Raw genomic sequence first — 144,179 nt, 5'->3', positions numbered from 1 at the left:
CTTCTTCCTATTATCAACCATATGGAAGAGTCATCTGAAGCACTTTGGGCATGCAGCAGACCCCCATTATAGCACTCAAGTGTAAAAATGGAGATTTTAACCCCAGACTTTAATCCCCAGAAGTCCTTGCTCTAGTTCCCGAGATGCCCTCTAATCTCACTGAGATTTCCACCTGGGTGAGATCAAAATTTCTATTTAACTGGCTGTAAAAGCCTACTGGGCTCTCTTCCTACTTCCGCTTCCAAGCAGACATGTCTCTCATGATCTAAGTGAAATTGAATGGGCCTTTCGGCCCTCCTAGGCATGTGCTTTCTTATTTTTGTATTTTCTTTAATTCTTAATCTTAAATAAACCTCTAAAATATATAATACTTCTAGCAGAGAAACTAATTTTAACTGCCACACAAGACTACCCTGCCCTACATGGCAGAGATGACTCTTACAACAACCTTCTTTCTTCTCCATTTTCATACTTTATTGTTTTTAAATTCCAGCCCTTACCCTAGTCCTTGCATCTAGAATTCCTTTCCACTCTGATCTCTCTCCCTCCTTTGGGACTCTGTAACTCCACCACTTTAAACAGTAGGCCCAGCATTTCTCTCTCTTCTTTCAGTTTTGTGTTACCCATGCTCTGATTCCCATCTAAGTTTAAAGCCCCTCTTTCTTTGATAGACTTACTCCTTCACTGCCTCTGTAGACAATATTCACCCACTGATATTCTAGGAACTTCTATAGCAAAATGTTACTGTTCTTTTAGAATGAGACCACCTAGACCCAGCCAAACAAATATCTGGCTCTTTTGTTTGCAGGCCCACAGTCTCACCTACTTAGCACACAAATGAATCACTTAGGCAACTGTGAAGACCTCCTGACTGCTTTTCAGTAGATCCCCAGCCTTCAATTATATCTGATTTAATATAACTGAATTCCATTCCCATCTTGTTCTCTCAGTTTTCAGACAGTATGATATACATTCACATAGTTACTATCACTGAGGCTTTTTAAATCTGAGGGAGAAATACTCTTATCCCCAACCATTCACCATTTCCATATTTTGACTACCATTATTTTCCCCATACACCCAACCTCTCTCCTTAATAATTTGATGAGGATGCAGATTATTTGGGAAAGCCCCAAGAAAGGACCAGAAACACCACAGAGGTAGTCAACCCCATCAAACACGCAAAAATGTAGGTCTCTATGACATATACAAGTATGTAAATTAAGAAGGAAGAGAGTATTAATGATTGGAAGCACCAAAAGAGGGAACTAAGAGATTACAGAGAGATGAAATAATTGTTCATGTTTATACAGCTCCACATAGACTACACAGACCTTAATTAGAGTAGCAACAGGGGGAAAAGCCTCCCTCTTTGTAAGGGTTAAATTGGGGTTTTGACTAAATAAGAGAGTTATAAATTCAATGTTGTGGTCGCCAAATTAAAAATATTATCCCTAAGTTAAAAAAAAAATGGTTAGCAGCTTTTATTTATAATGAGGAAGAGAAAGAGTTGAAGTATGAAATGTAGGTGGGAAAGAGATAGAGTTTCCTAGCCTACTCTCGGTACTGATCTGATGAAATTCAGCTCTCTCCCTGACAAAGTTCCAAACTCCACGTGGAAGTCCCAGTCACTCACCAGCAAGCTGATTCAGGATCCAAGGAAAAGAGTCTCTCTACAGAACTCATGCTGAAGGGAGTGTCCCACCGAAGTGCCAACTAGAAGAGAGGGTTTCCTTGCAGAGCCACCAAGGCAGGAATCTCTCCAATCCAGAAGTACTGAGAAGTCCAAAGGAGAAGAGCCCAAGGAGCTGTTCTCCAAAGAAGTCCAAAGGAGAAATGAGGACAGCCAGTTCCAGATCCCACATCACTTCCTGTCCCTTCCCTTCTTCACAGGGGCCAATCACAGCTTACAAATTGCCTAGAACTGCCCAGTAGGGCAGTGTCTGTGGGATCCATCTCTCATCCTCTGAGGGTGTAAACTCTTGTCAAAGAATTCACAAGTTTCTGACTGAGTTAAAAGGGTGATGCTCTCTAAGTGAGTGACTTGTGAATTCTCTTACTTTGATGGCTAACAAAGTGTTAAGTGGGGGTTTCTTGATTGATTAACTCAAAATAGACAAAGAGAATAAAGAATTCCCTTTCACATCTTGAAGAAAATTTACCCAAGACTATAAATGGGGCTGACCATAAGGCAGAACTTGAATTTTCGTATGCCCATGGTTCTCTGAATAAGCATAACCCCTTCTTGTCTAGCATCAAGTCCTTGAAATCTAAAACATAGACCTGTAATTCCTTCCAGCTGGCTAACTTGTCAAATGTTTGTTCCGAAGCCTGGCTCTTTTTTCACAATTTTTCCAACTTTAGCTTGGTAGGACCCCCTTAGCTACCCCTCTTCTCCATTCTCCAAACCAGGAAGAATTCTTTTAGCACCCTGGACCCTGTTCTTCAGACAACAGGACAGATTGGGGCAGGGAAGAGTATAACAGCTAGTTAGTTACTAGCAGAGCTCACAGACCTTTGTTCATTCCAAAGATCTCCTGATTGCCATTTATTTGTCACCTACTACATTGCCACACTACTAGCATGAAATTTCCCCAGCTAAACCCTAGTTTTTAAGTCTTTGAAGCTAGAGCTTTTGTTTAAAATTTGCATTGAATGGTTCCTTTGTTATCAACTTTGTGATCAACTATCACACATGTATAACATGCCAAGAAACTTTTTTAAAGAGAAAAATGGTATGCTTTGATCTGCGTTCAGACTCCATCATTCTTTCTCTGGAAGATAATAATTTTTTTGTCATAAATCTTTCAGAATTGTCTTAGATCATGGTTTTGCTCAGAATAGCTAAGTCTTTCACAATTGATAAACCTACAATATTTCTGCTACTATGTATAATGTTCTCCTCACTTCACTCTGCATCATTTCTTATAGATCTTTCTAGGTTTTTCTGAAACCATCTTGCTCATAATTTCTTATAGTGCAATAGTATTCCATCATAATCATATACCATAATTTGTTCAGTCATTCCCCAAATGATGGGCATCTTCTCAATTTCTAATTCTTTGCCACCACAAAAAGAGCTATTTTTAACCTTCTTGTACAAATAGATCCTTTTCCCCCACCACCCACTTTTAAAAAATCTCCTAGTAGTGGTATTACTTCATCAAAGAGTATGTAATTTTAAAACTTTTGGGGCATAGTTCTAAAATGCCCTCCAAAATGATTGGATCAATTCACAACTCCATCAACAATGCTTTAGTGTCCCAATTTTGCCACATTCCTTTCCAATATTTATCATTTTCTTTTACTGTCATATTCTCATGTGATAGGGATGAGGTTGTACCTCAGAATTGTTTTAATTTGCATTTTTCTCTAATAAATGGTGATTTGAAACATTTTTATAGGACTATAGATAGTTTTGATTTATTCATCTGAAAACTGCCTTTGACCATTTGTCAAATGAGGAATGACTTATATTCTTATAAATTTGATTCAGTTTTCTATATATTTCAGAAATGAGGCCTTTATCAGAGAAATTTGTGATATAAACATTTTTTCCATTTTTTTGTTTCTCTTCTAATCTTGGTCACATTGGTTTTGTTTGTATAAAACCTTTTTTAATTTAATATAATAGAATTCATTTTATATCTCCTACTATCTCTGTGTTCCTCTCCATTCTGTTTTCCCCTTTTGTTCCTATTCTTTTTCTTTCCTTTCACTCCTCATAAGTATTTACTTCTAACCACTGAAACCACCAGATTAACCTCCCTTCCATCAGTCTCCCCTTTTCTTATTCCTTTCCTACCCCTCCATATGGTAAGCTAAATTTCTATACCCAACTGAGAATGGGTATTATTCTTTCTTTCAGACAATTCCTATCAAAGTAAGATTTAAGCATTGAGCACCATCACCCTCATTCTCCCCTTTACTTTAATAGCCTTTTTTTGTGCCTCTTGAGGTGAGATAATTTATCCCACTCTTCCTCTCCCTTTCCTCTTCTCTCAGTGAAATCTTTTTTTTCACCCTCTTGATGGGGGGGACACTATCATGTTATTATAGTCAACGTAGTCCTGTATATTCTGTCTATTTTTCTTTTCATCTGGAATGCTTAGAAATCCTCTATTTCATTAAATGACTAGTTTTCCTCTGATAAGTATACTCAGTTTGCTTATGATTCTTGATTGTAACTTTTGCTCCTTTGCCTTCTGGATTATCATATTGCAGATCTCCTGCTCCTTTAATGTAGAAGTTGCTAAGTCCTTTGTAATCTTGACTGAGGCTCAACGACAGTTGAATTTCTTCTTTCTGGCTGCTTGCAGGAATTTCTCCTTGTCCTAGAAGCTCTGGAACTTGGCAATAATATTCCTGGGAGTTTTCCTTTGAAGATCTCTTTCAGTAGATCAGTGAATTCTTTCATTTTCTACTTTACTCTCTGGTTCAAGGATATCAGGGTGGTTTTATTTGATAATTTCTTGTAATATGATGTCCAGGCTTTTTTTTTTAATTAAAGCTTTCAGGAAGTCCAGTAATTCTTAAATTATCTCTTATGGATCTATTTTCTTTGTCAATTTTTTTTTCAGTAAGCTATTTCATATTTTTTCTATTTTTCATCCCTTTGAATTTGTTTTCTTTATTGAGGTCTCATGAAATCATTAGCTTCCACTTGCCTAATTCTAATTAAAAAAATATTTTCTTCAGCAAGCTTTTGTGCCTCTTTTTCTATTTGCCTAAGACTACTTTTTAAAAAGTTATTTTCTTCATTGTGTTTTTGTTTCTCCTTTACTATTTGGTCAATTCTGCTTTTCTAGGTGTTATTTTCTTCTTATATTGCTTTCATTTCTTTTCTCCATTTTCCCTCCTTGATTTTTGAAGTCCTTTTTGAGCTTCTCTTGCACCTGAGACCAACTCCTATTTTTCGTTGAAGTTTTGCTTGTAGCTGCTTTGATCGCATTGTCCCCTTCTGATTTTGTACCTTGCTCTCCTCTGTCTCCATAATAATTTTCTATGATTATGGGGAGGAGGGTTATATTTGCTCATTTTCTCAGCCTTTTTCTTGACTTTTACTTTTATCTTAAAAGTAGGCTCCATTCCCAATGCAGAAGGAACACTCTCTTGAGCTATGGTATTTTCTTTCTGCAAATTCCAATTCTTCCAAGGTGGTTTGATGATCTATGAGCTGGGAGCTCCAGAAGCCTCCTCCCACTAATGATTTAGTTTCTCTCAAGGCCTGCTATTGGTTTTCAAGGCCAGGAACACTATTGGGGCTCAAGGCCTTATCATAGGCTTGTGCTGGTGCTGAGGGCCCCATCAAAGGGTAATGGCAAGCTTCCACTGGCCAGGGCACTGGGGGTGGTGCTGGGGCTCAAAAAATTCAAGGGGGGAAGCTGAAAAGGTACTCTGCTATTGGTTAGGCAGGGTCTCAGAGTCTCACTGCTGGCTTGGATCTGGGTTCAGAAACTCAAGCAGTAGGGGTAGGGTGGGGATGGGCTTTCCTGCTGGCCTGTGCTGTTGGTGTGGCCTTGCTGTGGACTGGGTTCCCCTCTCACCCCCATGAAAGCAACCTACTCTCCCTACCTTCCAGGCCATCTTCCGTGGGAAAATTATCACATGTTGTCCCTTTGCTGGTTCTGTAAATCTAGTATTTGTTTTGAAACTTTTATTTTAAGGTTCATTGGAGAGAGTTTTTAGAGAGATTCAAGTGCTTCTTCCTCTACTCCATCATCTTGGCTTCACCTCACCAAGTGGCTTCTGAGAGAGTTGGAAGTTACAAATTAATCAAACTACTTTTCTAAACATAATTTAAAAGAACAATAATTTTAAAACAGATGTATTTTAAACAGATTCATGTCTTTCATCATAGGAAAAGATCTAAATGAAAGCATATTGAAGAAAAACATATAGAAATTTTCAATTTGTGAACAATGTTTGAAATTATATCACAAAGGCCAGTGATCCCCATTGGGTAATTGGAGAAAGGATCAGATATCAGAAAACAGACTCCTGGTCCCCATTCATATGTACAGAGTGTTCCCAACTCAGGTGTCCTTAATTTAGGGACTAGTTGTGCTAGTTGCCCAGGACTCTATTTATGCAGCACTTAGGGGGGAAAATGATTGATGATAGTTTATCAACAGGAAGAGCAAACTGTAAGCAGATCATTAAGGCAGAAGAAGGGTTTTAAGACCTTTCAAATGATCACTACACTCTGGCTCCAATCTCAATGCTATTCCTTTATAGAGTGCCTCTCCCATGGTTTTCTTATCTTTACTTTTTACAATAAACTGTTTTTCTACACTTTGGGAATTTATTAATTGAAAATCTTTAGTCATGCATATCTATTGGGAAATGATTACTAAACAAATTATGCAAATGAGATATCAAAAAGATTAATATGATGAATACAGAGAAACATGTGAAGTTATATGTGATCTGATACAAAGTATAGTAAACTGAGCCAAGAAAACAATACTAACAATGACTATAATAACATAAAAGGAAAGAACAATCAACCACATTTGAAAAATCAATATTGCAAAATGTCAAAGAATAAACTTGGACTCCAAAGAAATATGAGGAAATATCTCCCGTCACTCCTTTGAAGAGGTGTTCTATTAATAGATATGGGACATTACATATATTTTCTGATTCTTTTTCAATTTGTTGATTATTTACATGATTTCCCCCTCTTCTTTCTCTTCTTTAAAAAAGAATTATTTAGGCAGAACCAAGATGGCAGAACAGAGACTGCAACCCAATTGAATTCTCAACTTTTCCCTCCAAACAATTTTAAATTCAATTCAAATTTTGAGTCAGCAGTACCAACAAAAGGTTAGGGTGAGACATTTTTCCGGCCTGAGACAACTTAGGATTCAGCAGGAGAGGTCAGTGACAGCAGAGTGGGAGCTGGTCAGGAGTTGGTGAGAGCTCCAGCAATGGCTCTTGGAGACAACAGAAGCTTCTGGAATTCTCAGTCCAGAGGGGGCAAAAGTGTGATAGAAAGAGATCACAGGGGACCCTTATCTGCCACTGGATGCTGCTGGTCCTGACTGATAACATAAGTGCCTGTACATAGTGCTGAGTCACAAGTTCTAGAATAGAGAGAATGCTTGTGGTTGGTCACAAGGAAGCAGGGCTGGAGTTCCAAGGCAAAGAGGAGTGCTAGCTCTTCCAGGTGCAGGAGAGCCAAGAAACATATACAATTAGTGAAAGCATAACTGTGAATGTGAATGAGATGAGCTCACCCACAAAACAGAAGTAGATAACAGAAGGGATTAGAAGCTAGAATCCAACAATATGTTGTTTATAAGAGACATACTTGAAACAGAAAGACACATACACAAAGTTAAAATAAAGAGCTAAAGCAAATTTATTATGCTTCAGCTGACATAAAAAAGGCAGGGTATCAGTCATGACCTCAAAGTAAAAGCAAAAATAGACCCCTAATTAAAAGTGATAATGGGAGAAACTACATTTTGCTAAAAGCTACCATAAACAAGTTTAAAGTAATATCAAAAATTTTATAGCATGTCTCTCTGATAAAAGCTTCATTTCTCAAATGTGTATGAACTGAGTCAAATTTATACAAGCAAGAGCCACGCCCCCATTTGTAAATGATCAAAGGATGTGAACAAGCAGTTTTCAGAAAAATAAATTAAAGCTATCCTTAGTGTATTTTTTAAAATTCCCTAAATTACTATTAATTAGAGAAATGCACATTAAACAATTCTGAGGTAACACCTCATACTTATCAGAAATGACAAATGCTGGAGGGGATGAGGGGAAATAGGTACATTAATGAAGTGACTTGCCCAGAGTTACACAGCTAGAAAGTGTTTGAGATCAAATTTGAATCTAGGACCTAGTCTCTCTATTCATTGAGCCCCCTCCTTATTCCTAGCCATGGCCAATTTCTAAATTAATCAATGCCTTTCAACAGAGGAAAAACTGGTCAGGAGCCACAAATAGCACTCCTGATTGATCAGAAGCCTTACAAACCTGTGCTTTTACTTACATGTAGATCTCATCATGTTGCTCTCTTTTAAATCCTTTGATGGCTCTCTATTGACTTCTAAATAAAGTTTGAAGTCCTTAGCCTGGCACTCAAGGCCCTGCTCAATCTAGCATGCCCCTATATTTCCATACATCCTCACCTTTGCATATGTTACTTCTATTCCTGGAATGCTCACTTCTTCTTCTCTCAACCTGTTGAACTCCTATCCTTCCTTTTTAAAGTTCAGCTAAATATACAAACATTTTCCATAATTCCTTTTCTTGTGGTCAGTCATATTACTTCCACTTTAGACTTTACCCTGCAGCACTTCATTGACCCTCTCTCATGCATTTGTTTCTTTTGTGTTGAAGTTATCTGGATAAATGTCATATCCTATAGCTACACTGTGAATTCCATGAGGCTCTATTTTGTATCTTGGGTCTTAGTCCCTAGCACAGTTTTCTTTAAACACCTGGTACTTAAAGAGAGCTACACTGACTTATTTGGTTGGGGATGTGGTATAACTAGATCAAAGAACACACATCCAACAAAATATAAGCTACAGAGGACAAGGACTATCTTTTGTCTTTGTCTCTCCACTAGCATAGTTCTTGGTACACAGTTGGAATTTAATAAATGTTTAATGAATAAATTAATAAATGTTTTCATTGAGATGGTGGATGACAGTACAAACCAATTCCACTATTGTATGAACATATCAAAGAACAAAGACCACATCCTCCTAAAGGTGGGTCAATATGAAGAACAAACAGATGATTGACTTAAGAGGAATGGGTTTTCCCTTAGTCCCATTGTTAGGAATAACCTCTCCTTTTGTGTTCCTATAACATTTGTTTGCAAGTCTCCTCTATTCTTGATCACATGTGCCTTGGGAACAACCACCAGGAAAGCCCAAGCTCTAGTATCACTGTCAAAACGCATTTAGAATTCCCAAGCCTGTGTCCCCTGATCACTTCCCCTTCCCTGCTGCCTTGAAATCCTGGTGAGACACCCAAAAACAAGACTGGGAGTGTCGTTGACGAAATAGAAAAGCTGTTCCTGGACACTTCTAGACAAATTTAATAGGTGAAGAGATAACAAAAGTGAGTTGTTTTTGCATAATGCCTCAGAGATTCATGGAACAAGGCTGCATTCCTATGGAAAATGAAATTTATAGAACTAAATTTCTAATTTTTCTCTGGGAAGATCATCCATTTAATGAAGACTGTGAAGGCACAACTAACCATATAGACAGTCACACACAAGGAGTACACTAAATATGACTTGTTTTAAATACCGTATTCATTTAATTATTCTAATGGAAAGTGAACATTTTTTTCCATTATGCAGAGAGAACCCGAACAGAAGGAATTTTTAGAGATTCATAAATTTTCCTGGAAAATGACTCATAAAGCCACTTTTACCATAATCAAAATTTCTTTTATCATCTTTTGTTTTTATACCAAAGATATTAATACTGCTCCCTCTATCTGTGCTCCCCTCTCTAACGCTTTAAATCCTTTTCATAACAATGAAAACATTTCAGTGAAACTGACCACACAGGATGGGCTGCTTCTGACAGTATAGATTGCATTCTGCATCCATCTACTCTCTCTCTCTCTCTCTCTCACTCACACACACACACACACACACACACTTTCTCCAATGAGAGAAATCCTCAGTTCTCAGTTTCTCTCAGTTATCAGATTGCTCATTCCATTTCTTCCAAATTCTAATGCTCTCTTGCAATGTCGAGTTTCACATCATTATAATCATTATGGATTATTCTCCAGGTTCTACTTTCTTTATTTACTCCTCATCACTTCCCATTTTCCCCTGAATTCCTTCTACTTAATCCATTCTTACAGTGCAATAATATTAACTATACATACCATTGTTCATTCAGTCACTTCCTGACTTATGTCCCCTTCCTGTCATCATATTTTAAAAATAAAACTACATTTCTAAGTATAATGAAAGCATAAGAGAGACTTGGGTACTTTGGGCCTGATTTTTTTATTTTGATAAAAATAACCAAATTTCCCTTCTTGATATGTAATTTATACCATTCTCTTCAGATAGCATTTTCCTTAGCCTTTTACAAAAGGTATTTTTTTCCAAATTTTTTTGCTGTGCATGTGACTCATAATTTCTGACTTCAATCTATTTCTGTGGCACCTGGGGGAGGGGTGATAGTCACATTTTCCAGAAAGTCTCAATATGTGACTTCTGTATAGTACCACTGAGTCATCTGTACAGCTGTGAGCTTTCAAAAGTGATACACAATTTCACCACTTGATGGTGCCAAGAAAATGAAAAGCCAGGTTGCAGAAGGGCTTTGAGGAAAGCTTTGGCACCAGTCTCAGAATAAAACTGCGATTACTAATGGAATGAAATTAAGGTAGGGGAAAAAAAGAAGAGCAAAGTCAGGAAGAATGACAGATGAATCTCTCTTTTTTTTTTTAATGATGTATAACATGAAGGAGAAAAAGATTTTTTAAAGAATATAGACTTTTATTTTTTAACTTTAAAAAATTCTTACCTTCTATCTTAAAGCCAATACTACATATTGGTTCTTAGGCAGAAGTATGGTAAGAGCTAGGCAATGGACAAAGTGACCTGCCCAGGGTCACACAGTTAGGAAGTATCTGAGGCCAGATTTGAGCCCAGGACTTCTTTCTAGGACTGGCTCTCAATACACTGAGTCACTTAGCTAACTTCAGAGGATAATTGGCCCTTAAATATAAAGAAATAAAATGAAATAAGCAGAAGATAAAATGAAGTTTGATTATATAAATTATATAGTATAATTTATAAATGCATAATTATACATTTATAAATTATACTATATAATACTACATAATTATACTATATATTATATATACTATATATAAATTATACTATATAAATAATCTATACTAAACAAATAATCATGTATAATAAATAAATTGTATAAATAAATAAAATGTATTAATATTTAAATAAATTGTATAAAATTTAGAGGTTTTACACAAGCAAAATTAGAAGAGAAGTAACAGTGAAAATAATCTTTCCAGTAAGTTTCTCTGATAAAGATCTTATATCCATGATTCATAAGGAACTAATTCAAATGTACTAAATTAAAAGCCATCTCCCAATAAATAGTCAAGGGATGAATAGTAATTTTTTCAAAAGAATAAATCCAAGATGTCAAAAGTCATTTGAAAAAAATGTTCCCCATTACTAATAGAGATATGTAAATGAAAATAGCTTCATATTCACTAGATTGACAAAGATGACAAATAAGAAATATGATAAATATTATATATTATATTATATATTATTATATAATATTATTATATTATATATTATATTATAGATAAATATTATACCATGTGCTGCTACAGTGTATTCTTTTTTGCCCCTATTTATTTTTCTCCACATATCTACTAACTCTAATTTTTCTAAGATTTCATTCACTTATCTTAACTTCTTTCTTATTTATTTTTTGGTTCAATTTATCTAGTTCTGATAGAGGAAGGTTCAGGTCTCCCACGAGTATAGTTTTTCTATCTATTTTGTCCTTGAGCTCCACTAGTTTCTCCTTTAAAAAGTTGGATGCTATGCCATTTGGTGCATACATGTTGACTACTAATATTTCCTCATTGTCTATACTGCCTTTTATCAGGATGTAATTACCTTCCCTATCCTTTTAACTAGATCTATTTTTACTTTGGCTTTGTCAGATATCATGATTGTGATTCCTGCCTTCTTTTTCTCAGGTGATACCCAATAGATTTTGCACCATCTGCTTACTTTTACCCTATGCGTATCTACCTTCCCCAAGTGTGTTTCTTGTAGACAATATGTGGTAGGATTTTGGTTTCTAATCCACTCTGATATTTGCTTCTGCTTTATGGGTGAGTTCATCCCATTCACATTCAGTTATGATTACTATCTGAGTATTCCCCATCATTTTGATTTTCTCTCCTTGTCCTGCCCTTTCCTCTTTCATTATTTCCTTCTATTTAGTTAAATGCCCATACTTTCCACTGGAAGTATATAGTCAGTTTTGATGGGTAGGTGATCCTTGGTTGTAGACTCAATTCTCTTGCCTTTCTGAATATCGTAATCCAAGCCTTATGGTCCTTTAGTGTGGAGGCTGCCAGATCCTGTGTAATCCAGTTTGGTGCTCCTTGATATCTGAATTGTTTCTTTCTGGCTTCTTATATTATTTTATCCTTAGCTTGGAAGCTCTTGAATTTTGTAATTACATTCCTGGGGGTTGTCTTTTGAGGATTTAGTGTAGCAAATGATCTATGGACTCTTTCAATGTCTATTTTGCCCTCTTGTTGCATAACCTCAGGGCAGTTTTCTTGGATAAATTCCTCTAGTGTGGTGTCAATGTTTCTGTTTGTTTCCAGGTTTTCGGGTAGGCCTATGATTCTCAAATTGTCTCTCCAACTTCTTTTTTCACGGTCAATCACCCTCTCAATAAGATATTTTGTGTTGCCTTCTATTCTGTCAATTTTTTTTTGGCTTTGCTTTATTAATTCTTGCTGTCTTGTGAGATACTTGGCTTCTACTTACCCAATTCTAGTTTTTAATAACTAGTTTTCAGCTAAGAGCTTTTGATTTTCCATTTCGGTTTGATCTAGCCAGCTTTTCATGGCTTCCAGCAGGTCATTTCTGGTCTTCAAATTGCTTATTATTTCATTTGATTCCTGGGCTTCAATTTCCAAGTGGGAGATCTTGACTTTTAAACTATTTTCTTTTTGGACTATTTCTCACTTTTCTTGCCACATCTCTTCCATTATTCTGACAATCTCGGATTTAAAGTCTTCAAGAACGTGTGACCAATTTCCATTTTTTTTCGAAGGCTTGGGTGGGTTTAGTTGTTGGTCATCTTCTGCTGTCTCTTCTTTAGTCTGGGTTTTTTCTGCATAAAAATTATCAAGGGTCAAAGTTTTCTTCTTGTTTTTTTTTTTTATTTGTGGATTTTAGTTCTGGGAGTGGGTGGCCATTGCCTTGTTCCTTCCTGGTCAGATTGGGTTCTTACAAGGTTTTTGCCCTGCGGATATTTTTTCCCAGTCCTCACCAGCATCCAGCTGCTCTTAGTGGCAGGTCCAGCCCCCCAAGAACTCAAAGATTGCCTTGCAGAGGTCTGGGTGTGGATTGTAGGCAAGTCTCTGTATTGAGCACTAGAGAAGATTTTTGCCCATAGGCTATTTTTTAGGTCTCTGTGGCATTTTGTTTTGAGCCTCCCCTCTCTGCCCAAGCTCTGTGCCCTATTTCCACATTTCCTCAGTCTCCTGTGGTCCCTAGTCTTGCTGTTTTTATGGGCAGGTCTAGCCCCTGAGAATTTAAAGATTACCTGGAAGAGTTCTGGGTGTGGAGTGTAGTAGAGAGGTCTCTGTATTGAGCACTGGAGAGGTTTTAGCCAGAGGATTTTTTTACAGTTCTTTGTGACATTTTGCTGTGAGCTACCCCTCTCCCCAAGCTCTGCAACACCCTGTCTCCACCTTTCCTCAGTCTCCCAGTGTTCTGAGTCTAGTTTCTCTTAGAGGTAAGTTTATGTTGATCTCAGCCAGCCTCCCTCCTAGAACTTAGAAGTTTGTCCCATTTTTGCTCGGACTTTGTAAAGTTAGGTGGTGGAGGAATAATGAGTTCGCCCCTTAGTGGGGGAAATTGCACCCCCTTTTAGCATGGAAATGCCCTAACTTTGCCTACCTTCTGTGCTGTGTCCTACCATGGAACGATTGGTGGAGAGGAGAGGTAGAGCCCTGCTTTTACTCTGGAGCCATCTTGACCTGAAAATCCCACAGCAGCAGTTTAAATAATGGTGATTGTTGTGTTAGTTATGAAGATTCTTCAAGGTCCTCCATATCATTCTTAGTGACAGTTTTGCTCTCAGCCACAATCATGGCTGACTAGCAGTTGATTTATTTTTTAAAATTTTCTTTCTTTGTATGAGCTCAACAATAATTGGCCAACCCAAAGAATAAGAAACTGTATTTCTGTTATGTACAATTTGTTTTTTAAGTAAATGCTTAAAAGGAAGAGGGAGGGAAGCACATTCTTAAATATATATATACACAAATAGGATTCAAACCCATCAGTAAGTTAGAGAAATGTCTACCACGAGCCTGTGAAGACTTCCCTGGGTGCAATGGATGGCTGAGAACAATTTGGTCCAAGTACTACAAAGGCAATGAAAGCAAGCATTGTGGAGCACTTGGAGCTTGGTCTGACATGAAAGATACCTGGACCATCACCAGTCATTCTGACTTTAGTCTTGCCATTGGACTTGGATGACTCTGAAAGAGAGATGCTCAGGCTAGACATCCCCCTAATTCCCTGACAGATGTGAAGCTTACAGGTTACCTTCAGCCCAAATTAGCCCATGTGTGGAAAGGGCTCTACCAGGGTATGGATGCTGAGCAGACTACAGCTTCTTGGAGCCTCATATGAGAGTTAAGTGAAAGGTGTACACCAAAGGTGGATAAGCAGCTTTGAAAAGGGCTTGGCAAGCCCTCCCACCAGAGCTGCCAGTCCTCCTGGAGTGTCCCATAGACCCTAGGCTGCCTAAATATGGACCCCATTTCATTGGGTGGCTCTCCTCACCATTCTAAGCTGGTAGCCTTATCGGTTTCACTTCCAACATTCATTTACCAAAGAATCAGAAAGAACACCACTTCAGTGATGGAAAAACTGTCTGTGGCTTCATGAGTGGGGAGAATAGGTCACTGACTCTAAATCTCTAAAGCTCAAAAAGATGGGTTAACATGTTTTGTATGCATACTCGGTTCTGACCCAGCAGTCCATCTAAAGGCTTTTATTCTCCTCTCAGTAAGAGGACAAGAAGCATCCACCAAAAACCTACACATGCCATGAAGCAGAAAGCAGTATCTTCCATTCTCCATCATCACACACTTCCAGAAACAGGCTCACCAAACCCCTAAGTGGGGTACCAGTAGACAAAAGTTTTTGTGTATGCTCCTAGGACTGAACCCTCATTGGCCAGTTCCCCATCACACACATCACATCACATTTATATATAATGTGTGTATATATATATATATGTATATATGCATGTATCTACACATAATTGAACAGTTGGAACAAAATTTAAATTTGTGTCTATTTCATTTCATTAGTATATTGTTAAAATATTTTATTGAGGCTTTTGTATGTATCTGTTAGCAATCTCCAACATTCCACCCCATCTCCAGTTAAAGATTATAGAAAATTATATTATTATTATTATATTAAAATTAGCATATTAAAAATTATAACAAATATGTATAATCCAGAAAAACAAATCAATACATTGTGCTTTTCTAAGAATGCAAATCTCATTCCATATCTTGAGTCCATTCCCTTTCTATCAAGACATGGGACAAATGTTTCATCCTCTGTTTTTTGAAGTCTTTATTATTGATTGCTTGGATAAAAGTTCTGTAGTGTTCCAAACCTGTTTTTCTTCATATTATTGTTGTCATTACACAAATTGTTGTCCTGGTCCTGATCATTTCATTCTATATCAGTTTACACAAGTCTTTCCATATGTTTCTGGATCTTTTTTTATTTCTAGAAATTTAATTTAGACCAACATCTTATATGATGTAACACAATAAAATCTAAATAAATATGACATCATTTGAAAAAAAAAGAGAAGGAAAGGAAATTGCTTCTCACAACAATAGGTAGGGTAAAAATTCTTATTTATACAAGATGTAGAAATTATTGTTAATGATAAAGTGAACAATTGTAATTTAATGAAATTGAAAAGTTTTTGAACATGCAACTAGAATTAGGAGAAAAAATTAAGTGTCTCAATTGTCCTCAACTATAAAATGATCTGAAGAAGTAAATCTCAAAGGACTCTAGTATCTCTATTAAGAAAACCTCAACTTGGGCCATGAAGGACTGAAATTATGAAATGAGATTGGGTGGAATTTAAATTTGGGTCTTCTTCACTCCAAGCCCATGCATATGATGGATGTTTAATAAAGGTTAATTGCACTGGTTATTAAATGGCAAAAAAATAGTTCAATAGAAATTCTGAAGAGCCAGAGGAACTGATATTTTATAGATTCTCTAAAATATTCAACTGGACTTGGAATAAGGAAGACCTGAGTTTGAATTGTCTCGGATGCTTATGATAGATCCACGGACAAGTAACTTTACTTTATCTGCCTCAGTTACCTCATGTGTTGAATGGAAAGAATAAAAGAATTTACCTCAAACAGAGTTGTGTTGAACATCAAATGAGATAGCATATGAAAGGTACTTTGCAAACCAGAAACTGACATATGTGTGCATATAGCTATGTACACACACACACACACACACACACACACACACACACACACACACACAAATAAGTTGTTTTCATTCATTCCTGACTCTTTGTGTCCCCATTTGGAGATCTTCTTGACAAAGATTAACAATTGGAGTGGGTTTCCCATTTCCTTCTCTAACTCATTTTACAAATGAAGAAACTGAGGCAAACAGGATTAAGTGACTTGACCAGGGTCACATAGCTGATAAGCGTCTGAAAACTCAGAAAGATAAGTCTTCCTGACTCCAGGCCCAGCACTATGCCTCCCATGTGCCCATATAGGCTATTATTGATAGTAGCATATGCATTGCCTTTAGCTGAAAAAATATGCAGCACACAGATAAAAGGGTGCTAAGGCTCCACATTCTGTATTTAGACAATTCAGTGATATGTGAATATTTATGTGTAGATTTTTTTTTTCACTTTTGGTCTCATCTTCTGTCTTCATCAGCAGAGGGGACTCTCAGTATGGAAACTCTCCATCTCTTATACAGACCAGCAACTAGTCTGTAAGTTCTGATCTTAGGGAAGCTGCATGTGGCACCAGGGATTAATGACTTGTCCAGAGCACATGTGTGTGATGAGTCGGTAAAATGAAATTAAAGGCATAAAGATAGAAGGAGAAAAAAACTCTCCCTGATTGCTGGGGACATGGCGGTTTATTTGGGACCATTTTAGTCTTGGGTCACAAAATTTTAAAAAGGAAGAAAAAAACCAAATTCTTTTCAAATCACTGGGCTGGACAGGACCTCGAGAGGTCATCTACTCCATGACCTCGCCCCCCTCCTCATCTGATGCACCAAAAAACTCCTTTGCCCCCACTTAGAAGTCCATCCAATGGGAGCCATGCAAGTCTCTCCCTCCCACTCCTTCCCCACCTTCCTCCTAAATAAGCTTTGCTAGTGTCGTATCTTGAACTCATTTAAGTACCTCCGGTATCTTTGAGGACAGTCTGAGGATAGCACCAAAAGGGAAGAATAGCAGCATTTGGATGATAATTACAGACCAGCCACATGTCCTGGTTTGCACGGCTGGTCCCACAGAGTTGCCTTTTGTTTCTTTTATCTGCCATCACCAGCATGCCAAGCCAGGCTTGGGCTCAGGTTGGAGGTCGACCTTTGCACCTCTTCACTGTAACCTTGGCCAACTGTATCTTCATCTTTCTCTGACACTTATCAGCACATGAACCTGGATAGGAAGGGAGCTCCCTTACACCTCTCGGGGGCTTTGTGAGAATTACCTAGATAAGGCTGGTCCTTTCAGGAGTGTGGATAAAGGGGGAAGCATCATTATTCCAAAGAAGTTCTGCTCCCTTTCATCCGAACAGAAAGCCTGCAAACGCTCAGAAGATAGAGAACATTTAAACATCTCTAACATCATAAATAGACCGAATTCAACTGTGGTCGCAACAGCAATCATCATGATGGCTTAAAATCGTTCCATCATAGAATCATGGAATTTCAGAGCTGCCAAGAGATGCCCGAGACATCGACATTAACAATAATTAGTTGATATTCATAGGGCCCAGATGCTTAATATTATTTCACTGAAGTCCTTGTAAGAATGCTACAGGTATTATTGTCCCTGTTTTAGAAAATGAGGAAACTGAGGCTTAGAGATATTAAGTAGCTGTATATGATCACGCAGTAAATGGAAGAGATTTGAAATCAAGACTTGAAAGATTGCAAGTCCTGTGCTTTTCCCACCAAATTGACATGAAATAAATCAATCCCCTAATTCAAAGATTAATGAATGAGATTACATATTTCCTACTTTTTTTGTTTTTTATTTTATTTTTAAGTTAATTTATTTTTCTTCTCCATTCTTACCTTAAAAGTAAAAAAAGAAAAAAGAAAAAGAAAATCCCCTCATCAAATATGTATAGTCAAGCATAACATAATCCTCATACTGGCCATGTCCAAAAATGTATGTGTCATTCTTGATGTTGAATCTGTCACTTCTCTACTAAGGGATAGGAAGTATAGATCATAAGACAGTCCTCTGTAATCATGGTTAGTACAAGTATGTAGCATAGGACCTCCTCCATAATTGGGGAGGTATTAATAAATGTTTATTAACTGATTGATGGTTGGTCAATCTTTCTTAAATCTTTCAAAGTGGTTTGTCTATGTACACCCTATATCAGATTACCTGCTATCTTAGGGAGAAGGGATGGGTAGAAGGGAAGGAGAAAACATGGATTGCAAAACATTAGAAAATAATTATTACAAATTATATCTAGATGTAATCTGGAAAATAAAATATTGAAAAAAAATAAAGTGGTTTGTCTGAATATTTTTCTTTCATGATTTCTGTTTTCTGTTCTTTTAAATCCTTACCTTCTATCTTAGAATCAATACTGTCTATTAGTTCCAAGGCAGAAGAGAAGTAAGGGCTAGGTAATGGGAGTTAAGTGACTTGCCCAGGGTCACACAGCTAGGAAGTATCTGAGTCTATATTTGAACCCAGCATCTCCTGTCTCTAGACCTGGCCCTCAAGCCACTGAGCCACTTTGCTGCTGCTTCATGATCTCTTGAAATAAAATATTCTCTTTTTTCAGTCATGGCCTTTGGGTAATATGATCCTTTTAAAGTTATTTCTCTTTGATCCATTTTCTTTATCTTTTTTATTCTGAGCTTAAATATTCAAAAAAGAGAATCTTTATATACAAAGCAAAACATAAAAAGAGATTTGATAAGAAACCATGATTTCATTTCATAACATTTGTTTTTTTTAACTATATAATAAATTTCATGTGTTACTTATAACATTGTCCTTTGTTTTAGTTTCTTCTGAACTTCCTTTTCTTCTCATCTACTTTTTTATCTAAAATTTTATTATATTAATTATTATGTTAATTAATATATTATTATATTTTACATAGCATTTAAAAATATTGCAGTTACACCTACACATAATCTGGAAATTTTTTAAAATTCAAATTAATTATATACTCATGAAAAAAAATAGACTTGAACCAGGAAAAATTAAAATATTACAAGTGTCTATTTTTTTTTAGTTTCAGTTTTTCTAACTCCATTATACCTCTTTCCATTGAAAACTGAAAGGGAGAAAAAAAACAAGCTTATAACTGTTATAGGTGTCTGGTGCAGGGGCAGACCCATCAGCTTGCTCAAATGGTATCTCCAAATGGAGAACACTGGGGAGCAGATGGCATCACCAGGTGGAGGATTCTGGGAAGCAGATGGTGTCTGCATGTAGAGGAAGTTTGGGAGCTGCTTCTAGGACAATCATGCTGATACATGAGGGAAGTACCTTGGAGAGACTGGTACATGTGTGGACATTCTAGAACTGTTTCTGGTTGGGGGAGGGAGGCTTTTGAAAGATAACTGGTGTCTTCAGAAGAACCTGACTCAGTTCCCACCATCTCATGGCTGCATCCACATCTGGGGAAGCTTTACTCATAGCATCTGGTAAGAAAATCACGCTTTAAGAGAAGGGACCCTCGGCTCCACAGAAGGACTCATCTGGTAGCGATATGAACTTGATGGGACCAATGCTGTTGTGTGAACAGAACTACAATGATCCTAATCTCTCCACTGCAGCCTGAGCTAATATAAGGGAGAATATGTCCCCAAGGTGATAAGGAAAACGTTTTGTGTTTGTTCTTGCTGTATCTTTGAAGCAAATATGCCTTTGTAAAAGTCATCAACATTTTTTGTTGTTGTTGTTTTGTTTTGTTTTTAAAATTTTCATTGAAAAATTTTATTTAATTAGTTAATTTAGAATATTTTCCCATGGTTACATGATTCGTGTTCTTACCCTTCCCTCTTCCCCCCATAGCCAACATGCAATTCCACTGAATTTTACTTGTGTCATTGATCAAGACCTATTTCCATATTGTTGATAATTGCACTAGGGTGATCTGATCATTTAGAGTCTACATCCCCAGTCATATCCCCATGAACCCATGAAGTCACCAAGTTTTAAAAGGTTAAATGGAACTGAGGTGATAGACATCGGTCCCCAGTAAATGGGAGGTACATAGCTAGTTGGGGCTCCTGCCATGATGTAGGAAAAATAATTAAGGGTACCCTGAAACTGAGCATGAGAGAGCAGATCAGAGCATTCACATTACATAACAAATAAACAAAGGGAAGCAAAATGGACCCACACAAGGGCCACGTCCTAAACATGTCTTTATACCTGTTGTCTTATCAGTTCTCTGTCAAGAGGTTGGTAACATGCTTCACCAGAGGTCCTCTGGAGACACAGTCGGCCATGGCACTGATCAGAGTTCTTAAGTCTTTCAAAATTTCTCTTTATAATACTGTTGTCCTTGTAGCAATTGTTTTGTTGGTTCTGTTCATTTCATTCTGCATCCTATCATTTGGATCTTCCCAGGATTCTCTGAAACAACATGTTATCATTTCTTATAACATAAAAATGTTCCATCACACTTCTGCACCACAATTTATTCAGCCATTCCTCATTTTATGGGTAACTTCCTCAGTTTTTAGTTCTTTGCCACTAATAAAAAATGTGTTATAATATTTTTATCTATACAATTCCTTTGATCTCTTTAGGATACAGGTCCAGTAGAGTTACCACTGGGTCAAAGGGTAGGTATATTCTAGTCACTTTGGGGGCATAGTTACAAAATGATTTTCAGAATGGCTGGACCATTGTCCTAAATATTATAGTGCTAGGACCAGCAAATGTGTCTTGAATACAGAAAGAAACACTCATCATTCTGCAGGTAAGTCAGTTCTTATACCATTAGTGTCAAATTATGTCTTGTTATATGTGTGTCCAGGATAGGCTCCCTCTTGCTGAGGGTCATGATTTTCACATAAGTGGAAATATCATTCCTTTCTTTCCTATGTAGTAAGGAAATACAGTGCAATGTATTTTAAAGTTCCTTTTTGGTGATGATATTTTCAAACCAAAATTAAGGAAAATAGATCTTTAAAAATATATGATACTCATCATATATGTATAGCTCAGATCAAATTGCCTATCCTTTCAGGAAGGAGGGAGAGAAGAAAGGAGGGAGACAATGTAGACCTTATAATTTCAGAAAATGTATGTTAAAGATTGAAATACATGTAATTGGGGAAATAAAATATTTTCAAAAATAAACTACACTTTACAAATGAGTTGTTGCCATGAAACATAATTCAACATTTAACACAGGCAGTCTGTTTTATGGATGAGATTGGAAAGAGGAAAACTGTAAAATTTGCCTCAAATGACTTACATTCAACTGGATATGATAAATATCTATGTTTGCTGCTAAACTAGATTCAATGCCCTGATTTTGCTGCCTTTCTATTTAAGGAGGGAAGGAGACAGACTGGATAGCTGGATAGTTTCTTTTTTTAAAAAGTTAAATATATTACTTGGGTTTGTCAACATTAATGAGAAATGTCTGTTTATTCAATTAAAAAAATAACTTATTGGCTATGTTAGCTCAATTTTCTATTGATACTGCTCATTGGCCCTTGCATTCAGAAGAAGGCCCAATAACTTTTACCCTTTTTTAGCGTTGTTATGGCTGCTCCTGTAGTTAGACACTGGCCAATTCTCAGAGAATTTTATTACAGTCTTGCTAAGAGTTACTTCCAACTTTCCCAAGGTGAGTTAGTTAAAGGGAAGAAGAGAACAAGGAAAGGGAAAGAGAAGACATGAAGGAAGGGAAGAATAGAGAAATGAAGGGCAAGAGAGAAAAAAGGAAGAGAAGAAAGGTACAATAGGAATAATATCCTAACCCCTGCCTCCATGCTGGTAAGGCTAGTTTTTCCCTAAAAGGCATTAAAGGGGGCAGCTGGGTAGCTCAGTGGATTGAAAGTCAGACCTAGAGATGGGAGTTCAAGGGTTCAAATCTAGTCTCAGACACTTCCTAACTGTGTGACCCTGGGCAAGTCACTTAATCCCCATTTCCTAGTCCTTACTACTCTTCTACCTTGGAACCAATACGTAATACAAGTTCTAAGATGGAAGACAAGGTGGGTTTTTAAAGCATTAAAAACTATCTTTGAGATTTATTGACTCAAGGGATTAAAGGTTCCAACTATAGGCATCAATTTCTGGACAATTACACACAAAATAGCCACTAGGAGCTCCAGGCATTTTCTGGTGCTTGGATGGTGGGAAAATATGGGCTACTCAGGCAAGTTAGCTTCATTCAACTAAATCAACATGAGATATCATCAGCACTTATCTGGTTTAATCTGCTATGCCCAGGTAAATCTGTAACTGTTGAATGACCTGGGGGGGGGGACGAAGGGGGGAATCTCATTTTGTTCCTAACCTACCAAAGAACTGGCCTGAGGGAGGCCCAGCACAAAATAGAAGAAAGTAAATGCTAAATTTGTCCCAAAAACCTTGATAGGATATTTCCAAATGAACCCAAAAGGGTCTCGTGATTCATTTATTGGTCAGGCACTACGTATCCCAGTGCCCATGGTATACAGAAAATATTCATTCTTACTTCTACTATTCTACTATATAATGAATACTACTATTCAACTTACTGTTGGGGACGTTTATAAGAGAATCCACAGAAATAGTCCTCATTGTGAAGAAGCCTACAGTCTAAAGGAGAACCCATGTGTGAAAGGCCCTTCCACGACACCAAGGGCCCAAGCACATTTCAAGGAATTTCTCACTTTTACAGCTGCCACCCAATAATTCTGGAAACTAACACCAGGACACATCCACTATGTTGTCAGCAGTTCTCCTTACAAGCACACAGTCCTTGAAACTCAGAAGAGAAAAGTTTTATTTTTAGGTTGAAGAAAATAAAATGAACACAAAACAGACCTTATAAGAAGAAATTGACACCTCCCCAGAAAGAACCTTTTCTCAGAAAATTCTTGAAGGAAGTCGCTACAAAGGTGCGGCTCAAGCAGGAACCTTGAGGGAAAGTGACCTCCTCCATCTTAGCATCTGTGATAGAGAAAGATAAGGAGGCCAAGCAGAATCTGATATGCACCTTAGATTTTAAGGAAACAGATTTCAAAGGGTTCAGAAAAAGGATAAGTGGCCCCCACGGCCTAAAATTCCATAGGAGAAATCAGCCCAGAAGCAGGAAAGCTCTAAAGAATGACATTTTTGAGGCACAAAGAGGAAAAGAGTTACACGAGGAGGAAAAAAATAGAATAAAGTTGAAATGTAAAGGAACTCATCAATCACTTGGACTTTTAAAAAGGCAGATATTCCATGTAATTGAAATTATATAATAGGTATGTACAAATATATTTGAGAGAAAAATAGTAGTACTGTAATTGGTGTTTTAGCATAAGTCTGCCAGAAATAATTTTTATTTAATTTGACATTAGGCCTTCCCACTCACCTGAAGTGACTGGCTCTATGACCTCCCTAAGGGCAGTGTCCTCTGGCAATAAAGGTTCATTTTAGTTATTATCCTAATCCATGTCCAAAAAAAAGGCTTTAACTTTTGTTCTACTGACTTTTCCAAAGTTCCCTGGTCTGGAAAGAATTTAGGGGTGTAGAAAATATTATTTCTTAATATTTTCAGTTTGACTGAAAAGGGAGTTTTTAATGTTTTCACACATATAAGATGAAAGGAAGTGCACGTAATGAAGGATGAGCACAAAAGCAGAGCATTGTTCTCCAAGGATGTTGTTTGGGTACCACAGGTCAGAGTGATAGAAGACTGGCATAGAACACTAAAGAGAACAAAGACCTGTTCTTTGCTACATCTGGGGAAAAGAAGAGGATCTAAAAAGTGAAAGGATCACCATGAGTAGATGGAACAATTAGAATGAGTTCCTGAGAGAAGGGAGAGATGCTCAACCCTTCTTTACCTTTGTCTCATCATTGGATTGGAATGGACAAAATCAAAATGACCACTAAGGAACTGATGGAAAAGATAAGTAGGTTCATAGGATCATGGAGCTGGAAGGAATCTCAGAGGACATCTTTACCAATTCATTTTACAGATGAGAAAACTGAGGCCGGCCTCGAGGAGTTAAGTAATTTGCCCCAAGTCATACAGGTAGTTAAGTGAACCACCTCAGATTTGAACCCAGATTCTCTGCCTCCAGATTCATTACATGTTGTACTATATCTCAGTTCGTTCCCAAGTAAAGAGACATTCAAAGAGTGCCAAGGCATAAGCCATGTAATCCTGGGCAAAAAAGTTAACCCGATTTGTGTGGCTTTGCCCTTCTGTCTTAGAGTTGTTACTAAGATACAAAGTAAAGGTTTAAAAAAAGAAAATGTAAAATCTTACAAGTGGGTTAAAAAAGTTGACTTTACAAGTTCAAGATAGTCTAGATCAGGGGCCTGTAGTAGGATGGTTTTTACATTTAAGAAAAGGTTTTTTTAAAGTATTTTAAAACATAATATTATAATCATGAATCATGGAACCATGGAAAAATATGCTAAATAAAAAAAGCAAAAGTGAAAAATATATAATACTATAATAAAATAGCTATAAATATAAAATCATATCATACATATAAAATAATTTAAAATAAGAGTATTTGTAATGTATTTTAAAATGTAAAATCCTTTTTTAGGTCAGAGCCGGTGACAAACAGATCACTCCTTTTGGAATTTGTTGTTCCCTGGTCTAGAATGCAATTCATCTAAAATGGCAGTGGATTGCAAACTCCATTTCATTCAAAAGTGTGATACAGTGAGTAGCCAAATACTGAATGTGAAGTTTTTCTACCATAAGAGACACAACTTTCAGAACTAGGTAGGTGATTATCTCCCCGACTGGGTCACACTACATTCGGAACACTATATATATTCCACATTTTTGAAAGGATGTAAATAAAATGGAGAATGACCAGAAAAGTTTCACCAGAATGGTGAAGCACCTCAAAATCATACCATCTAACTGAAGACGAATTTTATCTACCTTCTGGCAAAGAAGTGATACATTTGAGATGCTGGATGGATTTAAATGGACATGGCCAATGTGGAAGTTTGTTTTGCTTGACTACAGAGACTGATTATAAGGATTTTCTCCCCCACCTCACCCCTGCACCCCACCACTCCCATGATAGGAAAGTGGAGAGAAAATCAAAGGCTCTTAGTAGGAAAAAATGTAAGATCATATTCTATAAGGATCAATCGAGAGAACTGTGGTAGTTTAATCTAGAGAAGGGAAGAAGGGAGCAAAGGTTAACAATTGTCTTCAAATGTTTGAGGGATTGTTGCTTGGAAGCAGGATAAATTTATTCTACGTGGCTCCAGAAGAAAAAACCAGAAAAACAGGTGAAAATTGCAGAGGGAATAATGCAATAAGGCTTGGTATAAAGAAGAATTTGTCCATAATTAGAGCTATCCCAGAGTGGAGTGAACTGTCTCAGGAGAAACTGACTTTCCCTCACTGCAAGTATTTAAGCTGAGAGACTCAGTGGCCAAATATCAGGTTTGCTTTGGATGGGGTTCCCACTTAAGTTTAAGGTAGAGTAAATAGCCTTTGCAAATCCTTTCTATTATGGGATTTTGGGGTACTTTGTGAATACAAATGGATAGAAGCAAGCAGGATGAGAATGGGAAATGTCAGTTTTCTTCAGCTGGAAACAAGAGTATATGAAAGGCAATATGGTGAGACTAGAAACAAACTAGATTATAGGAGTCTTCAGTGATGAAGAAATGTCAACAAAGACATGAGTAAAGGGCAAACAGGATGGAGGCTCAGAGGTCAGAAAGAGAAAGAGGGTCCTTCACATGGCGTCTCCCAATGGAGCCTTAACAAGAGGAAGATCCAAGATACAGAGTCTCAAAATAAGAAAGAGATGAAAGAAATAGCAGTTCAACAAGGAACAATGCAGCAGGGTAGAGAAAGAGAAAACGGCACTGCATGGAACCGTGTGAACCATTCGACAATGATCATCATGTAGATTGTACAAATCTGTGTCAAAGGAAGGGACAGTGGATTCTCATGTCCTTGTGTTCTTTGTCCATGGGAAAAATGTAAGAGTTTTCTTGTCTTACTCTAGGTGTGGCTAGAATCTTCTTTGGTATTTCTGTTGTGTAAATAAAACCTTTCTTAGGTTATTATGAGACAAATCAGCCTAGCAGAAGCAATAGGGCATTGTGAGCTAGATACACAAAGTGCAACATTGGGCAGGAGGAGGATCACATTGTTACCAGCACCCTGACACCACTTCCCCAGGTGGGGACAGACCAGAACCTGGAACCCAGGAATTGTAGTGCCCCCTAAAGCACCGTGTCTACTTCCAAACCAAGGAATTAAACCTTGTGGAAAGGATTAGTAGCCACCTCTGTAGGTGCTGTAAATCCTACCTCCTTAGCAGTTCCAACTGCTGAAGTCTGGGAAAATCAAGTCCTTGTCACTAAAGTCTTTGCTATTGTCAAATGGTTCCAAAACGGATAGGATTTTATCAGTGGAAAGACATTAAAGATGCATTATTACCACTGGCTTTGTCTTTTTGCCCTAAGAACCACTAAGCTTCTGCCTCTCACTTGCAGCTGAAACCTATATTGGTTAATTCATATAAATATTTCATATAAAATAAACATTTCTGCTTTGCATGACTGCACATGAGGAGCCTATATCAAATTGCTTGCCTCCCCAATGAATGCAGAGAGGAGGGAAGGAAGGAGGGAGGGAGAGTATTTGGAAAAAAAGTTTTTTTTAAATATAAAAAAAACATTTTTTTGGAAAAAAGATTTGAAAAAATATAAAATTATATGTCTACATATATATATTTCATGTTTACTACTGTGTAAAATAAAACTTCTCTGGTTAGAAGTTGAAGTTCATCACATGGAGCTAAACCTTACCTTTCCTGATGGATTTTGCTTTGTTTTCCTCCATGTGCTCTCCATTCCCGTCAAACTGACCTGCTTATGTCCTGGACCTCGTCTTCTAGCTTCTGCCTTCATATCTTTGCACATGCCTGGAATATATTCCCTCCTTGCTCGGGTGTCACCTCCTGCTAAGTAAATCACCTTTTGTTAACTGTATGTAGACCACGAGTGTCTCATTTTCACTCCAGTCTTGCAGTGTGACCTACTACAAAAGGTGACCTAACAATAAAAGCTATCAATACAAGGTTTTCTGAAAAAGAGAAAAGTCATAGAACTCAACTAGAGCAAGTATAGTAGGAGCAAAACCTTTCTTAGACCTGTCAATTGTTAATGCTATTTTTGTATTGATTTGGGGTAGGTTTTGTATTTTTCTCTCTGTGTATATGCTGGTTCCTTCTGGGAGTATGCAAGCTCATTATGGACAAAGACGGTTTTCTTTTGGCCTCAATATCACAATACTTAATAGTACTTGGCATATAACAAGAACGTAACAAATGCTTATTGAATTAATACTGATTATGGAAATATTTATTACATTGAATATTGACTATAGGGGAAGCTAAGTGGCATGGTGGATAGAATGCTGGGCCTGGAATCAGAAAGACTCATTTTCTTCTTGAGTTCAAATCTGGCCTCAGACACTTAGTAGCAGTATGACTCTAGGCAAGTCACTTAACCCTGTTTGCCTCAGCTTCCTCATCTGTCAAAAGAGCTGGAGAAGGAAATGGTAAACTATTCCAGGACCTTTGCTAAGAAAACCTCAAAAGGGGTCACAAAGAATTGGAAATGACTGACTCAACAATAACAAATGGAAAAAAGAATTATAATGGAATGCATTGAATTTAGAATCTGAAATTCTGAGTTAAAATCCTGCTTGTTATGATAATCTGTAAATCTTAAGAGAAGTCACTCAACTTCTTGGCACTTGTTCCCTAATCTGTAATATAACCAGATGACTTCTCAGCTCTTTCCAGTTCTAAATTTATGATCTATCATCCCATGATAACTTAAATATGAAGGGAATTAAAATATTGGCTAAATTTCTCCTTGCAGGAACAGATGTTGCAAATTTTCCATGGTACCTTAAGGCACTTGCATGGATGTATCAATGGAAGGAAGGTCATGGTTTTCATCAGGGAATATCCCTTGAATGTCTACTACGTGCCTCACTTGGTGCTAAATGCCATAGTGAATAAATACAAAGGAATTGTTGTTTTAAATATTTAGTTCTTGCTCTTGTGTGCCTCTGAAATGACTTTCAAGTTCTGAACAACCAATCAGAAGTAACATGATTGCTCAATGAGATGGAAGATTTCATGAGCTTCTCAGATCAGTTTTTGGCAGGGATCCTGCCATGGGAAAGACACAGAGTCTACTTTCTAAGTCTTTTGGAAAGGGCCTTCAAAAATTCCAACATCTGAATCACTTAGGCTAGTCTGGGAGATTTGGCAGATCTTGAAAGGGTGAAGTTTTGTGGAATCCACAAACAGTTTCGAGAGATAGCTTTACGTCTCTTAAAGTCTGGCTTTCACACCCTGTTTATTCAATTGAGCTGATTCTTCTTATTCTTAACTGGAATTTATTAAAAAGAGCTTTGGATTTTTGTCATCCTCTTGCTAAGTGATGTAGACATAAATTTTACTCAGGGGTGATTACAATCAATGAAATGTAGGAATGGCCATATTTCTTTGGATGCTGCTCCAAAATTAATCTGGCTTCTTTTGTCAAGGCTTGTTTCCTCATCTGGGAGTTTTCTATGATCACTGAAATCACAGGTTTAGTCTCTATCCTTCTCGACATGCCGTTTCAACAAATGTCTTTATTTCAAATGAATCACATCCTCTGGCTCACTATCAAAAAGTAAACACATCAGTGGGGACACAGAAGCTATCATTTTAGGAGGATGGAACCACAGAGTACCTTGAACATGGAGTAATAACTTCATTGAAGAATAGTAAGCTTGAGTAGAAGGGAGTAGATTGACTTATTGCACGTTAGATTTAGAAATGGAATGGACTTTACAGGTCATCTAATTCACCACCTCCATTTTACCATTAAGGAAACTGAGGCCCCAGAGGGGTTAAATGACTTGCTCAAGGCTACCTGACAGAGCCAAGATTTGAACCTCATGTCTTCTTTTTCTTTTTTTTTTAAACCCTTACCTTCCATCTTAGAATGAGTACTGTGTATTGGTTCTAAGACAGAAGAGTGGTAAGGGCTAGGCAATGGGCATTAAGTGACTTGCCCAGGGTCACACAGCTAGGAAGAGTCTGAGGTCAGAACCTCAGGTTTTCTGACTCCTCTTCATTTTATCATGTTGCCTATCAAAAGTGAAACAGAAGAGAAACAGAAGAAAAACAATTGCTTGATCACATGGTTCAACAGGGACATGATTGGGGATGTAGACTCTAAATAATCACCCTACTGCAAATATCAATATTATGGAAATAGGTCTTGATCAATGACACATGTAAAACCCAGTGGAATTGAGCATTGGCTATGAGGGTGGAAGGAGGGAAGGGAAAGACCGTGAATCATGTAACCATGAAAAAATCTTCTAAATTAAATAAATAAACTTTCAAAAAAGGTGAAACAGAGGGACAGCTAGATGGCTCAGTGGATAGAGAGTGAGTTCTAGAGATAACAAATCCTAGGTTCAAATCTAGCCTTAGACACTTCCTAGCTGGGTGACCCTGGGTAAGTCACTTAACCTCCATTGCCTAGCCCTGACTGCTCTTTTGTCTTAGAATCAATACTTAGTTAAGACAGAAGGTAAGGTTGTTGTTGTTTTGAAGTAAAAAAGAAAACATGAAGGATATAGTTGGTCCCCCAAATCTTTAAACATCTATGTCATGATATGCTAGCTACCCAGAACCCAGTTTGGGGTGCTCACCTCACCCCTGAGCACCTCTGCCCAACTTGTCTATCTAAGGGTAGTTGGGAAGGCTGGGACTGGAGCACAGTGGACTAGAATGAGCTCCTTGGAGCCTGCCCATCAGTGAGTCTCTGATATCTATTTCCACAGGGGAAATAGATTCTGACTTCACTTCTATTAGAGTGGGGCTGGTAGAAGGCACCAGATCTCCAGTGGGTAGTCTATAAACACGATCCTCTCTCTTCTGGCACAGGATTTGCCCAGCAACTAGAGAAGTCAAAAGAATGTTGGTGACCCATGATCCATCGTCGGCTCTATGCATTCAGCACCCCATCCTGCCATATTCTCCTTGTGCCACCCTGACCAGTTGAAGGGAAATTCATTGTGTTGGTCTTGCCTTTGGTTCCTTTGAGCTGAACTGTTTTCTTCTGAATAAAGGATGTATTTTGTAGCAGTTGTATCCCCCCAATACATAGTCAATTTGGTCATTGCCTCATGCCCCCATGGGAGAACTTTGTATGCTAACCTGTCCCTCATATTCACCCAGGTGTGGGCCACAGTTCAGAAAACTGGTCTAACCCCCTCAGCTTTACAGATGAAGAACCTACATTGCAATATATCCTGATGATGAGATAATGTATATAAGGCAAACCTAGTGGCAGAAGGTATCAAAAGCTGTTGTTAGCTCCTTGGGGTTGGGAGCCTTAATACAAACAACACATCGCCAAATTTGGATTGATTTGAAGGAAGCAGGAACAACTCTAGTGAAGATCATGCTAAATGCTTGGAGAATTGAATTCCACTGGTGAGGTTCATTTCCCCTACGTTCACCTCCTGTATTTTTCCTGGATGGTGGGACAGTGAATCTGGGCCAATCTTTACCAGCAGTGCCCCTAATCCTCTCAAATTTAAACCAAAAGAAAAAAACAAAGAGGAGAAAACTCAGGGCAAACACATAGCACTGAAGGTGAGTCTTTCCTACAGCATGAGTGAATCATGTTTAAAATAAAAAGGATAAGCACTAGATTTCTAAAAATGAGGAGTTTCTAAAGCATCAATAATCTGTCCAAATCGATTTGAAAACTGCATGCAAATAGCTCTTACACTCTGTTCTATGAAAAAGAATTGTTTTTCTTAGATGCCCAATACTAAAAATAACCATAAAGTATGATCTATTTTTTGGGGGTGGGGTAAACTATGGGTTTGGGAGGAAGGTTTCATTAATCTTTAAAATTTTTGCTTTCTATATGCAGAAAGTACAAAAAGATGATTTTATATGAAACTTCCATTTCATTTGTCCCCCTTGGTTCAAGACTACAAGGATCTGAGGAGATCCTGGTAGGCATCTCTATTTTCATAAATTTCACAAATTCCCTTACAAAGGAAGAAGATTCTAGTAATTAGGATGTGAATTATTTCCCTTGCTACATGGGATTTAGTCTTGAGTTCCATTTATATATTTGTGAGTCTGCCTCTAGTTTGGGGGGAACATTTGTACTAAAAATTCTTTTGTTGTTGTTTAGTCAGTTAATTATATCTAACTTGTATGACCCAGTTTGGGGTTTTCTTGGCCAAAATACTGGAATGGCTTGCCATTTCCTTCTCCAGCTCTTTTTACAGATGAGGAAACTGAGGCAAACAGGGTTAAGTGACTTGCCCATGATCATACAGCTAGTCACTGAAGAGGGATTGGAATTCAGGTCTTCCCAACTCCAGGCCCTGTACCCTATCCACTGAGCTAGTGGCCCTTCTAAATATTCTTATTTAAGTATTTAAGTAAATACTTCTTTTCAAAACCTAAAAAAAAAAATCCAACTATACTTCTTGTCTGTGCTTCTGTTTTCCTATAAAATAATGCTCCAATGACTTCCATTTTTTGCATCATTATTGCTAGCTTCCTTTTCTTCCTCCTCCCTTCCATTAAAAAGTCTTTTAAAGTCAGATAGTAAGATTGTTGTAGAGGGCTGAAATTGAAATCAGGAATCCCCAAGTTTGAATTCTGCCCAAGACACTGGCCAGCTCTATGACTCTGGGCACTCCACTTAACCCTCTGAGTTTCCCTTTGTTGTTTTTGTTCAGTCCCAATTGCCTCTGTGACTCCATGGACCATAGCATAGAGCTCCTTCTTTCCTCCCCTATCTCTGTTTCCATGACTCTTTCTCCATCTCATTCTCTGCCATCTCCTTTTCCTTTTGCCTTCCATCTTTCCCAACAGCAGGGCTTTTCCAATGAATCTTCTCATGGTGTGGCCAAACGATTTCTCTTCAGTATTTGACCTTCCAGTAAATAGTCTAAATTAATTTCTTTAAGTACCTGTAAAACAGCGCTAATAGGATCCACCTCATGGTCGCTGTAGAGATCTAATCATTGTAAACCTTAGAGTTATAGAAATGTGGGCTATTTCGATCCTAAGTGTTGGCCAGGCTGCTTAGGGGAGGGCCCAGGATTTGGGTCCTTGCAAAAGGACTGAATCCTTGTAAGAGGCTATCAACTAATATTGTGGAGTGACCACAATCCCCAATGGTCTGTGCTGGACTGTGTTCAGCCAGGGTGGTATAACAGCATAGTTCAGTTTGAGAGGTATGATCATAATGACCAAGATTGGATGGATGAACTTTTGAATGAATTAAGTTTTTTTTTTTTAATTCTTATCTTCTCTTAGAATGGACATTGTGTATTGGTTACAGGGCAGAAGAGTGCTAAAGGTTAGGCAATGGGGGTTGAATGACTTGCCCAGGGCCACACAGCTAGATGAATTAAGCTTTGATAATAAAAGGCAAATGTTCATATGCCTATATTTTAATGAGTAATTATTTAAAAATTTTAATTTTCACATTTTTAAAATTTTTTAAACTTTTGAAATTTTTTTAATTTTTAAAACTTTTGAAATTTTTTTAATTTTTAAAAATAATTTGAAATTTTTTTAATTTAAAAAATAACTCCATTCACTTGGTCAAATTTAATCTCTTTGAAATATAGATGTCCATAAGTCTGCAATAGGATCATCCTCATTTTTTTCCCCATTTTTAATGGAAAAGATCAGTGTCAGAACTCATTGGTGTTAGTGTCTCTGAGGGCTTCCTTAAAATCAGAAAGTTAGCTCCAATATGGAAGAATGCTCAGGGCTCATGAATAAAGTAGAGATTATCTTTCCAGAAATTTCTTTTTTTCTTTTTAATTATCGTGCAAAACCCACATAACCCAAACCCCAGAATAAAACCATAAAGACACTGATGTAAAAGACCACTTTGGAGAAATTTCTGGAGCCTGATGAAAATCTCATGCATTTGGCGAGCTTTATTTAAGTTGAAATGAAATTATGTCCCCTCTAGACGTTGTTTGCTTGTGTCCCTTCCTTTTGAAAGAACCTGAATAATTTCTTAAGCGTGACAGAGTGAGGGAGGGTTGGTGGGGATGTTAGCGAATGGCTTTACTAGAGATACAAGGGAGATATTAATATAGCATGGCTGGTAACGGTAGACTCTTCTGTGTACTTAGGCAGAGGCCCAGGGTAAAGTGGCTGCCAGTTTACACAGATATGAATCATGAATCTCCAGAAGCAACCTAAGAGGCTTCAGTGTCCTGAACAGAAGGAGTCAAAAAGCAACTAATAAATCAGACTTTCAAAGTGATCCTTGCTGACTGAAGCCGAGCTGGAGCGAGGGATGTGGTAATACACAAGAGAAATAAAAAGCAGGAGCGAGTGTTAAGGAGTGTGCTGGAGGCGAGTCCAACTTGGGGCCAAAGGAAAAGCCGATCCTGCCTTCTTTTCAGCCTTCTGAACTGGGGCTGAGGGCCAGAACCCGGAGAGATCGTTTCTGTAGCGAAAGCAGGCATGACACAAGGAAAGGACAAAGAAAAATGCCTTCCTCAAAGCAAAAAAATGGTTCTGATTCCAACAGTTTAACCTTAAAGCAGCCCCAAACATAGGGCAAATTATATGAAAAACCAATGTGCAGGGGCAAAAAATAGCCAGTGACTCCCCCAATCCCAGGACCATAGGAAGAATGCAGCTCTTCTGTTTAGATTTCTTAAAAGCAGCAAGCTCACTCAGATCCAGAAGACTGCTCAGGGCTCATCTATAAAGTGGAGGTTATCTCCGGAGAAATTTCTGTAGCCTGGACAAAGTCTCACGCACAGGCCAAATATGGGAATTACGAGACACGGAGTGGAGGAATCCAAAGACCAGAGAGCCATGATCCAGAACTTAACTGAAAGCCCTAACATTGAAACATCCTAAATGCAGGAAGGATCTGAAATCTGATGTAGACTGACTGTGTAGGAGGAAAGATAACCCCAAACTATATTGGAATCCCTAGAAACGGCTCCAGTTGGAAGCCTGGAATTAACAAGAGATTATTCTTTGAACACGGAGCTTAACACTACACATTTTTGTCTTTCCAGGAAGAAACAAGCCTCAAAGCAGTGACTATTTTTGACATTACTGCACGCAACAATAGTGTGAGGCCCTGAATTTCTTCAAGATCCTAGGATTATAGTTTGAGCACCAGCAATGAATCAAAAGGTCATCTCATCAAATTTCCTCATTTTGCAGATGAGGAAACCAGAGCTCTTATTCAACTTGTCCAGGGTTAACTGGTGTTCAGACTAACCTGACTGTAGCTCGAGGGAAGGCTAGCTAGTTTACTCACATTTTATCTTTTTTGTTTTTTATTAAAGTCACCTGGCAAAGGACTATGTCAAGGTACGGCACTTAACATTTGGCATCTCTGGTCCCTCTTTTCCTGATCTACAAAGGTGTGGGAATATTTATATTTTATTTTTTTTAAACCCTTACCTTCTGCCTTAGAATCAATACACTGTATTGGTTCCAAGGTAGAAGAGTGGTAAAGGCTAGGCAATGATGGTTAAGTGAGTTAGGAAGTGTCTGAGGCTAGATTTGAACCTAGAACCTCCAGTCTCTAGGTTTGATTCTCCGCCCACTGAGTCACCTAGCTGCCCCTAGATTTAGAATTTAGCAAAGCACTTGAAAAAGTTTCTTATGATATTCTTGAGGCCCTAAATCATAAGATGTGGGTTCAACAATAATGCAAATGGGAGCATTTGGAACTAGTTGAATAGCTAGACCCAAAGAATAGTAAGTAATGGCTTCATGTCGATTTGAGTATCTCCCAGAGTTCTCCAGGCATCAGTTTTTGGCCCTATGCTAATATTTTTATCAGTGACTTAACGGCACAGGCATCATGCTTATCAAATGTGCAGATGAGATAAAGCTGGAATGTATAACTAATACATAGGTCCAATTAAGAACCAAAAAGATTTCAACAAGCAAAAATGTTGGGGCAAATCAAGAGGTAATTAATAGTGATAAAAATACCCCTGGGATTCAGGAAATCCAGTCACTGGTACCAGATGGAGGAATGGTAAAAAATGGTAAAAGAGCAGATTATCTGAAAAAAAAAAGGGGGGGGTGTTAATGGGATGTGAGATCTCAGATTCCAAAAATATACACTAAATATATATATATACACACTCAGAAGAGAACCATACCCAGAAGTCATCTATTCTTTTCTAGTTTCACTCCTACACTCAAATATATTTCCATTTACTTTTCCCCCAAACCCACCTATCTCCAAAGGGAACAACCTTGGAAAAAAATGGACCTTAGCTGGCTCTTCTCCAACCAGCCTTCGCCCCTAGGTTCTTGAGTTTTGACCTTTCTATTGTGGCACTTACCTCTTCAGATCACCTTGTGCCCACATCAATCACCACTCCTGGGATCCATCTCCTGGTTGTGACTGCTTCCTTCAGTGAATTAAGATAACCATTGCTTTCTATGACCTCGTGGTGCCTCTTGGTTAAAAACTCTTCTTGGACTCTGGATTGTTTCCCCAATGGATTCATCTCTCAGTCATTTTCTTGTCTCCAATCTTCCTCAAATCCATACTGAAGTCCATTAAAAAGCAGCCACTAATCAACACTCAACTACATATATCTGAGATTTCTAATCAGGAGATCTAGACCTGCCAGTGTAACTGGAAACTACTACTGGTTGGTCTTACAGAAAAGTCAAAATTAGCTCAATCTGAGAAAAAAACTCTGAAGGACTTGACTGACAATTCAAAACTCTCAGGCAATTTAAAACTTCATATGCTTTCATTGTTAGTGACTTCCCTATTATGGCGTTCAATAAATAGTGGTTGGCTAAATTTTAGATTGGAGACAGATGGGATCTTGGGAGTCATCTCCTCCAATCCCTTTTATACAAAAAAAAAAGAAAAGAAAATGAGGGAGAGAAATCAAGCTATTTAAATACCCAAAGCCATATAGACTTGAAGTGCAACAAACTAAGCCTATATACATTGAATTTTTTAAAAGTTTTTTTCTTTCTTCTCTGCCTCAAGCATTATCACTTATCTGGATTCCAGAGAAAGAGAAGAGGGCACTGGGCTAGATTCAAGAAGATCTGAGTTCAAATTCAGCCTAAAAAAATTTACTGGCTATATGTGATGGTGAGTAAATCACAACTTCTATTTGCCTCATTTTCCTCAACTTTAAAATTGCACCTATCTCCCAGGGTTGTTGAGAAGATCAAATGAGATATCTGTAAAGTGCCTAGCACAATGTTGGCAGATAGCAAGCACTTAATAAATGCTTGTCCTCCCTCCTTTCTTTCTTGTCTGGTAATAAGCAAATACCAAACAGAACCAAAGTAAGGGTGCTAGAGAGAAGAGGGGGTTACTAGAAATGTCTACTTGGTTGTAAGAAAGGAATGCTACAGGGCAGTGAGGTGGCCCAGAAATTGAGAATCAGGCCTGAAGATGGGAAGTCCTGGATTCAAATGTGATCCTAGACATGTCCTAGCTGTGTGACCCTGGGAAAGTCACTTGACAGCAATTGTCAAGCCCTTTAGTGCTCTTCTGTCTTGGAAGTGATACTTAGTATTGATTCTAAGATGGAAGGTAAGGTTTTTTGCTGGGGGGGGGGTTAAGTCGTGCCACCATTTTTCTATGGAAATAGGAACAAAATAGCTGATTTCTATATTTTTTTAAAAAAGCAAAAATTGAAGGGAGATAAAAAACAAAAACCCCTAGTACATTATTTGATTTCCCCTAACAAAAAAGATGCACCAGGACAATGGTATGGGCAAAGGAAAGGAGAAACTAAAGTGATGGTGATTTATCCAGAGAACCACTCATCCCTTTATCTTGTTCTCATGGATATAAACATGGTTTGGGGTATCCAACTGACTCAATCTACAGCTACTGTAGGGAGGTAATTTTTCTTCTTACAATCTATCTTCCTTGGCTAATATCCTTAGCATTCATCTGCAAATCCTTATTCTAAGAATTCAAACTACTAGATTGGTTCTTTCAAGCTGACTACAGAGAATTCCTCACCGTTTTGTGCCACTGAAATCTCACATAAAATGAAGCTTCCTAAGATTATAAAACCTAAATAATAATTATGGTGGAAGGTTATTGCTATCTCAGTTACCGAAAAACAAAGTACCCATCAAAATCCAAAGCTACCTTCAAAATACCCTGCACCTTTATCTATGGTCTAATGCTTCTCTCTCAGAAGTGGAAAGAATTCTGGATTTGGAATTGGAAGACCAAGGTTCAAACCCCAATTCTACAATTTCCTATCTTTGTGACCCAAGGCAAATGTCCACCTTTCTGGGCCTAAATTTCCTCATCTTTAAAATGGCAGTGGGAAGGGGGAGATTAGGTGGGGAGGGAGAGAAGATTTCCACAGTTCCTTCTCCTGTCTCTAGATCTATGAATTTAAAGCATCAATTTAGTTCACACATGAGGATGTAGATCATTACTTACTTGACTTGGACTAGTTCACAAATCTTTCTCTCTTTTTTTAAACCCTTACCTTCTGTCTTAGTAATGACTCTAAGATAGAAGGGCAATGGTTAGGCCAATGGGGTTAAGGGACTTGGCCAGGGTCACACAGCTAGAAAGTGCATGAGGTCAGATGTGAACCCAAGACCTCTGGACTCCAGGTCTGGCTCTATCCACTGATCTTACCTAATTGTTCCCATGAATCTCTTGGAAGAGTAGAAAACCTCAACAATCATGAAAGTAGACTTGGAAAAATTGACAGTACAAAAATTTTAATCAAAGTAAGCAATGACAGGTTTATTGAAAATTTCCAGTAGAGAAGACCCACTAGTTTTGGAATACAAGTACTCGATGTACTACAGCTTAAGTGAATATAAAAGATTAGCAGAAAAAAAATAAAACCAAACATAGTACAAAAAAAACCCCCTGAAAACAAAAATAATTTTAAAGTTTGAAAAGGATTCAAAACAGGGGTGGTTCTTTTAAATCCTCCAAACATTTAAACAGTGACTAGGTTTGGCAAAATAATGCACTTACAGATTAAAGCCAACTTGTTAACGTAAACTATGTAAAAATGCTCTGTCAATCCAAGTTTATTGTACAATATTTTGAAGGAGAGTCCTTCTCCCGATTGTGGTAAATGATTATTTTTTTCAAAGATACAAGAATTATTCAATTGTGTAACTGTTTAGGGGATGATGGAGGGAGGATGCAAAAAAAAAGGATTTAAAAGTAGGCTAAAGTTACTATAAAAATGAAATGAAATGCACAATAAAAGTTCAGATGTCATTTTGTTTCTTTAGACTAAGAAACTGGGTTTACAGTATATTCTACATTTTCAGTTGCCATGTTGCCCTCCCCTCCCCCCCACTTCCCCAACCCCAAATACTCCTAAAATCCTCTAATCTAATCAATTCTAAACTTCCAAATACACTGTACATACACATTTAGCAGAGAGCAGATGCTAACATTATTGTGACAGCAGTGTGGTCAGCCCACAAATTTTAGAAAGACTATTACACATTATCATCAAGATTAACCTTTACTTTAAAAAAAACAAACAAACAAACAAAACAAACAAACAAAAAAAAAACCCAGGAACTCTTACTAAACAAATAAGGTTTAAAAAATATTGTGAAAAGCCCACAAAAAAAGAAGACTCTCATCATGGGCTCCCAACCAGATAAAAAACACACTTCAGAGAGAATAACGGCTTAATGCTAACCCCCTGCCAAACGATGCCCTTAAAAGTGCCAAATACAAAAGGATCTCTCAGGAACACTTGTCCCGTGGACGAATTGCCCCTCGTTTGGCCATTTCTTCTTGAGCGATACACAAAACCCCGCTGAAAGATTTGCATCCAGTCGACTTTACAAGATTAGGTTATAATGTAAACTAAACGAGTTCTTGATACCGACAGTATGTTAAAACGGTTTTAGTTTTTGAATCCAACAGTTGGTCACAGAGGTCAAGTATTACCAAGGCTCCTTCTCAGCCCCTTGTCAGTTCATCAATGTGTCTGACTCCTACATCCTTCAAGTACATGCAAGGCTCAAGAGTTTCCAAAAGAGGCAGAATCCTGGGGATGGGAGGTGAAGGTGAGGGGGGGACATTTATGACACAGATGAAATGGGATTATGAGGCGAGCCCATCTGAGTAAGAACTTTATCCAGCCACTGTAGAGGGCCATGCAGATGGATCTCAATCCAGCAAGGAGTGCTGGTTACATCCTGCCGGTGGTATTCTGCTCCCCAGCCCTAGAAACAAAACACAGGAGAAGTCAGTAACCGGCACGGTCATGGCACATCTGCTAAAAACAGAACAAACAGGTGTCTCAAACATGAGCAGGAAGTGTGTATTTCATTACTTTTTATTACAAAAAACAGAGAAAGGAGACACTAATTTGATCAAAATGGTTATGGTATAAGAGAAAGACAGATTAAAAATTATAAGAGTATTTGAGGTTAACCTACTCATTTTCAAGAGGAGAAAAATTGGAAGCTCATAGAACTCTAAAGTGTCTTGCCCAGGATCATGCAGACACAAAAGCAGAGAAGGGATGTGAACCCAGGTCCTCAAGAGTCCAGATGTATTGCTCTTCTCATCACACTGAGATAGATGCCTTCTACTTAAAGAGCTGACTGCAAATTCTGGTTCTCTCACTTGTTTTCCCACTGCCTTAGTTTCCTTAAGCGTAAAATGGGAATAATACTTGCCCAGTCTTTTTGAAAGTAGTGAGAAAAGTGTTTTCTGTGCCTTGAAGAGTTATAGAAGACCGAGTCTCATATTAGATTTCAAGCTCTTTGGATTTTAAGAGGTACCATCTCTGGGAAGCTAGCTACAACACACCTCCTGGACAGAAACCCAATGGTCTTGGGTCTCTTGCAGAATGAGACATAGTTTCTATACATGGTTAACATGGGAATTTGCTTTTGCTTCACTATGCATATTTGTTATAAGGAATTTTTTTTGAAGGGATATTTACTTGGAGGGGGGAGAATACTTATTAATTAGAATAACAAGAAAATTAGATTTAAAAAACAGACTATAAATTCTCCTAATGAAATGTAAATTCCTGAAGGACAGGAACTTTTGAAATTCTATCTTTGAATCCCTAGCACCTAGCAAAAAATATGGCAATAAATTGCTGATTTGACTTAAGATAGCAAAAAGAAAGCAAAATATCACCTTATAAAGATCCTCATCTTCTGTCTTAAAAATGATATTAAGTACTGGTTCCAAGGCAGAAGAGTGGTAAGAGCTAAGCAATGGGGGATAAATGACTTGCCTAGGGTCACACAGCTAGAAGTATCTGAGGCCAGATTTGAACCCAGTAGGCTTGGCTCTCCATTCACTAATCCACATAGCTGCCCCACAAAATATCATCTTTAAAGCTATTTACATTATGCACTAATAACTCCTCCACAAAAGTTCTACTTGGTCCAAAACCTGGAAGAAGACAGGCCTCTTAGAATCCCAAAGACTTATTCCAGTATGTAGCACCTAAGAACAATCATAGCATTGGACACCTCACTCATCACTGGAAGACCAGTCTATCTAAATGCAAAAGGCTTGCTTCCAAAATATTAGTCCCCAAGTAATTAATTTCTTTGGGTACAGAAACTTATGAAAACTTGCAAGTTGCATTAGTAGAGACCTTCAACCAATGGTTCATGGATGTTCTGAACTATTAAGTGAGTTAGGAAAAAAAAACTGCAAATAGAAATTTTGGAAAAGCCCAATCTATCAACCAGGAAAACCGAACCATTCACAAAGTGCCTTTAGTAAATATACTGATTATGTCGGTGCTCCAGAGGTATGCTTTTATAAAAGCACCACCACCATCAGCATCATGGCCTTCTCCAATGCTGACTCGTGTTTCTAGAGAAGGGAGCTGGTTCTTGAGGCCAAGTTAAAGTGTAACACACACCGGCTTAGGTCCTCCCCAATTTGGAAAGCCCTAGATATTCTGCACATGCTTTTTTATCATTAGCTCCCTCACAGGCAGGTAAAATTTTTACTCCCAGCAACTCTCACCACGGAAGAAAAAATTGCGTGGGAGACTACTTGAACCTAAGATACCTCAACTATTCCTTTTATGCCTGCACTCCTTGTTTTTAATGACAATAATGGATAGATACTGGGAAGATACTTTATCTTTCCTAATCTATGAAGATTCCTAAATAGCAACTTTGGGGTTAAAAAGTATTCCCAGTACACGCTTACTAGTTACCTCTAATCGCACCATTAAATAGTACAAAGATTATCCTCATTTTACACAAGGAAATGAAGGTGCCGCCTGTGCTCTCAGAGTATAGTATTCATGATCTGATTATAGTAAATACTTCTGCTGCTGATGAGGTGATTGGTCAGGATACATCAATTCACCTATTCCACAACCACCATAAGCTCCACTGATACAATCACAGAAGTGGCTCAGGGAGAGATGACAAGGAGTTAATTCATTAATGCAAAACTGTATCTATGCCCATTTTCCCTTTAAAGAACGAGGAAGCTTTCCCTAATGGAAATGAAAGGCAGAATGAAACATTGGGTAAAGACTGGCTATGACCAGATATCTAATGATTTTAAAAAGCTGGCTTTTAACAGTTAAGGTAAGAAGTAAGCTAGTTTTTTTGTTTTTTTTTTTACCTTCCCTTTGTACCTCTATCCGGTCAGAGGGAAAAGATTACTCTTCCTCTTCCTCCTCCTTTCATCTCCCACAGTGTTTTGCACTGTAGCTACTCACTTAATGGGAACCACTGGACCCAGAAGGGAGTAGTCAGAGAAAGGGGCTCCAAAGAATATGCCCCTGGTAGCAGAGAAGGGAGAAAATTATGAATTTAAAAGAGAATCAGCCACCACAGTTTAAAGTTGAGCTATGGAGCTGTAAAAGTCCAAAACAGCCAAACTAAGTTAGGCAGCAGTGAAGCTGGAATTTTGGACCCAAGCTCCTCTTGATTCCTAATCCAGCCCTTGTTTTGCTGCACATGTTCCCTCCCAGTTTCCCTTCAAAAATTCCTCTCTGGTGGTTTTTAGACTATCAACCTGGGTGTCCTTGTCTGGATATATTCTGAGTCATCAAGATCTCTCTTAAAAGTAGAGACACATAAGTGAACACGATACTCCATGTGAGTTTTAAGAACAGAACTATTTCATCCACGGGTTCTGGATACTAGATTTCTATTTGGACAGCTTCAAATAGAATTAGCTATTCTATCAGCTCCATCACGCTTCTGACTGAATTTGGAGCCAACTTAGAGTTCAAATCTCTTTTTCTTCATCTCTCTCCCATTCCATACTCAATAATTTTTTTTTAAGTCTATACATAAGACTTTAGTCACATGCAGCAACACTATGAAGTTAATCAGTTGTAAATATTTGCAATTTCATGTCTTTAATTAAAATGGCTATTCTCAATACTTATGTATCATATAACCACATACAGAGTAGTAAGGAGTAGAAATGGGGAGGGCAACTTTGTCTTAAGACTACTAGATTTAGTGGTCCCCGAGTTTAGGTTTGGGGTAAAAGCCACCCCACTGGCAGGCATTGGGGAAGCAGAACCAGATCTACCCATAGAAGATGGACAATGCCAAGGCACAGAAACTCTAGGAGTAGCTACCACAGTGTCACCCCTTCAACAGGACTGGGGTAACTGAGAAAAGCAGGCATTTCCTTCTTTCCTTTAGGGCTGCCAGATCCCATACCCTTTGGGTAACAGGCTGAAGCCAGGAGGCAGACTTAGAGCGGGAAGGATGGAAAGAATGGCCAGGTATCCTGAACCGTCAAGAGCTTCTTATAGGCTCATGCACAGGGATGCCCAGGAACCATCAAGAATCATTCATTAAAATAGTAAATTGATCAAAAGCTATTTATGAAGTACTATTTATGAAGTACTATAGTACTGGCATATGGCACATAGGGGATATCATACCCTCAAGAATCAAGTCAACATGTAAATAATTAGGGACATAGAAGAGATATACAGAATAAATGAAAGGGAATCTCAGAGGGGAAGGGTATGAAGGAGAGCTAGAGGACAGGTCTCCCGGAAAAGGCAGGATGAAGTTCAAAGGATGGCAGGCAAACTGAGGAGATAAAGGCAGAGTATCTCAGGCATTGGAGACAGCCAGCATGAAGGCACAGAGTAGAGAGTTGTGTCTGAGAAACTCCAGTGAAGCTAGTGTGGCTCAAGAGAGCAGAGATGCAGATGGGTGGCTGGGAAAGTGTGCCAGTCCCTTGAGCCATCCCTGGGGTCTCTTAGCCCCACTGTTAAAGACCTAACTAATACCTACTTAACAAGAATTAGCTAAAGTGGGAAGTTACCAGGTAGTCTGCCTGTTGCCCCCTCCTCTGCTTGCTGCAACTCAGGATGGCATGGTCTCACGCCAGCCTCCCTCCCTCCCTCCTTCCCTCTCCCTCTCCACCCCCCCCTTCTCCTCACAGACTAAAGGCACCATTCCCATCCCTTACTAGCTACAGTTCTCTCCCGAGGTATTATGTCGTCAAAAGGTATTTAATAATAAGCACCTATTATGTGCCAGGCACTGTGAGCTCTGATTTAGTTTTTAAAAGGAAAAAAGTTCTTTGTGAAAATATTCATCAGTAGTCCTCTGAAAGTAGGCAGAGGGAACATTTTCAGGTGATAAAATGTATGAAAAAGTGCTTCTGCTGAGTTTGGGGCCAGAAGGCAGAAAACTATTCATGGAATCTGGGGATCACAGGACTTGGAGAGAATAGTCATTTTAAACTACTGGTATAGGCCAGTCAGTTATAGCCATCCTGACTTATAGTCTAAATGGTGGATAATACTACCAAAAATGGTTTCTTTTTTTTGTATACTATACTTGTAATTAACACTGGAAACTGATTTTTGTATAATTGTTGTGTTTTTACTATATTGTTCTACACATTAATTAATTCCAAAAAGTTCATCTATCTGCAAAAGTCTATGTCCAAAAGGAAAGTTAAAATAAAGAATATATCTCAAGAGCAGCAAAGTGGTTAGAAAGCCAAGTCTGGAATCAGGAAGACCTACGTTCAAATATGATTCTGCTGCATCATGACCATGCCTTGAAACCACAGCTTTCTAGGATTCTCCTAGTGCTAGGAGGAAAAGTAGCCCAGCCTCCACACATAAGAGATAACCACCACTCTCCTGTTACTCATTTGGCAAAACTAATGTTAGAGAAACAGTCTTTAAAGGGGTCCTTCAGGTGGATTTCAGTAGACTCAAAAAGGAAATCATGTAAGTTCATATGGTTTGGACTTTTTAAAGCTCACATTCTCTAGGAAATTGGCAGAACTGGGAGAACATTGAACACAGTAACAGCAATATTGGATAATTATTATCTGAAAACTTGGCTATTCTCAGCAGTGCACTGATCTAGTACAATACTGAAAGACTCTGATGGGGAATGCTCTCCACTTCCAGAGAAAAACTGCTGGAGTCGTCTTTCACATCAGTGTATCTATGTTTTTTTTTAGGGGTTTTGGTTATGTATGAGTGTGCTCTTACAACAATGACCAATATGGAAGTGTGTTTTCCATGGCAATAGAAAATGAAAAAAATATGAGAAAGAGAAGGGAGAATTAAAAAAAAAAGTTCCATGGTAGATCCAGCCAGATTAAGTCAGATGAGTTTGACTGAAGTATTTCTCTTTTATTTCCTTTTCTTTTCTAGTTTTTGCTACAAGTGATGGCTCCCAGTGAGGTGGGAGAACGGAAGGGCAAGCAAAATTTTGGAAATTTAAAAAAAGGTCTCAATAAAATAGAAAAAAAATTTAAACAAACCTTCACCTTCCATCTTACAATTAATACTATATATTGCTTCTCAGGCAGGAGAGCAGTAAGGGCTAAGCAATTGGAATTTAAAGTGTCTGAGGTCAAACTTAAACCCAAGACATCTGGTATTCAAGCCTGGCTCTCCGTCTGCTCTACCACATTGATCTCTCCTGCACCAAAAAATTTTAAAATACAAAATAATTTTTTATGCTGTGACCATCTTGAATCTATATTAAAAAAACAAAATGAACGTTTTTGAGAAGTGTCACCTATGAGAAGGCTAATTCAGGAAATCTCCCCCCGCTGGATGAAGAGAATGACATCAGAGTGGTCATATGGAAATTAAACAATTAACTTGAAGTCTGAAGAGCTAGAGTTCAAGTCCTATCTGCATGACTCTTTCGGCAAGTCATTTAAACTCTATGAGTCTCAGTTACTTCATCTGTAAAATGGATAATATTGTCCTATAGGATTATGTTAGCTTTAAAGAGATGGAAATGTAAGGGGCAGCTAGTAGCACACTGGATAGTGCCAGGCCTGGCATTGGAAGAACCTAGGGTTTAAATCCGCTCACAGATGCTTGCTGTGTGACTTTTGGCTAGTCACTTAACCTCAACTTCCTAGCCCTTGCTACTCCTCTGTCTTAGAACTGATCCTATAACAGAAGGTATGGGTTTAAAAACAAAACAAAACAAAACAAAGAGATGAATATGTGTATAATTGTTATCAGGTCCAAAATATATTTCCAAAAGGGAAGAAAACTGTCCTGGTTCCTTTTGCTAGCCTCCAGTAATAGCTATTCGTTCTAACATCAATAGGGCCCCTTAATTGGTCAATCCATTAGGTAATGTTGAGCACACAAGAAAGTGGTCACCAAAGTCCTTGGCCCTCTCTTGGCTCAATATCAGAACTAGTACTTATATTATTTTGTATTATATATTTAATATAGAATATATTTTTATTTTATATTTTACATTATTTATATATTATACTTATTACTTTTATTAATATTAGAAATATTACATGATGTAATTTTTATCAGTGGCAATGACACTAAAGAAGAGGCATCTGTAGTCAAAACCTTTTACATGTGTTGGCTCCCCCAGCAGAGTGGGTTCCTTGAAAGCAGAGATTGTCTTACTTTCCTAGCTATATCCTCAGCATTTAGAACAATGCTTTGCACATAAAAACCATTTTAAAAATGCTTCCCCCATTCATTTCATTCATTTACAAAGTTTTGCTTGCTTAAATGTTTAAATACCAATCAAAATCAACATTGTATCCAGTTTGCAATATTATTATTATTTTTTGTGCATAACCAGAAGCACCAATTCAGAGTAACAAAGTTATATCTTTCCAAATAGATTCTTCAGAATAATAGCTTTGGAGAAATCACTGGATTTTAGAGCTGAAAGGGGGCAGAGGGGAGAGCTTGCTATAAAACATTCACTTATGGCAAGATGGCTGGATTTTGAAGTTCTGCTACTTATTCCTTGTATTAGCCTTCCCCCAAATCTCCAAGCATCACATCTCCATAATGAAAGGGTAGCGTTAGATAGAGGATTTGTACAGTCCCTTTCAGATCTAAATTTTCCCAGCGCCTATGAGAAAAAGTGCCTCCTTTTCAAGGCCAGAAGGGTGAAGAGATCTGTGTAAGATAACAGGAGCAGCTGATTTGCAGGAGGGATTTTCTACTTGGGGATCTGCCCACACTGACAAAAGTAACAGGTTGGGATGAAAATTTCTCACAAATCAATGAATTCTTGGATGAAATTTGACTTGAAATGCAGAGCCCAAACACTGCTCAATCATCCTCAAGAATTAATTAATAGGGTCTGGAAAGGGAAATGCTACATTACCAGGCTAACCTCTTCTGAAAATAAGGGAACCCTCCGAAAATGAGATCCCTTGGAAAGGAAAATTCTACCTAAGTGTTGGCACAAACCAAAAAATAACACAGTGAAGTCTGACATAAATTAATCTGAGAAAGACTTTTGTAGAAAGTCCAGCCTACGTGCAGAGACCTACTTTAAACAGTGTGAGGTTATCAGCACTTTTAAATTCTTCTAGAGAACACACATTTGGGAAGGCGGATTTAAAGAAGGGAACCACTAGTGTCCAACATGCCAACAAGCTGCTTGAATGGCCAGAGAAAAGAAAGAAAAAAAAATGCCCCGTGTCTCATTTGAGAAGAGGCTTCCCTACTGGCAGACTAATTAACAAATAGTTCTTCCCATCATCCCCAGAAATAAATACCATTCAGAACAGGTTTAACAACAAGTGGGGTAACGCTTCTAAAGACAGGACATAAAAGGTTATGGGCTGGCCCCACCTAGGTGTATAATTAGGCAGGGAGGTTTCCCAAAGTAACAGAGGGCAAGTCTTCTTCAATTTTCTTGATGCATCTGCCTCCTGGGAATTAATTTGGGGATAGTAAGTCATTTTGTCGACAATCTGCCACCAAATCATGAAGAAACCTCAACTAGTATTTAAATATCCATTTAAAAAACTGCTCTTAGAATCAAGAAAATGTAGGTTCCAGGCCTGTCTCTGACATATGTATACTCACCTGTGGCCAGGGCAAGTTACAACCTTTTGATGCCCCCAGGCAACTCTTCCAAGAGTCCATCTCACAGCCTGAACTGCTACAGGAGGAGTTTTCCCCACCCCAATAAAATCACAGGTTCACACACACACAAATCAGTGTTTTTTAAAAAATAATTTCTATTTCCTGATGTCACAAATAGAAACAACTGAAATAAATGACTGCATGAAACCCTTTTCTGCCTTCAGTTTCATGACTAAAGGCATGAGACAAATAATAATATTTAAAAGAAAGGGACCCTCCCTCTGTTCTGTTTGTAGTGATGGAAAATCACGATGGGTTTTAGGGGATCCCAAAAAGAAATAAACAAAAAACAAATGAGTCATTTATTTATCCTTGAAACACAAGATGCAAGTATTATCTTTAAAGACTAGAAAGGTAATCAGGCCTGAAGATGGGAAGTCTTAGGTTCAAATATGGCCCTAGACACTTCCTAGCTGTGTGATCCTAGATAAGTAAAATCACTTAACTGCCATTGCCCAGCCCTTACTGCTCTTCTGCCTTTGAACTACTCCTTAGTATCAATTCTAAGATTCTAAGGTATTGGTATTATTTAAAGGGGGGGGGAGGGGGCAGTATTAGAGAGAATGAATAGAGTATGGAGAAATTGAGAGAAGAACAATATGTGAAAAAAGTGAAAATAAGGAGGTACATCCAGAGAAGCAATTCCATGACTCTATGTACTGGTCCAAACATATGTTCTGTACTGCCCAGCATTAGCCTAGCACAGGGCATTCCATCCCACCAGAGTACAGAGTTTATTAAAGCTCTGTGTTCTCATCATTTTTAACAGGATAAGAATGCTTCACATTGGATGAGATTTCCATCATGTCCAGCTCTACAAAGTCAAAAAATATCTGGAAGAAACTTAAAAGACTGACCTCAAAAATAAACATGACACACAAACAGGGAAATAGGTCTCATCTGATAGTATATGTACAATCTATGTATATAAGCCTGCCTTCTTGGGGAGGACTGGGACAAGATAAATTTTTTTTTTAAGTTTATTAGTTTCTTATTGAATAGGACAGTTTTGAAAAGAAGTAGGGTTAGTGATAGCCATATCAAAAAAGAAAGCACATTGATAAATTATTTCAAAATACAAGTAAGAGAGTGAAAGAAAATGAGAAAGGCAAGGCAAGCATGGTTGGAACTACCATGGTAAATCTGAAATATTTCTGTTTTTAAAGCAGTATGTAGTGGAGGGTAAAAATTTCATGTGGTCCCACTTTTTTCCCCTGTTCTATGAATGTGGAAATGTTTGTGTTTGTTAATACTTATCAAGTTCATAGTAATAACAGAGAAAATTATAAAAACAAATAAACCTTTTAAATCATGAACAGGTACGATTCGTAGAAAAGTCAAAAGATTTTCAAGTATCTGGCCATAGGGAGAATTTGTTTTCTACCAAATAGCTAATGGAATTTGCTAGGGGGCTAAAGATATCCAGATATGGAGAGCTATACAGATAGGGTATACATGCATATATTTGAATATTCTGTGTAAATTTATACACATTTATATATAAATTCATATTATTAGTATGCAATATTTATATATAAAAATATATTTATATTCATACATAGAGATAGACTTTTGCTCCCAGAAATTTGGTTGTCTGTTTTATGTGTGCATGCAAACACACACACACACACACACACACACACACACACACACGTATATGGGGGGGGGGGGGGAGAATAACCTGTGATTTTTCACTGGGCTAAAAGGACTTCTAAGTCAGGACACTTTCTCTACATATCTGAACCATCTCTAACTTTTCCAATAAAATATTGTCCTCCTGACTTCTTCATTGCTCTCCAAAGCCCTCCCTTCCTCCCCAATCCAACCCATTCCCCAAGGGGGTTTGGAGACCCCCAAAATGTGTCAGGGAGCTCTTGGGAGGGGGCTACCCACCTTTACAAAGCTCATTCGAATGGTACACATCTTGGTGAGCTCATAGACGGTCTCAAAGCCGTGGTTGACTGACTGGGCCAACAGCTGGGCAAACTCTTGGTTGTTGAAAATCTTGAGGCTGCAGCCACTGGGGATCTTGCACACGGTGGTGGGGTGGAAACCATGGTGGTAGTTGCAGTTTCGGCTCTGAACAAAGATGCTGCTGTCACTCAGACACTCAGCATACACCTCCCCTCCAACATAATACAGGTGAACACCTGAAAGAGAAGCAAGGATCAGCAGAATGAGAACTGGGAGAAAGGAGCGTGGATACTCCATGGAAAGGAGGGGAGAAATGCTGGGAGGGAAGTCATGGAAAAGGGAAGCAAAATTCTGAGTGAGTGCCAAAGAATGGATAACAGAATGTACTTCCTCCTCCTCACATCAGGAGGAGCCCACAGAAACAAAATGGCACATGCATTATCATATCATTGAGTATCTTTTATTCCCATATTTATTATATTTATTTGGGGGAAGGGGAGAGAATAAACATTTATTTACTTCATTTATTTATTTATTTATTTGTTTGTTTGTTTATTTACAATGTGCTGGGCACTGTGCTAAGCACTCCTTGCAAATATTATTTCATGGGATCCTTACAACCAACCTGGGAGGGAAGTACTACATTTTATGGTTGAGGAAAATTGAAGCAAACAAAGGTTGTGACTTGCCCAGGGCCATATTAACTATTAGGTGTCCAAGGCCAGATTTGAACTTGGGTCTCCCTGACTCCAGGGCCAGTACTCCAATCACTGTACCATCAGCTGCCTCTTTACTACAAGGAAGGATTTGGTTCTTTCAAAGAAGTCAAGTATGGAGAAATGGGGGAGATAAGCTGAGAGAAGAGCAATTTCCAGAAAGGGACTGGGGTCTTTTTAAAACTTTTTAAAAAAGAAGCACTCAGGGACAGTTGGGTGGCTCAGTGGATTGAGAGCCAGACCCAGAGACGGGAGGTCCTGGGTTCAAATATGGCCTCAGACAACTCCCTTTCTGTGTGACCTTGGGCAAGTCACTTAACCCCCATTGCCTAGCCCTTACCACTCTTCTGCCTTGGAACCAATACCCAGTATTAATTCCAAGACGGAAGGTAAGGGTTTATTAAAAAAAAGAAAAAAAAGAAGAAGCACTCAGAGACTTTTGATTTTCTTTTGGTTGCAAGACAGCAGCTCACAGTTTTGTTCCAAATTTGATGTAATATGATAAAATAATAACAGGAAAGCTGTTTGCATAGCAATTTAAGGTTTGCAACATGTTTTTATCTCATTTGGTCCCCACAAGATATGCTGTTATTAGCTCCTTTTTAAAGATGTGGAAACTGAGGCAATCTGAGGTTAAATGGCTTGCCCAGGGTCTCATAGCTAGAAAGTGTTTGAGGTGTTCTAGATTCCAATGCTCTATCTACTGTGCCATCTATTTGCTTTTGTTATGGCTGACTCTGTGACCCCATTTGAGTTTTCTTGGCAAAAGATACTCAAGTGGTGTGCAATTTATGTTCTTCTCTAGCTTATTTGATAGATGAAGAAACTGAGGCAAATGGAGTTAAGTGACTTGCTCATGGTGACAAACCTAGTGTCTGAGGCTGAATTTGAATGCAGGAAGATGAGTCTTCTTCTGACTCTAGACCTAGCACTCTATCCACTGAGCCACCTTTACTCATAGGTTGCCTTAAAAAAAAAAAGGACAGATTTTCAAAAATAGCCACAATTGATGTCAAACTAAAAGTCTTTGGGGATAGCACTGAGGTAACAAATACACATAAATGCCTGCACCCACAAGACCCAGTGTTAGAAAAATTGGTGCGAAGCTTATTAACTATATCAACCAAATTTCTCTCCTGACACTGCTGTATCACCCCTGCTAGGAAATGCTACATTAACCACGTCCTTGATTTTTATTTAACGTCAAACACAAGCGCATTCCCCCTCAACAAGTGCTCACTTTGAAGTGCCACTGCCATTTTCCATCCCTCTCAAGCACAGGGACCCAGGTGACATTCAGTAGCTCGGGGCTGGCAGCTCTGCCTTGTGAGGGTTGGAAATCGAGGGATTATTTGGAAGAGATAGAAACCAGAGAAGCCCAGGTGAAGGAAGTGCTGATGAATGAAAGCCACACAGATGCTGGGGCAGGAAAAGCTTTTCTGACCTGGGAGGGGGAGAATGATTCACACTGGATGAAAGCGGATCTCCCTGAGCCCACCACCTGCTCCACACACCTTCCTGTGAGAGCTCTGGGACCAGAAGCATTAAGAAACTGATCTAATGCCGCTGTGAAAGGAAGCACGTTACATTTTTTTTTTTGAAGGAGAAAAGAAAAAGAAAGTGGGGGAACCTTTAGAGAGACCTGACCCCACACCTGGGTCATGAAGAATGAAAGGAGATTAATTTGATTCGGCTATCCTGTAAAGAGTCCCTCCATCCAGTGTGTCTGGAAATGGGTCACACCTTGCACATGGTTAACCAGAATCTGGCTCAGTTCAAGCAAAGGTCTTTTATGCCACGTAAGAATCACAGGGTGGATAAGGTCAGATGGGCCCATATAAATATTCATATGCCCATTTTCTGTAAAACTGCTGGAGCCTGGGAGGAGCAAAGAACCACTTCTGGGTCTGAGAAGAGAGTAGAAAATGGACCCTGTTTTTAAAGGCTATTAAGGTTGGCCATCAGTCTTCTCAAGGGGTCTTAAATGAAGGCCTTTCACTAATACTCCAACCCCATCAGGTGTACAAATGAGATTATCCCCTTGAGCTGTATGACCTGGGAGCAAATGGTAGCCCCATCACTAAGTGCTACACAGGGGTTTCTTTGGGCCCCACCATTGGGGGTGTGTCCAGCCAAATGGCTTAAGTTAAGAGCACATCTCTGGTCGGAGAGCCAAAGTTCTTTACAAGGTGGATGAAACCAAAGCCTAAACTGGAATGTGGGAAAATATTTGCAGCTCACACCTCAGGTGTCAAGAGTCAACTCTTAGATATGCTGTAATCAATGGATGTGATTGGCTGCCATATCTACTCCGGCACACTCCAAACTCTAGAATATGATGGAGCAGAAGCATCTGTTTCACTCAAGGTGAGGGAACAGGGAGGGAACAGGTTGCTGCCATAAATCAAAATAGGTTTCATTCACCAATCTGAAAAAATGATTAAAGTGAAAAGGACAAAAAAGGAGATGCACTTTGAAAGAGGACTGAGGCTTCTAGCAAGCATTTGTTTAAGTAATAGCATTAAAAAAAGATCTGGTGGACTGTCAATTCCGGGAGGGAGAAAGGAACAAGGGAGAGAAACAACACGAATCATATAATTTGGAAAACATATGTGTAAATTTGTTATTAAAATAAAGATAAAACAAAAAACAAACAAACCAACCACAATCTGGTGAAGTCTCAACCTTTTAGCCCTCTCAGATCACTGATACAAGGAATATGGGATGATGGGAATATGATGGGAATGATGGGAATATGAGCTTGTCAAGGAGGCCATGTCTATACTTGGTTCCAATTTTGGGGTGGAAATTGATAAATATGGCTATTCCAATATGAACTTAAATGACATTTTAGAAAAACTACTTAGTAGCTGTGAAGTAATGAAAATGTGGAGTCCTCAGCTCAGCAAATTCTGTTTAACAGATAAGGAACTGAAGCCAGTGGAGGTGAAGTAATTTGCCCCAGATATAGGTATTAAATAGCAGATCTAGTCTTTGAACCAATTTTTGCTAGACTCTCAAAGTCAGCAGTTTCCCAATGCTTCATGCAATACTGCTTGGTTATATTCTAGAGTTCTCTAAGAGGTTAGTGTGTGTTCAAGGAAGCACTTAAAGTCTAGTTCTTTATCCACTAGGCCACACTGTATTTCAAATTGAAATCAGACCTGAGTTCAAATCTTATCCATTTCACTTCTCATGATGAATTGTTTTATCAACTATAAAATAAGGAGATATCAAATCTGGCCTCAGACATTTCCTAGTTGTGTGACCTTGAGCAAATCATTTAGCTCTCACTGTCTAGCCTTTATCATTGCTCTTCTACCTTGGAACCAATATACAGTATTAATTCTAAGATGGAAGAGAAGGGTTTTAAAAAAAGTGAGGAGATAGGCACTTAGAAGGCTTCTAACACTGCTGGTCTTAGGTGTGAGTAATCTCCAACTGGAGAGGTAGGTAGCATGGTAGATAAGAGTGCCAGGCTGGAGTCAGGCAGACTCAGCTTCTGTTCAAATCCAGTCAGACACAAACAAGCTTTGTGACCTTGGACAAGTCACATAACCCTGTTTGGCTCAGTTTCCTCATCTGTGAAATGGGCTAGAGTAGGAAATGGCAAACCATTCTAGTATCTCTGCCAAGAAAACCCAAATGAGATCATCAAGACTTGGTCATGGCTGAAATGACTTAACCAACGACAAAATCTCCATTTGGAGATGAGAGAAAATCCAGGGATGAGATCTAAAATTCTTTAAAAGGTGTCTGAAACAAGGGATTCTATATCTCTGATTTCCAAACTATGAGAAAGGCTCACCTGCGAGTCTTGTGGGCACTGCTACAGAAAAACAAATCCTATTTAACTCCATTAAAGTGAATAGAGAGTAGCTTTGGAATCAGGGAGACTCAGTCAGGTTCAAGTGTCTGACACGTACTGACTATGTCACTATGAGCAAGTCACAAATTCTTGGTGAATGAAACAAGCTCTCTATTTTTTGAGTTACTTTTCCCTAAATATGAGCCATAGAAATTGGTCCAAGGAAGCTGGGATGGCAATTTGTATGTGAATTGTAAGCATATCTAGCTAGAATGAGCTCCTGTGATTAAGGGAAAAAAAGTAGGAACAGCCCAGACAGTGTAGAAGCTGTGTTCCTGGTGGGGAACATGAGAAGTGGCTGGTAAGGAAAAGCAAGAGCCACGTAAAAGGGTGTCTCTTGAGACTGGATTATTTTGTCCCAATTTATAAAAGAGTCAAACTTCTGGAAACAGTCAACATAGGGAAGCTATTATTGAAGTTAATTAAAATTAATGTTGTTATGAGAGTTAGCAGACCATAAAAATAAATGATTTAGAAAGTGAAGGACTTCCTGGTAACACACACTTTCATAAAAAAAAAAGGCAAACCACAAGAAACCAATGGAACCCGTGTTGCTATATCTGTTGGAACCTCTTGCCACAAGAACGGCAGGAGTGACCAAGTCAGGTCTGGAATCGAGAGAGGCGAGGGAGAAAAACATTCGAGAGAGAACAAGGCACACACGCACCTTTGCCAATGTGCCGTCTGGTGTTTTCAATAGTAGAATTCCGGTTAACATTGGAGAGGAGCCCAAGGCAGAACCGGTTCTTGTTGTTGGAAGGATCAGTGAAACCATCCACCAACACACTTGTGGAGGAGGCATGGAATGCTTCACCCACACGGTTGTTGAGCTCATAGTAGACAATAGAACACCAGTGTTTTGGTTCTTCATAAGCAACTGCCTGCACATCTGCAAAGAAGAAAAGGTTACCGTCAGCTCCAGCTGGGATGAGTGGCTGTCTGCTGCTTTCAAAAGGACTTCGATTTGTGATCCTGGAGTGAAGTTCTAGATAAGCAACTGGTAATGAAACAGTTCAACAGTTTTAAGACGTCCACAGTAGGTCATTCTCATTCAGAGGAACTCAGGGAAATAAGAGGAGCCTACAGGGGAAACTGGAAGGGACCTGGAAGGTCATATGTAGTTCAAATATTCTGTTTACAGATAAAAAACTGAGGCTGAAAAGGTGAAGTGACTTTCCCAAAGTCACATAGCAGATGGTTAAGCAGATAAGCTAGGATGCAAACCCAGGTCCTAAGTCCAAATCTAGAGGTTCCCATCCCCCCAATTTCTAATCACTAGCCAACAGTTGTGGATTAAAACTCCCTATACAATTTAAGAAAAAATGTTGGCAAATCAAAATGGTTGCTAGGCATCCAAATCACCATATTTACAGTACACTAGCTGGGTGCAATATAACATATAGAATCCAAGACTACCCTATTCAGAACCTGCCTTTACTATTTACACGAACTCAACAAGTGGCAAAAGAAGAAAAAAAGCAAAACAAAACAATCAAGTGAGCAGGAAAAGAACCCTGATGGACACTCAGGCCAGGAAACACGCCAGGAAATGCCAGTGTAAAAAGGATTAAGTTCCATAGAGCCTTAGTATTCCTATGCTTCCCCAAAGCCATTTAAAACAACTTTTTAATTATTGGTAAGAAGTTACTCTACTTCTAAAGTTGCCAACGAACTCTCAAGGCCACGGCTTTGCCCCAATTCTCAAACTCAGGAAGAAATCTTGCCAGCTGGCCATTCTTCCAGAATGAATCATATCTGTCTCCCACAGATGTCACGCGGACTTCCTTACATTTGCTTTAAGTCATGCAGAGCAGGTGCGTTTTGTCTCTCCATTCCCAGAATGGGCCAACAATGGAAATTACCCAACTTCACTGACAGGATGCAGCTTGTTAAGTCAAGTCTCTTAAGACCAACAAATCTCCAAACCGAACAGGCTCCTGAACATTTGCAACTAAAAGGTTTTTAAAGAAAAGCTCTATGTAGTAAAACTCCTTTTACCCACAACTATAGAGATTCCAGGAATTCAAAATCCTATATCCAAAATGTCAATACACAATGATCTAAGGTTTAAAAAGCCTTATCTATAAAAGCATTTTTAAAAAATAAGGAAAAAAAGAAAAATACACAGAGGGTAGATACAATCCTTATTGCCTTCACTTTAACAGAAAAAACCCCCCACAAATTATAAAATGCTTTAAATGAAAGTATTTGGGAAAAACAGAAAAGAAAATGAAAATACAAAAAAAATAACACAAGGGTATTTGGTGGCACTAGAAGACAAGGAAAATATTTTAGCTCTCCTAAATGTCAGCTTTATCATGGAAGACAGATCCAAGAGGACACATGCAAGGAAAAGTAGACTTGGAATCAGAACACTCAAGTTTAAGTCCTGGTTTTGTTACACCCTACCCATAGGAGCTTGAGCAGGGCTCACTACCACTTTGGGGCTCAGTTTTCTCATCTGTAAAATGTGGCAAGGTGACTAGGTAAGTTCTAAGGTCCCTTCCAGCTTGAAATCCACAGTGTAAATAGACTGATAAAAAGAAACTGAACTCTGAGTAAATGAAAGAAATAATGGCTCCATAATAGACAAAACACTTCCCTGCTCTCAGCACAGAGGTGTAGAACTCCTGGACCAGAAAGCTATAACATTAACAGACATCTAAGTGTTTTTGTTTTTTTACAATGGAGACTTCTGTCTGGGTTGGAGTTGGAGTAAAGGTGAGAATTTCCAGAAATAACTGACATTTTTTTAGGGCTATCCATAGAACTTAAAAAACAAATTCAACAATTCAAGTTTAGTCTTAAAGAAGAGAGAAGAAAACATATCTCTTTTCCTTCTTTGCAGAGGTGAGAGGCTATGGGTGTGTAATACTGCCTAAAGCATCAGAATATTGATGCATTTGGTAATTTGGCTGAACTGATTTATCCCTCCCCCCAATCCTTTTTTAATTCATCACACAACTCTTTGAGGAAGGGTAGAGGAGAAATTATATATAATATATATATTAAATATATAATTAATAATAATATAATACTATATATACACACAAAGAAATGAAGTTAATTTAAAAACAAAATGCTGTATATATAAATTTTTTTCAATTCTAGGTTAAACTATATTTAATACTAGTTAGCATTTTTATATAGCATGTCAAGGTTTGCAAAATATTTCAAATATATTATCTCTTCTCACAACTCTGAAGTAAGCATTATTATTATGCCCATTTTACAGATATTTATAATTTTTAAAGCTAAGAGGGCTGAAATAAGATATAGATACTATATAGTAAGGGTGGGAATGAGCACTTCTCAAGTCACAAGGATCAAACCCATAACCGATAAATGCTATTTAAAGGGCAAATCCCAGTTTCTTAAGTTTCTCCATGATACAAGCATGACATTAAACAAGACTTAAAGGGCTCTTCAGGCTTATCAGTCTCCACGATTCCTTGGCCACTCGTGCTTCCTTTCTTTCCTATCTGTCCCCTCTCCACTTGTTGCAGTTCAACAAATATCTCAATATACACCCAAGGATGTATGTTAGGAAGATGTTCCTTTTTACACTTCTTTATTCTGTGGTTTGTGATCTTTTCATGTTAGAGAAGTCTACTCTGGAGACGATACACACACAAGCCATGGGATGAGTGCCCAGAAGAAGACACATGAAATATGTCTCTGTCTGCAAAGCCCTTTGTGGTAAATGCTTGTGTCAGAAAAGAGATCCACTTTGGTGAGGAACAGAAGAAAAGAAAAGAAAAGAAAAATAAAGAAGAGAAAAGAAAAGAAAAGAGATGAGAAGAGAAAAGAAAACTAGAGAAAAAGGAAAGGAAAGGAAAAAGGAAAGGAAAGGAAAGGAAAGGAAAGGAAAGGAAAGGAAAGGAAAGGAAAGGAAAGGAAAGGAAAGGAAAGGAAAGGAAAGGAAAGGAAAGGAAAGGAAAGGAAAGGAAAGGAAAGGAAAGGAAAGGAAAGGAAAGGAAAGGAAAAGAGAAAAAAGAAAGAGAAAAAGAAAAAGAAAAAGAAAAAGAAAAAAGATCAAGTTAGAGTCCAGGGAGTGCTGGACAAGCATCTGGAAATCTAACATCTAGATTCTACATAGCAACATCAGCAGAGGCCTGTGAACAATTCCCATAAGGAGAGAGGTGCAAAGCCCAATTTATTACTTTGCATTTCTAAAAGAGGGCCAAAGTATAAACCCTTTGAGTCTGTCAACAATTTTACAGATTTAAAGATATCAGCAACGGTGTAATAACTAAGCTTCAGATCAATAAGAGAGGGACTGGTGAATTCCGGCAAAGTCCAAAAGGTCTACTTTCTTACTGAGAATAGTAAACATTTACTACAAGTCTTACTATGTGCCAGGCATTGTGCTGTGAGCTTTACAAATATTATCTTATTGATCTTCACAACAGCTCTGGGAAGTCGGTGCTATTATTATTATTATTATCCTCTTTACAAATGGGGAAACTGAGGCAAGCAGAGGTGAAGTGACTTCTCTAGAGCCACATAGCTAGTAAGGATCTTTCCTAATTAAAAACAAAACCAAAAATCTAGCAATGTAAATGATGTACAATGCACGTCTAGTAATCAAATGGCGTTTTACTTCAATTTGCAACAACTACATTCAAATTGAATTAGCCATGTCTTGTGCCAAGAGCACCAGAGAAATCTCTTCAATGAGATGCTATTTCGGAACAAGAGCTTATCCAACAAGGCTACCATGGTTACCGATAATCACCTGCCAATCAGATACTCTTGAAATCTTCCAAGGTTATTTATTCCAATCTTGCACCTCTCAGGCCATTGCTACTTGGCATCTGAGACTGTGAAGAACACAGTCCTTACATCAGATGGCTCCAAACACTCCTACTCTCTTCCCCCCAAGAACTTCCCAGAGCAATGCCAGTCCAAAGGCCAGAGAATGGGGAGAAGCAGAGTTTTATTTGTCAAGTCAAGTAACTTTAATGGGTTCACCAGCAACTACTGTCTTTGGCCAAGGGTTCTGTTCAGGTCAAAAGGACCTCAGATCTAGAGCTCGAAAAGTCCTTACAGGTCATCTAGTACATATATGTTCCTCGTCTTACACATGTGGGAACAACAGATCCAGAGTGGAAAACCAACCTGCCTTAGGTCATCCAGCCAAATCAGAATTCCCACCCAGGTGTGATTAACTCTGGTGCTTTCTCTACTGCAATTGTATTACCTCTTTCAGAAGAACATGAATGAGTCATAAAAGAAAGACTCACCCAAATGCAAAGAGACTTTTCAGAAGGTCCAGTATCATTTAGTTCCATTTTTGGAGGCTCTAACTAGACGGTCTCCACATGAATGTCTCCATCCTCTGTGTGGCATCTCTTCACCCACATTTTATATATAGCATACTATTTCCCTTCTATGCAATTCTAATTAGTAGACATTTAACAGTGGGGAAAAATTAAAATCAATTTCCTTTCAGTTAAAATTCAAATGTATTATTGGGTTGGTTTGTTTTTTTAAACTCTTACCTTAATGTTTTAGAATCAATACTAAATTGATTCCAAGGCAAAAGAGTGGTGGTAAGGCAGTGGGATTAAGTGATTTATTTATTTCTTCAGGGTCATATAGATAGAAAGTACCTCAGGCCAAATTTGAACCCAGGAATTCTTATCTCCAGGCCTGGCTCTCTATTCATCTAGCTGCCTCAAATGTATTATTGTTGTCGAGTCCTGTCTGACTCTGTGATCCCGTTTGAGGTTTTCTTGGCAAAGATATTTGAGTGGGTTTGCCATTTCCTTCTCCAATTCATTTTACAAAGAAGGAAACCGAGGCAAACACAAACAACTTGCTCAGGGTCACATATAGCTATAAAGTGTCTGAGATTGGATTTGAACTCAGGAAGATGAGTCTTCTTGACTCCTGGCCTGACACTCTAACAATTGTGTCACCCAGTTGCTCCTTCAAATGCACACTTGTCCTCTTAAGGCCTTTTTCCCCATGTGTTGCCCCATCTGTTTCTGAGCATCTGGCTAGTCAGAGAATGCAGCCACTCCCCAAATCACTGCTCTGTATGTTAATAAGAATACAGAGTATACATGAGTCCCTTTATGAGGGCAAATGAATGGACTAAGAAAGCAAAGGAAGACAAAGACTTCAAGATTAGCCATTATAGTTCAGGGGATAGTCTTTTTGAAACTGATGCCTTTTGTTTTTATTTTCATGTTCATTTATGAGAAGCAGAGGACCCACAACAGCTAGAGAGCAGGCTTTGGGGGCCAGAAGACCACCTCTGACAGACACTGGCTGTGTGACCCAGAGCAATCATTTAATTTCTTAGTGAAACTAGGGAATAGATTTGACTTAAGAAAACCACAAATTAACATTATCTATGATGTATCATATTTTTATTTATTTTATGAAACACTTGCAAATTATATTTTCACCTGTGGAGTTTTGTAGCAGGTTAGTTTTGACATCTTTATGCTGGCTATTTCTCAGACTTAAGTTGCAAAGAAAGTATCTACCTGCCTTGGTAGGAATTTCCTCATTGGGGAGTTCCCTCTCTCAATGAATTCACAAGTCTAGCAGCATTTATAAAAGCCTTCAGCATAGTTCCTGGCACATAGCAGACACTACCTTCTCATTTCTGGATAAATCTCTCTTATGCCCCACAAAGACAGCGTTCCCTTTCAACAAAGATTTACAAAAGGAAAAAGAAAAAAAGTTAAACAAAACCCAAACCAACCAAAGTAGTGCCTACATCAGACAATATGTGCAATATTCCACATCTTGTAGTAAGATTTCCATTACTCTAAAGTAAAAACAGTCACAAAAGGCAATTGATTTTGTCGATGTACAATATTGCTTTTTTAAAAAAAAATTATTTTTAAAAGGATATAAATGGAAACATTAAACATTTATACTTGATACACTTAAGCCCAAAGAAACTAATTAGTGGCCATTCATTTTACCTCCTCTGTTTATTTCTGGGGGCATGGGAGGAGCCATCATGTTTGTATCCATCGGCTGTGAGCCATCCTGGGTCATGGGGTCTTCAGGAGGAAGGTAAGCAGGAGGAGGCGTATCCGCTACAAGGTTGGGGAAAAAACAAAACAAAACACATTATCCCTTCAAGCCAATTCTCTTTCCCTCAAAAAAAAAAAATCCCTTCAAGCCAAATTATACACACACACACACCCTAGCCTTGACATAGTTGGTGGATGAAGCAAAGTTTCAATGGTGACCAAGAGAGGTAATCCAGTAATAGGCAAACTGGGGGTTTGTTCCAGGGGTATTGGCGCTTTGGGGAAGGTGTGCTTCCTATCTGGGGATCATTTTCCTCAGGGTGCCTTCTCTAAGTTGTGGAGACGAGGGAACCTGTCTCCTGGGATAACTTTACTCCTGGTCAGACCCTCCTATCCTTGACTCCCCACCTCCCAGATTTCCCAGAGGCACAAAGCGTCCTTCCTAGTTACAGCTGTTTTGATCCCACCCTTCCCACTTCCACTCCACAAATGGCCACGATCCCCAGAAGTCATGGGTCTTGTGAAAAGTGCATGTTATAAGCTAGATATAGTTTCTTAAAGTAATTATCATACCTCCTTCCTACACTCGGTGAGGGAGTACAGAGAAGACTTGCATTTGCCAAATCCTTCAGTTTCAAAATGACCCATGAAGAACATGCCAACTTCAAAAAATGGAATGCATTTCCCATTTTAAAAGTATATGGGATCTGGCCTCAGACACTTCCCAGCTGTGTGACCCTGGGCAAGTCACTTGACCCCCATTGCCTAGCCCTTACCACTCTTCTGCCTTGGAGCCAATACACAGTATTGACTCCAAGACAGAAGGTAGGGGTTTAAAAAAAAAAAGTATATGGGAGGGGCAGCCAGGGGGCTCAGCGGACAGAGAACCAGGTCTGGAGACAGAAAGTCCTGGGTTCAAATTGGTACTCAGACACTTCCCAGCTGTGTGACTATGGGTAAGCACTTAACCCCCACTGCCTAGCCCTTTCTACTAGTCTTTTGCCTTGGAATTCATACATAGCATAGATTCTAAGACAAAAGGTAAGGGCTTATTTGAAAATAAAAGCCTGTGGGAAAACACCTTGATTGATGCCCCTTGGGAGCTTGAGTTAAGAGGCATCAGAAAGTTTGATCCATTCAACATGCCCATGCTCCAAGAGTTGGGGCATTGGTCTTCACTACAACCTCTCAAGTGAATGGTTTGCAGAAATGCAAAGGCTGTGTTATCAGGGCTCTCTCATCCCCAGCCATTCTGAAAACCCAGAGTTAGAACTATGATCTCAGAATAATAGCAGCAGAGGAATTAGCCATAGGGATCCTAGCTTGGATGCTTAAAGGGACTTTACCAAAAAGCAGCAAGCCAATCTGCATATCAAAAAAGCATGATGATATGCTTTTAACAAAGGGAGAGAATTGTAAATATTTGTCTTTCCTACATAAAATCAAAGTGGGGCTCCTTGCCATACAAATCTCATCTCATCCTGAAGAGTGGGGAAGAAAAAGAAAAAGGAGGGGGAAAATGAAAATTTGTTAAGAGATTACTATGGGCCATTTACATGCTTTACAATTATCATCTCATTGATCCACACAACAACTCAAGGAGGCAGGGGTGATTATGGTCTCTACTTTATAGGTAAGGAAACTTGAGAGTTGAATGACTTGTCCAGAGTCACATAGCCACTGTCTGAGAGTGAATTTGAACTCAGGACTTCTTGACTCCAGGCACAACATTCTATCCATTGAGCCATCTAGTTATCCTAAAAAAATCTGACAGTCTATTTAAATCTGCTATAGTCTATGAGGTCAATGGTCCAACCCCTTAATTTTGTACATAAGGAAACTTATCCAATGACACCCGAAGTTAAGTGGCAGAGACGGGATTTGAACCAAGAACCTTGTGACTTCAGATCTGATGTTCTATTCATTATACCAACTTTGTCCAGTCTCCCTGACTAAGTGTCCTTTGAGAGTGCTGAGTGCTGAGTGCTGAGCCTGAATTCAGGAAGATTCATCTTTCTGAATTCAAACATAACCTCAGACTCTTTAAGAGCTATGTGACCCTAGGCAAGTCATTTACCCCTATTTGCCTCATTTTCCTCATCTGTCAAATGAACTGGAGAAGAAAATGGTGAACTACTCTAAGATCTTTGCCAAGAAAACTCCATTTGGGGGCACAAAGAGTCAGACATGGCTGAAAATGGCTGAATAACAACATTTAACCAGGACAGACATTGATCTTGATCACTTAAAACATTGATGAGTTTCAGGCTGTCGATACTATCTTTTTTCTTAATTTCTAGGGATTCCCATGACAGAGGAGGCAGTGTCATAAATAATAAGCGCAATGGCCTGGAATCAGAAAGAGTTTTAGTGCTTCCTTTTTAATACTGAGTAAATGTGTGAAATTTAATCTACCTTTCCAGGTGAGTTTCTCTGTGGACACTAGCACTGCCCTGTCTCCTGTACTTTACTGAAATAATGTGCATCCTTTCCCAGAGAATTTAAGTCCTCTAGGGCAGACCGTTTCCTCTTTTGCCTTTGTATCCCCAGTGTAGCATATGATGTTGAACAGAAAACATGAAGAAGGATGTGAGCCCTTCCCAAACATCTCTACTGTTCTTCCCAAGCATACCATGACTCTGTCCTCTCATCCCCAGCGGCTCACAAAGGGTGCCTGCCTAGAGAGTTTTTAAGGCAGTGACTCAAAGGCCTGAGTCAGGACTCTACAGGGCCTCCTCAGGATGCCTTTTTCACCCTCTCTCCAATTCCTTTTAATTCAATTTCTCCACCGCAGCTGCATCGCTGACTGCTTCACCTCTGGCCAGGAATGCAGACAAACAACCTCCTCAGAGACCCAAATTCAGTGAACTTCTACAGACCAGCTGGTGGGAATGAATTGCGGGAATTCTCTCACCGGAGACAGAGGAGCACACACAGAACAGAGGTGTTCTGACTTGCAGAGATTCATATGGGGAATGGTTTCGAGATCTGGGCCAAGGCTAAGAAGCTGGTACCAAGTCAATGGTTTGTGTCCCTGAGGGGGGTGCAAAGGGCATTGGATTTGGATTCAGAGGTCCTGGTTCTGCTCTCTAAGCCTTAGTTTCCTCATCTATAAAAGGAGAGAGTTGGATCAAACAGCCTTCAATTTATGGAAGAATGCCACCCACTTCCTCAAAGAGTAGTGATGAACTAAATACAAAGAGTGAGACATCCATTTCTGGAAATGGTCAAAGTAGGACTAGTGGTTTTACTTAACTATGCATATTTGCTATAAGGGTTTTATTTTCCCTTTTTGGGGAGGAGTGGGCAGAGCAGTGGAGAGAGCACCAGGCTCAAGTTCAAATCTGGCCTCAGCTACTTAGTAGTTCTGTGACCCTGGGCAAATCATTTAACCCTATTTGCCTCAGTTTCCTCATCTGTCAAATGGGTTGGAGAAGGAAATGGCAAACCACTCCAGGATCTTTAGGACAGGACGTAAATAGTAGATGAGCTCACTAATTTAGAAATATTTCATTAAAATCAAGTGGGAAAAAAACACCAATGGTTTTACTAATTTTAATCTGGAGCACGTTTTCACCCTTTGATACTTCTTTTCTTTGTTCCCTTCCTTTATTGATGGTCCTATCCTAGGCTCTCCATGACAATGGTTCACCCCAATAGTGGAACAGACTCAGTTTCTTAAGATCCAAGAGCATTAATTATTCAACAAGGCCAATTCTTCTTCTTAGAAAACTAACCCTGCCCCCACAGGGCACCCAACCCTTAAACTGATCATTATGTTCCTCCCTCTCCCTCCCCTCCATGTGTCTGGGAGGACCCAGCCCTGAGACAAAGGCAAAGGAAGAGAACCACCTCAAAAACCTCAAGGGACTATTTTTAGGGCATAGTCAACATTGGAGCTGAATTTAAGTGGAGAGGAAGAAGGGATGAGAAAGAGGGGAGGGGAAAGGGAAAGAGAAGAGAGGGAAAAAGAGGAGAAAGGAAGAGAAAGATGAGAGGAAAAGAGAACGAGGGAATGGAAAGGAAAGAGAGAAAGAAGGACGGAACAGAGAAGAGAGAGGAAAAAAAAACTCTTGCGGTGACTAAAAATACATTCTTGCCCATAGTCCTTCCAAGAAAGGAAAATATTTATTGATGTCAAGTGTATTTGGCATATCTGTTTGTTTAGTTGGCCTTCTTGGGATCTAACAGCTACACATGGCGCCTTGATCCCCAAAGGGGGAAAAGAGGCAAGGATTTAATTCTTCCCTTTGACTTGATAGCACTAATCAAGACTTGGGGAAGGGAAGAGGGCAATAATGATTCTGTTGTCTCTAAAAAGTTAAACCAGTGGATGGTTTCCAGGACCTCTGCTGCAATTGTTTTGTAGCTCTAGTATATTTGTTTCTTGTGATTACATCACCACTCAAATAAATTTAATCAAATGAGGATGGTATGAACTCTAGGGAAACATCTTAGAATAGTAACCTGAGGCTGAACTCACAACTGGGTATCTTCTCTGGATTGAGATGACATGGAAGGGGGTTATGTTTTCCATAATAGCAAATGTGTATAAAACATTTATGAAGTGTATACACACATACACAATCTCTCTCTCTCTCTTTCTCTTTCTCTTTCTCTCTCTCTCTCTCTCTCTCTCTCTCTCTCTCTCTCTCTCTCTCTCTCTCTCTCTCTCTCTCTCTCTCTCTCTCTCTCTCTCTCTCTCTCTCTCTCTCTCTCTCTCTCTCTCTCCCCCCCCCTTCTCTCCCCACAAGGAGCAAACACTGCACAGCAAGCACCCCACCCCCAGAAGGAGGCAGCTGTTTTCCAAAACTTTTAAGACTGCAGCAGGGTGAGGGGTTGGGGGTAGAGAGGGGAAATCTCCTTAAGTGTCTGTGCCTGATGTAGCAGTTGGGCCATACAAAAGATGATTTCAAGATGATGATTTGGGGGAATAGTGCTGGCACCAGGCAGAGAAATAACAAGGGCTTTACCAGGGTCTAGCATCACCACCCGTCACTAAAAACAGCAGACTCAGCTCCTGGACACACATTGGAGAAAAAAGAAAAAGCCTACTGCCCCTCTAACTGGGGGAAAAAAGCCAAACTCCATAAAATAGAATCTCCACAGTCCCCAGTCCTGGAAAAGAAGAACTTACCTGGCATCTGGAAAGGACTTCCTGGATCTGAACTGGTGGGAGAATGAGGATAGGTGCTGCTGCTGCTTCCCGGAGAATTTGGATAGCTGCTGCTGGGCGAGTGAGGGAAAGGGTGGCTGTTGGGTTGTTGGAAAGAGTCTGGGAAGGTGGCATTGAGTGGCATGTGAGGCTCATTTTGTCCCAAATTACGGAACTGAGCTAACAGGCTGTGCTGAGGGTTATATTCGCTGTGTCGTGGAACCAACACAGGAGGAAGAACTAGATGGAGAGGAAAAAGAAACAAAAATGAGATCAATTAGGTCTTAGCAAGACTAAAACAAGCTATAAATAAAACCAATTTCAATCTATTAATACTCAGTAAGCACCTTTTGTGGGTAAAGTACTCTGCTAAGTGTCTGTCCTTAAAGAGTTTATAATTTAGTAAGACATATACATGATTGGAAATTGTCTTTGCACATAATTGGGGAAAAGAAAATATTTTTATAATTAAAAAAATAAGAAAAACAAGGGAGAGAAAGGAGTGGTGTTGGAGGAGAAACAGAGGGAGGGAGGGAGAAAAGGAGAGATGGAGAAAGGCAGAGAATGAGAAAGGGGTAAAGAGAAGGAAGTAGAGGGGGCAACAAAGAGAGCAGTTCCTGGTTGTGTGACTCTGGGTGAATCGCATAACCTCCACTGCCTACCCTCAGCACTCTTGCCTTAGAAGCAATGCATCATAGTAAGGAAGGAGGGGGGGAGAGGGGAGAGGGGAGGGAGAGAGAGCGAGAGATCGAGAGAGAGAGAGAGAGAGAGAGAGAGAGAGAGAGAGAGAGAGAGAGAGAGAGGGAGAGCGCGAGAGCGCGAGAGAGAGAGAGAGAGAGACAGAGAGACAGAGAGACAGAGAGAGACAGAGACAGAGAGAGAGAGAGAGAGAGAGAGAGAGAGAGGAAGTGGAAAGAAAATAGTTTACAGTTGGGTATCAGGAAGGTACAATATCAGATGTCCAAGAAAACGGGAGCCCTGAACTTTAAAGGTTGAGTAGTAATAATGGCTAATATTTATTTAAGGCGTTTAAGTTTTGCAAAGTGCTTTATATAGAGTATCTCATTTGTTTTTTCACCATCCTGGTCACTGAGGCATTATAGTATTCTTCCCACTTTATGGTCTCAAATAACTTGCCCATGGTCTCAAAGCAAGTAAGGAAGCACTAGAAAGAATACTAGACTTAGAAGATATGGGTTCAAACCCTATCTCTGAAACTTGATCACATATGACCCTGGATAAATCACTACAACTCCCTTGGCCTCAGCTTCCTTATATATAAAATGAGGAATTTGGCTTAGATAGCCTCTAAGTGCCTTTTTAGTGCTAAAACTATGAAACCGTGGAAGTTTCTGAAGTAGAATATGAACTCCAGGTCTAGTACACTGTCTACTATGCCTTTCTGGAGAAAGGGCATATTGTAGGTGTAGGAAACATGGCTAGAAGGAGGAAAAGCATTGAAGGAAATGTGAGTCCAATTTGGCTGTGGACCAGGAAGAAACAAGGGGGAAAAATTAGAAAAGTAGGCTGAATCCAGATAGCGGAAAGTCTTGAACACCAAATTAGGGACTTTGGACTTTGTTTTGTGAACAATAGCATCTAAAAGTTTTTTGTTTTCATTTCTATTTGTTTTATTTTTACCTGGATGGGCTGTGATAAGAGATATTCACTGGGAAGACAAATATGGCAATAGGGTATAGGCTGGACTAGAGAGGTAAGAGTCTTTTTATTGCTTCTGCAATAAAAATCCAGGTGTGAAGCAATGGGGCCTTGAATGAAGATTATGGGAATGGAAAGGAAGGGGGAAATGCAAAGCATGTTTTGGGTAGAAAGAATACAAATGACTTTGCTTATTGATGGATGAGCAAAGGAGGGAGGGAGGGAGGAAGGGAGGGAGAGAAGGAGTCAAAGATGAACTCCAAGGAATAGTTTATCATGGCCTCCACCTCCTCATTACCCACTCATTCCACAGTCCCTTGTCATTTGGCTTCCTTCCTGACCGCTGTCCTTTAACTGTTCTCCCAGAGGTCACCAACAACCTTCTAATTACCTCATCCAAGAGTCTTTTTTTTTCCTCAGGCCCCATCCTGCTCAACTTCTGAGGAGCCTGTGATGTTGGACCATCTCCTTTCCATCTTGAAACTGTCTGCATCCATTGCTCTCACTCCATCTCTGCCTCCTCTAACTCTCTAACCCATCTTGTTGTATGGATCCCTTTCTGCAGTGTGCACCTTTTTAGGATCTACCTTCAGTCCTCTCTTCTCACTTAGTACTTTCTCCCTTGGTGGAGGCACCATTTCCCAAGGTTTCAAATCATTGTATCTACTGGAATACGTTAAAAAAAAATCTCTTTGGGCACTTAAACTCCAGACCCAGGTTTCCAACTGCCAACAGGGCATCTCTACTTGAATGCCCTAAAGCTCAGCCTGAGAAAGAACTCATGGAAACAAAATATTATTTTTCTCTTTGACTTCCCTTTTTCTAGGTGGGTAATGACACCAAGGTACTCCTTTCAAAAACTAAGTTGCCCAGGGGATAGGCAAAGCTAATTGGCAGGATTCTAGTGTGAAAAAGATAGACATCATTCTTCCCAGGATGACAGATTGTGTGTATGGGGGAAGGGGAAGGAGGAGAGGGAGGAGTGAGGGAGGGAGGGGTAAAGAGGGAGAAAGACAGACACAGAGACAGAAACAGAGTAGACAAAAAAAAGAAGTGACAAAGAGAAAAGGAGAATGGGGGTTGGGGGAAAGAAGATATCTGGAGGGAGATCTCCAACTCACTTCTTAGTAATTACTCTCTCTATACCTTCATGGGCCAAAGACCCAGAGGCCAGGAGTGCAAAGCCCAAGTCTCAGCTCTACCCTTTTCTAAATTAAAAAAAAAATTACTTAATTAATTTAGAATATTTTTCCATGGCAACATGATTCATATTCTCCCCCCCCCCATAGCCAACGAGTAATTCAACTGGGTTTTACATGTATCAAGATCTATTTCCATATTATTAATATTTGCAGTAGAGTGATCATTTAGAATCTACATCCCTAATCATAACCCCATCGAACCATGCTATCAATCATGTTTTTCTTTTGGGTTTCTATTTCCACAGTTCTTCCTCTGGATGTGGATAGCGTTCTTTCTCATAAGTCCCTCAGAAATGTCCTGGATCATTTGCATTGCTAGTAGAGAAGTCCATTACATTCGATTATACCACAATGTATCAGTCTCTGTGTATAATGTTCTCCTGGTTCTGCTCCTTTCGCTCTGCATCACTTCCTGGAGGTTGTTCCAGTCTCCATGGAATTCCTCCACTTTATTATTCCTTTTTGCACAATAGTGTTCCATCACCAACATATACCACAATTTGTTCAGCCATTCCCCAATTGAAGGGCATCCCCTCGTTTTCCAACTTTTTGCCACCACAAAGAGTGCAGCTATGAATATTCTTGTACAAGTCTTTTTGCTTATTATCTCTTTGGGGTACAAACCCAGCAGTGGTATGGATGGGTCAAAGGGCTCATCTCTACCCTTTTTACCTATCAGATCTCAGACAAGTTGCTTCACCATTCTGGGCCTCCCTTGGATGACCTCTAAGACCCCTTCCTCAGGTAAAGGCAGGACTCCAGTAGAAAGAGAAATGACTGATAAATGAAAGGCATCCATAACACTTATTTTAAAGGTGAAAAATACATGACAAAAGTCCCTTTGTTTGTATTACCTCCAATAGATTTTGTCTATTATTATCTTAAAATACTGATAAACACTAGCTATGCAACCTCCCTTCCACTCAGTTTCCTCAACTTTAAAAAATATATATTCTGTTTTTAATTCCAAATTCTCTTAGAGGAAAAAGCAGAGTAAGAATTTCCATGAAATGTCTTCTAGAAGATACCAGTCAAAAACCTAACATATCATTCATTTTTAAACTTTAGTAATATTTCATGTACCTTTAAAGCATTATAGCCAAAATCAATCAACAAGCATTTGCTCACAAGGAGCTCACATTCTAGCAGATTCCACAGATGAGGAAACAGGAACTGCCCAAGACCTTGAAAGATGGCCCCTCCTCAATAGCCATACAATTTTTCCTAAGACTCAATTACCACTGCTATCCACCATCCATTTCCATGGATTGGATAGAAAAGGTCAAAATGGTGACAAGTTTCATTTTAGACAGAAAAAAGTTCTCCCAAAAAAAGCCTCTTTTCCCACCCATATCTTATTTTTACACAATGACCCACATGACATCACAGGAAGTTGGGGGAATTTATAGCTTCAAAAATAAGTTGAAAGAAGCTACTTTAACTTATCCTTTACCCAGAAAAAAACACTGCTAAAAGATTCCATCACCCGTCCCTTTCTCTTTTCCCCTCTCCCACTCCCTCAAGTCATCCAAGTTAGTTAGGTCTAGGGCACCAGCCTTCCCTATATAAATAGATCTCAACTTACTCTAGCCCCATCCCTTTCCAGCCTGTAAAAGAGGCTCTGATTACATTCTGGTAAAAAAAAAAAAAGTTCCCATTGACTATGGATCCAGAACCCTATAACCCCAACTGGATGGTTCAATCTCTGCTTTTCTGTAATTTTCCAAAGCAAAGCATAAATAAGGCAAGTAACAGGAACTAACATTCTTTTTTCCTCCTTCCTTCCTTCCTTCCTTCCTTCCTTCCTTCCTTCCTTCCTTCCTTCCTTCCTTCCTTCCTTCCTTCCTTCCTTCCTTCCTTCCTTCCTTCCTTCCTTCCTTCCTTCCTTCCTCCCTCCCTCCCTCCCTTCCTTCCTTCCTTCCTTCCTTCCTTCCTTCCTTCCTTCCTCCCTTCCTTCCTTCCTTCCAAAACCCTTTCCTTCTGTTTTAGTCTTAATTCTAAGACAGAATAGCAAAAGGCTAGGTAATAGATTAAGGGACATAGCTAGGAAGTGTCTAAGGTTAGATTTGAACCTACATCCTCCCAACTCCAACCTGGTGCTCTACTCATTATACTACCACCATACTTCCTAGCTGCCCCAAACAGCTAACTTTTCTGTGTCACTGTAAAGTTTGCAGAGCACTTTGCCTGAGTGATGGATGAACAAAAAGTGCATAGTATGTACCAAGCGCTATATTGAGTGCTGGAGGGTGGGGGGTGGGTGAGAAGTGCCACAGAAATGCCCCCAATCTACACTGTAAGAGGAGATACACACATTAAGTGTTAACCAGGGTAGGGAGTTTTGGTCTGGGAAATCAAAGGGATGATGAATGGAACAAGAGGGCAAGAGATTAACACACCCTTCCCTGCAGTAATAATAGTGTTGAATTGATTCCAGTTCTCAGACTAATCTCAAAATTGGGCTAGGTTATTCCAGGTATTCTTGTCCCCCCACTTCATAGATCAGGAAGCAGAGTATCAGAAAGACAAGTTATTTGACTTGTTTTCATGTGTTCAAGTCCAACCCTTTACCCAGTACAACAGGCTGCCTCTCCAAATTAAATATCAGGTAGGGTATGCCTCTGTCATTAATTACTGGACAAAACAATTGCATTAACTCATTCCATAGGAAAAAAAATATACAAATAGCTAATGGGTTAGATGATTATATATAATAGTTAGACAGCTATGTGGCAAAAGATACAGTTAGACTTAGGAAGAGAAAAGCTCAAATTCTTTTTTTTTTTAACCCTTACCTTCCATCTTGGAATTAATACTGTGTATTGATTCCAAGGCAGAAGAGTGGTAAGGGCTAGGCAATGGGGGTCAAGTGACTTGCCCAGGGTCACACAGCTGGGAAGTGTCTGAGGCCAGATTTTAACCTAGGACCTCCCATTTTTAGGACTGGTTGAGCTACCCAGTTGCCCCCCAAAGTTCAAATTCTGTTTCCAACACTTACTAGCTCTGTGACCCTGGACAAGTCAACCAATTTCTCTTAGACAGACTCAGTTTCCTCATCTTTAAAATGGGGGTACAAATAGCATCTGTTTTCACCATTGTGAGGATTAAATAAGATAACATCTAAAGTGCTTTACAAGAGAGGGAAAGGTTTTGTCTGCACAAAAATATTTATAAGCAGTTCTTTTTGGGAGCAAAGAATTGGAAATCGAGGTGATGCCCAACATCTGTGGAATGGCTGAACAAATTGTGGAATATGATCTTGATGGAATACCGCTGTGCTATAAGAAATGATGAAGGGGGCTGTTTGAGAAAAACCTGGGAAAGCTTATATGAAGTGATGCCAAGTGAAGTGAGCAGAACCAGGAGAACAGTGCATACAGTAAGAGCAAGTAACATACTGTAAGGATGATCAACTGTAAAAGACTTAGTTACTCTGATCGGATAATGATCCAAGGCAAAGAACTCACCTCTGAGAGAAACCCATAAACTGCAAGTGAAGACTGAAACATGCTTTTTAAACTTTCTTATTTTTCTTGGCTTTGTGTGCTTGTGTGTTTTCTTTTGTGACATGGCTAATACAGAACTCTTCATATGACTTCACATCTATAATCAATACATATTGTTTGCCTTCTCAAAGGATGGAGAGAGGGAAAGAATTAAAAACCAATAATTTTAAAATGAATCATAAAAATATATATAATTATGAAATATTTAACAAAATACATTAAAAAAATAAAGTACTTTGCAAACCTTAAAGTGCTACTTGCTAGCTATTATTCAGCTCTATGCCATTACACAATGGGGTTTGCACATATATAAAGTTTTAATGGAAAACCTAATGTAAGTTCATGTCTGGATTGCAAAATACTTTAGTGAGTATTTTTAATGGGGGAATTACTATTTGAGTTCCACTCTGATGGCTTTCATCCTGGCCCAGATGTATGGCCCCGCTGGGTTCTTGATGGCCACCATTCCTATGATGGTCCTTGGAGCCTGAAAGGCCCTCTGCATTTGTCCTAAACAGACTGAAGTCTATGTGCCGATGGAGGTCCAACCTAGTTAAGTTCAGAGTCATCACCAAAAGGCTGTCCACCAGGCGCATGTTTGGGCTCATAGCAGAGGATTATCCTTTGCCTTAGGAAGGAGAACACACTACAGGGCATGAGCATGGATGAAAACTTGTCCTTTTCACAGCTAGCACAGAGACAAGGACATGCTCTATGGGGAACCACTCTATTATAGTAGCATAAAATGAAATGTTAAAGGTTTTAAAATGTTGAAATAAAAATAAGTTTAGAAAACATCAAGTACAGATGTTCCCGGCATTTTCATCCTTAGTAGAATGAGGGCTTGGGACCAAGTACCAGAGATAGCTAAGTGGAGCAAGGCTGGACCTGGAATCAGAAGACCCAAGTTCCAATGGAACACTTACTATATGACCTTAGATAAGTCACTTAATAGATAAATAATTTAATTTTTATTCACCTCAGTTTCCTTAATTGTAAAATGCACCTACTTCCCACAAGGATCAAATGAGATCATATTTATGAAGCACCTCGTACATAGTAGGTGTTTAATAAGTGCTTCTCCTCTCTCTCACCACCAAAATGACCTCCAACATTATACACAGTCACTGAAACACTGAAGGACAATCAAATTTAACAGACTTTGCTACTAATAACACGACAACGATACAGGACAATTCTGAGGAACTTATGAAAAGAATGCTATCCACAACAAAAGAACTGCAGAAGGAAAACATGATTTATCACTTGTTTATTTGGGTACAGGATTTGGGATTTTGGTTTTAAAAGATTACTCTATTACAAAAATTAACAATATGGAAATGGGCTTTGAGTGATAATACATGTAAAACCCAGTGGAAGTGCTTGTCAACTATGGGAGAGGGGACAGAAACAACACGAATCATGTAATCCTGAAAAACTTATGTGTACATTTATTACTGGAATAAAATAAAGAAAAAAATTAATGATCTCCAAGGGTCCTACTAATTAATACATTCTATGACTATGTATTGCAGAGGGAAGAGAATGGTCATTTGGGCAGCAGCTAGACCTACAAAGAGGTACAACTGAGGCAAAAGCTACAAATTAGAGGAAGCTATTTTTGGTTACATGTACACAGCCGTCCCTCTACAACAAAGAAGCCCAGAAACATCTTGGACACTGTAATTGGTGACTGGAGACATCTTCCTCGTCCTTTTCAAACCTCTGGCCCCCAATTCTCTCATTTCAGCTACAAGGTCATTAGGATAGGAATTATGGATTTTTAGAGAATGAAAAAAGCACCACAAAGGAACATCTGTTTTGAGATTTCCTCCTATTGCCTACCTTGGAGAAGACTATTTAGCTCTATAGAGCTTCTATGCACCCCTTCTTCCTTCCTTATTTCGTGAGATTTTTTGGTCTTTTAATTCTACTGCCTGGTATACAGTAGGAACTTAATAAATGTTTGCTGAATTGTAATTCACTGGTTACTCCCTTGGAAATGGTCATCTCCTTAGGCTTGACCAAAAGCTTAGCTTGTGTGACTGACCACAAATGTGAGCAAGGAACTTATGCCCTGCTATTTGTTAAGTATCAGACTGGAGCCATTTTTATTTCACAGAACTAAAGGCCTGGGTGCTCCAACATTCCTGGATCCATGATTCATATAGATGTCCTTAGTTGCAAGAGTGGCTCTCAGGGCTGCTCCCAGACTATAATTCCAAAGGTTAGTCAGTGTTCTCTGTATCTTTTCAAACTCTCCTTCCAGCTGGTTCAAATTGGAAACATTTCCCTTGAAAGCAAAACCCAATAGCCCAGCAACTGAATAATTCATTTCACCCTTTGTCGAACTTCTTTACCCCCCCCCCCATCCTGCCAAGTCAAATCCAGAGGCCACTTAAAAATCAGTCCAAGTTTGCTGTGGTCATTTTCTGTTGTTTTCGGGTTGTCGGCCCCAACTTTTCCTAGGAGAAGAGCCTCAGACTGTTCCTTTGCTCTGAGAGTCTTGCCTCTATTTCCTATCAGAGCTTGCCTCTATTTTCAAGTTGGAAAAAACAAAAACAAAAACAAAAAACCTTCTCCAGTCAACTGGGAAACCAAACCAAGAGCAAGGCAAGAGTCCCAGGGGTTCTAGGAAATACTTGAGTCTGCAATTCTAGTCTGTTTTTACTCTGCTGCCAAAACACAGAGGAGTAAAAAAGAACTGAATAGAATTGAAAAAATAGGGGTGAATTCTGGGAAGAATTTCAGCCTGCATTCTAGATGGAGGAGGGAGGGGAGGGAGAGTATTCCTTCCCAGGTTTAGCAAATAAATCTGAAAGTGTATCCTCTCACCACTCTCACCAGCTCACTGCAGACGACTACAACTGTGCCTAGTAATCAGGTGAGACAAAGAGATGGATGCCTGGCCATATCAATGCCTGGCTTTGTTGGTCACGTGCTTGTGAGAAGGGAGTTTCTCTGCTCCCTCCCTCCCAAGAGATTCTTTTTCTTTGGTTTTAACCTCTGCAATGCCCTGCCTAGGAACTTGTTCACATCCTACCCAGCTTTTAGGTAGACAGACATTGATCAGAACAAAACCTGGAGAGGTTAAGTCCATTATTTCTAAGGAAAGTGGCAGTAGGGGCAGCTAGGTGGCTCAGTGGATAGATTCAGTTCTGTAGAGGAGAGGTCCAGGGTTCAAATTTGGTATCAGACACTGTCTAGCTATGTGACCCTGGGCAAGTCACTTAACCCCCATTGCCTAACCTTTACCTCCCTTCTGCCTTGGAACTAATATACAGTATTGATTCTAAAATAGAAGGTATGGATACTTAGTACTGATTCTAAGAAAGGGGCTTTTAACAAAATTTAAAAAGTGGTAACAGAAACTGTCTTTGTATTTAGCACAGTACCTGACACATAATAGGGTCCTTGTGTCCTGACTGGCTGTGTTCTCAGAACAGTTTAGGGGAAGATACAGTGGCTTTGATAGCAGAAGCTTAGGGGTTTCAACAGTAGCATCACAGGATCACATCCTGACCAGGTAAAATAAAAAAGTTTCTAGACTGGCAATCAGAGCCTGCTAGCAGTACAACAAATAAAGGGCTGGGACTAGAATCAAGAAGACATGAGTGCAAATATGGCCTTGAACACAAACTCAGCTCTAAACCCAATGATCACACTCTGGCAACATGGGCAAGGGCAGAAGCAAGAAATCTTTTCAAACTTAATCATTCTGTGACCCTGCACAAGTCACTTGATTTCTCTTAGACTCAATTTCCTCATCTTTAAAATGGGGGTACATCTATAGCACTTTTTTGATAGGGCTATTATGAAGATCAAATGAAAGAATGTGTAAAGAGGAAATAGAAAGAATTTCCATTACCTGCCCTTGACAAGATCAATCTACACATGTGCTTTGAAAAAGGAAGCATCATATTGAACACCTTTTAAATAGTGTAGCATAGTCAGAAGAAGGGCTGGAATTGGAGTCAGAGAAAATGGATCAGTGTCCCAGCTAGGTCACTTACTACCCAGAGGAGTTAGTTTCTCTGGATTTCAGTTTCCTTAACTTTAAAATGAAGAGTGATATCTTTAAGATCCCTTTGCAGTTCTGCAAAATCTCAGGATTCTTTATTTTAAAACTACCAGAGTGTAAAGCTGTTAACTTGGGCATTTCTAGACTTTCATCAAGTAGGATGGAGGATTGCAGGAAAAATTACAAATGTATTGACCCTATCCACCCACTACTTGGCATATACCTCTAAAGAAATCAGAGATGTAGTGTCCTATGTAACCCACCCTTAAATGGTAAGAGTGGCTACGTGGCATAGCAGATAAAGCATCAGGCCTAAAATAAAAAAGACCCAAGTTCAAATCTAGTTTAAATATTTACTAGATGTGTGACCCTGGGCAAGTCACTTAATACTATTTGCCTCAGTTTCCTCATATGTAAAAATAAGCTGGAGAAAGAAATGGCAAACCACTCCAGTACCTTTTTCTACTTTTTAGAAGCATTTTATTTTCCCAATTATATATAATAACAATTTTTAACATACATTTTCCAAAATCATAAGATCTAAATTGTCTCCCTCCCTCTCAGAGATGGTAAGCAATTTGATCTGAGTTTTATATGTATTATGATGAAAACACATTTCTATATTGGTCACTGTTATAAGAGAATACTCATATAAAAACAAAACCCCCAAGTAAGAACACAAATAAGCTAAAATGAAAAATAATATGCTTTTGATCTGCATCTGACTAGCAGTTTTTTTCTCTAGAAGTGGATAGCATTTCTTTGTCAGAAATCTTTCAGAATTGTCCTGTATCACTGTATTGCTGAGAGTAGTTAAATCTTTCACAGAGGAATACTGTAGTTACTGTATATACTGTACATATTGTTTTCCTGGTTCTGCTCATTTTACTCTGTATCAGTTCATGTAGGTCTTTCCAGCTTTTTCTGAAATCATCCTGTTGATCCTTTCTTATAGCACAACAGTATTCTATCACCAATATGTACCACAATTTGTTCAGCTATTCCCTAATGGAAGTACATTCCCTCAATTTCTAATTCTTGCCACCACAAAAAGAGTTGCTAGAAGTATTTTTGTATGAGTATGTCCTTTCCCTTTCTACTCTAGTATCTTTGCCAAGAAAACCCCAGATGGGGCCTCAAGAGGTAAAAATCACTGAAGCAACAACAGTAATAAGTAACAATAACAATACACTATACAGCCAAAAATATTGTTAATAAAGTGGATGCTCATCAACTGGGGAAAGGCAGAACAAGCTATGACAAATTAATTTAATGGAATATGACCACACTAGCATGAGAAATTCAGAAAAACATAGAAAAACTTCTACCAACTGATGTAGAAATAAGGAAAAGAATACATGTAAATGGTGACACTGTAAACTGAAAAAAAAAAGTATATTATGGCAGAACATCTTGATTTTAAAGAAGTAATACACCCCAAAGAAATGAGAGAGTGGAATTGGGAGTAGGGAACTTTGCAGAAGAGGTTACTATATACCTTGGTCTTGCTTAACTATTTTCATTTCAAGGGGGAAGACTAATTGGGAGAAAGGAAGAAGGGAGATTATATCCAAGAATGAATTACATAAAAATATAGTATCAATAAAAACAAAGAACAATTATAGTATTGATCAAATGGTAAGCTTTTGAGATAGAAGACAAATGGAAAGAAAGCAAAATTCATGCTGACAATCTGAGGATCAGAAATAAGAAGTTTACAGATATTAAAATAGTAAAGGGGTTGGGATGGCATCCCCATGTTCTCCTAGCTTCCCTAGGTTAAGCCAACATGAGAAAGGCGAGGGGAAACTTATAAGCAGATTCCTGTGGGGGATCACAGAAGGAGGTAGGCAGGAGTCCCACAAAATGGGTTGCAATCTGCATTGTTCCCAGTAATATATCAGGAGGATGCCAGATCTATTAAAACTCTGAATGAAGCGAGGTTAGGGATGAAAGCAGGAATGATACTTCTCTTTCCTTTTAGTCTTGTTCTATATCTTTAATCCAGTAAAACAAAATGTAATATAAACACAGAATATAAAGAGACCTTGGAGGACACCTGATCCATTTCATTCATTTCAAATGAGGAAACTGAACCAGAGAGGATAAGTGACTACAAATAGTTACACAAGTAAAAAGACAATGTGAACCCAAGACCCTAAGTCCCCTGATTTCAGAGTTAGTAATTTCTAAGTACACATGGGAATCTTTTGTAGTTAGAAAATAAAAGTAATCATTTTCTATGAAGAGAGGTGATTAAAAATTTGAATTGGTACTTGGGTTAATGTTCTATTATTGGGATGAGGATGAAGCATCATAATGTGGAGGCTAGAGGAAAAAAAGTCTCATAAAAATTCAGAAATTATATCCTTCTGCAGAGGTAAAAGCAGGTATATTCAGTGGTTTTACAAAAATAGTTAACTCCACACCAGGAATTTACCTATCAACATATACAGTAAATAGAACATGTAAATGGAAAGAACCACTACCATACATACAAAATCAAAAGTAAATATTGTATTAATTACAAAGTAACAATTATGACACCAAAGAGGAGATGTGAGAAGACACCTTTGCTCTGCAGAGGTTCAAGAATAGGGGAAATTTCATTTATTTTCAGATATTTTTTGGTGCATTTATCAGGTTTGCTGATTTTTCCCCTTTTTTTGTCTTTAGGAATATTATCTGCTTTATAGGGATGTTTCTCTGGGAAAGGGAGGAAGTGGAATATTGGGAGAATTTTTTGTGATTAAAAAAGCAATAAAAATCACTTTTAAAAAAAAGAAACTGCCAATCACAAATTGAAATGTTTGACAATTTTTCTTACAAGGATCAGCAGCTTTGACTGGAGGAGGGGAAATGTTGAGGGAGTGAGGCAGTTGGAATTCCAATGAAACATGTTAAAATAGAGAGAAAGCAGGAAGAAGATCAGATGGAGACATAAACAAGAAGGATAGTATTTGTCCTATCATATGAAAACAATGTACAATCCAGCAAAACAAACCAATAAAAAACCAATAAATGCATCCATAATCATTAGGGAGATTGGTCTATAGTTTTCTTTCACTACTTTTTCTCTTCCTGGTTTAGGTATCAACAGCATATTTGCATCCTAAAAGAACTTGGTAGAAATCCTTCCTTAGTTATTTTTCCAAATAGTTTATTTGATATCAGAATTAATTGTTCATTAAATGTTTGGTAGAATTCACTAGTGAATCTCTGAACCCAGGGCTTTTTCTTAGAGAACTCATTGATGGCTTATTTAATTTCTTTTTCTGAGATGGCATCGTTTAAGTATTCTATTTTTCCTCCTGTTAATCTGGGTAATTTACTTTTATTTTAAATATTCACCTATTTAGCATAGATTGACATATTTGTTGGCATACAATTGGGCAAAATAAATCCTATTACTTTAATTTCCTCTTCACTGCTTGAGAATTTGTCCTTTTCAAATATGTGAAAACAAATGCCTCATTCCACATGTAATATCAGTCACCTCTCTGCTGAGAATCCTTATTTAATGATAATAAATTCATCCAGTACATGTGATAAAAACAAGCAGAAAGATCACAAATTCTTTAACAGTACCTATATTTTTACCCAATTTTTTAGCATTTATTCCCGACATCGTGGGAACACCATAATGTAGTTAATGCCTCACTCTATTATTCTTTTGCCACCAGCCAAGGGGGAAGTTGGTTATTTGCCTGGAAACCTGAAAAATTAATGGACCCTCTAAGGCAGAGTTCTTAACCTAGGATCTGAAAACTAGGTTTCTGCTTGTCTTTTTTTTTTTTATAACTATTTTAAAATGTATCTGTTTTTTATGTATTTTAGTTTCTTTTAAATTTCCATTTTATGCATTTGAAACATTATTGGAAGAGATCCATAAGACTCAAATTGCCAAAGGAGTCCATAATTCACTCCCCCAAATTTAAGAGCATCTGAAGTTAAAAAAAAAAATCCCTGGATTCCAAACTTGGCACTTAATGGTACTGTTATGCCAATTAATGAGGAATCAGAGGCTCTCATCCTTAATGAGATCAGTCTGCATGGGCCCAAAAGGAAGTCAGGTTTCTGATGAGAATTTTCTTAGTAAAAAATCCATAGGTGAAAACACCCAGAGCTAACTCTTAACCCACTCTCCAAGAACCCAGACTAGCTTGAGAAGAGTGAGTATGCTTTTAGTAGATTGCCTTAAGAATGATGTCCTTCAACTGTCCTGGGTAAAATGCTGACAAGATTTTTCTAATCCCATCTTCAACTTGAGTCTCCAATGGAACTGGAGGGCTGGAACAGGAAGAGAGGAGGTAGCAAAAGAATAAACCACTGAATTGAGAGTCAAGTACCATGGATTTCAGTTCCAATACTGCCAGTAATTAGTTGAATTATCTTAGGCAAGCCCTTTAACCTTCAACCCTGTGTTTTCAGTTTCCTTCTCTTAGAAATAATATCAAATGAGATAATATTTGTAAAGTGCTTAGTACCATAAGGCAGATGCTTAAGAAATGTAAAATAAGAGGGGTAAATTAGATGAGCAACAGGAGGCCCTGCTAGCTGATATTCAACAATTCAACAACAAACGGTATAGGAAGAAGAGCACTGGTAAGTCATTTAATTACTGAGGGCCTCAGTTTTCCTCATCTGTAACATGAAGCAGCAGCAGCAGGAAGGGTTAGGGAATGAGTTATCTGTAAGATTCTTTCAAGCTCCAGGAAGGGCTGAGGATGATACTATGGATATCAAGTGGTAAGCCACCTGAATAGATTAGATTACTTTGAGTTGATTCTCAGAAGGAACATTCTTCTTCATCCTACTTGATCTTGTGAATTTAGATTTTAAGAACACAGGCGGACTTACATGTCCTTCTTTTCCTTGTGATGACTTTAACTGTACTACTACTAAGATTGATAGTACTGAGATTTATTCATGACAAAACATCTGATGTTTTTAAACAGCTGTTCTTTTCCCCCTGTTCAAGAGCCAACTGGCCCAAGGTTACACATTTCAACAGCATTTTAGCCACAGCTGCTACTTAACTTTTTACCATTTTATTTAAATAGCATTGTCAGGAATAATACCATCCCTAGAGAAAGCTTTTAAGATGAGCAAAGAGGATGTTGTCTGTGTTTAAAGACTGCAGGAGTTGCTATTGAGACCCAAAAATAAAACAGAAGAAAGATAACTGAAGACAAAACAGAAATTTAAGCAGAAGAATATAAAGAAATTCAACATCTTTCTTTCATTCAAGGTTTCCCAAAGCTACTGACATTTCCATTTTGAAGGATGTGACTAGGCTCATCCCTTAACCTTATTTTGTATATACTGGCCAAACTGTCTCCTTCCAGTTCTCTTCCCCCAAAAAATCCTAGCCAGGAAGCTAGCTCAGGATAAAACGAGGCTCACACTAAAATTATTTCTTTGCTTTAAGATCCTAAAGTAAGATTGGTTGTACAACAATATACATACATATATATATATACATATGAATTATATGATATTAATGTAAACTTTATCTACCTTTTAAAAATGATCAATATTCCTGGTCAGCCCATTTATATTTGGATCATACTTTTAGAGCTAGAAATCCAACCTGCTGATTTTTACAGATGAGAAAACTGAAGACACACCCCTCCTGGATCCAAGCAGCTTTGTACCCATTCAGAAAAGAACTAGAATCAGATAACTGAGAGTTCAAAGCTTAGGAGATATCCTAGTCATTATCTCCCCCATTATTAAATGAGGATCCTAAGGTCCAAGGAGATTAAGAGATTTGCCCAAAGTCACACAGGCAATGATTAGCAGAGCAGATAGTGGAAGTCTTCTCCTAATTCCCAGTCTAGCAGCTTTCCACTACACAAAACAATGTATAAAGTAAGGCAAATATATGTCACTGAAAGAGCACCCTTAAAACAGTGTGCCTGCCATACTCTCTAATGAGCTTAGAAATAGGGAAATCTTACAAGAGGGACAGAGGGAAGAGGTAGTTGTTGAATGGGAAAAATCCAAGCTGACTGAAAAGGCAGGACTGGAAAAACTGCAAGTGGAACCTGTGTAAACTCCTCCTTTTTTTGGCTATTGGACTTTGTTATCTTTCGGACTCTTACATCCTTCCCATAAAGCCACCCAATACTTTCCTGTTGTCCCAAGGCTGTCCAAAGTACCCCAATCCCACCTTTCAGGCTTGCCCTCTCAAATTTCTCCTACTCAAACCATCACAAAAAAAGTCAAAAGGAGGTGGATTTGAACCTTAACTCAATATCTTAATGTGGTCATCTAAAGTGGGCCACTTTTCTTCTCTGGAAAATGAGGGTGGGAATGGGAGTTGAAGAATGACTTCCATGATCTCTTCTAGCTTATATCCCAGGATCCACTTAGGAAAACATTTGGGGACAAAGGATTCCTTTGGGTACTTTTTTCTTAAGTGCTCTCTAATATTAAAAAGTCAGTCATAGATGAATCCATTCCAACTCTTCAAGCCAAAGATGCAACACACAATGTTTTGGAAAAACCACAGATCTTATAGAACAGCGAAGGTGAACCTGTTAGAGCCTTTTAGACACCATGTACTGTGCCAGACTCCCCCCACCCCCACCCCGACTCTCAGAATGGGTGCCATGCCACCACCACCATCCCCCAATCCCAGACAGGATAGTAGGAGAAAGGGAAGGGAATGGCCAGAGCACTTCACTCCAGGGAGGGAGTAAGAGCCTCCATTAGGCTGCTGGGCAGAGAAGCCCAGTGGAGAGCAGGAAGGGTGTAGGACACCCCCCCCAAGTCCCTCTGTCTTTCTAATAACTAACTCTAGCTGGTCACAGCACCTGTGCCCACAGAGAGGCCCCTGTGTGCCATCTTTGGCACACATGCCATAGGTTTGGCATAGAGTATGGGATTCCAACTTAGGTATGTGGCAGTGGCCAAGTCACCTCATCAGTTAACCAAATGACATCTAAGGTCCTTTTCTAGATCCAAAGTGATATAGTTTTCATGCTAAAAAGATCCAATAATGTGCTTTTTTAGGGCAAGAACTTTCCTTTTCCTTTTATTGTATCCTTTTAGCTAGTGTTCTGGTTTTTTTTTTATTTTAATTTTTATTCTCTCAACATACTTAAAAACTGACAAAGTTCTGTGTGTAAAATATATTTCCTCTAGTTACATTTAGCCAGATGACATTTCTTTAACACACAGATGTCATATTGAACATGCTTTCAAAAATTCAGCCCTGCTACACTGGGATAATGGGAAAATGGGAGAGAAACATAGACATTTAAAGGTTAATAGAAATGGCCAACAGTGATATAAACATCCATTTCCATTACAAGCATTAATTTCCATTGGATTTGATCAGAGGAGACCTAAGGATGATGGACTAGAATAAGCTTAATGCTTACTAGAATTCTTACTGTCTGTGAGGAAACATGACTTAGCAGAAAAGACAATGGATTGGCTTGGAAGATTTGATTTTGGGTCCTAGCTCCTAACAGGAGTTGTAACATGCACACATAACCTAGAACATGTCACTTCGCAGGCTCAAGCCCCTGACTATTAAATGGGAGGGTTAGATTAACTGACCTATAAGGTATCTTTTCAGTTTTAAACTGATGATGTCATGTTCCTTCTTGCTCTTAACAAGCATGCTAGATGGCACAGTACATAGAATGAAGGTCCTGAAGTCAGGAACACTCATCTTCCTCAGTTCAAATCTAGCCTCAGACACTTACTAGCTGTGTGGCACTGAGCAAGTCACTGAACCCTTTTTACATCAGTTTCCTCATCTGTAAAATGACCTAGAGAAGGACATAACAAACCACTCCAGTGTCTTTGCAAAGAAAATGCCAAATGGAGTCATGAAGAGTTAGACACAACTGAACAACAAACAACAACAAAAAAATTGGATAAGATTCTATTCCTCCTACTTTTCTTTAAACAACAACAATGTTGATGACGATGATGGTGATGACAGAGTGTTAAGAATATAAGTTAAAGCATTATGTACAACTAAAGAATGTGATCAAGAAGTGATTTTGGAGTGGATTTTTTGGCTGTCCAATAGTCTAAAGCATTAAAGAAGTATGTAAGATGCTATAAATGTTATATATTTTAAGTGAATACCTGAATTTTTAGTGGTGTTAAGTCAAGTGATAAGTCAGGATGACACCAGAAGACTTCTTACTGGGCTTGAAGATTTCCCAACACTTCCATACTGCCACATCCCAAGAAGACAGACTTACAACTCAGCCCATTTTGATAGTCACTGACCAGAAACCCTCTTACCCCAGTCTTAGAGTAATAAGATAGTCCCCACAATATATAATCTCGTATGCCCTTAGCCTTCCACTATCACATGGTAACATGAAGATGAGAGCCCATAGCTATGTCAGTACAGCATAAGCCTCACAAATCATACTAAGCTGAAAAGGTTTCTAATTAGAGCTTGTGTGCTGGAGAGAATTCACAGAACCCAGGCTGAGTTCTGTCTCTGCCACTTACTACTTTGGTGAAGATGGGCAAGTCACATCACCTTGCTAGGATCCACTTTTCTCATCCATAAAATGGGTGGGGAAAGGGAAATGAAGGGGAGGGAATATGAATTTAAGTGCTTACTATGTGCCAGGCGCTGAATGCTAAGTGCTTTACAAATATCTCATTTCAGAGGGCTAAAAAAGCAAACTATATAATTATGATTCCTAGAATCCTAAATTTTCTGTTCTTGTCATATAAAAATGCTCCCAATTGCTGATGTTTTTAATGTTAAAAAAATCACTTTAAAATGTTTTATTGAGGGGGTTAGACTAGATAATTTTCATGACCAGTGCTAATATAAATAGTTGATCTGATTTGAATCTTAAAAATAAGTAAGATCAAGTAGAATGAATCCCACAGAAGAAGAAAAAGTAATTGAAATATAAAACCTGAATTTGTCCTTGAATCACAATAAAATCTAGAATGGGATGGTATCTGATCTATACGTACAACTCTGAGTAAGGCATTCAACCTGCATTGATGCCCATACTCATGAAATAACAGATGACTGAAGAAGCATGAAAGGCTCTAAGAAATGGGAGTTCAGGCAAATTCCATCTCTTGTCACTTATACTTTGTGTGATCTTGGGCAAGTCATATCATCTGAGTCTTAGCTATCTTGCCTATAAAACTTAGACTTCACTAGATGCCTTCTTCTGGTTCTAAATAAATAGTCTCTGTCAAGGCAGGAGTGGTAAATGTTTCCAAAGAGTAGCATTATCAAGAGTCAAAGACCCTGGGTTCAAAGCTCAGGTAAGGGCAACTAGATAGCACAGTGGATAAAGCACCAAGTATGGAATAGGGAGGGCCTCAGAAACTTCTTAGCTGTAAGACCCTGGACAAGTCACTTAACTCCATTTGCCTAGTCCTTGCTGCACTTCTGTTTTAGAACTGATTGATACTAACACAGAAGGTAAGGGTTTTAAAACAAAAACAAACAGAAAAAACCTCTGTCCTTTGATAATTCATTTCAGATTATTATTAATATTTATAGATCACTTTAACATTTATAAAAGCGCTTTGCATAAATGATTTCATTTAATCTTTAATCTTTATAATGACCCCATGAGGGAGATGCTATTTTTGTATACATTTTACGGATGAGGAAACTGAGGCAGAGAAAGATTAGGTGACAGACCCAAAGTTACCCAGGGAGGAAGAACTCAGAATCACATAGCTAAGTAAGTATCTGAAGTTGGATTTCAACTCAGCTCTTTCTGACCCTGGATCCAGAGCTCTACTCACTGTTGTCAACTAGCTGCCATTCTGAACCTTAGCTATCCCTTCTATAAAATGAGGGAGAGATTGGACTAGGTGATCTCTGATGTCCCTTTGAACCATAAAATCTATGCTATCAGTTAATTAGCTGATACTGCTAGTGATATAGCTATTTACACACTGAACCCTAGGCTTCCACAAACACAACAAAATAGCAGGGTGTGAGAAGCATGAAATGGGCACCAGGAAGCCCAAGTTCTCTAGACCAGGCTCTGTCATAAATTCACTATTTTTCTCTATAGTAGGTTTGCAATATCTGCCTGCATATCTTAGGCCACTTAATTAACACTTTTCCAGAGTATTACTCTTTACAGGTTTTACCAAGATATGAATGAATGAATTGCTTGACTTCTATAGACTTTGGTTTCTCCATCTACAAAATTTGGGGCTAAGATGTCTTAATGTCTTTTCCTGATTCAAAAGTATTTTCCAAAAATGCACCATTTTTACTTCTCAATTCAACTCTCCCATTTTTTTCCACAGAACTGTAAAATGGATATTCCTAAAGAATAGATTATGTTATTACTTTTTCAAGACACTTAAGAGGGTCCTGACTGACTGGCCCTAGAAAGAAACAAAGAACTCCATTTTGGTATTTCAAGCCTTTTATAACCTAGCTGCTCCAACCTGTGCATCCAGACTGATGCCACATTGCTCCCTAGCATACCAGACTCCTCTTGCTGGTCCCTGTACATGACATTCTACCTACTGCTTCGGTGCATGCCTTGGCATAGGCTAATGCCCCTTCTGCCTGGAATGCTCTCATCTCTGCCTCCTGGGATGTCCAGCTCCATTCAAGGCTCAGCTCATAGACTTCTTCCTCCATGAATGATCCCCAGTTGTTAGGATTCACCCTTTCCCCAAGATGATTTTGCATGCACATTTGCATTTACTTATCTGGACATGTTTCCTCTAATTAAATATAAATTCCTTGAAGACAAGAACTAATTTCTGTACTCACTGTGTGTATCACCATTTCCTAGATGGTGAATGACTAGCATGTCTTAGGCACTTAATAAAACTTTTCCAGAGTATTAACTTTTAAAGGGTTTTACCAATATAGGAAATCCACAAAACTAGTTCTAAGGTGAAATGATATCCAAGGGGTTTTAGTTTGCACATTTGTCTAACAGGTGAATAGGTTAATTTGTGTGGACTTTAGTTCAGTTCTAACACAATAAATCAGCCACTTGTAATTAAAGAAAAGCATAAAGAATACTTAAAAGTATTCCACAGAAAGAGACCCTGGGAGTCTCAGTGGATTGAGAACCAGGCCTGGAGATGAGAGGTCCTGGGTTTAAATCTGGCCTCAGACACTTCCTAGTTGGGATGATCCTGGACAAGTCACTTAACACCTACTGTCTAGCCCTTGCTGTTCTTCTGTCTTGGAACTAATACATAGTATTGATTCTAAGGTGGAAGGTAAAGGTTTAAAAAAATACACCTCCTCCCAAAAGAAAGGAAGAGATCTTAAGAGAACTCCTCATCAGGCAGATAAAACTAAGGTGCAAGGATTTCAATGACTTTTTTTTTTTAATCTAATGTCATAAAGGTAATAAATGGCAATGGAGTGATTTGAATCCAGAGCATCTTACTATAAATCCAGCTTTCCCTCCCATCTCACCCCAGTCTTTTTTCAAAAATTAGTCTTGAATTACATCAAGCTGCAACTAGAATCCAAGATCTTTTCTCCTCTCCTGCCTCCTTAGTCCACCAGCTCCAAAGAATGTATCAGCCACATTCTAAACACACAAGCAAACCTGGCTGTCGCATCAAAGACTAACACAACTACAGAATTTCAAGCTTCCAAGACTTAATACAGTTTTTCCAAATTGAGTTTGAGGCTGTAGAAAACTATTTTGCTTTCAAAGGCCTTGTGAAGAATGCCAAGAATTAAGACCAAATGGCAAGAGACCTCCATTAGATCATTATTTAAAGCAGAAGATAGCAACTGAACTGTCTTCTCAAATAGTAAAGGGATGAAGAGGCTGCTTTTCCTTCCCATGACTAAATACCCTTTAGTGAACAGGGATGTAATGAGGGCTGAGGGAGAGTTTGAGCTCTAAAATTTAAGCACCAAATAAAAAAAAAAGTTAATTCCTGACAAGATATTAGATTTAATTCTCCAACACATTCTATAATACCATCTGCAAGAACATAGATTTAAGGACTTTAGAGGTCATCTATTCTAGCTCCTCATTGTACAGATAAAGAAACTGAGGATCAGAGAGGCCTGAGAGTGGTTTATCTAAAAACACACATGTAATAAACAGCAAAGTTGGCACTGATGAACAAAGCAGTGTAGCCACACTAGTCTATTTGTTGGTTTGCATACATTTCTACATTACTTTACAGTTTACAATGCACTTGCCTCACAGAAACCCAGAGGGCTGGAGATTAAAAATTTGATTATCCCCATTTTACAAATAAACAGGTCATTTAAAAGAAAAAAATTCAAGAAAGAGCCTACTTGGTATTCTGGCAAGAGCTAGAAAACTCAAAACCTGTGAATAATGGAAGAGATCCCTCATTTAGATCTTGGGTGAGGACAAAAATATATAGCTTTAGAAATGGGATGTTCTTGTTAGCTCCTCTGGAGTTAAACATCAAAGAATGGATTTCGATCTTGAAGGGATCATACTTTTTTTTAGCTCATAACCATTTCTAGATGAAGGAACTGAATCCCAGGAATGTTAAAGGACTTAGCTGAAGTCCAGAGATGAGATTCAAACTCAAATCCTCTATCCCCAAATCTAGCACTGTGTCTACTGCACCTTCAGATTCCCCAAGTATTCACAACTCCTGGCAACAGACTGTTTTTCTGTATGTATGTTTGTTTGTTTTTTTTATGGAATTCAGCAGGCAACACCAGACTAAATCCAGTTCCTCCTTTACAGAAAAATGAGCAAGTGTAAGGAGTGTTATATTATCAGCAATGGAGATCACAGATTAACTTAAGTGTTTTGTTTTTTTTTTGAACAGCAGTTTGGAATTCTCTGCTCTTTTCCTGAAAACTTAGCCTAAGAAAAGGATTAAGCTATATCTCTCTTGAAGAAGTACAAAACTGCCCTATAATGTGGCCAGCTACCTATCAAAAAGGCTGGGCGTATCATGCGTTTGGGAAGGTGTTTCTCAAAAACCCTCATCCCAGCTCCCAATTGCAGTTTGCTACCTACTCTTCTTGGCTTAGTTTGAAGCTAAAGAAACCCAAAGCCAATCTCTGCTCTCAGTCCTAGGTAGGAAAACAAAGAAGGAGAAAGGGAGAGAACCCCAAGGCCTGAGTAGTGCCTTTGAAGGCCACACAGTCTGGGAAGCCTTTGTTGTTCAATTAACTGTTCTGTATGCCATCATTCATTCCAGCAAAGAATACCCTGCCTTGAAGTTCAAAAACTGAGAAACACTGCTCTATCTCACCCATACCTGAATAAGAAGCAGAACCTTTACAACCTCCACCAACACGGTCACCCAGCCTTCCTCTGAATGCTTACTTACAAGTGGTTCCCACAGCATTCCACATTTACATAGTCATAACTGAGAAAAGGTTTTCTTGATATCAAGCTTAAAATTGACTCTTTGTAATTTATCCCTATTCCTCCTAGTTCTGTTTTCTGGGCCCAACTATTCAGCCTGGAGAAAAGAAGAGTGGGAAGGCTGTCTTCAAGCCTCTTCGGCATGACTGCCTTTTGAATACTTTAAGACAGTCCTACTATCTTTCCCTCCATTTCTCTGTGACAGGCTAAATACACACCATTCCTTCAAATGACTCACATTAAAGGGATAAAAAATTTCTGTTCCCTGAATCCTCACTAGTTTTTTGAGATTCTTCTTTAAATGAGGTGCTCAAGAATAGAAAACAATATTTGTAGATGTGCCCTGACCAGAATTTAGCACAGTGGGATTATTTTCTCCATATTCCTTGAAGTCATCTTAATGTAATCTAAAATGTGCTCATATCTTGTAGTTTTCATTGTTGTTACATCATCTGTTAGGTGAAACTGAACTTTTGGTACAGTAAAGTTCTCAAGCTTTCTCAAATGGTTGTCTAGCCACACCACCCACTGATAAAATACTGTGTGAAGTTTGGAAGATATAGATGGAATTGAAACAAGTGTGAGGCAATAGGGATTTTGACTAGGAGAGAAGAGGAGTTATTTCTTTTCCACATCATTTCCGTCCACTCCTCCCAAGGAAAAACTGTCCTCGAGTAGCCACCACACACTGGCACTCCTATTTGGGGGCTACCTTTTCCTTTTAGATAGGAAGTTCTATTCAAAGGTAGATAAGAGCACCCATTCTCCTGGAATAACTATATGGCTGTTGAATGATCCAATAGGTTTTCAACTTCTTTCCTCCCTATAAATGAATTTGTCCTAATCACTAGAATTCTTAGAATTCTGAATATACGGTTGATTACTTTAGTCTTCTCTGCTCCACCTTTTCCCATTCACATGGAACAATTAAGAAAGCAATAAAGCATTAGTATCTATTCCTTACTTGCCCAATGGGCCTATCCTTTCTGTAAAATGACAGAAAAAATTCTATTTCTCTGGGTATTATTAATGGTCTGGAGGTAAACATGGACTCTTGTTTCAACTTTTCCCCCACCTTTCTCTTTGGAAAATGTGGATTTCACACCACATGCTGCTGCCTGTATAGAAACCACACTAAAAACTATGCAAAGTTAAATTTAGAAGCTAGAAAAACACTCAAGTTAGAGGTCCTGGTATTACAGTGACAACTGGCATTTTCTCATCATCCTTACCCTTCAAGGATGAGAGAGTTATGTAACAGGTGACCAGTTTTCAGTTTATAACTGGGTGAAATATCAAATGGGAAGCAAGAACAGGAAGTCTAAATATCAAAAAGTTATTTGCTGCTTTCATGTGATTTTTCAAAAATTAATAAAAAATAAAAGACCAACCAAAAAAAAGTAAAGACAAAAAATTAAGGAAAAAAGAAAGAACAAACAAAAAGGAAAATGGATATTTTGTTATCTTCAGCATCAATGGTCTTATGGGGAATACATTCAGAGGAGAGTATGTGCATATAAATAGAGCAAATAAAAAGGGTTCACCTACCAGGGCTTTCTACCCGTTTGTAGTGGTATGGATTGATGCAGACTTCCTTCTGCTTGGAGCCAAAGGGAAACTCACAGCACTCCAGTGGTTTCAGTTCATGATGGCTCTGAAGGTCTGGCCAACGCCATACTCGACAGTAAATGACATGAGGCAGCCCCTTCCGGTGGGAGACCTGCAGCCTGCCATCCAGTGATCGAGGAATGGTGACACAGTTGCTGGGCTGCCCTGGACAGCTCAAAGCCTTTTCTAATTCCTCCATTGCCCCCTTCTTTTTCTTCAGTTTTTTGACCAAAGCATCAACAGCCTTCTCTGCCCATTTTTCTTCTTCATCCCCTTGTTTCCAACCCAGAAGCCTCTTCACAGCTGGGCTGGTAAAGGAGAATAAACTTGTCACATTCATAATGGAGTACTGTAGGGCTTGCCAGATACGTCAGGAAATCAAGTCCTGGAATGTCCAGACAGCAAGTCCTGGGAAGAACTGAAGATGACGCTGGACTCTATTCACACCTGGTTTGGTTTCTGAAGTCTTGAAAGAAAGAAATCAGCATTCCCAATGCCACAGAAAATCAAGTTAGATTTCTACCTGAACTCAGGACCTAGAAGAGAAAAGAAAGGAGGAACAGGTTTTTTAAATGTGCTTTGGTGATATTACTAGAGGTTTCCAAATATCTAAATTAGATTGACTAAATAAGGATCACAGAGCAAAAAAACAAACAAAAAACAATTTTCACAGAATACTCAGATGCTACTGTGTATTAAATCTTACAGTTCAACTATTTAGAATTATAAGAATGTATTCAAACTAGTATTGTTATTACTGATTACTCCAAAGAGAACAAAATCAGAAAAGTATCATATACACCAAACTATTCATAGCAGCAGTTTTTGTAGTAACAAACAAAAAACTGTAGCCAAAGCAAATGAGCAGTGACTAAGGAGTGGCTAAGCAAATGAATATAGCAAAATACTACTGGGCAATACAAATGAAGAATTGAGAGAAACTTAGGATGACATATTTGAACTGATCCTGTGAAGTAAACAGAACAAACAAGATATGACTCTACTAATATAAATGAAAACACTAACAAAAGGCAGCTGAACTCAAGTTTAAAGGCAATAACCAATGTTGTTTCAGAGGACCAATGATGAAACAATTTATTCCTCTCATTAAGAAGGTGGCAGAGACAGAGGCTTAAAATTTGCACACATCATCAGTTGCGAAAAACTTCTTGATACAAAAGAATTCAATAGAAGTGGAGGTAAGGTGGGAAATGACTATTTTTTAGTATTATTTTCATCTTGGACTAATACAAAATAAAATGAGCATACATGCATTTAAGTATATAAAGAGAAAACAAAAAATTATAAATACAAGTAGATTTCTATTATGTATAATTGACTTTTAATTTTAAAGTATATATGAAGTCCAACCCATCTTTCAAAGCTATAAATTATGATATAAAAATTAAAAAGAATAAGCAAAACTAAGGTAAGAATCAAATGTCTTTCCCACCAATCTTCTTTTGTCGATAGTGAGAATACTAAAGAAATTATTTTATATGAAGTTTGAAAGGGTGCAAGGCTCAACTGTTAAGATCACAAAGTAACAGCACCTGCCATCTCTCAAAACTGAAGAGCTTGATACTTTTCATTACTGTTACTTTTTTTCTTTCTCCCCATTGTAGTTATTTTTAACACTCACCATACCATGTCTACTAGTAGCAACAACAGTTCACATTAATAGTGCTTTAAGGTTTACACACTTTGAGGCTTTACCTATATTAACATCTTTAGTTCTCTACCAGATGCCCACTTATTACCATACAGTGCTGCTATCCCTGAGATGCTGGTGGTTACAAAAAATGTCTGCCTATGAAAATAAAACCAGATCAAAACAGCCTGGAGCAAAACCATGCGCTTTCACATTCACATTTTCACATTTCACATTTCAACCTCACTTGTGAGGCTGAGAACTTCTCATGGACCTGGCTTCAAAAGGTTCAAAGGGGCTTTATCCAAGTTTATCATAATTCTGGCGGGATAAGTTTTGGCATTACCACTTTAGAATTCAGAAAGACACCAAAGAAATGAATTGATTGTCCAAGGTCTCCTCTAACATTCTGTAATAGTTTCAAAGTCAGATGATACCCAAATGGGCAAATTAGTTACTAGAAAAGAAATATATAATTTCCTCTTCTGATTGTCATATTCCTCTCTCAATCCTCCCTCCAAAGACATACTACTTTGTCCTGCAACTCTCTAATTCAACATTTATGGTGATCAATGTTTTCCCATACTCTCCATTTCAGTAGACTGAAAACTATATTAGATTAGAGACCTGGTTCATCTAATCTTTACAATAAATATAAATATTCTTAAAATATATAATATATAGGAGTATGAGAACTTCAAAGAAACATGAGAAGACCTATATGAATTGAAGCAAAGTCAAGGAAGTTAAACCAGGAGGAAATTAAATTTGAACTGATGCAGTGAAGTAAACAGAACAAAGAAGTCACAATTAAGTCAATTAGATGAAAACATACTAAATTAAAACAATACTAAAAAGCAGCTTGACAAAAGAATAGAAAACAACGGACAATTTTGGTCAGAACAACAAATGATGAAAAATTCTCTTCAGAGGTATTAACTTAGGGTCCATTTTTTTATATCAAATTTCCTTTTAATTGAAAACTTTTCAGGAGTAGAATGAGATAGCTTGAGACATAGTAGCTTCCTTTTCCCTGAAAGTGTTTTTGAATTGTTTGTTGGTTACATTTAAATTCCCAGGGATTATACCCTTCCCCAGACCCACAGAAGGCATTATACAACCAAATATATATATATATATACATATACATATATATATACACACACACATATAAATTATGCCTTTCACTATGAACTTTAAAAAATATATAATTTGATAGGTGTATTTCAACATAATGTGTTTCCTTTGTAATATTTTATTTCATGAACTGAAAACCATGATTAAAAAAAAAGGGGGGGGGTTCATAGGTTCCACCAGCTTGCCCAAGAGATCCAAGACACAAAAAAGGCTATGAAGCCCTACTGTGGGACAGAGGAGAAAGACTAAGTATGGCACGTTACATATTCTGGCTGTTGTAATCCTTATCAAATTAGCTTTCCATAGCTGGTTGGTTGGTTTTTTTCCTGTTACAAGAGAAGATTCACGTAAGGAACAGAGACTATTGGGAGATGACTAGTTGTAGAAAACAAGACACCAGTAAGACTTAAAGAAAAAATTAAAATTAACTCTGTACCAGAAAGGAAGGGATATTGCGTTCAAAGTAGGTACTAACTTAAGTGTTTGCTGAATTGAAGACAAATTTTAGGCCCCTATTTCAACTGTGAAAAGTAACAGGGGGGCACTTTGTTAATGCTAAGTCCAATTAAGCAGTTACCTATTACATGACAAATATAATAAATCTTAACAACCACACCACTCATCACTGTACTACATATTGGAATACCGACTTTATTGCAACACAACAGCTGGTGTGATCCCAGAATATTCTTACAAGTGAGGAAATAAACTGAATGGAACCAATAGAGTCTGAAACTATTCTACCCTGATACCCTACCACCACCAAACTACCCCGGGGGTTCTTAATTTTATTTATGTGGGTTGACTTCATTGACAGGATGGTAAAATCTACAGACCTTTTTGGAATAATCATTTTAAATGAATCAAATACACAGTATTAACTGTGTATTTTAGGACAATTAAGGACAATTTTCAAAATGTTTGTAATAAAAAACAAGTTCACAGCTCCCAAGTTAAGAACTCTTTGCCTTCACCAAAAAAACCATATTGACCAGCATGAGCTGGAATTAAATTCCAATAGCAAATTAAAAAGCATTATTACTTGAACAAGAAAGCCAGTTAAACTAAAAACCTAATAATAATAATGCTGTTAGTGATGATGAGGAAGAGAAAGAAGGGTAAGGAAGATGAAACTTTTTACTTCTTTTAAGTTTTATTAACAATGAATATCAATTAAACCAACTAAAGTCATTTAAATCATTTTATATTTTATATATCTATCTGATATTTTATTCGTTTCAACACAAACTAGCATAACTTTTTAGCTATGACTATGGAAGGCTGCAATAATATGGTAGAAGAAATATTGGATTTTATGCCAGAGGCCCTAGATTAGAATCCTCTGCCACTTATTGTCCCTGTAATTTTGGGATCAGTTTCTCTTCCTAGGGCTGTTGGGGGGGGGGGGGTAGATTAAATAATCTTTAAGGTCTCTTCCACTCTAGACAGTCTATGAATATACGACCCTTTAAGTCCCTAAAAGGATTCTGTCAATACACTATCCTTCACTTTTTTTGTCCTATATCTCTCAGCATTATTTCACAAAGGTTTCTCCTTTTGTGTCCCTCTTTTTATTCTTTATACCTGGTTAAGTCCTAATGGCACAATAGTATTCCATTCCATTAATATACCATAATTTATTTAAACATCCACCTACTGCTGAATATTTAGGTGGCATCCTGCTTTTTTAAAAATTACATATACTTTGAAAAATCTTTTGAGCAGGTGGTTCTTTCTTGCTTTTTAACACCTCAGGGTACCCTCTCCCAAATGGAACTATTTATTGGCCAAGTTCAGAAAGCCTTTTCTCCAATTCCCTCCTTACCTCCCACTGCTTCAATTACCTCCACAAAAAAATATAAAATCCTCCTTTGGGCTTCTAAAGTCCTTCATACCACATCCCCTCCCATATTTCCAGTTTTCTTATATTTTGCCACTGCCCAAGTATTTGACAATCCAGTAATACTGTACTCCTTGCAGTTCCTCAGAAAAGATTCTCTATCTCCTCCCTTTGGGAATTTTCACTGGCTGTCCTCCATTGGGGGAATGTTCTCCTTCCTCAACTCCACCTCTTGGCTTCCTCCATGTCTCATCAAAAATCTCATCTACAGGGAGCCTCTCTCCACCACCACCCCTCCATTCTAGTGTCTCTCCTCTGAGATGAGCTCATATTTACCAGGTATGTATCTTTAATATAGTCCTTTGTATATTGCCTCTCCATTTAGAAAGTGTTCTCTTTGGGGTTAAGTGATGATTTTGACTTTCTTTTGTGTTGCCTTCAATCAATCTACTAGCACTTATTGAGAGGGTATCAATACTCTCCACTATGCTACAAAGGAAAGGGCAAAAGTAACAAAATCATAGTCTCTGCCCGAATGGAGCTCCCAATCTAATGGGGTAACAACATGGAAACCATTCTGTACAACAGATCTAAAGAGGAAAAATTAGAAGTCATTTCAGAAAAAGACACTAAGGCTAACAGAGACTTAAAGGCAGGGCTGTAGGATCATGTTTGAGTGACTGAGAACTATGAAATCTTTTCAGAAATGTATCTTGACATGTAACTGGCAGCTAGGTAAAACACAACACTTGAGAATAGAACTCATTATACTATCAGGGCTTTATTAACTTGGTAAATCTATACTACCTAACTTTTATCACAAAGAAACTGCCCATATCAATTTAGGATTATTTAATAGAAAGAGAGAAAAAGTTAATGAGTCCTCTTCCCCTGTCATTTTTGCATTCAACTTTACCAGGCTCCTTAAGGGAAGGGGAGATATTTTCAATTTTGTATTCTCAGATCTGACGCAGAATAGGCAATTATGAATGTTGGATTGAATGGGAGATGGAAATAAAATGGTACTATTTTTAAAAGAACAAGGTGAGGAGTTTCTTCACAAATAAGAAATATATTGATTTATCCTTTACTTCATTCAGTCACATCCAAAACACTTTTGAAAAAACTACTTGTAAAACCTCTGAATCTCTAATCATTCAACCTGAGAAGGGCTGAAGTTTACCTTTGTACTACCTCTAAAAGGGCTCACCAAATAAATGAATATCAGAAAAGATTGAAGGTTCCTTAATTAACCAGTTAGAAAACAAACCTTCCAAAGGGCTTTCAGCATATTCTTTGTATGTAAAATGGTTGGTGCTAATTATAACTTATCAGTTCATTATAGCAGACTCTTATCAGTTCATTAAATACCTCCCACCAGGTAGTTCTTTGCCAACAGTTGGACAGGGCCTATATGTATACTAACAATCATCTTGAAGTCCTGATGAGGTCACTGTTCAGCCCCAAAAGCTTCCACAGTCCCTCAATACATTATAATTTGATAAAATATGAACTCCTCAGACTGGTATTTGTTGTTATTATTTAGTCTTTTTCAATCATGTTGGACTCTTTGTAACTCTAATTGGGGTTTTCTTGGCAAGGATACTGGAGTGGTTTGCCATTTCCTTCTCCACCTCATTTGACAAGATGAGAAAAGTGAGGCAAACTGGGTAAAGTGACTTTCCCAGGGTCGCCTAGCTAGTGTCATATTTGAACTCAGGAAGATGAGTCTTCCTGACCCCATGTCTCACACACTATCCACTGAACCACCCAGCTGCCCTCAACCACAACCCAAACTCCTCAGAGTGGTACTTAAAGCCTTCCAAAATATACCGCTTAACAACCTTTAGAGCTTTTCTTCCTGCTGATGTCCTTCCTAAAGTTCTTATATCAGGCAGTTGACTGGCATATATTAAATGCCTACTAATGCCAGATACTATATGCTAAGTGCTAAGTATATAAAGACAAAAACCAGATTTTGTTCTCAAGAAATTGTCTTATGGGGCGAGGGGGGTAAAATCCAAACAACTATATAAAAACAATATGTATACAAGGTCATCTCAAAAGGAAGCTACTCCCTATTAAAGAAGACTGGGAAAGGTTTTTTACGGAAGGAAGATTTAAAATTGAGACTTTAAAAAAGCTGGGAGGGTCAAGAGAGCTAAAAAGAGAGTATTTCAGGAATGAGGGACAGTCAGTGAAAATGCCCAGAGGCAGGAGATGGGAGTGCTTCCTTCCAGGAACAGGAAGAAGGCCAGTGTCACTGGATTGTGGAATACATGGAAGAAAGTAAGGTGTAAGAAGCTTGGAAAGCACAAAGTGGCCAAGTTACCAAGGGCTTTGAGAGCCAGAGAATTTAGTATTTGATCCTAGAGGTAATATAGGGAGTTGCTGGCACAGCAGAGTAGAGAGGGTGGATCTATTAAGCTAGACTGTTAGCTTGCTCCTAGATACCAGAAGTACCATCATTAAGATTCCTTGCATTTTTAAAAAACCCTTACTTTCTGTCTTAGTATCAAAACTAAGATAGAAGAGTAGTAAGGGCTAGGCAAAGAGGGTTAAGTGACTTGCCCAAAATCACACACAGCCAGAAATGTCAGAAACCAAAAATGAATTCAAGTTCTCCTGACTCCAGGTGTGCTGCTCTATCCACCATGCTACCTAGTAGTCCCTATTTCTTGCATTTCTAAAGGCCACTCTCTCCTGGTTACATTCCACAAATGTTCACATCTCCTTTCAGAATTCTTCCTTCAAGTTTCAGTCCAAGGTACCAGCGCTCCTTATCCCATCCTTGGTATTCTCCCTCCCTTCTCTATTCCCAGTTCATAATGCTCCTTATCCTTTTACTTTCCTTGTAACATACACATTGATATTAATTTTCCACCCCACCCCACCCAAAGTTCTTGAATACAGAAACCATTTTATTTTTATCTTTGAATCTTCAGCTCCTTACCTGGCACACAGTAGGTGCTGATTATTGGCTGAGGTTTCTTCCAACTTTTGAAACTTTGGGTCTAAACTGAAAACAACATAAATCATTATCTTAAAATATTCTTTAACTCATAACAGCTTCACCAGAGTCTGACTTAGTAAAGTTCCAATTAGAAAAAGTCTTAATAGCCAAGCAAAGGGGAAGTGTGTATTTAATTTGGCCATTTTCCTAGGGTTCTTTGAATGGGGATAGAGGCACCAGGAGAACTTTTAAAATACACTAGCCTTCTATTCAACTTAAATTTAATTTGTCAAATCCATAAGGGGGGGGGGATTTTTTTTTTATCTGAGGCTCTAGTCTACAAACATAGATTTTGGTTGACATGGAATATAGATCCTCAAGATGGAGACTCATTTGATGCCAAACACCTGATTTTCACAAAAGGTTGGAAAGAAAATTATCCTAAAATCAACTAAGTAGAGTTTCAACAATCCAACCTATATCAATTCCTGCAAGAAAGTAGCAGTAGAATAGATAAAAATAAGCAGGGGAAGGGGTACGGGTACCTCTTGATCAATTTCACAGAAGAGGAAGCTTTGTGATTCTGACATGAATCCACTAACTTGGTGGCTACTAAAAAAAAAAAAAATATATATATATATATATATTTATATATATATATATATATATATATATTCCATTAAATACTAGTTCAATAGAACATGACACCAAAAAAGTAAAAAGGGAAGGGGGAATGAAAGCAAATGCCCTGTAAAATCAAAGTGTAAAAAAGAAAAATGGTCCTATCTTAATGCAGCAGGCAAAATATTATATAGTAGAATTATTTTCCTCCTGTTATTTCTTATCTTAGGGTCACTGTTCTGCCCTTAAAAGCAAATGGTAAAAATTCATGGCATAAAGATCAAGAGGGTCAAGGGGATCTGATTTTCTTAACAATTCTCAATGAAAAAAAGCCATTTAAAAAAATCCCATTCATGATCCTTCCCCCCACTGCCAATAGAGAGAGAGCAGAAGCCACAAAATACATTTTAAAGTATCCATTATACATAACAGTTTCAGATTTGGAACCCCTGGCTCCCACTTCCTCCAAGCTTTTCTGCTTTCCCATTCCAAATGAATATTAATTTGCTTTGCTTCACCTGGTACACGGTTTCCAGCCCCCTACCCCCATGAATGCAACACCTTTAAAGGAGGAGACTATCACTTGTCTCTGTTATCTCCAGCACCTAGCATGGGGCCTAGCCCAAAGATACTTAATGATAAATGCTTGTGAAACTAAATTGAAATTTACATGGCTTTCACCACAGAATAAAAGACAAACAGGCATTATGGTCTAGTTAATCAGGAATTCGACATTTTAAAGTCAAAAACAGACCTATTTTAGGAAGTTCCATCAATGGTGGAAATCATAATCAAAAGCCATGACCTCCATGCATGACTCGTTTTTCTCCATTATAAAACTGGAGCTCATACCTAGACTCTACCACAACCCTGCTGGAATGCTATGAGGATGTGAGATATTGAAGTACTTTAAACTTCTCAAGGATCTTTGTGATAAAAAAAAAAAACAACTTATGCAAACAACAATTATTACGGAAAGGTACATGCTTCCTCTCAGAAAATGGAGGATTAATAAAAATAAGCTGCCCTGTCACTCTGACAACTTGAATTTTTTCTGAGGTCAAAGATTCATATATTTAAATATATAAATATAAGTATCTTAGCAGATTTCAAATATTCTTTGCTTCTAAGGCACTTAATTCCATATATTCTTTTCTCCTTTCTTTCTTCTGTCAAACAGGGGTTTTTAACCTGAAGTTCTATAGATAAGATTTCAAGGGGTCTCTGACTTTGGATGAGGAGGGGAAAAAATCATCTTTATTTTAAGTAGCCTTTTGTTTACTTTTAGAGTATTTTCTACAATTAAAAAATTACTCTGAGAATGACTACCAGTTTTCCAAAAAAATCTGTGACACAAAACAGGTTCAGAATTTCTGCTCTAAAGGGGCAAGAAATAACAGAGCCCTCCATACTCTCAAATTTAGAATCTTGAGATTTAGGGCTAGAAATGATTTCAGGAAAACCCAGTCTATCATCTTCATTTTATAGGATAAAGGAACTGAGGCCCAGAGGGGGAAAACAACTTGCTAACCTTTATACAGTCTTTTCTAATTCACAAAATGTTTTACATATATTATCTTTTTGCAACCTATCAAATCCATGAGATGGGTATTATTATTATCATCCCCATTTTTATACATGGAAAAGCAGCAGCTAAGAAAGGTTAGGTGACTTGTGTAGGTCAGAAAGCTAATGTCAAAAGTATATTGCATTGAGCTGATTCTGAATTAAACACAAGGTATACCACACACACACACACATACACACACACACACACACACACACACAACACATCCATGAGCATTGTAGGAGCTTATATGTGTGAATAGGTGATGAGAGTGGATTGTGTGAAAGAGTCTGACAATTAAAAATATTAGTCAATTTCTGGCTGATACATTTCCCAATAGAAACAACTTCATTCCCCTTCACAGAAAATAAGAAGATCTTAGAATAAGGGGAACTATAAGGGAATTATAGAATCAATGTTTTCAGATATAGAAAGACTGGATTGTTAGTGAAGAGATTCATGGAAAGGTTTGTATAACCTAAGACACAACAAAGAAAGCTGAGCCAAGAGAAAAATATTCATAAGGATGATATAAATGACAAAACCAAAAGATTAAATATAATGAGCAAACTTGGTCCCAGAAGTCTTATGATGAACACAATATTTCTCAGTAGATAGGAAACCATGAGTACAGAATGTGCTAGCAAACATTGCCATGTTGATTAGTTTTACCTAACTCTTCCTTCTTTATTATAAGGGAAAAGCAATTAAAAGATCACTCTACAGCAAATATGAATAATACGGAAATAGGTTTTGAACAATAATACATGTATAACCCAGTGGAGTTGCTAGTCAGCTCCAGGAGGGGGTCGGGAAGAGGGGTAGAAAAGATCATGAATCTTGTAACCATGGAAAAATATTCTAAATAAATAAATAAAATTTTAAAAATATATAATTCCCCCTACCCCTCCAAAAAATAAGGGGAAAGCAAAATTGGGTGTAAAAACATGGAATTGTTTAGTCTCAAGAGAAATTTCAAAGACAACCAAGAGTAAAAAGAGTTATATGATAAAGAAAGAGACAATAGGCTAGTCATATGGAGAGGGTCAATGACAAGTGCACGAAGTGCTCTTCTCTTTGGATGTCAGGCAAAACCCAGAAAAGTCTATAATCTATTGGGAACATGGGTATGGATGAATGACAAATGCTTATGTAAGTGTTGGGTTTTAATAGTATATACTAAATTTGCCTACTGCTTGTAATCTCAGCAGATTATCTTCTTCTCTGCTATTTTTTTAAGTTAAAAATTTTTTTATATGATCAACATCTTACCTTCTTTCCCTCCCATATTCCCTTCACTAAAAAAAGAACAAAATGCTTGAAACAAAGATGTATAGTTAAGCAAAACAAATTCCACTATTGGTCATACAAATAAACATATCCCAGAGTCTTCTGGAATCCAAGTAATAAGTATATCCCACCACAATAAATAGCTGAGGAATCAGTGGAAGGAATTTTGAATACATGAGAGATCACAAAAATCCATTGGAGTATTCTAGTACAATCATGCCTTCAAATCTGCTGATTTATTTGTTATCTGCTGATTCAGTTAACTGAGGTCAACCATAGGGGGGAAAAATGGAAATTTTGTAAAATTTCAGCAAATAAAAAAATAAACAGTTTTTAAGTTTCAAACTGCCCGCCAAGTGAGTACAGGCTGTAACATGGTGAAGTCAGTATATGACTCATTTCCCTCTGTCCCCATCCCATACTCAAGCTCCCATGGGAAACTTTCTATCCAGTCTGTCTCTAATGTTCCTACTAAGTGCATTCATTGGAGTGTTACTATAATGCCTTTGTTTAAGAAAGCCCTTATTTACTGTAATAATGGCTCCAAAGCACAAGAGTAGTGATGCTAGTGGTGCAACTGTGCCCCATTATCCATTGATTCAGCTACCTGGTGTTAATGGCAGGTGATTGAATAGCAGCCATCCATGATAAGTCTTGGAAGGAATCACTCTAGAATGCAGGGGACTTACTGTAGAGAGGAAGGTTAGGAGGATGAAGTAGAAGGGAAAGGTCTTGGGAAATGACTGTGGTCCAAAGTATAAGCATTTTTAAGGAAAACAAGAATGTTATGATTTTTTTTATTGACATCTTTTTGTGCTGTTTTATATCAGTGCTTTCTGAACACATTTGCTCCTATCACTATATTTGTGTCTATTATCTATTTTAAACATTGACTCTAGCTTTTCCTTGGTCATCTATCTGTAAATGGAAAAAAGATCTGCTAGTCTATAATATAGTAGAAGATCAGAGGAAAAGGAAATAAGGGGCTTTGGGGAAGACTGGGAAGGATTAGAGGAGGAGAGAATTTCATATAGCAAATTGGTCATCTTTTTTCCTAGTTGCTTCTTGGCAAAATACAATTTTAATGAGTAGGAGGGGTGGCATCCACATAACAAAATTAGTTTTATGATGGACTGACTGGATTTCCAAGTCCTAAGAGCTAGTATTATCTTACTAGTAGTTACTGTAGATGAAATCAATTCTTGCTTATCCCCAAAGGCTTATCTCTATTCCATTTTTGCTTATCTCTAAAATCAGTTAATTAAAGACAACAGGTTACAAAAGATCAACTAGGCATGGCCTCCAGCCTAGAGGCCCTTTTCTCACCAAAAATAACACATTTGAGTCTTTGTAAACTACTTCACTCCCTACATTCTTAAGATACCCAAGCCAGGCATGTTATCTAAGCAAGTCACTTCATCTTGGCAATGAAGCATGGCAATGTTGAGTTACAAAAGAATGCTGGGCTTGGGAATTGGAAGAACTTGGGTTCAGAACCTAGCACCACTACTAACTGCCTATGCTAGCTGTGTGAGCTTAAGCATTCAACTTAACCTCTCTCCAGGTCTCAGTTTTTAATCTATTATATAAGGGGGTAAAAGGGTAGACAGGCAGAAGGGTGGAAGTTCCAACCCTACCTTAGCCTTTCACAAACTATCAACCCCCTGATGTCATTGGTCCTCTTCAAAAATGAAGGACAAACATCAACACTCATAACCTTGTGTAACCGAGGTAAGTCACTTTATTTCTACTTTCATCATTTGTAAAATGGAGACAGTAACAGCACAACCTGCCTTACAGGTTTATTATAAAGTGCTTCTATATTTTTATGTAAAGTATTTTATAAAACATTAAAAACATGCACCATTATAGTTAAGATCCAGTTTGAAATCTGTAATGTTATGATCCTATTAGCAATTGCTCCATCTCCACCCAAAAAGGGGGGGAAATCATAATTGCATCTTAAAAAAAAAAAACATTATCTTTCATTTTGGAATCAAGTACTGTGCAGTGCTTCCAAGGCAGAAGAGATGTAAGGGCTAGGCAATAGGGATTAAATGACTTGCCCAGGGCCGCACTGCTAGGAAATGTCAAGAGGCCAGATTTAAAACTAGGACCTCCCAACTCTAAGCCTGGCTCTCTATCCAATAAGTCAGCTAGCTGGCCTCAATGGTAATTGTATCTTAAAAATGAAGGAATACCAATCATACAATGTTCTATAAATCTCAGAGGAGGAGCAGGAAAAATCAAAGATCTACCACCAGCCAGAAGAGCATGAGTGAGTAGGAATACAAGGATGAAGTGGTGCAGAAGAAAGTCACACACACAGGAGAATTCTGGATAATACAGGTGAGAACCATGATAGGAAGAGCAAGAGCTACTTGGAATCAAAAGATAGGGTCACATTCTGGAAGTATAACTTCCTTACTTTTGGCTTTATTTTCCTCGGCTATAAAATGAGGAAAATGAACCAGATTATACTTTCTACTTTTAAATCTTTGTTAATATTTGTGAAGTGCTTTGTAAATGTTAAAGTATAAATATAAATGCTAGCTATAGCTATTGTTGTTAGTATAATTATACTTTTAAGATTTTGCTTGTACTATCTCTTAGGCTCACCTTCATATATCTGAACACCTAGCTGGGTCAATGGAAATTTAAACGTAATTAATTGATAACTGTTAAAAATGATCCTAGAAACATCTATTTTGGCCCTTAATTGCATTGTATTCTACTTGCACTTTTCAGTGAAGAACACAAAAGAGCTGAATTCTTTTACATCTCTCTTGATCTTTTCCTCAAAATAGAATTGCCTTCTCCTTTTTAAAATTTAATTTTTTTTAATCAGTAAAAATCTACCTTCTCCCCCTACTCCTGTTGACAACAAACTAACTTCAGTTACAAATATGTAAAATGGAACAAAAATTTCCCTTCCAGTTCCATTGGCTATTTTCAAGATGGATGGATAGATGTCAGATTGATAGAATGGACTCATTCTGCATTTCATCTCTCCATCAGGAGGTAGGTAGCATATTTTATCCTTAATCCTCTAGAATCCTAATTGATCATCATGATCAGATCAGTTATAATATTGTTATCATTCAATAACTTGTTCTCCTAACTCTGCTCACTTCACTCGCATCAGTTCCTATAAATTTTCCCAGGTTTCCTTGAAAATATCTCCATCATTTCTACAGTACAATGGTAATTCTATCACATTTTCACAAAAATAACTTGTCACAAAATAGTAATCATTCTCAAAAGTTCTTTCATCCTTCTTCCTTGATATTAACACAAAACTTTGCTCCCATACCTCCAAATTTTAGATAAAAAACACCCAAATTCTCCAATTTTGCACACAAAGATGCTCATTATTTAAACAAAGGATGGAAAGTGGTTCCCATTTTCCTTTTCTTCCCAGCTAATTCCCAAGTGGGAATCCAAGAATCTTAACATTGGAAAGGCCTTCTTAAGGGTCAAGTAGTCCAAACTATACCTGAGAAATTGTCTTCCTTACAAAGTCCCCAACAAATGGTCACTGATCTCTCCTCTTAAGAACAACCCCTTCCTCACTCCTCCTCTTTCCCAGATGGAAAACCTATCACACAACAAGAGAGCCCATCACAGAATAGCCATTGATGTCTAGAATGAAAATCAAATCAATAACTATTTACTGAGACCACATAAGACACTGGCAGTCTTTTGATAACCCTCATTTTCTGTTCTTTTAGACATTTTGGCTTGAAATAATTTACAGCTCTGCTCTATGCATGACTGATAGTAATAGTAACTACATCCCTCAGTTATCTCAGCTGAGACACATATTGTAAGCCCATAGTGAAAGGATAGCAGTAACTCTAACTCTGACTATCCCTCAAACAATCACAACGACTTAAATACTAAGGAAGAAGGATATTATCTCTAAGCCCATATAAAATAAAGAAGATGTGATTCCTCTAAGATGCATGCACTCTGAAAGACAAAAATAACAGTGATTTGTATGACTGGGGAGGTCAATCATTGGCCAGTGGAGTCTCTCAGAAGCTCAAGTTAGAAGATGGGATGTTTCAGGAAGTGGAAAAGGAATAACTTTCATAGAATATTCTAGCAAGAAAGACCAACGGAGGCCACCTAATCTAACACATACTGACATAAGGAACCTTCTCTATAAAAATGGCAATTGGTCACACAAAACTTATCTTGAAAATCTATAGTGAGGTACAAACTACTACTTCCAGAAACAACCCATCCCACTGGGCAGGAAAGCTCTAATTGTTACAAATCTGTCTACCCATTGCTCTTGGTTCTGCCCTTGTGAGCCAAACAAATTTAATTCTTCTTTCAATCATATAAATTATTTGTCTGTTATGATATTTTGAAGCAATTTCATTGGAGTACCTTGTGTATCCCAATGAAACTAAAGAAACGGGAGTCAACTGGCAGTACATATGTATGGGTTTACAATTACATGACCATTTGTCTTTCTCTGTGTTTAAATGCATTATTGTTCTAGGTCCTTCCCTAGATTTCAACTTCTTGAGAATACAATTAACTGCTCTCCACTGCACCTCAATTCTTGCCACCTCTTCTTTTCTACTTTGATGTTTCTATCAGTAAGATCTCTCTAGCTCTTTCTTTGCCCCCTCCCAATCACAAACAAATGTCTCTCTAATGACATACCCTGACTCACACTCAGAAGCAGAATGGCAAAACTACTTTCTATCTATACCACAATCCTCTTGAAATCTCCAGCTACCAATAGCTCCACCACACATACAAAAGTCAATCTCTGTTCATCCTCAGCTCCAGAACTGATTGGTGGTTAGTCCTTTAAGTGCCTGTTTCCTCAAAGAGAGGAAAAACTAAAAGAAACCAAAGGGACTTTAAAAAATCATATTCTCTATTCATAGCTGCGCTCTTTGTGGTGGTCAAAAATTGGAAAATATGGGGATGCCCTTCAATTGGGGAATGGCTGAATAAAGTGGAAGAATTCCATGGGAACTAGAATGACCTCCAGGAAGTGATGCAGAGTGAGAGGAGCAGAACCAGAACATTGTACACAGAGACTGACACACTGTGGTACAATCGAACGTAATGGACTTCTCCATTAGTGTCAATGCAATGTCCCTGAACAATCTGCAGGGATCAAGGAGAAAAAACACTATCCACAAGCAGAGGACAAATTGAGGGAGTAAAAACACCGAGGAAAAGCAACTGCTTGACTACAGGGGTTGAAGGGAAATGACTGAGGAGAGACGCTAAATGAACACCCTAATGCAAATACCAACAACATGGAAATGGGTTTGAATCAAGGACACGTAATACCCAGTGGAATCGCATGTTGGCTATGGGTGGGGTGGCGGGAGGGGGGAAGGAAAAGAAAATGATCTCTGTTTCCAATGAATAATGTATGAAAATGCACAAATAAAATAATGTTTAAAAGTTAAAAAAAATCATATTCTCTAAATCATTTAGAACTTTAAAGGAGTTAGTGGATAGGCCCTTAAGAAGAACAACTAATCATTAGTCATGGCAATAATTTTTTAAAAATCCATCTTCTTGGGGGCATCTGGGTAGCTCAGTGGATTGAGAGCCAGGCCTAGAGATGGGAGGTCCTAGGTTCAAATCTGACCTCAGACACTGCCCAGCTGTGTGACCCTGGGCAAGTCACTTGACCCCCATTGCCTAGCCCTTACCACTTTTCTGCCTTGGAGCCAATACACAGTATTGACTCCAAGACAGAAGGTAAGGGTTTAAAAAAAAAAATCCATCTTCTTAGATTAAGTCACTCTTTTAGAAATTAAAAAAAAAAATAAAAAACTTACAGGCCAAAAACAATACCCTGAGAGAAAATTTCCACCAGTGATCAGTTATGAGGCTTTCATTATTACTAAGAAGACAAACCATTAACCAGTAAAACAAAACAAGCATGTCTAAGTTCCAAGTACATGGGTAAAACTGGGGAGGGGGGAGGAAGAGGGTGGCTATCTGTGAGAGAAATCTGATTTTCCTTTTATCATAAAAATCCTGATGTGCCTCATTTTCCTGAGATCCTTCCCCTTTCCTGACGTTTTGAACTCTTCACTAAACAGGTGCTGTTTACAACAGCAGAGTCCATCTGTAAGGGTGTGCTGAGATACACAAAGGCAGGATAGCCCAAACCTTCTTCCTATATTTAGATCTGTCAGCTCAGCCCTTAATTGCATCATTTAATCGGGGACCCTCTAGAAGGGAAACACATCCATATTCATCACAGGCAGCAAAGGAAACATCTTTACAAGCTATATCCTTTTACAAACCAACATATGGTCTCACTCCTCTCTCAATTGTTGGACTCCTCCTCTGGGAAGGGCATGGAATTTTATTTCTTTTTTATCATTTGAAAAAATCACTTCCCTTCTCATTCAGTAAAGCTGGGTGGGGCTGCTTCCTTCACAGGTGAGGGGAATAAAACTTGTTAACTTGTCACTCAGGAATTAAAAAATAGTTAACTTTAAAATATATATATATATATATAAATGCAGTTTTAAAAGAGAATATGAGGACAGAGACAAATCTACTTAGCAGAGAAATGAGAAAACAGATATACTGGGCAGATTATAGTCATCAAAGGAGAAGTATTTTAACATGATACTTAAGCCACATAAAACATTCAAGTCATTGCAAGCTCTCTGAATTAAAAGACCTTATTACTACCACCCCCCAATCTTGCCACAAAATATCTTTTACAGTTAAATGAAGAAACTTTTAGAAAGAAAAAAATGTTCAGAAAATCTGAACTAGTTTTTCACCAAAGCTTTATGTTGTGGGACTTAATAATAACTATATTAAAATGGGGGGGGGGGGGGGAGAGAAAGAGAGAGACACAGAGAAAAGGGGGTGGGGAGAAAGCAACATGATCTTTGTCTTCAAATGTTTGAGGGGTTGACATGTTCTGATTGACAGCATAAGACAAAACTAGAAACCCCTTGAAGGTACAAAGCAAAATTAGCTTTCATAACAGTGAGAACTATCCATCCATAATGTTCCCATCCAATAGTGCCTGCCCTTCCACGCCCCCTTAGCCCCCCCTTCACTGAATGACTACATGCCATGGATTTTGTAGAATTCTTGTCCATATCATAGTTGGTCTGAGTGGCTTCTGAAGACCTTTCAATTCAATGAAATTCTGTGATGGTAACTTAAGAGGCTATTCTAATTCAATCCAATCCAATCCCATCCCATCCAGAGATGTCCTTCATAGCACAGTGTCCTTCATTCAGCCTCAGCTAGCCTCAATGGAATCTAGCTTGCCCCGCCCCACCACCACCATTTTTGGACAACTCTAATTGGAAGTTTACCTTCATATTGGGCAAAAATGTGCCTCTTTTTCATATCCTACTTGTTGTCTAAAAATTTAATTCCTCCTCTAGATCATAGCAATTAAACACTCAGTTTTCAGTTTCAATCCATGTCATCATCTCTGAGCTAAAATATCTATCTCTCCAAAAAAAAGTCTGAGGTAGGAATCCAAAACCACTTCCCATTGTAGACACAGTCCTCTACTTATGTTCCAAATCGGGGATATCTATCTTAAGATATGGAACCCAGAACTAACATTATATTCTAGATAGCTTCAGATGAGGGGAGAGGATGTTGGTACCACCACCTCCCACCTCCAAGACATTAATTTTGTTAAGATAATCAAGGTTTCTGGAGGAACTGCAAGGTTGAGATGATTTTTTCATATAAGCTTCTGCTAAATCAGATCTTTCCAACCTAGTAGTTTGTATAATCTGGGTAGGATTAGATATGTATATAAAATATTATAATATATAATATAAATTATACATATATAAAATAAATATAAAGTGTTTGTATGTAGACACCTCTCTAGATAAAAGCTATGCTGCTTTATTTTTTACAAATAAATGTTTTGTTGGAGTGCTTAAAAACATTGCTATCACTTCCTAAAGGCTCTTTCCTTCCCCAAATCATATCCTTTTTCTTGCACCAAAGTAATACAGCCAAGCAAAAAAGGAAAAAGCAACCCAGTTATGTTAGATCTATCACCCAGGAAGGCATTTGAGACAGGAAAAAACAAAAAACAAAAAACAAAAACTTGACTCCTCCCCCACTCCAAGTCTGGAGTTTAGAACAGGAAGTATTTATCTCCCTTGGGAATGATCAATAGGATAAGAAATAAAGATGCTTAGAACCAAGACATTTTTGTTTATTGAAGTCTTTTTAGGGCCCTAAAGAGCTTTAGGGAGAGGGTAGTACTTAGAGACTGCTTAATAACCAAGAAGAGTAATGCAGTGGTAAGAAACTAGATTTGGGGGCAGAGACAGTCTGGTGAAGCCTAACATTGCACCCATTTTCAGAATATCTTTAAATGAATAAAATAAAATGCATAAGATTACAAAGAAAACTATCCATACTGAAATACAGTTATCAAGGTTTTTTAAAGTTCATGGATTACAGATTAAGGACCCTTGTCCTAAAGTAACAACATCCTTATCTGTTCTTATTTTCCAGTTTGTAAATGTAGCCACCCAATTTTAAAGATTAAGTAGCTTCCAAAAACCAAAGTTAAAATGATGACAAACACTAAATAGGCCAGATTTTCACCTTACTCCACATGAAAGTCAACAACTACTTGCTTCTCACCTGCCAAACTCACCATTTGACACCCAATTTTTCTTTGAGGGTGACACATTTCTAGGGTTGGGAGGCTGGGGAAGACCTGTATTGTTTCAGAGTAGCAATTGCCCCAAGAAGAACATGAAGAAACAGATATGATGAGTATTTCAAAGCTTAAGGAAAAATTACTGTAAATAATTTAAGAACAGGTGACACTTTACTAAGAGTTCAATTGTTCATCCTAGTCTATCCTATCCCAAATCATTAACCAGCCTACCCTCTCTCCTACATAGTCCCAAAGCAAAATTCAAGAGCTACTGATCACATGTATAGCAAGCATCCTGTAGGAATAGGAGTGGACACAGAGAGATGAGATCTAGTCGGTCCTTGTTCTCAAATGCTTACAATCAAGAAGGAATTCCAGTGTGAGTAACTAATATAAAACAGAACATAGAGAGATTGTGAGCAATGTGCCATTGGAACAACCGGACACAGATATCTGAAAAGGAATTAAACAGAATCATGTTTAGAGTTGGAGATTGAGATATGGATGTTGTCCTCATAGGTGTTGAGGAAGCTATTTGGGTGTAGGCTATATCATCAAGGGGAAGAGAACAGGGATAGAAGAGGAGCTGAGGACAGAACACTCAGGGGAAGAGTAGTAATATTGAGGAAGAGGAGCCAAATGGAAGCCACAAAACAAACTAAGAGTATGGTATATCAAGGAATCCAAACAAGAAAGAACATCATATTCTACTTGCCCTCTTTGGTGATTCCACTAAGCCAGTATCAATCACAATTCCTTCCACTTTTCCTTTTTGAGTTCTCAAGTACATGACTTTCTACTAACCTTCCACAAGCAATGAAATGATATTGATTCAAATTTTTAGACATTAATAGAAGATTTCAATGATGGGTGGATAAAGGTATCAAGACATGCAGCTCATGTCCAAGTGCAGCCTGAACCAGATTAAAATGTAACTGAGCAATATTTAACAAAATAAATTAAAATATAGAACAAAGGTAGTATTAATATATAGTTTTCCAAGTCAATATGCAGCCTGCAGGGATTCTGAAGTACCATTTAGTGGTCCCTATTTCTATTTGAGTTTGATTATCACTGGTGTAGCCAGGAAGTCAGGGGCAATGCCTCTGACACATATTGGCTAAAGTCGGGACTCCTATTTAACTGCAGTTTCTTATACTAATGAAATCTGGACTGAGAAAAAGTAGAAGAGATCAGTGGTATAAACAAACAACTCTTTATTATTAATTTTAAAATGCAATAAGGTTTTGCTTTTATTCTTTGCTTGCCAAATTAAAAGCTATTTTACATTTTGCTATTTGATTGTCTACATAAATGAGATGGCCCCAAAGAATGCTGGGTGATAGGTAGGTACCAGCACTGAATTTATTGTAGATAACTGAAATTATTAAAGGACAGAAAGTAAAAAGGATAAAAAACTTTCTCCATTGTAGATTCCTTTTTTCTTCCAAGACAGAATATTATTAAACCAGAAGAAATGGCTAAATAGGCAGTTTCAAGAAACCTGGAAAGATATGGTCAACCAAGAGAATAATTTATAGGATAATAACATTGTGAAGACAAACAATTGTGAAATAACTGTGAAATTACTGTGATGAATACAATAATCAATCATAATTCCAGAAGATCAAGGATAAAGCAGGATACTCACTTTCTCAAAGTCATGAGAGGAAAGATAACTTTTTGAATAGGGTTAATGGAGGAATCTGTTTTACTTGAATATGCAGATTTGTTACAAAAGTTTTGTTTTTCTTTTCTTTTTTCCAATAATGGGGAAAGAGGTTAAGAAAGGGGCATATTAACATAAAAAAGAGGGGGTCAAAGAAGTATTTTTTAAAATGCATATAGCCAGAGCAGAAAGAAATACAGAGAATAGCTAGAAAAGTTAAATAGTTGACTTTAAAGGGAAAACATCCTCTTTTTCATATATGTGAATGCTCATTTATTGGTATTTGTTAAGATGGGGGGGGGGGTAAAGAAAACCTGTGTGAAACCAAAAAAACTCAAAATGTAACTAGGTTGGGAGTCTTTCAGTTAAAATGGCACCATAAATGACTGCCCAGATCTGCCACATGAACTCCAATAGGTGGAGGAACCAGACTGTCCTACAGGCATGAGCCTGCTTCATCCTGTCCATTGTATTAGAAACACCAAATACAATGTCAGGTCTCAATAAATAAACAAAAAGTGGTTTAGGAGGTCAGAGACTTCCTGAAGTTAGGAGGCAGGAAAACAGCTCTTCAAGTCTTTGACCATACCATTTTGGTCTAACTCTACATGGAGCTACATGGAACTGAATTAGTCCCTGATCTTCAGGGGCTTTCTTTCACCTAACAAGCAGGAGAAACAGAAAGCACTAATTCAGTTACTTTAGATAAAAAAAAAAAGCCACCCTGGCTAAAACTTTGCTGTTTTATCTTTATTCAATATCACTGCATCAGGGTGAAATGTATTTCAGTGGGTTCCTTCCAAAGCAAAAAGAGCCAAAAGGGTTATTATCAGGAGGATGCCAAAAGGCAAACCTATACCTATTTAGATTTGGAGCTTTGGGAAGATGATAAAAGGTCTCTCTCTTATCTACTCCATTATGTAACAGGCACATACCTTAAAAAGGAAACTACTGCAAGATCAAGGGACAAAGGTTTTTTGTTTTGTGTGTGTGTGGTTTTTTTTTTGGTTTTTTTTTTGTTTTTGCTGGGCAGCTTTTGCTTGTTTGCTGTTACACAGAAACAAAACTGTTCCCATTTATTCAAAGATTCTGCTTTGAATTCTCCTATTAAAAACAAAAAGTAATAAGAACAGGGTTGGACTTTTTTTTAATATTCCCCAAGCCTAGCACATGGAAGAGGACCAATAAATAAAATCAATAAATGCTTATGGAATTAGTCAAAAATAACTAAGATCAAATATTTATTTTTTCCCCTTTTAAATATTATTTTATTTGGTAACTTTCAAACATTATTCATTGGAAAAAAACAAGATCAAATATTTAGAACTAGAAAGGTTCATTGGCTTAGAGATGGAGAAGAATCACAAAGACCATCTAATCCAACCTTCTCATTTCATAGATGGGTAAAACAAGGCTAAAAAGAAAAGTCATTTACCTAAGGTCCCAGAAAGAAGCAATTGTACTGGTGATTAGAATTCAAACGCACAGGACTTCCCACTACCCAAACAGAAATCCTACTAGATTTTAAAAGAATGAATGGATTGTTAAAAACTTCATTGTCACCTATTGGGATGAGAATAGAAGCTTGGTAATGAATGAACCAATGGAAAGAAAGGCTCTTAGGTCAGGAGAGCAAGATCAATGTGATATGTGGATAATAACTGGTGACATTGTACTGGTTCCTGCATTTTACCATCCTCCTTTCCCCTCCTTGTTTTCCATCACCCTGCTGCTCCCTCTCACTTCTTAGCTACCTGTGACTATGTCCTTGTAATCCATAAGCACTGCTTAGTTTGTGGGTTCCATTTCCCAGGAAGGTGCCACCATCTTTCAGAAATCTGGGGAACAAATTTCCATAGGGCCCATTCCAATTCTAAATACTACGGCCTCTCTGTTGGCCCCATTCCCTCAATAATCAACAATTACCTAGCACCCCCAATACTAAAAGGTCACCTTTGGAGTGCACTTCACAATTTTGAAAAGTATTTACTTTTCTTCACTGCCATCCAGTAGGGGATAGTTAATGTGAATATTATGATCAGCCCTGGTTTAGATACTGTAACTGTTTTATAGATGCAGTAACAATATGGCTACAGTAGATTCAACAAATATTTGTGGAATGAATAAGCTGAAGCTTGGGAGGATAGGAAGCATGAATCCTACCTACATTATACATTGTAACCAGATCTCACCTCAAATCACCTTTTTGCTTCTTAATGATTCTCCCCATTTTAAGAGCATGAGAAACAACTGTAGCAATATGATTGGCACTGAGACTACTACAGGTCCTCTGATTCTAAATCCAGTGTTCACTCCACTCCATTTTTTTTTGTTGGGGAGGAGTGCTTCTTAGAAATATGGCTAGTAACATGAAGAAGTGTTCTACATCTCTTATAATCAGAGAGATGCAAATCAAAACAACTCTGAGGTATCACCTCACACCTAGCAGATTGGCTAACATAACAGCAAAGGAAAGTAATGAATGCTGGAGGGGATGTGGCAAAGTAGGGACATTAATTCATTGCTGGTGGAGTTGTGAACTGATCCAACCATTCTGGAGGGCAATTTGGAACTATGCCCAAAGGGCGACAAAAGAATATCTACCCTTTGACCCAGCCATAGCACTGCTGGGTCTGTACCCCAAAGAGATAATGGACACAAAGACTTGTACAAAAATATTCATAGCTGCGCTCTTTGTGGTGGCCCAAAACTGGAAAACGAGGGGATGCCCATCAATTGGGGAATGGCTGAACAAACTGTGGTATATGTTGGTGATGGAATACTATTGTGCTCAAAGGAATAATAAAGTGGAGAAGTTCCATGGAGACTGGAACAACCTCCAGGAAGTGATGCAGAGCGAGAGGAGCAGAACCAGGAGAACATTGTACACAGAGACTAATACACTGTGGTATAATCGAACGTAATGGACTTCTCCATTAGGGGCGGTGTAATGTCCCTGAACAACTTTCAGGGATCCAGGAGAAAAAAAAACACCATTCATAAGCAAAGGATAAACTATGGGAGTGGAAACACCGAGAAAAAGCAACTGCCTGAATACAGAGGTTGAGGGGACATGACAGAGGACAGACTTTAAATGAACACTCTAATGCAAATACTATCAACAAAGCAATGGGTTCAAATCAAGAAAACATCTAATGCCCAGTGGACTTACGCGTCGGCTATGGGGGGTGGGGGGGAGGAAAAGAAAATGATCTATGTCTTTAACGAATAATGCTTGGAAATGATCAAATAAAATATATTAAAATAATAATAAAAAAAAAAGAAAGAAATATGGCTAGTAATCAGCAAGTTATAAAAGAAAAAATACTGGGCTCAAAGTGAGGAGGGCTGAATTTCAGGCCCACCTTCCCTGCCATATTACCTTAACTAAATTACTTGAATTTTCTCTGGGTCTCAGTTTCTCCCAACTATAAACTTGAGAAGTTTGGACTAGCTTACCTCTCAGGTCCCCCTTTGAACTCTAGAAGTCCATGATCCTAAAATCTATCTAGCCTCTCTTCTTAGCACACAAAACTGGGGACCAGTCAATCTGAGAATCAAACCTCTAAGGCTGTCAGACAGGTTAACTTTAGACTTTTGCTCATTCAACTTTTCAAACTGCAAAATTTCCCACTGCGGTCATCTCTACAAAAGGATCAAAGCTGGAAAGGGCCTTACAGATGATATAGTCCAATTTCTTCATTTTATAGATGAGAAAATGGAGCCAGGAATGACTCACCTAAGATCATACAGCTAATGAGAGGCAGTCTGACAGATTTCTGTACTGGAAGTAACCTTTGAGATCTAGTCAAACCCCAGTATTAGTGGTTCAGCCTTAGGGCAAGCTACTTCATTTTGGTGACTCAAACAAATCCCTAAGGCTTACCTAAATCATAGAGATTATAAGGGGACAACTGCATTGGTGGAAGGAATTCTCACACCAAGAGCACCCCATAAGAATGAAATCCTAGTTCCCTTGTATGTATATGGACACACTGCACATGCTCCCCTTTCCTGATTTATATATAACATATAAATGAGAAAGATTTAATTTTTAATAAAATAATATGTAAAACAAAAAAGGGAAATACAATAGAAATTTATGGGATACATCACTCAATATGTAACAGTAAATTTCTCAAACTTGGGTTATAGCTATAATAAAAACAAATGGTCAAAGGATGTGAACAGACTGTTCTCAAAAGAATTACAGAGAATTCATAACTACATGAAAAAAATGCTACACATCATTAATAATTAGAAAAATGCAAATCAAAACAATCCTGAGGTTTCACTTCATAATTGGCAAAGGAGCCAAAATGACAATAATTAATATTAATGAGATTGTGGAATAAGAAAGATGCTAATACATTGTTGGTAGAACAGTGAATCAGTGTGACCAGTTTGGAAAGCAATTTGGACTTATGCAAAGAAAGTAACTAAAATTTCTTTACCCTTTGAACCAGAAACTCCATTATTGGCCTTACACCCTGAGGAAGTGATAAATAAGCAGAAAACTTCCCATATAAACAGAAATATTTATAGCAGCACTTTGTACAAAGCAAAACATTTTCAGAAACAAAGCAGATGCCTGTCAATTGGGAAACGGTTAAAGAAATTGTGGTATATGAGTATGATATAAATAAATATACATATTTGACATATATGTTTTTATATGTATTTAGTTATAAATATATAACTATAAGTATATGTTTATCTATATAAAAATATATAAATGTGCTATAATAAATGATGTATCTGATAAATAGAGAAGCATGAAAAGATCTGTACCAAGAAAACCTTATACATAATGTCCACAATGTAAATGAAAAGACCAACAACATGTTAAAAAACAAACAAGTGAATTTAACAAAATGATGAAGATGAATGAAGTAGGGTTCAAAGGAAGAGATGTGACAAGACCCCCAAGCCACCCCTCTCTGGATGTAAGAGGTACACAGCTATTAAACACAGCACATGTTTTTGGACTTTTTCAGAGTATTGGTCAGTATTGATTTTTTCTCTCCCCTCTCTCCCTCTCCCTCTCCCTCTCCCCCCCCCCCTCAGGAAATATAACAACAAATTTCTTATATGGATAGCTGTCTAAGAGAAGGAGGAGGAAAGATTCTGGACAAAACTATGATATAAATAAAAGAAGGAATCAATAAAAAATTAGCTCACACCAAAAGCAGGGCCATTTTTTCATGGCCCATTTTTATGCTTAGCATTTAATCCGTTCTTTCTCCCAGTTTTTTTAATCTTCTCTTTTATCATTTTGACAAATTTAAGCATTTTAGGCTGACAGAATCACCCTTTCCCATAAAAACAACAACTCTATTTTGAATACAAAAACCTTGCCTTCTCTTCCAAACTAAGCTGTTGGTTTCAAGACAAGAACTATCATATGACTAGAGACTCAGAAAAAAGAGAAGCTGCTACTACTAGACTGATAATCCTGACCTAGAGAGCAGAAGAGAACAGGGAAGCAGAGGGCTGGCTTTGGAGTCATGAGTAGAGACCTCACTGGGTACAGTCCTGTCCATGCTAGTCCTGAAACCCAGGGCAGATCACAAGCCCTTAGGTTCCCATGCAATTTTTAAAGTCTATAATATACAAACTATCTGCCTAACTTTGTAGGATTATACCAGGAGAGGGAGTTTCCATACCAAAAATTCTCTAGATCTTTACTCTATAGCAGAGGCTTATCTTGGATTGTGTGTAGACTCCTCTGACAGTCTATGATGCCTAGGGACTCTTTTGGAAGGGGGAGCAGGGAGTGATTGAGTTTCCCTATCATAGCCATCATAGGACCTTTGATCTGCTCCATATCCAACTCAGCCTGATTTATACCCAATAATGGGGGGGGGGGGGGCAAAAAGGATGATGAGGTTTGTATGTTTATTAATATAATTAATTATAATGAAAGACACGATGCAGAATCAGTGCCTACAATGGGCATACACTATTTTGCAGGCTGCCATTCACTGATCCAAGTGCTTATCAGGGCAAACGAGGCAGAACAGACTGACAATCAGTGGTTCTTCAATGATTATGTTCAAATAAAAACTACTTATCAACCCAATTTTTTATCTGAGTCACTTTTGCTGACATTTAAGTTAAGTTAAAGGATAAAGAAAATTAAACCCACCCAACCTTGAGGATTACAGACTTGAAACTGGAAAGAAACTTAAGAAATCAGCTAGTACAATTATCTCATTGACCCACCTTAGAGACTATGTCCCAGAGGACACCTTTGCTGGCCTGACCCTCCAGGCCTACCTTTTCTGGAAAATCCCAGCTATATCATTCTACTCTCTTTCACAGCCTAGCCAAACCTAAGATAATCTTCATCTCTCCCTCCCCACCTTTCCCTTTCCAGTTTGGAAATCAATTTCAAATCATCTCTGCCATTGTTCCTGAATAGAGTAAGCTAATATAGGTCCCTACTTACTAGACCAAGTACCCATCTCTGGCCACCATCCCCTACATATGTTGGTTTCCCTATTCAAATGTAAGCTATTTGAACACAGAAATTGCCTTTGGTTTTGTATTTGGATCCTCAAAACTTAGCTCAGGGCTTGTCACATGTGCTTAACAATTTTTTAAAACCCATTTTACAGATGAGGATACTAAGACTCAAAGGGTTAAGTGATGCTGGTACTCAACCAAATAGCTAGAGCAAATCCAAGACTCTTCATTCAGATATTCTGATGACAAATCTATCACTTTGTCCACTCTTTATAGCACCTGCTGCCTCTTTCCTGCCACCTTGAACAACCCAAATGCAAAGCCTGAAACATACCACTCAGAACAAAAACAAGAAAGAGGTTGTAATTAAACATGTCAGAGTATAAAGCCAACAATGGGCAAACAGGAAGCTATAGTAGGTAAGATGGCAGGCTACAGGGCAAGTTCTCTTTCCAGATATTTTCAAACAGGACCAACATATACCTGATAAAGCAACTATGTTCAGCCCATCATTTTTCCTGACTAAATTAACTAGGTAACTCCAGAAAGAAAACTGATATACCACTCCACTCTTATACCCCATCTCCTTTTAGTAAAAAGAATGTTTATGGGGTAGATTTTGAAGGCAACCTTTCAAATGTGCATATCAGAGTAAACATTTCTTCTATTGCCATCCCCAAAATTCTTCATCCAAGAAGCATTTAAGGATGAGTAGAGGAAAATGAAAATAGTAGTCAGTGTGAGAATTTAGAAGATTTTACCCCTCCCCCCCAAAGTGGAAATAACTTGCATATCACAGAAACATACAGAAGACAGATATGGCCAACTTCTTCTATTCCTGCCCTGTCCCTGCTACCACATAGAAAAGTCATAGTGTCCCAGACTAGGATCAGAGAATTTAAATGCTGAAAGAGAATTCTGTGATAATCTAGCCCAGTCCCCTTCACCCAGCGAAGGTGGATTCTGAACTCTATTTTTACTCTAAATACATTCTTTCAGCTATGCCACAACCCAGAGAATGTTTCACTTCTGACACTGTCCTCTGCCCTCTTTGATATAATAAATATGTATTAAAACTCCTAGGGTGTGCAAAAACCTGGGTTAGACCCTGGGCATTCAAAGAAATAAAACTGTGTCCCTGCTATACTTCCTTCCACACATCTCTATGCATTCAGCAGACAAATTAATAACCATGTTTGCCCACCAGATTCTTAGGCCATGTGATATGAAGACCCATATGGAAGAGGTTACTGGTGTCCAACTTTTCAGTAATCTGAATTAGAAGGGCAGCTCTTCTCAAGACTCTTTCAAATCCCCCCAAAATTAGTATAAACAACATTCAAGAATACTCTTTTCCCTCATAATAAAAATTGCCTCCAGATCTAGAATTTCTTGGGATTTGAGTTTCTAGTATAGGCTAGCAACTTTCTACAATTTTCTTAGATGTTTATCTAGATCACTGACAAGTTAGGTCACAGCCAATAAATATCAAAGGAGAGTCTTAAACTCCCAGGCCCTAGACATCATACCTCCCAAAGACATTCACTAATGCTAGCCAGAAACCAAACATAGCCACTAAGAGTAAGGTCCATTTCAACCTCCCTAGATGTTTTTTTTAAGCCCTTACTTTCCATCTTAGAATCAATTCTGGGTATTAGTTCCAAGGCAGAAGAGCAGTAAGGGTAGGACAATGAAAGTTATGTGACTTGCCCAGGGTCACACAACTAGGAAGTGTTCCACTAGATCTTAACAAATAGAATATACTCACAAATACTGCCCTACAGCAGCAACTGTCTTCTAAATTTTTAGTTTGTTTTTTTTGTTTTTGCTTTTGTCTTTAGCAAATTGGGAGCAATTCCCTCCCAACCCCCCAGAATGAAGGCAAGTCTCAGAGAAATCTTTTAACTATTCCTATGCCAAATAGAAATAAGGGAATTAGAATGTTTTTAGCTCAGTTAGCACAAACAAAAATTACACACATATAGAAACATTCTAATACTCTATCTCCTAGTTTTGATTAGATTAATAATGCCCCACGAAGGCTTTCCTATCATACAAGTTTTGACTATTAGGAGAATCTGCTGGCATTTTTAAATAAAGAAAGAGATTCTCCCTTCTAATCTCTAAATACTTCAATCTTGAGAGAATAAAAATTTAATTATGGATCATGAAATTAATGGAATGAATCTTTTCCTTCTAAAACTAATTAGGTGAAGAAGAGACTTTGACCCTCTCTACCCGAATCTAAGCTAACTCATTTTTATGGCCTGCTACTAAAAAGGGCAAACAAACACCAGTCTGTTGTCCTGATATCACCTCAGTTGTCAGCCAACTCAGGTTTTCAATAACTTGGGAGAGATAATGGAGAGGGCAGAAAGAATGTAGTATGGGGGCAACTAGGTGTCTCAGTGGATTGAGAGCCAGGCCTGGAGACAGGAGGTCCTGGGTTCAAATCTAGCCTCAGAAACTTCCCAGCTGTGTGACCCTGGGCAAGTCACTTAACCCCCATTGCCTAGCCCTGGCTGCTCTTCTGCCATAGGACCAATATACAATATTGATGCTAATATGGAAGATAAGGGTTAAAAAAAATGTTGTATGTGAGATATAGAAAGAAGGTTAGCTTGGTTGGAATAAAGTGTTGCCAAAGGAAAATATGCCAGAAGATTGGTGGTAGACAAACATTAGTGAATACTAAGATCACAGAAAATCACAGAAAAGTATAAAAACCGATGCATGGTGATGGACCAAGGAAACAAAATACACAATGGCAGCAATGGAAATGGAAACAACAATATGAGCTAAATTGAATGATAAAAAATTTAATGACTAAGCATGGCCCTAAAAGACAGGAAAAGGCACCACCCTCTTCTGTACAGAGGTGGGAGACTATGGGTCTAGAATACTGCATATAACATCAATTGCTTCCCTCTGTGTCTTGCTGGATTTTTTCCCCCCTCTCTTCATTATTCCTCAATATGAGGAGTGTCTATGTGGGATACAGAAGGAAGAGGGAAATGATAGGAAATGTAGGTGATGTAAAAACAAAAGATAGCAATTAAATTCATTTTTTAAAAAGACTGGTAAGATGGACTGGGACTAGACTACAAAGGCACTTTCCAGTAAGATTTTTTTGTTGGGTCTACAGCTTTATCTTGTCATTTGAAAGTATTCTTATCTCCTTTAAGTTCTCAAGAAAACTAACCAGTGCAGACAGATAGGCATTTATTTCTTTTAGAGCAGTATTTCTTAACCTGTGGTTTGTGAACTTGTTTTTAAAAAATATTTTGAGAAGCTTATTTCAATATAATTAGTTTCCTTCATAATCCCATGTATTTTGTTTTATGCATTTAAAAACAGGGTTCTAAGCTTGATATGGCTTCCTTTTTTCAAAGGCTTCACAAAGAATCCACAAAACAAAAAAGGTTAAGGATCTCGGTCTTGGAGTAATATAGTAGACAACAGTTTAACAAAACTAGCCAGAATTATTTTAAAAATCTCAAAAAAGAGACATTCATCTTTCCCAAGAAACACCAGCAAATCATAATAACCTAAACACAGTACCTCTAAATGAACACACACACACACACACCCTTTTAAAATTAAGTACTATCCTGGAAAGAAACCATATAAGTAAAAATATTCAACAGCAGTACTTTTTATTGGTTCCAAGGCAGAAGAGTGATAAGGGCTAGGCAATGGGAGTTAAGTGACTTGCCCAGGGTCACACAGCTGGGAAGTGCCTGAGGTCACATTTGAACCTAGGACCTCTAGTCTCTAGGCCTGGCTCTCAATCCACTGAGCCATTCCACTGCCCCCAGCAATACTTTTTTCTGGTAGTTACCAACTAAAAACAAAGTGGTTGTCCATTATTGGGGAATGTCTACATAAACAAACACACAATGGAATGGGGCATTACTGTACTTTTAAGAAACAAAGAATTATAGAAATCCACAAAGGCTTGTGTGAATTGAGTGATTTAGAGAAAACAGAGCCAGAAGAATCTTATACTTGGTGACTGTAAATAACCCAAGTACAAAATGTTGCATGTTATCAGCTTGAACGTAGCATATGATTCCAGACCCAGAGGCTACACTGGTTTCACTTTAGGGTTTCTGTTTAACTTAACCAGGAGCCAGGGTTCAGTGAGGTTGGAATATAGCTAAGTGACCAAAGCAAGAACAAAGGACATCTTGGAAAGCCTTAAGAACTTTGATCAATGTAATTCAGAGGCTGATGATGAAGCATGCTATCTGCCCTCAGGACAGGGAAGTGGTAGATTCAATATGCATTTCTGGACAAGCCTAAAGAGGGAATCTGTGTTGTTTTGTCCTTTATCAGTTGGGGGAAGTAGGTAAAATAAAGAGAGAGATAGGGATAGGATCCCCCTCCACAAAAAAAAAAATGAGAGGACAGAAGGCTAAAAGAAATCAGATAAGCAGGATAGGACATACTTGAAAGAAAAATGACCTTTCTCCCACTTTTGCTGATGCAATATAAAATGAAGAATTAACATTATGATTCTCTTCTTTACCAAGAACAAACCAGTGACAGTTTTAATTTTTCTTTCCTTCCACAGAACAACAAAAAAGCAGCAGAGCTGTGTATCAAGATCCTCAGTGCCTCTAGAGCTATCAGAGAGCTACTAAGAGAACAGGAGGAACAAGCAGTTTAAAGGTTTTAGTTCTACTGCAAATTTTGTTTTGTCTGTCTCGACTTCCTAAATAAGTCTCCTTTATATTATATCTAGGAAATACGGGGAGTTACAGCCTGTGGATATATCAAGCCAATCAAGCCTTGGGTTACTAGTCAATGACCAGGTTCGGTGTCAGGAAATACCAGATTTTGCTACTCTAGCAACTCCCTTCTGATACTAGCTCAATGACATTAACTCTTTGGATTACTATAAAGCTAAACTTAAAATAGGGAAGTTCATCCAGGGACATGTTCTGCTTGCCTTAAGATAATAACAACCAAGGTGTTAAGACAAAATTTCTGACCCTGTCCTGTTACAGCAGTCTTGGAAACTCTAGGCCAAGCCTGAATTGACCATCTTGAGAGCTGCCATCACAACACTGTTGGAAGGAATATCCTTGAGATCACTGAGCCAAAATGACATATAATCAAGTTTTTGAGCTAAAGGAACAACAAAAGTCAACTAATCTAACCCCTTCACTTTATGGATGAGGAAACTGAGGGACAGACAGGTTAAGTGATTTGACCATGGTCATATTAAGTAATATCAAGAAAAAATTGGGATCTGAACCAAGTTCTTCTGATTCCAAAATTCAATGTTTTTCTCCACATTTCCATGATAGAAGTACATTACCCCTCGATCAAAAGTTGCTAAATTTGGTCATTTCTATTTGCAACACCAAGTTTCATGTTCTCCTAGTTAGAGTGGCCTCATGCTATACTTTCTGTTTTTTACCAATAACAGTTCTTTCTGATTTTTACTAAGTTACCAAACTTTCTATACATTTTGATTCACAAAAGAATATTTGCTCTTAGAAATTCTTCCTGCCAAGCAGAAATTGAATTACTAGAATGCAATTTTAAACATGACAAATAAATAAAGATACAGAAAGTGACTAGGAAAAAGATCTTTTAAAAATCTTAGACAACAATAATTTGATAAGGGAGTTTAAATTTCTCTTCCTGACTATAATATGTCCAAGTTACAACACAATTCAACTACTGCTGAATGTGTATGTGTCTATACACACAAAATATCAAATCAACTAAATGCTCCAAAAATATAATATGTGAAAAATATAATTATGTAAAGCCACTATATTCACATTTTACTACTAATATGTAAGATATTTTGTAGAGATGCCATACAGTTTAACTGCTTTGCTTAAAAGTATGGTTTTGTGGATCAATCACAAGAGCAGTACTTGCCCTTGGAATTTTGTTTTAAATAGGCGACAAACCAAATGACATTATATCTAAGGGCTCATGATATAGGTGGGGTTTGGGAGTAATGTGTTAGCAGTGTTATTGCAGGCATCCCTGCAAAACACTGTCTGTCTGATCTTATTCTAATGGGCAGGGTTGGATAGTGGAAAAAACCCTGTACTTGGCATCAGGACAGATGCAGTGTTGAAATCTTATTTCTGATTCCATACTAACTTGGAATCCTTCAGTTTCTACAGGTATAAAATGGGGGTGAAGGAGACTTCCTGCGCCTATCTTACTGGGCTATCTAGCCAGCTATTATTATTTAATAATCTAGACCCCATCAGACAGTGATCTATAACAGGAACTGAAAGAGAATCATGATATAGCCAAGCACCACAAAATTCTATTATTCTACAGTTAGAATTGTCACCAAAACAGGATGGATTCCCCAATTCTGTCTTCATCATTATACAGCACATCCATTATCGGACTAGCTCCTAGAAAGCCCCCCTCCCCCCAAATAAGAGTATAGGAATCAAATGAGATAATATTTATAAAGCATAAAGCACATTAGCTGGCACATAGTAGGTGTTTAATATATGATTGTTCCCTTCCCCTTTTCCTTATTACTGTCCCATTTTATAGATGAAGAGAGCAAGGGCCAAAGACGTGAAGGAGTTATCAAAAGATCATAGAGGAGCAAATAATGGCAAAGCCCAGAATGAGAATTCTGGATGTTTTATAAGTTCTCTGAAAATAGAATCAGGTATGTTTCAAGGTAGCCAATTTCCACTAACTCCACAGAGGTAAAGGCTGGAGTAGATGGCATTCTATGCTGAGATTCTGTGACTCTTTCTGACTGTGTTATATGAATGGAGTATCCCTATTGCATATAAGCATTTATCCTGCCTACAATGGAGGAGAGAATCACTGCATAAAAAAATCCAGAAAAAGGCAAACTTCCTAGAGGAGGTTTCATTAGTCCTTTTAAAGTAGGATCTTACTGCTTAATTTACACTATTCAAGCCTACCCTCTAACAAGTAGTAAATAGGGAAGGATCTAGACAATCTCAGTAGTCAGTCCTAGATAACTAAGATGCCTGAATTTTCCTTTTGATAAACCAAATATCACATCATCATAAGAGTCAAATAAACCAATATTTGGTATTCAAACAGCAATAGCTATTATCATTAGAAAAATCCCTTGGGGTAAGATTCACTCCCCCCCCTTTTAAATTAAAAATCCTCCAAGTAATTATTGACAAATCAGTTAACACAAGAAAAAGGAAAGGTGATTTAATAAATTTCTAAAGATCAAGTGGCTTCTTTGGCCCAAATGTGACTTTTCTTCACTGTCTTTAGATGAAAATCAGCAGAGCAGCACATATAGATGAAGTTCTCAAAGTCTGTGTCTTCTATTTTTTGCTAGTAATTTCCCAGATTATCTCCCATTCTTCACACTCTCTAGGATATTCCATCATTTTACTCCCACCAATTTACTCAGGCTACTTACTAGCTAGGCTTGAGTTTGTGATCATACCCTTCAATGCCATACTCATTAACACCCTAGATTCTCTAATCTTCCTTACCTTCCAATCTTCATCTTAGGATCACAAGACTTGGCAACTGATCAGATATTGCATATGAAGAAAAGCAAAGACAGGAGGATGACTCTTTAAGATTTCAGTTTTATTATAAATAATTCTGACTTGCAAGTAAATTCAGTCAATTACCCATTCATAATTTGGTTCCCAGGGAACTGCTCTCCTTTGATTTCCCCTAACCTTCCCTCCCCAAATGCCAAGTTCAATGGTTTTGTCCTCAATATTCTTCCTGACCTCTCTGTAGCACTCTATACCACAAACTGCCATTTATTTGATTTTTTGAAACTCTCCTCTCCCAGAGCTTCCATAATCTTGCTAGGATCATTTTGGTAGCCTCTTAACCAAGCTCCTGAGTTTTAATTAATTTCTGTTCTATCACCTCCATATTATCCATGCTGCACATGAAGCTGGTCTCCAAACAAACAAATCTGGTCCAAGAAGCAAGTCCACATAGGTAATGGCTGAATTGGAATGGGAACTAAGGTCTGACCTGATAATTTGTGAACTCCATATCCAAAAACACAATATTCAAGGCTCCCACATTAAATCAGTTAAACATTTACTACCCTCCTCACATCTACAAAAGAAAAAGCACCCACACAAGTATCGTGCTGTTAGCAAAACTTTGGATTGACAGTAAAGCAATAGCTTATGGCAGAAGCTTCAAAAAACAAATAAATACCTTCCCAGAAATCCCTTGGTTCAAGTGCTAGTAGATGACTGGTCGCTGAGAAGGACCTAAATGACTATGTATGATGCCCCAAATGCTAGAGAAGTCAAGTATGTACCTTCAAAATGGAGTTATTACACAGCTTAAAGAGCATAAATCTTACAATTATATTCTTTGTTTCCTGTGTAAAGAGTTAGCTGATATGGCAGAAAAGGATATATTTGTAGTCTAAAGTCCCAGTTTCAATCCTGGCTTTGATACTTGCTACCTATGTGATTTTGGGCAAGTTTAGTTAATCATCTGGGCCTCAGTCTCATCCTCTATAAAATGAACAGGTTAGACTAAATGATAACCATCATGTTCCACATTCTCTGAAAATATGTAAATGTGCTTTCTCTCACCAAAGAACAACAGAAAATTACTATTCAATAACTAGTGTTTCAATAATGCTTGCTTGTATTAAGGTTAAAAGTTTGCTTTATTCTTAGTGTTTCAAAGTGGGAAAGTTATAATGTCCTGAGATACTTATTTTGCTAAAAAGTTCTATAAAGAACCTTCAAAATAAAACTGACAATAGCCTATTGCCTATAAAACTAGGAAAATAAAAATGGACCTAATATACTGTCAGTTGGGCTAGAAGAAGGAGGCAGGGAAATGGTAGGGGATAATTATATGATAAAAGAAATGCTTGAAAAAAATTGTCCCTGACCAGGATGGACAGAGTAACTACTCATGTTTCTATAACTCTACACCTAAAAAAGTAATTTCTCTACCATACGTGAGAGACTGAAATGATTACCGCCATTTTACAGAGGAAGGAATTGAGATTCAGATAAATAATTTGCTCAGGAGAACTTGGGTCTTCAGCCTCAATGTCAAGTATTATTAAGCCTGAGAACATATAAACAACTACAACTGCTGAAGTAAAATAACAAATTCAATGTGCACTACTATGAAATGATGAGAAAACGTTGTAGCTTAGATATTGGAAAGGTAATGGCTTCAAAAAAAATTCATTCTCTGGGCCTCTTTATACTCATTTGTAAAATTGTTGAGGGTTGGGAGTTGTACAAAATGATTTCTAAAGGTCCCATGAAACTCTACCATATGATGGTTCAAGAAAAACTAGTTGAGGCATTTTTTATCCATTAATTATGTCACAGATCTTTGCTTTGACTCAAAACCAAGAGAAACTACAAAGATGGAAATGGCTCAAATTCTGTCAAGCTAGGTCTCTTCCTAGAACTCTGTTGTATTTATTTATCCCCTGCAATCAAACTTGTTTATTTTATGAAGGTTGTTCTGGCCTTTCCTGTCTGAGATAGAGCTATCCCTTATGCAAATGAAGTTTCTGCAAAAGGCGGAGATTTCTTCAAGTTGACCAGCAGAAATTATATCCTTCTCTGCCCTTTCCAACTACCCTGATCCAATCCATCTTCAAATACTACCAATCCTCTGACAGTAAAATAGATCAGTAATCAGTGGTATTATATTTGTCCACATCCTCTCTGAAGTAGAAGGAAGAAGTTGGGCTAGATAACCTCTAAGGTCTTTCCCTGCTTTAAATCTATAATATCATGATCACTGTTTTTTGACCTTGTCTCTGATCATTTGGGGTGGGGATGGGGGGGTATTTTCTATTAAAAAACTATTTGGAAACAGTTAATAAAAACCATGTCAGATACTAAACCCGACAAATGTAGAGCACTGGCAACTTAGGTCAAACTGAACATTTGTATTCAGGCCACTTATAGAAAATGGAGAGGAAGAAAGTAATGAGATTTCAATCTGGCACACACAGGAGAATATCACCCACTTGCTGCTGCAGAAAGGCCAATCTGACAGTAAGAGCAAACCACAAATAAAAGTAGCATTAGGGAGACTGATTCGTTAACCCTAAATCTTCTATTCACTTTACTGCTATCCATTTTCTCAGGTTTTAAATTAGATTTGACCATTTTTCCTTCTTGGTTCTGTCCCTTCTCTTTGAAACACCTCTCTGACTCTGTCCTCTCCAATTCTCTTCTCTGCAAATAGCCACAAAGTCTTCACTTTTGGGCTAAGAATAGAACAGATGTGTTCTGGCTCTCTGAAAGACAAAACCCTCAAAAGAAAGTACCTCTAAGCCTTGCTCTGTATCTCAGACCTGGCTGCCTAAAGGGTATGGCCCTATTATGATTTCATTTCAATGTGTATAATCTTGGATCTCCCATCTTCCAATAATGCCCCACTGATTGAATTAGATGCAAGGGTTTTGTTTTTTTTTCCAATGGCCCTCTTGGAAAAAAAAAATCAATTTCGATTTGCAAAAAACAAACAGATCTAGGGTTGTCAGACCTGACTTTCATTCAGATGAGACCATGTGAGAGAAAAGAACAGTGTTATGCCAAATGACTTCCTGATCCTTTCTCTCCACCCTGCCCCCAACTTCACTGGATTGCAGCAGGAAAATCTCAACAGCCCACAGGGTAATGAAAGAGAACTAGAATGAGTCAAGAAACTGGGAGTTCTGAGGCTGGATATGATGCTAACTAGCTACATGACCTCATCTTCTCAGACCAGTCATTTTATCTTTGCACCCCAAATACTTTCATCTGTAAAATGAGAGTACTATAGGGATGAAAGGGAGAAGGGAGGTAAAAGGAGCAAGGGGGAAGGGGAAGAGACAGAGAGAGAGGGAAAGAGGGAAAGGAAGAAGAGAGGGAGAAAAAGAGAACACTGGAGTCTAAAGACAAAGGACCAAAGCTGGACTCTGCCACTTATTATCTTTATTACCATTGGGACCAGCATTACCTCTCTCTGATGGGACTCAGTTTCCTCAACTGTAAAATGAGGTCACTTCCAGCTCAAAAATTTCATGATCCTATGATAGAAAGAAATTGTCATTGAAAAACCCCATTCTCTACAGTTGTAAGGATAATCCCCTCAGACTCAAATAGCTATTTCAACAAGACATTAATATTGAGATATGTTATTACTTTAAAGATCAGCACAGGAAATTCTTGGTTATACAAAATAAAGGGAGAAAATCATTTGAGCTTTTGGAAGCTCTGAAATTTTCCCTCTTTGGCATTAGATTTATTATCCTATATATGCTTCTCTTAAATTAGCATTAAAATTCATTTATTTGCCTTGAGCATTAACCAACTGAAAAGCAAGGCAAGTATTCTCCCCTCAAAATTTGGTTTTTTAGTTGTTAAACTGGTCAAAGGAAAGGACTGAAAAACAACTATTCAGAAAACTTAGTTGGGACAATCACTTTCACTCAAACTCAAATTCTGACAAATTGGAACCAGGAAAATAGTGATTAAAAAACAAACCTCGGAATTTACAATCTCCACTTTGCCCAAAGATTCCTCCTATCTGGAATTATGTCAAATCAAGCATTTAATAAATAATAAAGTTAATTAGTATTCACTATCTCTTCCTACACATTTTATAGTGAAGGTACGGAGCCAGAAAAGAAATAAATGAGAGTATAAGAAGCCATGGACCTGGATAATCCATAAACTGGATAACCAGCCTTGAATAATTAAGAGCTGGCTAAAACCCAGTTAAAGATTGTTTTCTTTTCTCCTGGATTACTCATGCCATTGAGTCAAACAAGTCTTTTTCTGCTTAAGACCTTGCCAACTAGATTTAAGACCAGTACAAGAGAAATAAAGTATGTCTTCCCTTCAGATTACAGCAAATATATTTTAACCCCAACCCAATAGGAAACTAGCAACAACAGGAGGTTGAGGGCCAGAAGGCTCATAGAAAGGAGCTCACTTTGCTCTTCTCTGATGTATTAGGTACTAAGTAGCCTTTGAGATCTTAGGGATTCTGAGATTTGGTACCCAGAACAGTTTTGGAGGGGATGAGTCAAGCCACCCCAGTATCAGTCTTCTTGACTACCAATAGAAAAAGCTATTGAAAAAATAATTACCTGACATCACATTTCTCCCCTTAAGTAAATGTACCACCAAACCTTTTTTTCTCTTTTAAAAACATAAATAAGTATTCTGAGGAGTTTTGGACCTTTTTTATAAAATAAAAAAGTCCTATACCATTCTCATCTCTGAAGAATAATGCCAAATTCCAGCTTAGCTGCCCCTGTAATATGGTTTAATTATGATGACTGAACTAATAGGCTGACATCATAGACTTTTACAGGCTGACCCCATGTCATCCTGATGTATCATTTTGCACCAGTTCAGTGCTGTAAATCAATTTAAGATCTCAAGCAGGTTGAAAAGGCTGGTAATGATGCTTTCTCTGCAGTCTCTGGGGACTCTACATTATACACAACTTACATTATTTATAAAGCTCAATGATGCCTCCATTAGCCTTGTAAGCCTACACAAATGAGTCCTTTTATACACACACAATACACAACTTGGACTGTATTATCCAGCCTACTGCAGCTTAAATATGGCTGTCTAATTACACCCAAGTTTATTCCTTCTTTCCAATCATTTAGCTATTAAATTTCATCTTTAACCCAGAAATACTCACAAGCCAAGGAAGAATGTGAAATTCAGCACATCATCCTTTTTAATATTTAGGGAAATGGGATTTCCAGAGTCTCTAAAAAAGATACATTGGTTGAACTTCAGTGTTTTTTTTATATTCCTATAGTTACCTTTAAAAAAATCTAACAAGTTGACATTTATTTGTTTTTAGATGGCTGAAGTTGCCACTTTTTAAAAAATGCAGTGGTCATCAGATCTTCAAGGGTATAAAAGATAAGGACACTGAGAGAAAAAAATGTATTTGGTTACATACCTATAGTTGGAGGGGTCAAAACCAAATCAAAGACAAATCCCCACCCTCTAGGGGTAACTCAATCCTTCCTTGATCTTCTCTAGAGGTTTCTGCATCACCTAGCCCCAGAAAAATCATCTCTGATGCCTCTAGTTACAGTTTAAGAATTGCAATATTACAAGCTGAGAACCACCTGAAGAGAAATATCAAATAACTACAAATGGGAAAGGATGAGAGTGGAGTGAGAGAAGCACTTAAAATCTGTATAATATATTTAAGCCCAGTACCCACAGACAAAAATGGCAATGATGCAAAGAACACTGGTGCCAACTGCAGTGAACCCTGATCCAACCTAGATTCCTTTTAAAAACATTGGTTCCACTAGAGCTCACCAGCCTTCAATAAAAGGTAAAGTGGTAATTAGAAATAAACAAGATGAAGATCAGCACAGTCTTCTCATTGTGTTACTGAAGTGAAGGCATGCCATCCCTGAAAACCAATTAGAAAGAGACATGTTCTGATAGAAAGCTGCTCTTTGATCCAGCTACTTAAAGAGTTTGTTTCAGGGACATATAAGAAGGCAGGCCCAAATCATACCACTCCTTATGTTTTGTACCATTTTTTTTTAACTTCAGCTCCAAGACAAAAAAAAAAATCAACCAGAAACATGCCAATTTTCATGGCAGGTCTGAAAGCCAAACAGATCTTTGAGCTGGGCCTCAATTTTCGGGGCCATGCATGCCTTCAAGGAAATCAGGGTTTCAATCATATCTCTAAAATGCAGTGGGAAAAAAATCCTGTTGTAGTAATCTTAAAGTCGGTCAACATTTGTTCCTCTTTCCCATAATACATCTAATGGGAAAAACCCTGTTCCCGTAAATGCTCCCATATAGTAGGCATGTTGGAAAACAAGCCCACGTTTCTTTCTCTCAGTTTTCCCGTTCCCTCTCGCGTCCCGTCCCCCCCACAACCCCCCTTACATAAACTACTAAGCGAAACACTAACAAAGGCTTGGGGGAGAGTAAATGACACAGTTGTTCCCGAGCAAACTTAGTAAATGCAGAGGGAAGGAGACAATCAGATCAGGTCGAGAAGGATCCACGGGCGTGGGGGAGCGAGATAAAGGGAAAAAGGAGAAGGCAACCAAAATCAACTGCCGCCAAATCTTGGAATAAATTGGAGGGTGCGAACTTTACTTGACCTCGACCCCAAGGATTGAACGGAGGGGCGAAAAGGAAAAACGGGCGGGGGAGAGTGGTAAAGAAAAGCTGAGTTTTCTTCCTTCTCTGCGATCCACACTTCTGAAAAGCTGGGTGCGTGAGAGAATGTGTGAGTGTGTGTGTATGTGTGTACACAAGAGACAAAACCAGCCTAGGCAGTTCCTGAAACTCCCGCAAGTTTGGCTGTCCCCCTCCCAGCTCTGCGGGCGCAGGACACAAAGGGGCCCCAACAGCAATTGAGCCAGAGCAAAGGAGAGGGAGGCCGGGAGAAAAGTCAGGAAGAGAGGAGACCGGGCCGAGGAGACCTCGGCGGGCCGGGGCGGACAGGGGAGAGGCGGAGAAGTCGGACTCCCCTCCTCCGACCCAACAAAGACGCCAACGCAAAGTTGGAAGCTCAAAGCGCACCCCTGCAGCCGAAGGGTGGGGGAGAGAGGCGAGGTGGGGGAATTAAGGGGGTCCGTAGGTTTCTAAGAGCCACCGGGAGACGCCATCATGGGGGGGGACTTCCCATCTCTGCTCCCCGAGAACACCCCCCACCCGCAAGCCCATGCATCCAAGTTGCTATCCCAGCGCTACGGCGGGAGTCTGAAACTTGGAAGGGGGGAGAGGAAGGAGGGCAACAGGGGGTCAGCTGGGAGGGAGGACTGCAGCAAACCAGGCTCCAGCCGCCCCCTCCCCCACCCATTCCCGGACGGCAGTTCCCCCCCCCCCCCCCCCCCCCCGAGTCCGCAAGAAAGAGGGGTCGGGAGGCGGCGGCAGGGCAGCCTGGCCGGGGCCGGGAGGGAAGGGGTGGAGTGGGGTGGAACGCAAAAAAGGAAAAGTTTGGGGTTCGGGGTCGGATGGGTTCTTTGGTTTTTACCCCGTGGGCGGCGCGCCCCTCAAAGGCGAGTACTGAAGAGTCCCCACTGGCCGCGCCGCCGTTGTCTGGCTGCTGAGGCTGCTGATCCCGCTGGGGCTCCCGCAGTTCCTCCGGCTGCCTCGCCGCCCCTCCGGGCCGCCAGTCCCTCCCCTCGCTCCTGCTCCAGCAGCGGCACCGGCAGCAGCAGCAGCCGCCGCACAGTGGGCAGCCCCGCGCCGCCCGCTAGCTCGCTCGCTTGCTTTCTGCTTTTCCACCCTCTCTCTCTCTTTCTCTCTCTCACTCTCTCCCTCTCTCTCTCTCTCTCTCTCTCTCTCTCCCTCCCTCCCTCTCCCGGAGCCTGGATTGATCTGGTCTCGCTGGCGTCAGGGAGTCGGAGCCGCCCAGCCTCCACTACTCCACTGCCAATACACAACACACACACACACTCACACACTTACAAACCCTCCACCACCGCCACCCCAGACTAGGGATCCTCTCCAAATTACCGCGCTGAGCACGCTCAGAAGCAACAGCTGCTGCGGCAGCAGAGGCGGAGGCCGCTGCCTTAGGGGCCCCCAACAAACACGGCGGGGGAACCAGCTCTGGGGACAGCTCTCTCCCCCTCCCCCACTTTTTTTTCCTTTACCCACTCCCGCCCCCCAAGCTCCTCCAAAAGAAGGGGGTGTGGATTTATAATACTGTTTAGTCCTCCTGAAAGTCTTGTGGCCTTTAGTCGTGGTGGGAGTGATTTGGTATGTATGGGCCTTACAAATAAAGTTTAGGGTCGTGAGTTTTATTTTCTAAAACGGTCATTCCACTTGCCCCGCCCGCACTGGATCTTCTTTCTATTAGGGGTGGTTCTTTTTTGTTTTGTTTTAAACTTGCCATCCAAGACGTCCTTTTTTTTTTTAAACTATCTGTAATCCCACCCACCCTCTTGTCTGTCCCCCACCCCCACCCCGTCCCGCCCTCCAGTATTTGCAGGGCAAAGTGCAAATAAAATATCCAGCATTAGTTGATCGGAGCCTTACAAACCAGGGCTCCCTAGCTCAGTTTGCCGTCGAAGTCAATAGATTTGGTTTGTGCCAAATCCAGGACCCATTTATTTCCCCACGTAATCCTTCTGGCCCCAAGGAGTGCAGCTAAGGAGACATTCCTCTAGAAAGCGAAAAAGCTACAAATTTGAGGTCATTTTTCTTACCCACAGGCAAAGCCCCCTCAGAAATGATCAAACAGCTTGAGGCTTTACCTAGGCTTCGTAGACATTAAAAGTCCTCTTTACTCTGAAGCACTTCTTTTAGTCATGAGTTTGGAACCTGGCATGAAATCTCGGATATCTAAAGCTCAGTGGAGACCCAATTCTTTCCAGGATTAATTACCCCCTAAGTACAGAGCCAAGTGGTAAGAGCCTGAGTTGTAAAGACCAGACAAAAACCAATCCCTGCCCTTAAGAAGCTTACATTCGGGCATACTATCCTAAACAAATATTTTTATCCTAGATAACTTGTGGAGAGGAGAGAATTGAATCTCTGGTGAAGTTTAGTTTTAACAAAAAGTATAGTCACAGTACGTGAAAGTATGGAGCAAATGTAATTAATGGCAACACTCAGTTCCTGCTTAAGATTTTTTTTTTCATTATTCACAGAAGATATAGCTTTTTTTTTAGGGCATTTCACCTCCACCTCTTACAATCTCTAGCTTCTTTCAAAATAATTGGTAAGGTACCAGAAGATCAGTTAAAGCTCTTCACTTATAAAAATTACCTTGTGTTAATTTCAACTATATTTACATAGACGATATACTACACATATACAAATGTTTAGAATATAAACCGGAAACCCATTATGTCATATGTTTGTAACCACAGTGCTTGTGTCCTGTGCACAGTAGGCACTTTATAACAAGTATGTTGCTGTTCATAAGATTTAGAGTTGGAAGGAATCCTCCGAAGTTATCATTCCATGCTGTCCGATAGGCTCTCTGGATTTCTATTGGAGGAAGACTTGGATTCCAATCCTAGGAGCACTCTATGCAGCCTATCTAATCTTGTCTTATTTCTGGGCCTTGGTTTACTTATCTGTGAAGTGAAAAAGTTGTCTTAAGTGGCCTCAAAAATAATTTTCTGCTCTCATCTGTGATACCATTATCTTATGACCTATGATATCTCATTACATTTTTTGAACCTCTCTAATCATTTAGAAGCTGTTCCTTATGTTACCAAAAATCTACCTACTATAATTTCTATGTATTATTCTAGTTTTGCCTGTATTAGCCGAGCAGAAGACTTCCATATGACACTCCTCTGGGAAGACAACCATCATACTCCATTAAGTCCTTTCCAGACAAAATAGTCTCATTTTTTTTTCTTCTCTACCTCCCAGATGTAATATATAAGCAATATCTTCTAGCTAAAAAATGCTTGTCTGATTTTGGGCAAGTTATCTCCTCACCTAGGGACTCAGTTTCCTAATTGATAAAATGAGAGAAGATGGGTGGTAGTGGAGGAGACTCTGAGGTCCCTTACAGATTTAAATCTGTGATCCTGTGATCTGATATGCCACTTCCCTCTTTTTTTTCTAGATAAGAAACCGGATCTAGAGAAGGGAAATCACTTGCTCAAGGTCTCACTGGTCTTAATTATTGATGAATACCTGATTTATAAAAACAAATGCAAAGAGTGTTTTAATTTAAAAAAAAACAGAAAAATTAGGAGAGATTATGTGCATCACAAAAAGATTCACTAGTGTTCCCTTAAATAGAAGTTCCCTAGCTACCTTTAAGTATTTGTTTATAACAGCTTCCCAGGTGCATTTAAGTGTTAGTTTGGACTTAAATGGCCTCATAGGATAACTGCTATGAGAAGGAATCCTGCAGTGAAAACTGTTTGGTTGGGGTCCTGGTGGGAGGTGCTGTTGAAAACACAGTTCCTGGGAAAACCTAGAGGGGACCGTACTACAATTCTATACATATTGATGACTAATTGTCTATGAGGTTGATATAGTACATAATGACACTTATTGGCCTTAAGGATCCATACACATTCACAAAGTTCACCAAGCACCCCTTTCTCTCCCTTAATCCATAAAATGATGCAGTCTCAGAACACAGGTTAACTGAAGGACTCTATACAGGTGAGAAGCCTCCTTTCATTATTCAAAATAATCACTCCCAATTTATCTGTTCTGAAAAATTCAGATCCACTTTACAATAATTGTTCTCAAAGATCTTCTTTCTCAATGTCAGAATTTCACACTTAATTCTGAATTCTAAAAAAATAAGTAATTTCATTATTCTTCTCAAAATTCTTCAATAAATACAGCTAAATAAAAAATCATATCAAATTTTCATTAATTCCTGATTTTCTGACACTTGCATTCATTTTGTAATTTCTATTCAACAGTATTATTAGTGGGATCCAAAGTTGCCTTTATCCTGATTGAACTAAGAGCAGCATTCCCTCTGCTTTCCTTCTCTGTCTCTATCTCCATCCATGTCCTTTTTCCTTTCTTCTTTCTTTTCTTTCATTCTTTCTTTCCTCCTATCCCTTCTTCCTCCTTTTCTACCTGCCTTTCTTCTCTTCCTTCTCATTTTTCCTCTCTCTCTTTCTCTTGTCTCTTTTTCCTGCTGAACCACCCATTGGATGAACCAGCATTTATTAAACACCTACTATATGTTAAGCTTTGTGTTGGACTGGTAGATATCAAGATAAAAATAACAAACAGTTGTTTTCTTCGAAGAGATTATATTTGACTGAAGAAATACAAGATATAAGCAAATAAGTATAAACATAATTTGAGAAGATCAGTAACAAGTAGGGGGATCAGGAAAAGCTTCTCATAGGAGTTGGAAAATAATAAAAATAATATGATAGTAATGTGAGCGTTTATATAGTACTTGAAGTTTGCAAATCTTAACTCATTTTATCTTCACAGCAACTCTGGGAGTTAGACACTATTAGTATACCCACTTTATAGATGAGAAAACTGAAGTAGACAGGGCCACACAGCTAATAAATGTCTGAAGCCATATTTGAAATTGAGTTCTGACTCCAGGTACAGGACTCTCTAGCCATCTAGCAACCCTAGAAGAATGAGAACTAAATCTTTCAGTTAGTTCAGGATTCTAAGAGAGATATTTCAGATATGAGGAACAGACCTCCCATGCAAAAAGTACCTAGAAGGAGAAAGAATGCTGTTTCCTCCTCTACTTTCCACCCTTTTGTCTTTTCTCACCCACACACAAAAATGTCAATATTCTTATTTTTAAAACTCTGTTTAGGACACTTAGTTGGCTCAGAGGATAGAGAGCCAGGCCTAGAAATGAGAAGTCCTGGTTTCAAATCTAGACTCAGATACTTTCTAATTGTGACCCTGGGCAAGTCACTTAATGCCCATTGCCTAGCCCATAACACTCTTCTACCTAAGAACCAACATACAGTATTGATTCAAAGGCAGAAAGTAAGAGTTAAAACAGCTGAGTGTGTAACAGAGGGTTCACATCAATCCATTTAGATATGATGTCCATTGCTACTGCATTCTTTTGTATCACTCAACCTGTAGTTTCAATTCTTTTTCATATAGTCTAGCATAGACTTTTCTTTATCAACTAGATGGTATCATAATATCAGTTGTCTATAACCTTATTTCTAAGGTAATCTAGTTTAACTTCTTCATTTTTGAGGGGAAGAAGCTGAGTTTTTGAAACATTAAGTTAAGTCAAGTCATCAAGACCAGGGCATGATACCCTCTGGCCTATCAAAATCTTAGCTCCACAGTTCTTTGGAAAAGATGGTCCTTTCAATTCAAGCTATCATCTGACTAACATTTTTTTTTCTGGGAAACTCACTAAACATTTATTTCTTAGCAATAAAATTCTTGACTTCTCATTTGCATTCTTTCACTCAACTCTGGATAGGGAAGCAATTGTATGGTTCTTTTGCCCATGGGGAAGATGGCATTCTCCTCTTACACTTGCCTTTCCATCTCCATACAGGTCTTATATCTAAACTATTAGAGGAGCCTCCTATCTATCTCAATTTTCCCCTGAATCCAATCCATCCTTCAAAGGTATATAACCAGATTAATCTTCTAAAATTAAACTACTTTGATCATATCACTTGCTCCCAAAAAGAAATCTTCAAAGGTTTTCTATAATCTGTCCAACGTTCAAATGCCTACACCAGAAGTGTCTAACTCATGGCCAGCTGCAATCTCCTGAGTACTGTCTGAATCAGATTAAATTGGAATTGGGAAATGTTTAACAAAATAAATAAAAATACTATAAAGCATAAATAATGTTAATTTGTGGTTTTCTGAGTCAATATGCTGCCCACAGGCACCCATTTCTATTTGTGTTTGATACCACTGGCCTACAGTATAAATTTCATGGTTAAGATCCCTAAGATTTAGCCTACTAGGAACACCCACCTTCCCCACCTCAAAACTTTCACTCACTTTTTTCTTTTGTATGCTCTACTATTGTCCTTCTACTCCCCCATGAATCCATCATACTTTTAAAATCTTCAAGGAATAATTCTCATAATAATACCATGATGCCTTCTTTCCTGTTGACATCAACAAGGAAGAGAGTAGAGGCAGGATAGAGAAGCAAAATGCAGATGAACAAGTTACAGAAATAAACAAGAAAATTGGAAGTCTATCTTAGGATATAGTAAAGGTGCTATGTGTTTAAAAGATGGATAATAGTATCATAAGTTTAGAGAGGGAAGGCATATTAGAAATCTGTCATCTATTCTAATCCTTTACTCCCTCTTTTTCTCTTCATGAGACTTAATTAAATATTCTAACCCTTGATTCAAACAGATCCTAGCAGGGAAAACTTGCTGATCTGAATCAAAAGGTCAGGATGCTCAGGAGAGCAGACATGTTTTGCTACCTGAATATCAGCATCCATAGGAGTTCTGGATGAATGTAGCTGGAGATGATTTACACTCAGGGTCTCTGGCTGTCTTCTTTAGAATTCAACTGAGGTCCTCAAATTTATAGACCTTTCAGATGAAGAAGTATCTGGAGTGGCAGGATACCTTGCTATCTGCAATGTGGACCTTGTCCTTATTGATATAGAAGCCCTCTTTGAAGGATGACTGGAACTCCCCAAAAAGAGCTGAGATACCACTCATCCACATCAAATTCTTCACCTTGTACTTGAACAGTAGCTGGATGTGGAACTTCTGCTTGGTGATGTCCATGAAGCTGGCCAGCTTGGCCATGGGCATTGTAGTGTAGACCTTCAGGAAGCTCATATGGTGAGGAGCTGGGCCTCTGCTGCACCTGGTTCACAAACATCTTCAGCTGCTGCAGAAAGGGTTCTTGTGGTGTTTGGGATATATATTGTAATAGTTGGACACAGGAGGGACAGAAACTTGGGAAAGGAGTAGCTGGAGAGCTCTTCATATACCCAGGCATCTCCCTCCTGTATGTACAGCATCTTGTTGCTTTATTTCTCATGTAGCTGCAGATGGATGCTCTTGTCAATGTACGTGTGGTTCACAGTCAGAGAGATGGCCAGCAAGAAATGCATCTGCTCATTCTGATTTTTGATCATCTCATACTAGTATGTTTTCCTCTGAAACATATTCTTGGTCCTCTGAATGTAGAACAGAATGTTGGCAAAGACGTGGTGGAGGGCATCCTGGTAATGGCACATCTTCAAGTAGGCAAACCCCACATAGTAATAGGTGGTGATCTGGCTCTCAGGCACTGGGGAATGCATGCTCTTCTTGTTCACCTCACTATTTTCCAGCACCACAAATGGGAGTGCATCCAGAACAGCCCCATTGGCTGAAGTAGCCAAGAGTTTTGGAGAGGAAGAGGTAGCCACACTTGATAGCCCACACTCTCAGGATTGCTTCTGCTTGGGTAGACCTCTAGCTAGCTGATGGTTGATGCTGGATTTGTCTACTAAGTACTGAAGCAGTTCAGGACTCTGAGGACATTCCAGATCCTAGGGTCATACAGATGAGGAAACTGAGGCTTCAGTTAAGTACTAGTTCAAGATCACACACATGAACACCAAACAGTAAAGATACATGATTGGACTTAGCTCACAACTAGCTCAGAACTTCCTGGATCAAGAAATCTACCAGCCTTAGCCTTTCTGATAGCAGGGATTATAGATATGAGCCCCCTTGTACTCCTATTCAGAAACTCCTATTCAGATAAATGGAGCTCAAAAATATCATGAGACTGGGTTGAGAAGTTTCAATAAAAAGTTATGCTACACATTCTCAACAATGCTCTCACTGTCACAAGACAATCCCTTTACACCTCCCTAATTGATTCACTGTCCCACTCACCACAGTTACTACTCCAAACCTTTTTGCCTCTCTTCAATCCTCCCCCTGTGCTTCCATTCTCTCAGACTCCCAGATGAAAACCTGAACTCTTACTCAACAGGAAAAAAATTGTGATTCTAGAGCCCAGAATTCTCTCTTTTTCTCTTCTTTAACGATTTAGACATCTTTTCCATTATATTTTCTTTCACTCCTCTTTCTGATGAGAGAGGGTCTTTCCTCTTGCTGAGGTAAATCCCTTTACCTTCATCCTTGATCCCCTCCTCCCTTCTTGTACCGATTGTCCCATTTATCATCCCCATTCTCTCTTACATTCAATATCTTCCTATCTTTTGGTCCTCTCTCTACTGCCTTAATATTATCCTTCAAAAATCATTGTTTAATCTGGCTGTTCTTGCTAATTTTCAACCTAAATATCTTTCCTTTCTTGGCTAAACATCTTGAGAAAGCCAGCTACAATCATCCATCCCCTTAACTTCTCTCCTCTCATTTACTTTTAAATCCTCTAAAATCCGTCTTCCGACATCATTACTCAAGAGAAACTGTGTTCTCTAAAGTTAACGCTGATTTCTTAATTAACAAATCTAATGGCTTTTTCCTCAATTCTCATTCTTCTAGACCTCTCTGCCACATTTGATACCTTTGATGACCCTCTCCTACTATAAATGCTCTACTTTGTTAAGTTTTCTTGATACAGTTCTCTCTTGATTCTATTCTTTTTTTCTTTAACCCTTACCTTCTGTCTTAGAATCAATACTATATATAGGTTATTCTAATGCAGATGAGCAGTAAGGGCTAGGCAATGGGGATAAAGAGATTTGACCAGGGTCACACAGCTAGGAACTGTCTGAGACCAGATCTGAACCCAGGACCTCCCATTTTTATGCTTGGTTCTCAAACCACTGAACCACCTAGCTGCCTCCTCTTATTCTTCTCTTCCTTTTATGATTGCTCTTTCTCACTGACCTTTGCTGGATCTTCATTCTGGTTAAATCCACTAACCATGAATGTCCCCAAGATTTTGTCTGGGACCTTCTTATATTTGTTTTTATGTTATCTCATTTGGTGATCTCATCACCTCCCATGAGTTAAATTATCATTTCTATGCAGACTATTGCAAGATATACGTGGGAGTACACATACTAGACCATTATATATGATACAGATCATATATAGGGTGAATGCTAGTCTTCTTCATCTGTTTGTTTGGACATCTCAAACTTAGCATGTCCAAAAGATAACTCATTATCTGTTCTTTTCTCAAACTCTTCCCTCTTTCCAACTTTCCTGTTACTATTGAGCACACCACCCTCTTCCCAGATACCCAAATTCAAAACCTAACAATCACTCTACATATCCATCATGTTCTCAAATCTCCTTTCTGTCTTCACAACATCTCTTGTTTATGTCACCTTCCCATTCACACAGCTGCCACCCTGCTGTAGGCCTTCATTTCTTCTCTACAACATTATTGGAATACTCTTTCTCCTTGCCTAAAGTCTCTCTACTCTTATTTATCCTCCACTTGAGGTGATTTTCTTAAAGAACAGGTCTGACCACATGACTTCAATTCTCAGTATTGTCCAATGGCTTGCTATTAGTTCTACGATAAAATATAAAGTCTTCTGGTCCAATTTCTTATTTTTCTTTAGTTGGAAATACCTGGTATACAATAAGAATGGTAGCAGCCAGTAAGGTGGTACAATGGACCACCCATGGACCTAGAGTTAGGATGGTCTGTGTTCAAACTAGCCTCAGGCAGTTTCAAGCTGTGTGATCCTGGGCAAGTTATTTAACTGCTGTCTGCCTCAGTTTCTGAATCTATAAAATGGGGATAATAATAGCACCTACCTCTCACTGTTGTTGTGAAGATTAAAATGAGTTAATATTTATAAAACTCTTTGCAAACCTTAAAGAAGTGTATAAATGCTAGTTATTATTATTAGCTAAAGAAAAGGGGGAGTTTTTGAATTTGGAATAAATATTATACCATTGAATCTTTTTTTAACATGTAGATACAATTTTTAATAATTGTTCTCTGACATTTTTTCAATCCATGTTCTCTCCCTGCCTCCCTCCCATTGTTCTTCCTCCTTGAGACAGCAGGCAATATGATTTAGGTTTTACATGTACTATAATGCAGTACATATTTCCATGTTTGTCATGTTAGAAAAGAAGACACATATTGCTTATACCAGAAAAAAAAAACACACGGGGGAAGTAAATTGGAAAACAGTATGCTTCAAACTGCATTCAGACTCCATGAGTTCCCTCTGTGGCAGTGGATGGCCTTTTTATCATGAATCCCTTCAAGTTGTCTTGGATCCTTTCATTGCTGATAAT

General features: G+C 38.4%; 1 protein-coding gene, 1 long non-coding RNA gene and 1 pseudogene across 5 annotated transcripts; 1 reads left to right on the top strand and 2 right to left on the bottom strand.

Annotated features, from left to right (window-relative positions):
* Positions 1-38,054: 38,054 nt before the first annotated feature.
* SMAD1 (SMAD family member 1) lies at positions 38,055-135,013 on the bottom strand. Of its 4 annotated transcripts, XM_056802746.1 has the most exons (9): positions 134,546-134,992; positions 132,218-132,289; positions 130,514-130,583; positions 91,622-92,217; positions 66,337-66,594; positions 61,146-61,262; positions 54,866-55,087; positions 49,594-49,850; positions 38,055-39,541 (listed from the first exon to the last, which is right to left on the bottom strand). In XM_056802746.1, exons 4-9 carry the CDS (start codon positions 92,019-92,021, stop codon positions 39,398-39,400), a joined length of 1,398 nt encoding a protein of 465 aa, XP_056658724.1. In that variant the 5' UTR covers positions 92,022-92,217; positions 130,514-130,583; positions 132,218-132,289; positions 134,546-134,992; the 3' UTR covers positions 38,055-39,397. The 4 variants fall into 4 exon arrangements, with proteins under 4 accessions (XP_056658724.1, XP_056658725.1, XP_056658723.1 ...); XM_056802747.1 differs by lacking the exons at positions 130,514-130,583; positions 132,218-132,289 and adding an exon at positions 99,263-99,328 and having other exon boundaries at positions 134,546-135,005; XM_056802745.1 differs by lacking the exon at positions 132,218-132,289.
* LOC103100728 (uncharacterized) lies at positions 55,054-56,202 on the top strand. Its single transcript, XR_468803.2, has 2 exons — positions 55,054-55,198; positions 55,967-56,202. It is a non-coding gene; the product is annotated as an uncharacterized LOC103100728 (long non-coding RNA).
* A 5,413-nt stretch (positions 135,014-140,426) lies between the features above and the next one.
* Positions 140,427-142,205, bottom strand: LOC100026458 (eukaryotic translation initiation factor 3 subunit L-like; annotated as a pseudogene).
* Positions 142,206-144,179: the final 1,974 nt, after the last annotated feature.

This window comes from Monodelphis domestica, chromosome 6, assembly GCF_027887165.1.
Source record: "Monodelphis domestica isolate mMonDom1 chromosome 6, mMonDom1.pri, whole genome shotgun sequence".
NCBI classification, from domain to species: Eukaryota; Metazoa; Chordata; class Mammalia; order Didelphimorphia; family Didelphidae; genus Monodelphis; species Monodelphis domestica.
Note: the sequence above shows the minus strand (reverse complement) of the source record. Positions and strands in the feature narration are given on the sequence as shown.

Coding starts and splice junctions, on each gene's coding strand:
- SMAD1 (XM_007496267.3), bottom strand. CDS start 92,021: ATGAATGTGACAAGTTTATTCTCCTTTACCAGCCCAGCTGTGAAGAGG. Junction 66,595..91,621: donor CAAACGGGTAGAAAGCCCTG/GTAGGTGAACCC, acceptor CTCTCCATCTAG/TTCTTCCTCCTGTGTTGGTT. Junction 49,851..54,865: donor CAGACGGCACATTGGCAAAG/GTGCGTGTGTGC, acceptor CTTCTCTTTCAG/GTGTTCACCTGTATTATGTT.